Genomic DNA, 144,179 nt, shown 5'->3' with positions numbered 1-144,179 from the left:
GAAGAACACGGGGAAAACAAGGAGAAGTAAGACCTACTTCCCTCCAAGCTCCTCTTCGAGAAGCAGCAGGAAATGAAGGACCGGTTTTGGTTAAAGTTCCATTTTCTATCACTGAATTGAGATCATGGAAAGAGCTTGCGGGTACTTATCGAGAGGATCCTGAAAGAGTGGCTAAAGTGATCGGAACAATAATTAGAACCCAGGATCCAGATTGGAGTGACTTACAAGTGATATTGGATGCTTTGCTTGATGATACTGATAAAGGGATGAAGAAATAGAATTTTTAGTAGATACAGGAGCTACCTATTCAGTACTAAATATGTGTAAGGGGGGACTTAGTAGTAAATCAATTAATGTTGTTGGTGCGACAGGGCAAAGAGAGAACCGACCCTTTTTAGAACCATTAAAGTTTAAATTGGGAAAGCGGTGGGTAACTCATCAGTTTTTATATATGCCAGAATGCCCATTGCCCTTATTAGGGCGAGATTTGTTGAGTAAGTTAAATGCACAGATAACTTTTAGAGATGGGGAAATTAAATTGTTAGTACCGGAGTTAAAAATTATAGAGGCAAAGGCGTTTATGTTGCAGGATTTCCCCAAGGAAGAACAAATTCCAGAAGAAGTGGAAAATGCAGTAATTCCATTGGTTTGGGCGAGTGGAAAACCAGGACGATCTAAGTTGGCAGAACCGGTAAAAGTAAACCTGAAACCTGGAGCCAAGCCGGTAAGACAAAAACAATACCCCATTAAGTGGGAGGCTCGGAAAGGATTAGAAGAATTGATTACAAAATTTTTAGAATATGGGCTCTTGGTAGAATGTGAATCAGAATATAACACTCCCATATTGCCAGTAAAGAAATCTGGAGGAAAAGAATATCGATTAGTCCAAGATTTGAGAGCTATAAATCAAATAGTGCAAGATATGTATCCAGTTGTAGCTAACCCATATACTTTATTGACCTCTCTAAAAGAGGAACATAAATGGTTTACGGTACTGGATTTAAAGGATGCCTTCTTTTGCATACCCCTGGATGCAAAAAGCCAAAGCATATTTGCTTTTGAATGGGAAAGCCCTACCACAGGACGGAAGACACAATTGACATGGACTGTACTTCCACAAGGGTTTAAAAATAGCCCTACAATATTTGGAAACCAATTGGCAAAAGAATTGGAAATATGGAAGAGACAGAATCAAGGGAAAGGCACATTGTTACAGTATGTGGATGACATCTTGATAGCGGCAGAAAACAAAAAGGAGTGCCTCGAGAGTACTATTAGTTTATTGAACTTCCTGGGCCAAGGTGGATATAGAGTCTCTAAGACTAAGGCCCAAATAGGAAAAGAAACTGTGATTTACCTGGGTTTTGAAATATCCCAGGGACAAAGACAATTGGGGAATGAAAGAAAGGAAGCAATTTGTCAGACCCCTGAACCCAATAGCCCAAAGGAATTGAGAGCCTTTTTGGGAATGGTTGGATGGTGCCGACTTTGGATTGTGGACTATGGACTATATGTAAAGCCACTATACGAGGCTTTGAAAGAATCCAAAGATCGGTATTTGACCTGGACACCTGAATGCCGAAAGTCATTTAAAGAACTAAAGAAAGCATTGATGATGGCTCCTGCTTTAGGACTACCTGATGTGACTAAGCCGTTCGAGCTGTTTGTGCACGAGAGACAACATCTGGCTCTGGGAGTGCTGACACAAAGACTGGGATCCTGGAAAAGACCGGTTGGGTATTTCTCCAAACAACTTGATAATGTGAGTAAAGGATGGCCGGGATGTTTGCGCGCTGTAGCAGCAACAGTGTTGTTGATCCAAGAGGCTCGAAAGTTGACTATGGGACAGAAGATGGTGGTATATGCCCCACACATGGTGATAACTGTTCTAGAGCAAAAGGGGGGTCATTGGTTGTCCCCTAGCAGAATGCTAAAATACCAGGTTGTCCTATTGGAACAAGATGATGTGGAATTGAAAACCACACCAATTGTCAATCCAGCAATATTTCTAACAACAGAGAATCCAGCAGGAAGTTTAGAACATGATTGTTTGCTAACCATTGAACAAGTCTATTCCAGTAGATTGGATTTGAGAGATGAACCTCTGGAACATCCTGACTTGGAACTGTTTACTGATGGAAGCAGCTTTGTCCAGGAAGGAAAGCGAATGGCCGGGTATGCTGTTGTCACCACCACCGAGGTACTGGAATCAAGGATGCTGCCTACAAATACCTCAGCACAGAAAGCAGAACTGGTTGCATTAAGGCGAGCTCTGCAAATTGCCGAGGGAAAAAGGGTAAACATTTGGACTGATTCTAAATATGCGTTTGGTGTGATCCATGCTCATGGAGCTATTTGGAAAGAGAGAGGATTGTTATCAGCTCAAGGAACATCTATAAAATACAAGGAAGAAATTCTCCAACTTCTAGAAGACGTACAGAAACCGAAAGAAGTAGCAGTAATGCATTGCAAAGCCCACCAATTTGGTCAAACAGTAGTAAACATAGGTAATCGATTGGCAGATAAAGCTGCGAAAGAGGCAGCAAAACAAGGCATCCTTGCACTAGTACCAGTAAAACACATAAAACTCCCTGATTCAAAACCAAAATATAGTAAATTGGATAACCAATTGGCAGAGCAATTAAAGGCATCCCAAAATGCCGAAGGATGGTGGGTAACACCGGAAAAACAAGTAATAGTGACCCCGCAGGTTATGATAGAACTTGCAAAAGAAAAGCATGAGCAGACACATTGGGGAATAGATGCAATGATATCTAATTTGAAAACATTTGCAGTTTGCGTGGGAATGACAGGAATAGTTAAATCAATAGTAGCTAAGTGTCTAATTTGTCATAAGAATAATCCTTTGAACCAAAAGAAGCCACCGTTAGGAGTAATAAAGCAAGGAAATTCTCCTGGAGATTATTGGCAAATTGATTTTTCTGAGTTACCCAGGCAAAATGGGTGTAGATATTTGTTAGTGTTGATTGACACATTTTCTGGATGGCCGGAGGCCTTTCCTTGCCGCACCAACAAAGCTAAAGAGGTAGTCAAAATATTATTGAAAGAAATAATACCTAGATTTGGAGTACCGATAGGAATGTCTTTTGATAGGGGACCGCATTTCGTGGCAGAAATGGTCCAGCAAATTAGCAAAATTTTAGGCATCAAGTGGGACCTACATACCCCCTGGAGACCACAGTTAAGTGGAAAAATAGAGAGAATGAATCAAACATTGAAAAGACAGATAAGTAAAATTTGCCAGGAAACATCTTTGAGGTGGCCACAGGCTTTACCGTTGGCTCTTTTAAGAATTAGAATTCAACCAAGATCAAAAAACGGTGTAAGTCCATATGAAATTTTGTATGGTAAGGCATACCAAATTCCTTTAATCCCAGGGGATATGAAGGTAACTGGGGAAACTGATTTGAAAAGATATTTGATTTCTTTAGGGAAAGTCCTTGGAGCACTCCGAAGATATGTGGTATTGACTAGATCACTTGCCTTGGATACGCCTGTACATCAGTATCAGCCAGGTGATCTTGTATATGTAAGAACCTGGAACTCTGAACCACTGCAGGAGAAGTGGAAGGGACCCTTCCAGGTACTGTTAACAACTTACACTGCAATCAAAGTAGAAGGAGTGGAGCCGTGGATACATTACACTCGAGTAAAGAAGGCCCCGTCGTGGAAAATTATTAATAGGGATCCAGAAACTGCAAAATTGACTCTAAAATGTGTCTGATTGTAAGAAAATGTATGTTAATCTGGCAATTAATATTGGTGGGAACTTTATTTGGAGAAGAAGGAAATCAAATGAACAAAACAGAAATTGAAGATTCATCAGAGCAATTGATACACATTCCCAAAAGGACTCCGGAAGAAAATCTAATGATAGGATTGATAAAGAAGCCGCTTCCCGAGAAAAGGAAAATATAGTATCTTGGTGGAGTTGTAAAAAAATATATAATTGTAGTACAATAGACAAAACAATTCAAAATATTCCCCCTTTGGCAGCTGCATTGAAATATGGGTGTTGGTGTAGAGGTCTTAAAAATGATTTGATTCTTAATAATCCATATAAGCTTGAAAGAGATGCAGTTTTTAGTTGCAAGAAATCCACTATTCAAAGTCCAGGACATTTAGTTTGGGCAATAAGTGATGGAACCTGGACCACCCATTTATCCATGGATAAAAAGGTGAGGCAAATTACTTTAGGAATGCCAACATTATGCCCAATTTGGAAAAAGGCTCCTTTTAAAGGTGCTCTTGAAAATTTAAGATTGGTTCGTGCAAAGAGGTCACAAGTTGAGGAAGAAAGATGGAATGAACCCTCAGTAGGAGTGAAAATTGGCTGGGCCTTAAAGTCCTTGTTAGCTCCCCTATCAACGTATAGGAATAGGGCTTGGTTATATAAATTAACAGGGCAAGTAGAAAAATTAGCTAATGTGACAAGAAAAGGGTTTAAACAATTAAATTTACAACTCCAAGCCACCTCAAAAATGACTTTGTAAAATAGAATGGCTTTAGATATGCTTCTGTTAAAAGAACATGGAGTTTGTGGATATTTGAAAGATAGAATTGATCATTGTTGCATACATATCCCAAATGTTACACAAGATGTAGAACATGATTTGGATTTGTTAGGACAGATAGAAAAGAACACTCAAGAAATTCAAACAGACATGCAAGAAAATTGGTTTGACAAAATCTTTAGTGGACTGGGATGGAACCTAAGTTCCTGGGTAAAATCTTTAATTAGTACTGTATTGTGTTTGTTAATTATTTCCCTAGTAATATTGCTTATTTATTATTGCTTGAAAAGAGAATTCACAAGGAAGGCTGCCGTTGATCGAAAGATCACTCTCGCACTAGTAGGAAATAGTGGTGACAATTACAATCTAGCAAACACGAATCCTGCTTTTGTAAATAGTTAATATTGTGGAAGTATTGAAATGAAATAAAATTTCAAGACTTCCAAAGGGGGGAAATGTTACCACACAGTTACAAAGCAGTGCTGCTATGCTACTTTAAATTTCTCTGTAAAGCCCCAAACCATGATTGGGTTAAATTCCAATCAAATTAATGATCAAAAGAAATCACTAGTTGCTAGGAGTAGATGTTTGAAACAAATAGTTATTATAAATTCAGGTAGAGTGTTCTGTTCATGTTTCTATAGTACAGTCTTTGATGTACAAATAAGTTTAGGAACATGAGGGACTGTTGGTTTGTTAAATATTAGAAGATAATTTAGTATACTATTGTAAGAAGCAACTGATGCTTAGAAGAAACCAGTTGAAGCAAATCACCTAGGTCGGATAGAAGCCAAAAGGCCACTGAGTCTGCGCAAAGTAAAAGGGTCAGCCAACGGTGACGAAGAGGAGTCACTGGCCTTCATCTCCAAGACCCCTGACGACCACCACCAAGCAACAGTGCGCAGGCGCAAATGGGAGGAGAGCTCATTTTAATACGAAGCGAAGACTAGTCATGCATATGTATTAGTAAATGATGTAATGCTATGTATATTTATGATTTTGTTGTATAAATTTATGGTAAAAGGTGCAACAAATTGGACACGCTGTGGTGGAGCGATCCCCCGTGTCCCCAGCGCTGCTAATAAAGAATGCCTGCCTTTTAACACTACATTGGTGTTACGAGGTTCCTTCCCGATTTCGGTGACATTAATGTTAATCATAATCAACAATAATCTTCAAAGTGTTATTGTTCTGTGTATAGCCCTCGCCCAGAACTGGGTTAAAAACCAGTTAATAAGAAATCAGAAAAATCAGAATGATGAAGTTAGTGAGTGGGTGTTTGATTGGAGGAGATCAAGATGTATATGTTTTAATTTAAGAACACTATGGTTATAGATAGTTTAGTTTGTTGTGGATTCTATATTGTTCGCTTCTGTAATTTTAAACAATGAAGATTTGTTGCTTAGAAGTTAGGTAACTAACAGGTGTGTTTGTAATTGTGTGGAGTAGTAATTAATTATAAACTGTGTGTTTTAGAGGTAGTGATAATTAATTTTAGCTATGGAAACTATAAACAAACGTGGTCCAAGCATGGCTCAGGGACAAATTGCGACCCTATAAGGAAAGGATGAAATAAGTTCATGAAGAGTTCCCTACCCTGCCGACCACCAGAGACCACTCAAGACCCTCCAGGAGACCCTAAAAACTTTAGTGCGCATGTGTCTAGGATGATGTAATATTATAATTAGTTCTCAGAAATGTAATGAATATGTAAAAGACAAGGAAAATAGGATGAGGTACCTTATGTAGATTTGTTTTTTTTCTTTGAGAAATGATCATGAAATTTGGAAAAAATGTAAACTTTTAGATTCAGATTCTAATGTGATGATGATGATGATGGAAAATAAGGAACCAAAAGCGCATTGTTGTTCTGCTTGTAGCATAGGAAAACGATGTTTAAAACTAGGAGAAGAAGAGGAGTATACACAAATGTTAGTACCACCAAATAAAAATGAAACTTAGAATCATAGAATCATTAAGGTTGGAAAAGACCTCTAAGATCATCGTGTCCAACCGTCAACCCAACACACCATGCCCACTACACCATGTCCCTAAGCGCCTCATCTACACGTCTTTTAAATACTTCCAGGGTCGGTGACTCCACCACTTCCCTGGGCAGCCTGTTCCAAGGCCTGACCACTCTCTCAGTAAATAAATTTCTCCTAATGACCAGCCTAAACCTCCCTTGGCGCAACTTGAGGCCATTTCCTCTCGTCCTATCGCTAGTTACTTGGGAGAAGAGACCAACCCCCACCTCGCTACAACCTCCTTTCAGGTAGTTGTAGAGCACGATGAGGTCTCCCCTCAACCTCCTCTTCTCCAGACTAAACAACCCCAGTTCCCTCAGCCGCTCCTCATAAGGCTTGTGCTCCAGGCCCTTCACCAGCTTCGTCGTCCTCCTCTGGACACGCTCCAGCACCTCCATGTCCTTCTTGGAGTGAGGGGCCCAGAACTGAACACAGTATTCGAGGTGCGGTCTCACCAGTGCCGAGTACAGGGGCACGATCACCTCCCTAGTCCTGCTGGCCACACTATTTCTAATACAGGCCAGGATGCCGTTGGCCTTCTTGGCCACCTGGGCACACTGCCGGCTCATGTTCAGCCGGCTGTCAATCAGCACCCCCAGGTCCTTTTCCTCTGGGCAGCTTTCCAGCCACTCTTCCCCAAGCCTGTAGCGTTGCCTGGGGTTGTTGTGGCCGAAGTGCAGGACCCGGCACTTGGCCTTGTTGAACCTCATACAGTTGGCCTCGGCCCATCGATCCACCTTGTCCAGGTCCCTCTGCAGAGCCTTCCTACCCTCGAGCAGATCAACACTCCCGCCCAGCTTGGTGTCGTCTGCAAACTGACTGAGGGAGCACTCGATCCCCTCATCCAGATCATTGATAAAGATATTGAACAAGACTGGCCCCAAAACTGAGCCCTGGGGAACACCGCTCGTGACCGGCCGCCAACTGGATTTAACTCCGTTCACCACAACTCTCTGGGCTCGGCCGTCCAGCCAGTTTTTTACCCAGCGAAGAGTGTACCTGTCTAGGCCGTGAGCCGCCAGCTTCTCTAGGAGAATGCTGTGGGAGACAGTGTCAAAGGCTTTACTGAAGTCCAGGTAGACCACGTCCACAGCCTTTCCCTCATCCACGAGGCGGGTCACCTGGTCATAGGAGATCAGGTTGGTCAAGCAGGACCTGCCTTCCATGAACCCATGCTGGCTGGGCCTGATCCCCTGGTTGTCCCGGACATGGCTCGTGAGCACCCTCAAAACGAACCGCTCCATGATCTTCCCCGGCACCGAGGTCAGGCTGACCGGCCTGTAGTTCCCCAGATCCTCCTTCCGGCCCTTCTTATAGATGGGCGTCACATTGGCGAGCCTCCAGTCGTCCGGGACCTCCCCAGTTAACCAGGACTGCTGGTAAATGATGGAGAGTGGCTCGGCAAGCTCCTCCGCCAGCTCCCTCAGTACCCTCGGGTGGATCCCATCCAGCCCCATAGACTTGTGAACGTCCAGGTGGCGTAGCAGGTCGTTAACTTCTTCCTCTTGGACTATGGGGGGTTTATCCTGCTCGCCGTCCTTGTCTTCCAGCTCAGGGGGCTGAGTACCCTGAGGATAACTGCTCTGACTACTAAAGACTGAGGCAAAGAAGGCGTTGAGTACCTCAGCCTTTTCCTCATCCTTGGTGGCAACGTTCCCCCCCGCATCCAATAGAGGATGGAGATTCTCCTTGGCTCTCCTTTTGTCATTAATATACTTGTAAAAGCATTTTTTGTTGTCTCTCACGACAGTGGCCAGGTTGAGTTCTAGCTGGGCTTTTGCCTTTCTAATTTCCTCTCTGCACGACCTAACGAGATCCCTGTACTCTTCCTGAGTTGCCTGCCCCTTCTTCCACAAGTGATAAACTCTCCTTTTTTTCCTGAGTCCCAGCAAGAGCTCCCCGTTCAGCCAGGCCGGTCGCCTTCCCCGCCCGTTCTTCTTGCGGCACATGGGGACAGCCCGCTCCTGCGCCTTTAAGACTTCCTTCTTGAAGAACGTCCAGCCTTCCTGGACCCCTTTGCCCTTCAGGACTGTCTCCCAAGGGACCCTCTCGACCAGTGTCCTGAGCAGGCCAAAGTCCACCCTCTGGAAGTCCATGGTAGCGGTTTTGCTGGCCCCCCTCTTTACTTCACTAAGTATCGAGAATTCTACCATTTCATGGTTGCTAAGCCCAAGCCGGCCTCCAACCACCACATCTCCCACCAGCCCTTCTCTGTTCGTGAACAGCAGGTCAAGCGAGGCATCTCCCCTGGTGGGCTCGCTTACCAGCTGCGTCAGGAAGTTATCCTCCACACACTCCAGGAACCTCCTCGACTGTTTCCTCTCTGCCGTGTGGTATTTCCAGCAGACGTCCGGAAAGTTGAAGTCCCCCACGAGAACAAGGGCTAGCGACTGGGAGATTTCTGCCAGCCTCTTGTAGAATATTTCGTCTGCCTCCTCATCCTGGCTAGGTGGTCTATAACAGACTCCCAGCAGGATATCTGCCTTGTTGGCCTTCCCCCTCATCCTTACCCACAAGCACTCGACCTCGTCATCACTACCATTGAGCTCTAGACAGTCGAAGCACTCCCTAACATACAGGGCTACTCCACCGCCTCTCCTTCCTCGCCTGTCCCTTCTGAAGAGCTTATAGCCATCCATTGCAGCACTCCAGTCGTGAGACTCATCCCACCATGTTTCCGTGATGGCGACTAAGTCATAGCTACCCCGCTGCACAATGGCTTCCAGCTCCTCCTGTTTGCCGCCCATGCTGCGTGCATTGGTATAGATGCACTTGAGCTGGGCTGCCGATTTCTCCCCCGACAATGGCGTGCGGTCCCTAGGCTCTTCTCTAGTGAGCCTGGTTTTATCCCCTTCCCCCTTCGAACCTAGTTTAAAGCCCTCTCGATGAGCCCCGCCAACTCATACGCGAGAATCCTTTTCCCCCTGTGAGACAGCTGAACTCCGTCCGTCGCCAGCAGGCCCGGTGCCGTGTAAACCTCCCCGTGGTCAAAGAAGCCAAAATTGTGCCGATAGCACCAGCCCCTAAGCCATGTGTTGATCCAATGAGTTTTCCTGTTCCTTTCGGTGTTCCGCCCTGCCACTAAAGGGATCGAGGAAAACACTACCTGTGCTCCCGATCCTCCCACCAGTCGCCCCAGTGCCCTGAAGTCCCTTTTGATCCCTTCGGGACTTCTCTTTGCAACCTCCTCACTGCCAGCCTGTATAACCAGTAGCGGGTAGTAATCGGAGGCCTGCACGAGACTAGGGAGCTTCCTAGCAATGTCCTTCACCCGGGCCCCAGGGAGGCAGCAGACTTCCCTGGGGGAGGGGTCTGGCCGGCAAATTGGGCCCTCCGTCCCCCTCAGAAGGGAATCACCTATGACAATTACCCTCCTTTTTTTCTTAGCGGAGGCAGTCGTAATTTGTGGGGCTGGCTGCCTCGCCTCGGGCAACCCCCTGGATGGGCCTTCATCTGCGTCCTTGTTTGTCTGGCCCTCAAGTTCCAGAGCCCCATATCTGTTCTGTAGGGGCAACTGGGAAGGTTGAGGTGAGGGAGGCCGGGCGGGGGTTCGCCTGGCACCCCGAGCAGGGACCTGTGTCCATTCCCCCCCGTCGCCTGGGTCCCCTCCTTCTGCCTGGTGGCAAGAGGGCAGGGGTTCCTCCGCTTCTTGTGGAGCCTCCATGTGCTGCCCTTGCCTCAGGGACAGTAGGGTGCGGCTCCACCAATCTATCTCCCTCTCGCACTCCCTGATACTCCTTAGCCTCTCCACTTCCTCTTTCAGCTCTGCCACCAGGCTGAGCAGATCATCCACCTGGTCGCAGCGCACACAGGTGTCGTCTCTGCTGCCCTCCTGTACAAGGGACAGCCTCAGGCACTCCCTGCAGCCGGAGACCTGGACAGATGTGTGTTTGCGTAGGGGCTCCGTCTGGGTCGCCACGTTTCTCCTGGCGATGGCTTTCGGCCGAGTGGATACCATGGCCAGGTCCTCTTCTGGGAGGGCAACGACCACGAGTTGAGCTAGCCTCTGGAGCCTGGAGGGGGGCTGCGCACTGCCGGCGCAAACTGCCGCGCCACGCCCCGGGTCACTGCGCTCCGGGTCGCTCGCGCTCCCTGGGGGCTGCTCTTGTACCTGAGGGGGTTTGGCCGCCGTCCCTCCTGTCCCCGCCCGCGCTGAGTCAGAGCTGCCGCTCGTCAGGAGCTCGCTCCTCCGGCTCGGGGGAGGGGGGCTGGGGCACCCTCTCGCTCCCTGCGCTTTTGCCTTCGCGGTTTTTGCCGCGGTTTTGCCGCTTCAGGAAGGGTCCCCCGGTGCGATCCTCCGCTCCGGAGCCCTTCGCCTCGGTGGCTTCTGAAACCGAAGCAAGAGGAAGCAATACTTTTAGCCCGATAGCTGGCAGGACTAGAACCCAGCAAGGGTCTGTATTAGCACCCCTTCGCCAGGCAGTGGGCCCAAGGGGGGAGCCGGTATTTGTGAAAGTACCATTTACAACTTCTGATTTAATGAATTGGAAGGAGTTAGCAGGATCATATAGAGAGAATCCTGAAAAGGTGTATAGATCTTTTTGAACAATTATTGAAAATCACAATCCAGATTGGCAAGATATTCAAATTCTTTTGAATAATTTGTTTACTCCCGAAGAAAAGAGGGTAGTATTAGAAAAAGCAAATATGGAAAATGAGAGAATAAATGCAAGAAAAGGTCCTGCTCATTTTATGCCAACTCAAGACCCAAATTGGAATCCCAATAGTAATGACGGGAAATTGATGATTAAACAGTATCAACAATTGATTTTGTATGGAGTAAAGAATGGAATATCCCGCCCAAAGAGTTTGGCAAAATTGACTCAAATAATTCAGGGAAAAACAGAGGACCCATCCACCTTTTATGAACGATTATGTGAGGCAGCTAGGAAATGGACAGACTTAGATCCTGAGAGTGATGAGAATAGAGCAATATTTACTACTTTGTTTGTAGGGCAAGCTGCTCCAGATATTCAAAAGAAATTGCAGAAAGTGGATGGGATGACAGGAATGACTATATCACAGTTAATTGAAATTGCTTATAAGGTGTATAACAATAGGGAAGAGGAGGAAAAGAAAAAACAGGAAAAAGAAAAAATAAAAGACAGGAAACAAAAAGCTGCTATTCTAGCAGCTGCTTTTGTAGATGCCCAAGGATCAGCTGGAGGAAGAGGTGGAAGATATTTGAGAGGTAGAGGTAGAGGATATTTGAGAGGAAAAGGTAGAGGAGGTAGAGATATGTTTAAACAATATACCCCATTAGGATTTAATCAATGTACTGTATGTAAGAAACAGGGACACTGGAAGAGTGAGTGTCCAGAGAACAAAGGAGCAGTCGTGACTCAGTCACAGCAGATGCCACCTGAAGCTGATTTACTTAGGATGGGAGGAGATTCTGAATGATGGGGACCGGGGGTAGAAAATGATATTTTCCCAGCTGAGCCCCTGGTTCCAGTAAAGCTGGGAAATGAAGTAGTCGATTTTTTAGTAGACACTGGAGCAAAATATTCTGTTATAAATACATGTAAAGGACCAATGAGTAAATTTAATGTATCTATTGCTGGGGTCACGGGAAAGGAGGAGGTAAGGCCTTTTTTGAAACCTTTAAAATGTAAAATTGGAGGAAAAACATTGATGCATGAATTTTTATATATACCGGAATGCACCATGCCTCTCTTAGGACGGGATTTATTGAATAAATTGGGAGCACAAATTAACTTTAAAAAAGGAAGAATCCAAGTTCATTTTCCTGAAGCTAATGCCTGGCAAGCCCAAGTTTATTTATTACAGACAAACACAGAAGAATCTGAAGAAATTCCAGAAGAGATTAAAGATGCAGTTTACCCTTTTGTTTGGGCGACAGAGAAACCAGGAAGAGCGAAAAATGTGGAACCGGTAAAAGTTGAATTGAAAACAGGAGTTCGACCGGTAAGAAAGAAACAATATCCTATTAGTATAGAAGCCAGAAAAGGTTTGGAACCAATAATAAATAATTTTCTTAAATATGGACTTTTAAGAGAATGTCAATCTGATTATAATACTCCTATCCTTCCAGTGAAAAAAAAGCCACATAACCAAGGATATAGGCTGGTTCAAGATCTAAGAGCAATAAACCAGTTAGTGGTGGACATTCATCCAGTAGTCCCTAATCCACATACGCTGCTAACAACTATCAATGAATCAAATGCATATTTCTCTGTTATAGATTTGAAAGATGCTTTCTTTTGTATACCTCTGGAAGAAAACAGTCAAAAGATTTTTGCTTTTGAATGGGAAGATCCGTCGACTGGGAGGAGGACTCAGCTCTGCTGGGCTGTGCTGCCACAAGGGTTTAAAAATAGCCCAACCATCTTTGGAGCAGCTCTGAATAAGGAACTGGAACAGTGGTCCGGTAAGGAAGATCAAATCACCCTCCTTCAATATGTTGATGACATCCTATTGGGAGCAGATACTATTGAGATCTGCAATGAAAAGACTGTTAGCCTCCTAAACTTTTTGGGAATGGCTGGGTACAGGGTGTCAGAGAAGAAAGCACAAATTGCAAAACAAACTGTAATTTATTTGGGGTTTGAGATTTCCCAAGGACAGTGGAGATTGGGAAATGGTAGAAAAGAAGCCATTTGCAGGATGGCACCCCCTCAATCCAAAAGAGAGTTGAGAGGATTTCTAGGAATGGCTGGGTGGTGTCGCCTTTGGATTCCAAATTATGGTTTGGTGGCAAAACCATTCTATGAGGCAACCAAAGGCCCTGAAGAATTGTTAGAATGGACTCCAGAGTGCCGAAAAAGTTTTGATGACATTAAACAGACTTTAATGAAAGCTCCAGCTTTAGGACTCCCAAATCTGACCAAACCCTTCATGAGAAGAGATATGTAGCTATGGGGGTTTTGACTCAACTTTTGGGAGACTGGAAAAGACCAGTGGCTTACTTTTCTAAACAATTAGATAAAGTAAGCTCAGGATGGCCTAGCTGCTTGCGGGCAGTTGCGGCAACGGTTCTCATCATTCAAGAAGCTAGAAAATTGACATTGGGACAGAAAATAACGGTTCACATCCCACATGTGGTACTTGCAGTACTGGAACAAAAAGGACATTATTGGCTTACCCCTAGTCGTTTGTTACAATATCAGGCTTTGTTAGTGGAACAAGATGACATCATTTTGAAAGTGAGTACAATTTTAAATCCTGCCTCTTTAATGCCAAGTGAAAAAGAGAGTGATCTTAACCATGATTGTTTACAAGTCATTGAACAGGTATATGCCAGCAGGCCAGATCTGAAAGATGTCCCTCTCCAAACTCTGGATGAAGAATTATTTACTGATGGAAGCAGCTTTGTTGTCAAAGGAGAAAGGAGGGCTGGCTATGCCGTGGTAACTTTAACTGAAGATCGAGAAGTAAAAGCATTACCTCCAAATACATCCGCCCAGAAGGCAGAAATTATAGCCCTGACAAAAGCCTTAAATTTGGCTAAAGGTAAAAGAGTCAACATCTATACAGATTCTGAATATGCTTTTGGAGTCGTGCATGCTCATGGAGCAATATGGAAGGAGCAAAGACTTTTGTCTGCCAGTGGTACCCCTATAAAATATGGAACAGAGATTTTAAATTTGTTGGAAGCAGTACAGAAGCCTAAAGAAGTTGCGGTGATTCATTGTAAGGCTCATCAAAAAGGGGACTCAAAAGTAATACAAGGAAATCAGAAAGCAGATGAGGCTGCTAAATGTGTAGCATTAAATACTATGATTTATGTTTTAATTCCATCAAAAGAAATTCAGGTGGAATCCCCAACTTATAATGAGAAAGAAAATAAATTAGCTATGCTATTACATTGTAAGAAGAATGATCAAGGATGGTGGATAACTTCACATGGACAATGTATAGTAACTCCCGAAATCATGAAGAAATTAATGGTCAAAACCCATGCTGAAACACATATGGGAGCAGAGGCAATGGTGGAATCAGTAAGACGATATGCGATAGGAACCAAAATGTTATTGATTGCTAAAAGTGTGAGTAATAAATGTGAGATTTGTCTTAGGAACAATCCGAAAATACAAATCCGACCCCCTCCTGAAGAGATAGAGAGAAGCATAACTCCCGGTGAATATTGGTAAATAGATTTTTCAGAGTTACCGTGATGTAACCAATACCGATATCTATTGGTATTGGTAGATACCTTCTCTGGATGGCCGGAAGCTTTCCCGTGTCGAACCAACAAAGCAAAAGAAGTTGTGAAACATTTGTTGAAAGAAATAATTTCAAGGTTTGGAGTCCCTTTAGGAATGTCCTCTGATAGAGGCCCACATTTTGTAGCGGAGATTATTAAAAATGTGAGGAACCAAATATTAAAGAAACAAATTCCTAAAATATATCCAGAAGCTCAGTGGAAATAGATTGAAGCTTTACCATTTGCCTTGTTAAGATTTAGAGTGACCCCGAGAGTTAGAGAAAAAGTAAGTTTATTTGAAATTTTGTATGGTAAACCTTATGATGTCAATCTAACAGGAAGATCTAAACAAATGCATGTAATAGGAGAAAAAAATGTTAACTGAGTATCTCTTGTCTTTGAATAAAATATTAAGTTCTTTACACAAATATGTTCTTTTAAGGACACATTTACCCCTTGAATTTTTGGTACATTCATTCAGTCCAGGAGACCAAGTCTACCTGCGAACGTGGAAGGACGACTCCCTTGAAGAAAAGTGGAAAAGACCCTTCCAAGTGTTAATGACAACAAACACTGCTGTATAATTAGAAGGAATAGACTCTTAGACTCATTACACCAGAATGAAAAAAAAATATATCCTAGACTGTGGACATCTATACCTAAGGGACCATTGAAATTAACTTTAAGGCGTACTTGATGAGTTATCGGAGATGTTGTTAAATTATTTGTGATATTTAAAATATTTATTGTTAGAAAAGAAACCAAATTAATTAAGAAATTGTAGGTTTAGGAGTAGAAAACATAAAACCTGTTGATATTAATTATGACGATCAGTAAAGCTGAATCCCAATTTCTATTGCCAAAATAAGATAAAAATTCCAAATTTAAATTGGCTTAGACAATTGTTTTTATTTGCAATACTGATCATCATCTTAGTTATAATTATTTGTTGTATGATTTAATTTATGTCTTTTTGTAGACCAAATGCTTATAAGTGAATGATGTGAGACTCATGATGCTCAACATCATAAGTCTCAAAGGGGGGAATTGATGCAGTAGGTACAGTATCTACTATTCCATACTGCTCGCTTCTGTAATTCTACTGTTCGCTTCTGTAATTCTCAACAATGAAGACTTGTTGCTTAGAAGTCAGGTAACTAGCAGGTGTTGTGTTTGCAGGTGTGTAGAATTGTAACTAGTATAAATCGTGTATCCTGGAAGCATTGTTAGGCTCTAGTGAAGAATAACCTTGGAAACTATAAACAAACGTGGTCCAAGCATGGCTCAGGGACAAACTGCGACCCTATAAGGTAAAGAGGAAATAAGTTCATGAAGAGTTCACTACCCTTGTTGTCCGAAAAGCGGATTCGTGCCCAGCGTGCAAGTAACCAATTCCACACGCTCAGGAGAGATATTGTTTTATTCAGGCCTGGGTGCTCGGTGGACTTGCCACAAATCAAGCACACCTGGTCTAGTCACCTTTCTGTTTATATCCATGCTTCTCATACATATTTTAAATTTCCTTGTTACATATTCATTACATTTCCGAGAACTAATTATAATATTACATCATCTTAAACACATGCGCACTAAAGCCTTTAGGGTCTTCTTGGGGGTCTCGGGTGGTCTCTGGTGGTCGGCCGGGTAGTGAACTCTTCATGAACTTATTTCCTCTTTACCTTATAGGGTCGCAATTTGTCCCTGAGCCATGCTTGGACCACGTCTGTTTATAGTTTCCATAGCTAAAATTAATTATCACTACCTCTAAAACACACAGTTTATAATTAATTACTACTCCACACAATTACAAACACACACCTGTTAGTTACCTAACTTCTAAGCAACAAATCTTCATTGTTTAAAATTACAGAAGCGAGCAATATAGAATCCACAACAAACTAAACTATCTATCACCATAGTGTTCTTAAATTAAAACATATACATCTTGATCTCCTCCAATCAAACACCCACTCACTAGCTTCATCATTCTGGTTTCTTATTAACTGGTCTTTTAACCCAGTTCTGGGTGAGGGCTATACACAGGATGATAACACTTTGAAGATTAATGTTGATTAAGATTAACATTAACAATTCCCCCCTTTGAGACTTATGATGTTAAGCATCATGAGTCTCATAATACTTATTTTCTACAAAAAGATACAAATTGAATCATACAACATGTAATCATAATTAAAATAACGATCAGTACCACAAACAAAAATAATTGTCTAAGCCAATTTAAATTTGGAAGCCACGAGAACAACCAAGAAAAATCTAATCCTTCCCATTCTTTAAACCCATATGCCAAATCTTTTAATTGTTGGATTTTCTTCTCTACTAACTGTAAATTATCACTCAAATTAAAACAACACATTCCTTTAAATTCTTCACAACCATGATTGTGTCTTAAAAGTAAATAGTCAATTGCAGCCCTGTTCTCAAGGGTGGCTTCTCTTATTTGTGTCATTTCCGTACCAATAGCCGAAAGTGCTTGGGAGGTATAATTTATGTCTTTTACTAAAGCACAAGTAATCCGTTTTATGGTGTGATAATTCATAGCTACTCCAACTCCGGGTGCTAGGATAGCTGCAGCTGACATCTCACTTGAACTGTATAAAGTGACTTGCGAGTCACAATCCTCTGATATTTGATGTATACTCCTTTTAGTTCGTCCACCATGTTCTAAGTCCTTTTTGCCTATCAGCAGCGGAGCTATCCTCCCTATTGAACACGGACCTCCGGTCACATTCGCTGGAATATAGGAATATGCTATTCGTCCACACAACAAAAACCATCCAAGGGGTAATTTAGTATGAGCCCATGCATAACTCTGAAGTTGAGTGGAGTTACATCTCAAAGGAGGTTGTAAACGCGTTAAATTTTCACATTTAGAAGTGCAATTTATGAATTTAACACAATGCCCAGCTGGAAGCATTCCTCGCACCTTGACTCTTAACATCCCTCTCTCCTTAAATCTAGTTGTTTTTCCTAAACTATAAATGCTACGATAAGTTAATTTAATGTCAAAACTTTGAAACATTGTATAATTCTTCATCAATTCCAATGGGGTTGGTACTCCTACCAAACAAGAACTATACATCCCTCCCACAGAATTCTTGGCTGAAATACAAAAGGAAGACATGTTGGTTACTTCTCGGGCTAAAAGTTCCCAGATATTTCGATTTCTATCCCGTTTTGGTAACAAAAATTGAGAATCAATCTGACTGATCGTTATTATTAACAACAACACATTCCACATCTTCCCTCTCTCTCTAATTTAATTCTGTTCAATAATCAAATTGTTATACTAATTTAGCAGCATCTCCAGTATCTCATTGAACACGCCGTAAAGTTAACTTCAATGGTTCCTCACATACAGATGTCCACAGTCCAGGTGGCATTTTCTTAATCCTCGTGTAATGAATCCAAGAATCTATTCCTTCTAGTTTCACAGCAGTGTTTGTTGTTAACAGCACCTGCAAAGGTCCTTTCCACTTTTCTCCAAGAGGGTCGTCCTTCCACGTTCGCAAATAAACTTGATCCCCTGGACTAAATGAGCGTACTGGAAATTCAAGAGGTAAAGGTGTCTTCAAAAGGACATACTTATGCAAAGAATTTAACACCTTACTCAAAGATAAAAGATATTCAGTCAATACTTTTTCTCCTATTACCTGCATTTGTTCTGATCCTCCTGTCAAATTAACGCTATAAGGTTTTCCATATAAAATTTCAAATGGACTCACTTTTTCTTTAGCTCTAGGGGTCACCCTCATTCTCAACAAGGCAAGTGGTAAGGCTTCGATCCACTTCAATTGAGCTTCCTAACATATTTTAGAAATTTGTCTTTTCAATGTTTGATTCATCCTTTCCACCTGCCCACGAGATTGAGGTCTCCAAGGGGTATGGAGATCCCACTTAATCCCTAATGTCTTACTCATGTTTTTAACAACCTCTGCTACAAAATGTGGGCCTCTGTCTGAGGACATTCCTAAAGGGACTCCAAACCTTGGAATTATTTCTTTCAACAAATGTTTCACAACCTCTTTTGCCTTGTTGGTTCGACACATCCAAATTGGCAAGATATTAAAATTCTTACTCCTGAAGAAAAGAGGGTAATATTAGAAAAAGCAAATATAGAAAATGAGAGAATAAATGCAAAAGAAGATCCTGCTCATATTATGCTAACTCAAAACCCAAATTGTAATCCTAATAGTAATGATGGGAAATTGATGATTAAACAGTATCAACAATTAATTTTGTATGGAGTAAAGAATGGAATACCCTGCCCAAAGAATTTGGCGAAATTGACTCAAATAATTCAAGGAAAAACAGAGGACCCATCCACCTTTTATGAATGATTATGTGAGGCAGCTAGGAAATGGACAGACTTAGATCATGAAAGTGATGAAAATAGAGCAATATTTACTACTTTGTTTGTAAGGTAAGCTGCTCCAGATATTCAAGAAATTGCAGAAAGTGGATGAAATTACAGGAATGACTATATTATAATAATAGGGAAGAGGAGGCAAAGAAAAATCAGGAAAAAGAAAAAATAAAGGACAGGAAACAAAAAGCTGCTATTCTAGCAGCTGCTTTTGTAAATGCCCAAGGATCAGCTGGAGGAAGAGGTAGAAGATATTTGAAAGGAAAAGGTAGAGGGTATTTGAGAGGAAAAGGCAGAGGAGGTAGAGATATGTTTAAACAATATACCCCATTAGGATTTAATCAATGTGCTGTATGCAAGAAACAGGGACACTGGAAGAGTGAGCGGCCAGAGAACAAAGGAGCAGTCGTGACTCAGTCACAGCAGATACCACCTGAAGCTGATTTACTTATGATGAGAGGAGATTCTGAATGATGGGGACCGGGGGTAGAAAATGATATTTTCCCAGCTGAGCCCCTGGTTCCAGTAAAGCTGGGAAATGAAGTAGTTGATTTTTTAGTAGATACTGGAGCAAAATATTCTGTTATAAATACATGTAAAGGACCAATGAGTAAATTTAATGTATCTATTGTTGGGGTCACGGGAAAGAAGGAGATAAGGCCTTTTTTGAAACCTTTAAAATGTAAAATTGGAGGAAAAACACTGATGCATGAATTTTTATATATACCGGAATGCACCATGCCTCTCTTAGGACGGGATTTATTGAATAAATTGGGAGCACAAATCAACTTTAAAAAAGGAAGAATCCAAGTTCATTTTCCTGAAGCTAATGCCTGGCAAGCCCAAGTTTATTTATTACAGACAAACACAGATGAATCTGAAGAAATTCCAGAAGAGATTAAAGATGCAGTTTACCCTTTTGTTTGGGCAACAGAGAAACCAGGAAGAGCGAAAAAATGTGGAACCGGTAAAAACTGAATTGAAAACAGGAGCTCGACCGGTAAGAAAGAAACAATATCCTATTAGTATAGAAGCCAGAAAAGGTTTGGAACCAATAATAAATAATTTTCTTAAATACGGACTTTTAAGAGAATGTCAATCTGATTATAATACTCCTGTCCTTCCAGTGAAAAAGCCACATAACCAAGGATATAGGCTGGTTCAAGATTTAAGAGCGATAAACCAGTTAGTGGTGGACATTCATCCAATAGTCCCTAATCCATATACGCTGTTAACAACTATCAATGAATCAAATGCATATTTCTCTGTTATAGATTTGAAAGATGCTTTCTTTTGTATACCTCTGGAAGAAAACAGCCAAAAGATTTTTGCTTTTGAATGGAAAGATCCGTCGACTGGGAGGAGGACTCAGCTCTGCTGGACCGTGCTGCCACAAGGGTTTAAAAATAGCCCAACCATCTTTGGAGCAGCTCTGAATAAGGAACTGGAACAGTGGTCCGGTAAGGAAGATCAAATCACCCTCCTTCAATATGTTGATGACATCCTACTGGGAGCAGATACTACTGAGATCTGCAATGAAAAGACTGTTAGCCTCCTAAACTTTTTGGGAATGGCTACAGGGTGTCAGAGAAGAAAGCACAAATTGCAAAACAAACTGTAATTTATTTGGGATTTGAGATTTCCCAAGGACAGCGAAGATTGGGAAATGGTAGAAAAGAAGCCATTTGCAAGATGGCACCCCCTCAATCCAAAAGAGAGTTGAGAGGATTTCTAGGAAGGGCTGGATGGTGTCGCTTTTGGATTCCAAATTATGGTTTGATGGCAAAACCATTGTATGAGGCAACCAAAGGCCCTGAAGAAAATCCTGCCTCTTTAATGCCAAGTGAAAAAGAGAGTGATCTTAACCATGATTGTTTATAAGTCATTGAACAGGTATATGCCAGCAGGCCAGATCTGAAAGATGTCCCTCTCCAAACTCCGGATGAAGAATTATTTACTGATGGAAGCAGCTTTGTTGTAAAAGGAGAAAGGAGGGCTGGCTATGCCGTGGTAACTTTAACTGAAGATCAAGAAGTAAAAGCATTACCTCCAAATACATCCGCCCAGAAAGCAGAAATTATAGACATCTATACAGATTCTAAATATGCTTTTGGAGTTGTGCATGCTCATGGAGCAATATGGAAGGAGTGAAGACTTTTCTGCTAGCGGTACCCCTATAAAATATGGAACCGAGATTTTGAATTTGTTGGAAGCAGTACAGAAACCTAAAGAAGTTGCGGTGATTCATTGTAAAGCTCATCAAAAAGGGGACTCAAGAGTAATACAAGGAAATCGAAAAGCAGATGAGGCTGCTAAACGTGTAGCATTAAATACTATGATTTATGTTTTAATTCCATCAAAAGAAATTCAGGTGGAATCCCCAAATTATAGTGAGAAAGAAAATAAATTAGCTATGTTATTACATTGTAAGAAGAATGATCAAGGATGGTGGATAACTTCACATGGACAATGTCTAGTAACCCCTGAAATTATGAAGAAATTAATGGTCAAAACCCATGCTGAAACACATATGGGAGCAGAGGCAATGGTGGAATCAGTAAGACGATATGCGATAGGAACGAAAATGTTATTGATTGCTAAAAGTGTGAGTAATAAATGTGAGATTTGTCTTAGGAACAATCCGAAAATACAAATCCGACCCCCTCCTGGAGAGGTAAAAAGAGGCATAACTTCCGGTGAGTATTGGCAAATAGATTTTTCAGAGTTACCGCGATGTAACCAATACCGATATCTATTGATATTGGTAGATACCTTCTCTGGATGGCCGGAAGCTTTCCCGTGTCGAACCAACAAGGCAAAAGAGGTTGTGAAACATTTGTTGAAAGAAATAATTTCAAGGTTTGGAGTCCCTTTAGAAATGTCCTCTGATAGAGGCCCACATTTTGTAGCGGAGATTATTAAAAATGTGAGGAACCAAATATTAAAGAAACAAATTCCTAAAATATATCCAGAAGCTCAGTGGAAATAGATTGAAGCTTTACCATTTGCCTTGTTAAGAATTAGGGTGACCCCGAGAGTTAGAGAAAAAGTAAGTTTATTTGAAATTTTGTATGGTAAACCTTATGATCCTTAATCTAACAGGAAGATCTAAACAAATGCATGTAATAGGAGAAAAAGTATTAACTGAATATCTTTTATCTTTGAGTAAGGTGTTGAATTCTTTGCATAAGTATGTCCTTTTGAAGACACCTTTACCTCTTGAATTTCCAGTACACTCATTTAATCCAGGGGATCAAGTTTATTTGCGAATGTGGAAGGATGACCCTCTTGGAGAAAAGTGGAAAGGACCTTTCCAGGTGCTGTTAACAACAAACACTGCTGTGAAACTGGAAGGAATAGATTCTTGGATTCATTATACGAGGATTAAGAAAATTCCACCTGGACTGTGGACATCCGTATTTAAGGAACCATTGAAGTTAACTTTGCGGCATGTTCAATGAGATACTGGAGATGCTGCTAAATTAGTGTAACAATTTGATTTTGAACAGAATTAAATTAGAGAGAGAGGGAAGATGTGGAATGTGTTGTTGTTAATAATAACGATCAGTCAGATTGATTTTTAATTTTTGTTATAGAAATCGAAATATCTGGGAACTTTTAGCCCGAGAAGTAACCAACATGTCTTCCTTTTGTATTGCAGCCGAGAATTTTGTGGGAGGGATGTATAGTTTTTGTTTGGTAGGAAAAGGTATAAATTACACCTCCCAAGCACTTTCGACTATTGGTATGGAAATGACACAAATAAGAGAAGCCACCCTTGAGAACAGGGCTGCAATTGACTATTTACTTTTAAGACACAATCATGGTTGTGAAGAATTTAAAGGAATGTGTTGTTTTAATTTGAGTGATAATTTACAGTTAGTAGAGAAGAAAATCCAACAATTAAAAGATTTGGCATATGGGTTTAAAGAACAGGAAGGATTTAGATTTTTCTTGGTTGTTCTCGTGGCTTCCAAATTTAAATTGGCTTAAACAATTATTTTTGTTTGTGGTATTGATCGTTATTTTAGTTATGATTATATGTTGTATGATTCAATTTGTATCTTTTTGTAGAAAATAAGTATTATGAGACTCATGATGCTTAACATCATAAGTCTCAAAGGGGGGAATTGTTAATGTTAATCTTAATCAACATTAATCTTTAAAGTGTTATCATCCTGTGTATAGCCCTCACCCAGAACTGGGTTAAAAGACCAGTTAATAAGAAACCAGAATGATGAAGCTAGTGAGTGGGTGTTTGATTGGAGGAGATCAAGATGTATATGTTTTAATTTAAGAACACTATGGTGATAGATAGTTTAGTTTGTTGTGGATTCTATATTGCTCGCTTCTGTAATTTTAAACAATGAAGACTTGTTGCTTAGAAGTTAGGTAACTAACAGGTGTTGTGTTTTAGAAGTAGTGATAATTAATTTTAGCTATGGAAACTATAAACAGACGTGGTCCAAGCATGGCTCAGGGACAAATTGCGACCCTATAAGGTAAAGAGGAAATAAGTTCATGAAGAGTTCACTGCCCTGCCGACCACCAGAGACCACCCGAGACCCCCAAGAAGACCCTAAAGGATTTAGTGCGCATGTGTTTAAGAATGATGCAATATTATAATTAGTTCTCGGAAATGTAATGAATATGTAACAAGGAAACTTAAAATACGTATGAGAAGCATGGATATAAACAGAAAGGTGATTAGACCAGGTGTGCTTGATTTGTGGCAAGTCCACCGAGCACCCAGGCCTGAATACAACAATATCTCTCCTGAGCGTGTGGAATTGGTTACTTGCACGCCGGGCACGAATCCGCTTTTCGGACAACATTAGGGTTATTTTTCAAACAAATTTCACACTGCTGCGTTACTTGTTTCTCCACAGTATACAAATTGCGACCTACTATTCTTTTGTTTAGATCCTTGTACAAAGCATCTGCTCCCCAATGAGTTTTGCTGTGCTCATCTAAAATTAATTTCCACAATATTCTGGAGGGTATTTGTCGTGGTTTAACCTGGCAGGCAGCCAAAATACCACGCAGCCGCTCGCTCACTCCCCCCCGCCCCCCCCAGCGGGACGGGGAGAGAATCGGAAGGGTAAGAGTGAGAAAAACTCGTGGGTTGAGATAAAGACAGTTTAATAGAACAGAAAAGGGAAAATAATGATAATAAATAATGATAGAATATACAAAATGAGTGATGCACAATGCAATTGCTCACCACCCGCGCTGACCGATAACCAAGTAGCGATCGGTACTTCCTGGATCACGCCTACCCTTCATATACTGAGCATGACGTCACATGGTATGGAATACCCCATTGGCCAGCTGGGCTGGCTGTCCTGATTATGTTCCCTCCCATCTTGTGTACCTAGCTCAGTCAGTAGGCACGGGAGCTATCCTTGGACTAGGAGGGCACTTAGCAACAACTGAAAACATCGGTGTATTATCAACATTCTTCTCGTACTAAATCCAAAACACAGCACTAGGAAGAAATTTAACCCTATCCCAGCCGAAACCAGGACAGTATCCACCCCTTATTCCATACCATTTACGTTATGCTTAGGTCTCACATTTTTCGATACATTTCAATTAATCACCACTATCTTTTATATATATATACATATATAATACATATACATACATATACATACATATAATACATATACATACATATATATACATAAATATATACAAATGTCCATTGAGTTCTTTTAGTCCACAACTTTGGGGTCCATCTGTCATAACAGTTTTTCAGGGCCAGAAGGATGGTGTGTGGTGTTGGGCTGTTGCATCCTGAAGCCAGTTCTCATTTCGGTACTGCTGCGCTCGTCCAGTTCTATCATCGTTGCACTTTGCTCGGTTTCATCGGAGTCAGCTCATTCTTCATTAATCTGGGTGATTTTCACTGCTATACCATTGATAGCAACCATAGAAATAATGATATACAATATCATATAACAATTGACATCATACAATTCAGTTCATTGGCTATTTTCACCCAAAATCAAATCCCCTTGAGGTACACACCGGACCTCCCCATCCTTTCGCATCACCCACCAAGTGCACCCAGGTCCTTGAGCAAAAGCAATCCCACGGATGGGTTTTCCCTTGCCAGAGGCAGGAGTAACCCAGACTGTCTTCCCCAGCATATTTCTTATGTGCACGACAGGGACTTTATCTCCATCTACAGTACGTAAGAGTCTTGATTGGGCAGGGCCAGCTCGATTAACAGACCCCCTAGTGTTGACTAACCAGGTGGCTTTTGCTAAATGTGTGTCCCAATGCTTGAATGTCCCACCACCCATTGCCCTCAGTGTTGTCTTTAGCAGTCCGTTGTATCGTTCGATTTTCCCAGAGGCTGGTGCATGGTAGGGGATGTGATAGACCCACTCAATGCCATGCTCTTTGGCCCAGGTGTCTATGAGGGTGTTTCGGAAATGAGTCCCGTTGTCTGACTCAATTCTTTCTGGGGTGCCATGTCGCCACAGGACTTGCTTTTCAAGGCCCAGGATGGTGTTCCGGGCAGTGGCATGGGGCATGGGATATGTCTCCAGCCAGCCGGTGGTTGCTTCCACCATGGTGAGCACATAGCGCTTGCCGTGCCGGGTTTGTGGGAGTGTGATATAATCAATCTGCCAGGCCTCCCCATATTTATATTTCAGCCATCGTCCCTCATACCAAAGGGGCTTTACTCTCTTGGCTTGTTTGATTGCAGCGCACGTTTCACATTCATGGATAACCTGTGCAATAGCGTCCATGGTTAAGTCCACCCCTCGATCACGAGCCCACCTGTATGTTGCATCTCTTCCTTGATGGCCTGAGGCATCATGGGCCCACCGAGCTATAAATAATTCACCCTTATGTTGCCAGTCCAGATCCACCTGGGCCACTTCAATCTTAGCAGCCTGGTCCACCTGCTCGTTATTTTGATGTTCCTCAGTGGCCCGACTCTTGGGTACGTGAGCATCTACATGACGTACTTTTACAGTCAGGTTCTCTACTCGGGCAGCAATATCTTGCCACAACGCGGCAGCCCAGATGGGTTTACCTCTGCGCTGCCAGTTGTTCTGCTTCCACTGCTGCAACCACCCCCACAGGGCATTTGCCACCATCCATGAGTCAGTATAGAGATAAAGTACTGGCCATTTTTCTCGTTCAGCAATGTCCAAGGCCAGCTGGATGGCTTTTACCTCTGCAAACTGGCTCGATTCACCTTCTCCTTCAGCAGTTTCTGCAACTTGGCGTATAGGACTCCATACAGCAGCTTTCCACCTCCGATGCTTTCCCACAAGGCGACAGGACCCATCAGTGAACAGGGCATATTGCTTCTCGCATTCTGGTAGTTTATTATACAGTGGGGCTTCTTCAGCACGTGTCACCTCCTCCTCTGGGGATATTCCAAAATCTTTGCCTTCTGGCCAGTTCGTGATCACCTCCAAGATTCCTGGGCGACTTGGGTTTCCTATTCGGGCCCGTTGTGTGATCAGTGCGACCCACTTACTCCACGTAGCATCGGTTGCATGATGTGTAGAGGGGACGCTCCCTTTGAACATCCAGCCCAGCACCGGCAGTCGGGGTGCCAGGAGGAGCTGTGCTTCAGTGCCAACCACTTCCGAAGCAGCTCGAACCCCTTCATATGCTGCCAATATCTCCTTCTCAGTTGGAGTGTAGCGGGCCTCGGATCCTCTGTATCCCCGACTCCAGAACCCTAAGGGTCGACCTCGAGTCTCCCCTGGGGCTTTCTGCCAGAGGCTCCAGGTAGGGCCATTCTCCCCGGCTGCGGTGTAGAGCACATTCTTCACATCTTGTCCTGCCCGGACTGGCCCAAGGGCTACTGCATGAACTATCTCCCGTTTCATTTGTTCAAAGGCTTGTTGTTGCTCAGGGCCCCATTTGAAATCGTTCTTCTTCCGAGTCACTTGATAGAGGGGGCTTACAATCAGGCTGTAATCTGGAATATGCATTCTCCAAAAGCCCACAACGCCTAAGAAAGCTTGTGTTTCCCTTTTGCTAGTCGGTGGGGACATGGCTGTTATTTTGTTGATCACATCCATTGGGATCTGACGACGTCCATCTTGCCATTTTATTCCTAAAAACTGGATCTCCTGTGCAGGTCCCTTGACCTTACTTTGTTTTATGGCAAAACCGGCCTTCAGAAGGTTTTGAATTATTCTCTCCCCTTTCTCAAAAACTTCTTCTGCTGTGTTGCCCCACACAATGATGTCATCAATGTATTGCAGGTGTTCTGGAGCCTCACCCTGTTCCAGTGCGGTGTGGATTAGTCCATGGCAAATGGTAGGGCTGTGTTTCCACCCCTGGGGCAGTCGGTTCCAGGTGTACTGGACGCCCCTCCAAGTGAAAGCAAACTGTGGCCTGCACTCTGCCGCCAAAGGGATGGAGAAGAATGCATTAGCGATGTCAATGGTGGCGTACCACTTGGCTGCCTTTGACTCCAGTTCGTATTGAAGTTCTAGCATGTCCGGCACGGCAGCACTCAGTGGTGGCGTCACTTCGTTCAGGCCACGGTAGTCTACTGTTAGTCTCCACTCTCCATTAGACTTTTGCACTGGCCATATGGGACTGTTGAAGGGTGAGCGAGTCTTGCTGATCACTCCTTGGCTCTCCAGTCGACGAATCAGCTCATGGATGGGGATCAGGGAGTCTCGGTTGGTGCGGTCTTGCCGCCGGTGCACTGTTGTGGTAGCGATTGGTACCTGTTGTTCTTCAACCCTCAACAACCCCACAACAGAAGGGTCCTCTGAGAGACCGGGCAAGGTGGACAGCTGTTTAATTTCCTCCGTCTCCAGGGCAGCTATACCAAAAGCCCACCGGTACCCTTTTGGGTCCTTGAAATACCCTCTCCTGAGGTAGTCTATGCCAAGGATGCACGGAGCCTCTGGGCCAGTCACAATGGGGTGCTTCTGCCACTCGTTCCCGGTTAGGCTCACTTCGGCCTCCAATACAGTTAACTCTTGGGATCCCCCTGTCACTCCAGAAATACAGGTGGGTTCTGCCCCTTTATAGCTTGATGGCATTAGGGTGCACTGTGCACCGGTGTCTACGAGAGCCTTATACTCCTGTGGCTCTGATGTGCCAGGCCATCGAATCCACACAGTCCAGTAAACCCGGTTGTCCCTTTCCGCCACCTGGCCGGAGGCAGGGCCCCTCTAGTTCTGGTCATAGTATCCGCTTCTCACTTCTTGCAAACGTGAGTCAAGAATTCCTTCATTACAGTCCAAAGTAAGATCAGCCCTTCTACTCTGTCTGGGGAACTGTTCACTGGAAACTGGACCGTCATGAGACAGGGTTTTCCTGAAAAGTGGAGCAGCATTTTTCCTGGGAGAACCCCCTTGTGTGATTGTTTTTCCTTGCAACTCACGTACCCGTGCCTCTAGGGTCAAGGTAGGTTTTCCATCCCACTGCGTCATGTCCTCTCCGTGGTCACGTAGGTAAAACCACAGGGTACCCCGTGGTGTGTACTTTCGATATCCTCTCTCTTGAGGAGAAAAACGCTGACTCCTAATGGCTGAGATACTGGTCCGTACAGGTGGGGAATAGGACATACCCTCTTCGAGTTGCTGGACCTTTCGGGACAGTTTCTCCACAGCCGAGACAAGGGAGGAGGAGATAGTTTCTTCAAAATCCCGAAGTCTGCTAACCACCTCATCCACCGTTGGTGCTTCTTCCTCTTTCCAGCACAGTACTGCCAACGAACTGGCATACGATGCTGGTGCGCTCCGTACCAACTTCCGCCACATGGGTCGCGTGCACTGAACGTCATCTGGATCTTTGGGCGTTTGGTTGTTGTCCAGGTCACTATAAACCACCTCCAGCACGCCTAATTCTCTCAGGTACTGGATACCTCTCTCCATAGTGGTCCATTTGCCTGGGCGATATATAACATCTTCCTTGAAGGGATACCTTTCCTTCACGCCTGACAGCAGTCGCCTCCAGAGGCTGAGGACCTGTGTCCCTTTTCCAATTGCTTTGTCAATGCCTCCTTCCCTAGCAAGGGATCCCAGCTGTTTGGCTTCCTTCCCCTCGAATTCCAGGCTACTGGCCCCATTATCCCAGCATCGGAGCAGCCAGGTAACAATATGCTCGCCTGGATGACGGCCGAAATCTTTCCGCATATCTCGCAGCTCACTCAGGGATAGGGATCGGGTGGTTTCCGTCTCGTTTATGAGTTCTTCCTCTTCCTCCTCCTCTCCTCGTGATGGCCCTGCTCTTTCATCATCCCTTTCTAAACGACCTGATCTCCGCTTCCAAGATTTCCTCTTCTGTACAGGGGCAACGGATACCAGCAAGGGTTGGTCCTCTGGTTCAGCTGTAGTGCCTGTTGCTGGGGTTTGGGTAGCTGCAGTGCCTGTCGCGGGGGCTGGAGTAACTGTAGTGCCTGTTGCCGGAGTTTGAGTGGCTGCAGTGCCTGTTGCAGGGGTTGGAGAAGCTACGGTGACTGTTGCCGGGGTTTGAGTAGCCACAGGGGTTGTCATGGGGGTTGGAGTAGCCGCAGTGCCTGTCGTGGGGTTTTGAGTAACAACTGTGTCTGTAGCCGCCCCCGAGACTCGCCGCTCCGCCCGCCCCGATGAGGCACCGCTGCTTGCCCTCCCTCTTTTCTTGTTCCTGAGGGTTGATCTCTGGACAGTATTCCTGAGTAATTGTTTAACCCTAAACAAGGCCTGAACCACATTCAGGGGACATAGCAATATGAACATGCTTGTTTGAACATCCCAAGGATATTCAAAATTCTCAGGGAATATTGTGGACATCTTCGTGAAGAGGATAGAAGAAAAAGGAGTTTCTGACGATATGGAAGGGAAGATGAACAAGTGGGAGAGAGTGTCCCATCCCGTCTCCCCCTTAAATTCATTCTCCGAGGAGGAACAAGTGCAATTACCAATAATTTCTAAGAGGTGGTTCCCGAGGTACAGAAATGACGGCAGTGCCGACTACAGATACCAGATTAGACTTACGACCAATGATTTTATCACCTCATAAAACAGCAGCAAAATGATAATCTTGGCCCAGTTCCGACTGATGATAAACAGCACAAAAGGGAACACATACTGCAAGCAAGGTATTACATGACCCAACATTGAGAGCCAGCCCCACAACTTTGACAGCCAATACATCCACATTGTGACCAATCAATATAATGGATGCTTATAACAATTTTGCCTTAACACACTTCGATCAGATCTATCGTTATCTCAACCCTTCGTGCCCCACGTTGGGCGCCAAAAAGGACTGTCGTGGTTTAACCTGGCAGGCAGCCAAAATACCACGCAGCCGCTCGCTCACTCCCCCCCGCCCCCCCAGCGGGACGGGGAGAGAATCGGAAGGGTAAGAGTGAGAAAAACTCGTGGGTTGAGATAAAGACAGTTTAATAGAACAGAAAAGGGAAAATAATGATAATAAATAATGATAGAATATACAAAATGAGTGATGCACAATGCAATTGCTCACCACCCGCGCTGACCGATAACCAAGTAGCGATCGGTACTTCCTGGAACACGCCTACCATTTATATACTGAGCATGATGTCACATGGTATGGAATACCCCATTGGCCAGCTGGGCTGGCTGTCCTGATTATGTTCCCTCCCATCTTGTGTACCTAGCTCAGTCAGTAGGCACGGGAGCTGTCCTTGGACTAGGAGGGCTCTTAGCAACAACTGAAAACATCAGTGTGTTATCAACATTCTCCTCATACTAAATCCAAAACACAGCACTAGGAAGAAATTTAACCCTATCCCAGCCGAAACCAGGACAGTATTATAATACGTTCATCTGGTGTATATACCCATCCGTCATCTTTTCTTTCCCACCTAAATTGTCAATCAAATTCCTATCTTCCTTTGAATATCTTTCAGAGCCTAAATTTAATTTTAATACTTGAAATTTACTGTCTGGAATCAAAGCCAATGCCTCAACTTCCGTCTTTTCTGCGGCTTGCCTGACCTCATGATCTGCCAATTTATTTCCAATTTCCTGTTCACTGTTACCTTTTTGGTGTCCTCTACAATGCATAATAGCCACTTTCTCTGGCAGTTTTACAGCTTCCAGGAGTTGTAAAATTTCTTTTGCATGTTTTATCTGTTTTCTTTGGGCTGTAAGCAATCCTCGTTCTTTCCAAATGGCTCCGTGGGCATGTACCACTCCAAAGGCATATTTAGAATCAGTCCATATGTTGTCCGAAAAGCGGATTCGTGCCCGGCGTGCAAGTAACCAATTCCACACGCTCAGGAGAGATATTGTTTTATTCAGGCCTGGGTGCTCGGTGGACTTGCCACAAATCAAGCACACCTGGTCTAGTCACCTTTCTGTTTATATCCATGCTTCTCATACATATATTAAGTTTCTCTTTTACATATTCATTACATTTCCGAGAACTAATTATAATATTACATCATCCTAGACACATGCGCACTAAAGTCTTTAGGGTCTCCTGGAGGGTCTCGGGTGGTCTCTGGTGGTTGGCAGGGTAGTGAACTCTTCATGAACTTATTTCATCCTTTCCTTATAGGGTCACAATTTGTCCCTGAGCCATGCTTGGACCACGTTTGTTTATAGTTTCCATAGCTAAAATTAATTATCACTAAATCTAACAATACCTCTAAAATGCACAGTTTATAATTAATTACTACTCCACACAATTACAAACACACCTGTTAGTTACCTAACTTCTAAGCAACAAATCTTCATTGTTTAAAATTACAGAAGCGAGCAATATAGAATCCACAACAAACTAAACTATCTATAACCATAGTGTTCTTAAATTAAAACATATACATCTTGATCTCCTCCAATCAAACACCCACTCACTAACTTCATCATTCTGATTTCTTATTAACTGGTTTTTAACTCAGTTCTGGGCGAGGGCTATACACAGAACAATAACACTTTGAGGATTATTGTTGATTATGATTAACATTAACACATATATTAATTTTCTTCCCTTTTGATAATTCTAGGGCTCGAGTCAAAGCAATTATTTCGGCCTTCTGTGCAGATGTCCCAACAGGTAAAGATTTAGCCTCTATTACCTTATGGGTGGTAGTCACGGCATTCCCAGCCTTACGTTCTCCTTGCTTCACAAAGCTGCTCCCGTCTGTGAACCATGAGTCCTCAGCGTCCTCCAGTGGTTCTTCTTTCAGGTCCGGTTGACTTGAATAGACAGCTTCCATTGTCTCTAAACAGTCATGCATCACAGGTTCTGAGGTATCTCCACTGAGGAAAGATGTTGGGTTTACAATATTAGTAGTCTGTATATTAACATCATCCTGCTCTACCAAAATAGCTTGGTATTTCAAAAATCTGGAAGGAGAAAGCCAGTGACTCCCCTTTTGTTCTAACACTGCCGAAACTGTATGAGAGACCAATACCGTTATTTTCTGACCCATAGTAAACTTGTGGGCTTCCTGAATGTTGAGGACCACCGCTGCCACTGCTCGCAGGCATCCGGGCCATCCTTTACTCACTTCATCTAATTGTTTGGAGAAGTATGCAACCGCTCTCTTGTAGGGTCCTAATCGTTGAGCAAGCACTCCCAGCGCTATGCCCTGTCTCTCATGAGAAAACAACCAAAAGGGTTTTGAAATATCTGGGAGGCCTAAAGCTGGGGCTCTCGTAAGTTCCATTTTTAACTGTTGAAATGCCCTCTTTGCTTCCCCCGTCCAAACTAGTTCTAATGGATTTTCTTTCAGCAGTTCATACAGTGGTTTCACTAAAAGTCCATAATTATATATCCATAATCTGCACCAACCTGTCATTCCAAGAAAGGTTCTGAGTTCTTTTACCGTCCTGGGTTCCAGTGTGCGGCAAATGGCTTCTTTTCTTTCCTCTCCGAGTTTTCTTTGTCCTCCTGAGATTTCAAATCCAAGATATGTCACTTGTGGTTGTACCAGCTGAGCTTTCTGTTGAGAGACTCGATATCCACGTAAACCCAAAAAGTTAAGCAAACTTACAGTCCATTGCACACATTCTTTTTCTGTTTCTGTAGCAATTAAAAGATCATCTACATATTGTAATAGAGTGCCATCTTGTGACGGGGGATTCCAAGCTTCAATCTCTCATGCTAATTGATTACCAAAGATAGTAGGACTATTCTTGAATCCTTGGGGTAACACTGTCCAGGTCAATTGGGTTTTTCTCCCTGTATCGGGATTTTCCCACTCAAATGCAAATAATTTTCGGCTCTCTTTTGCCAAAGCCAGACAGAAAAAGGCATCTTTTAAATCCAGTACGGTAAACCATATTTGACTATTCTTTAATTTAGTTAGCAATGTATAAGGATTCGCTACCACAGGGTGCAAGTCTTCTACAATTTTGTTTATTGCTCTCAAATCTTGAACCAATCTGTAACTTTTGCCATCCGGCTTTTTCACAGGTAAGATAGATACTCTGACTCACATTCCACAAGTAGTCCAAATTGCAAGAAATTGTCAATTATTTCTTTGATTCCCTTTCGATCTTCTAGCCTCAATGGATACTGTTTAATTCTAACTGGGCCAGCCCCTGGCTTTAATTCTATCTTTATTGGTGCTGCATTTTTGGCTTTCCCAGGTATCCCGGAGGCCCACACCCCTGGATATACCTGATCTAAAATTTCTTGGGGTATTTGTTTTGTTTTTTCAGCTTGTATTAGAGCCAGACTTAAGACTTCGATTAATTGTTCATTTTTAATTTTAAATTCCATTCTATCCCTTTTGAATGTTATTTCTGCTCCCAATTGTTCTAATAAATCTTGCCCCAACAGGGATTTTGGAGAATTTGGCATATACAAAAACTTATGTATCCCTATTTGTTTTCCTAGCTTGTATTTAAGTGGCTGTAAAAAGAAAGCTTTCTCTTGTTGGCCAGTAGCTCCTATTACAGTCACAAAATCCTCATCCACAGGTATTAATTCTTGGTTTAATACAGAGTAAGAGGCACCCGTGTCTACCAAAAATTCAACCTCTTTACTCTGCTTTCCTAGCTTCATTTTAACCAGTGGATCTGCTAGGATAGATTCCCCAGGTCCCCATCACTCGATCTCCACAATGGTGGAGGGCTTAATCCTTTGCAACTTTGGGCACTCATTTTTCCAATGTCCCTGTTCTTTACAAAAGGTACACTGATCTGACCGTAAAGGTGGTCGAAAATCTCTTTGATCTTTCATAGCTTTTCCTCTGCCATTCACTCTAAAAGGTCTCCCATTTCTCCGATTTCCTCCTTCAAGAACTGCTACTAGCTGGGCATTAACCTTATCTCTGGTTTGTTCTCTGTTTCGATATACCGTCCATGCTACATTCAACATTTTTTCCAAGTTCTGTGCATTCTCATCCTGTAATTTTTGCAGTTTCTTTCTGATGTCATCAGAGGATTGTGCCATAAACAAAGGAACTAACTGTCGTTTCCCTTCATCAGATTCCACATTTAAGGTCGTATATTTTCTAGCTGCCTCTTTTACTCTGTTCAAAAAATCGGTGGGGTTTTCTTTCTGATCTTGTTTTATCTCATATAACTTAGACCAATTTATAGCTTTCGGAATAGCAGATCTAATACCGAATAATATTAATTGTCGATATCACTCTAACCTGGCCCTATTTGCAGGAATATTCAGGTCCCAGGCAGGTTTGTTAAGGGGAAAGTGATCTTCTACTGTCCCTTGCAGGACCCCTGTAGATATTTGGCCCTGTACATGATTTCTTATAGCTCGTTTTATCATATCCATATCTGTGGAGTCAAACACCTCTCCCACCACAGCATCTAAATCACTCCAATCTGGATCTTGAGTTTTTATTAACATTTCAAAAGCTTGGGCTGTCTTTTCAGGGTTATCTCGATAATTGCCCGCTACTTGTCTCCAATTATTCAAATCTCTGATTGTAAAGGGGACTTTAACTACTACCGGACCTTCCGGTCCCACAGCCTCCCGTAAAGGAGCCTGAATGGGTAATGCACCCCTGCCGCCTTTGTTCCGAGTCCTCCCTGCCACAGGGCTAAAACCTCCGCGTTCCTTTTTCTCAGCAATTTCTAAATCACTCTCACTCGGAGATGAGTCAACACCCCCTCTGCCCCCCTTTCTAGCAACCTAGCCCGGGGCGTTATCAGCATTTCCAGTTCTTCCTCTTTATCTTGTTCCTTTGTTCTCAAACATCTCTGCCCAATGCTGCATGCTGAACAACACCGCTTCGACTTTCCCTGATCCTTCTGTCGTTCCTTTTCCAATGCCAATACAAAAGGGTCTTGAGGTGCTAAATTTATACCACACTCCTTCTGCCATTCCGGATGGTTTCGCAAAAGTGAAAAACATGTCTGCATACATTACTTCATCCCATTTTCCTTCTCTCCTCAAGAACAACATTAATTATAATAAGGTGTTATAGTTCAAAGTTCCATTAAAAGGCTATTTTTCTTCATCTTCCAACTTATACAATGGCCACCATTGATTACAATATTTTATCAAAGTTCTCTTATTCACGCTCCCGCCTGGTGGATCCCCAATTTCTTTCCAATGGGCTAATATACATCCTAACGGACTCTTCTTCAAGATACCTCCACTCTGCTTACCGCCCATTATAATATACACTAAATTCTTACACAAAGAATAACAAAATACAAATCGTTATGAACAATAGTATACCACAGTATACCCCAAAACCCACTTAGAGTACCAAAATCATAACGAGCAACAGTATACAGATAATTCCATATACTTCCAAACTTATTCAGAATCAAAACTGAAACCAATGTATACGTATACTACTAGGGTGCACCAAAACCAAAACCAAAACCAAAACCAATGTATACCACTAAGGTGCTAGTGCCTCGGTATATGCCGTCCTGCGTAGGACCCTCTGCCTACGTCTTATGGAGAGCCCAAATTGGCCAATCCCAAAAGTTAAGGAGTTAAAGAATACCTTTATCCAATAGATAGTCCTTTGTCTGCTCCTGCGGTGATCCGGATGAGGCGAGGAGTCCCTCCGGAGAAGTCTCTGGGGGTACCCAAGGTAGTCCTTTTTCTCAGCGGGTCCCACAGGCAAGCAGAGGAAGTCCCATCTGGGTCCCCAATCTAAAACGAAGAAGTCTCCGAAAAACTCTCTAAGACTCAATTTAGAGTTTTAGAAAGCAGGTATTCTTTATTGCAGTGCTGGACGCACAGGGGATCGCTCCACCTAGTGTGCGTGCCAAATCACGTAACCATAGGGGTTAAATACAATTAGAGTATACATATTCATTACATTTCCGAGAAATAATCTAAATATTCATGTTATTTCCCGGAATTTCCCGGAACATATGCAAATATCTCTGACGTATGCGCCCTTGTGCTCTTGGGTGGTCTTTCGGGGTCCTCTGGTGGTCGTCAATAGTCTTCATCACAGTGCCCTCTGGTTGAACTCAGTCTTTACGCATGCTCCGTCTGTCCCTTGGCTTGGTTTACATGTTTTTCGCTTGTAACAAGCTAGCTTATTCCAGTATACCTTCCCTATCTACCCTACAAGGTTAGCTTCTCTATCTAATTAACGTAGAGTACAAAGTTTCAAGGCTCTTTTATCTATTGAATGTCCGGCCTATCTATTCATGAAGCATTCCTAACCCATCTACATCATTCGAACCAAAGAATCTCATGTCTCTTCACTGTTCCTTTCCTTCCTTATAAGGTTGTTCCGTTTCCGTGGTTGCTGCTCACTGGAGTCTAACAATGCTTCCAAGATACACAATTTATCTATGTACCTACAAACACAACACCTGCTAGTTATCTAACTTTTAAACAACAAATCTTAACAAACTATATCCACTACATCAATTTGAGACTTATGATATTACTCCCTATCATAATCTTTCTGTATGTATTGGATATATGTATGTTTGGTAGCAGGGGGCTGCAGGGGTGGCCTCTGTGGGAAGTGGTCAGGGGCTGCCCTGTGCAGGCCACAGCTGAGCTAATCAATGATGCTGGTGGTACCTCTGTGATAACATATTTAAGACAGGGTAAAAAAATACTGCAAAGCAGCTGTGAGAGAGAGGAATGAGAAAAACGTGACAGAAACAACCCTGCAGACACCAAGGTCAGTAAAGAAGGAGGGGGAGGAGGTGCTCCAGGCACCAGAGCAGAGATTCCCCTGCAGCCTGTGGAAGAGACCACAGTGGAGCAGATATCCACCCTGCAGCCCATGGAGGACCCTATGCTGGAGCAGTTGGATATTTCTTGAAGGAACTGTGGCCCGTGAAGGAGCCCATGCTGGAGCAGACTTTTTTTATTGAAGGACTGCAGCTCATGGAGAGGACCCACGCTGGAGCAGGGGAGAAGCGTGAGGAGGAAGGAAAGGCAGAGGAACTGTTGTATACTGACCACAACTCCCCATTCCCCATGCGCTGCTCGGGGGTAGGGAGGTAGAGGAGTCAGGAATGAAGGAGTGAATTTGAGCCTTGGAAAAGGGAGGGATGGGTGGGGGAAAGGTGTTTTAGATTTTTTCTTTTTTTCTCAGCATCCAACTCTATTTTAATTGGCAAGAAATTAATTTTCCCCAAGTCAAGTCTGTTTTGCCCATGATGGTATTTGGTAAGTGATCTCCTTGTCTTTATATTGACCCATGAGCTTTTTCATCTTATTTTCTCCCCGCTGTCCTGTTGAGGAGGAGGAGTGAGAAAGCGGTTGGGTGGGCATCTGGCAGCCAGCCAAGGTCAACACACCACACTATATCTCAAGCACCTCCCCTTTCTCTCTCATTCTACTTTTTTTGCCCTCCTTTACCTAACCACAAGCCCCCTTTTTCTTATTTTTCAGACCCATCTGTGGGTCTTCCCATTCCCCCCTACTCCTTAACTTTTTCTCTTTTCCCTAGTGGGACCTTGATATTTTCCACATCTGCTCTTTCTTGTTAATTTCTTTTTCTATAACAAGATGGAAGAGAAATACCTGGGAGTAGAGACATGCCTTTGTGGTGTTCTGTTTCCTCTAGCTTTCTGGCTACCCTTTGTCTTGGCAACAAATCTCCCCTTATGAAAGCAGGAATAGCTGACTATTTGCTGCACCAAGTCCCTGTCTGACGTCTTCCACGCAAATGAAATGCAGAATACAGTATGCAGCTGGTGAAGCCTTATCCACTTCTGTCAGCAGATTGGAAGATTCCTGTGAGTATGTACTGGCTTGTGAAGCACTGAGACTAGCATAGGGACAGCTAGACAGAGTGCAAGGGTGAAAAAAGGGAGCAGATGAGAATCTGCAACGAGAAATGGTACGTATACATCTGTGGGCTGTAGAGCAAGATGATTGTCCTGGTTCCGGCTGGGACAGAGTTAACTTTCTTCCCAGTAGCTTGGGGGTGTGCTGTGTTTTGGGTTTAGTGTGAAAGGAGCAGTTGATGGCCCATTGATGCTTTGGTTGTTGCTGGGTGGTGCTTGCACCGGGGAGGGGGAGCACAGCCGGGGTGGTGGACCCAGCTGGCCAATGGGGTATTCTATACCATGTGACATCATGCTCAGTATAAAACCAGGTGTGTGGGGGGGCTCGCCCCCCCGTTCGTGACACGCGGTCGGTGAGCAGTTGCGTTGTGCATTGCCTGCTTTGTGTATTCTGTTATTGTTGTTGTTCTCATTGTTATTATTATTGTTCTACTTTGTTTTATATCTCAATTATTAAACTGTTTTTATCTCAACCCGGGAGTTTTCCTACTTGTGCCCTCCCGATTCTCTCCCCTGTCCCACTGGAGGAGGGGGGTGAGTGAGCAGCTGCGTGGGGTTTATTTGCTGGCTGGGGTTAAACCACGACAATGATCTAAACTCAAGGAAAGACAGCATTCACAGGTGGAGTAATGACAGCAAATTACATACCAGAGCACATTAATTAGAGTGTTGTTACAACAGCAATCATTACAATAAACAGATTGGCAACATGTGACTTTGTGGTTACAAGTCACAACTATTTGAAGTCTAAGATTATTTATTTAGTTGTTTCTCTGCTGCTATAATTTTCATAATGTCATTGATCTAGGTGTTTCAACATACACAATGGCATAAGAAATTACCCGTTACAATAAAGTGTAAGCCAAAAAATATTAATTTAGATACTGAGGCACTTAATATAGCTTTTTCTTAGAAAAATTCCTAGGGATAAAAGAAAAGGTCACTACAAGTATTTTCTATGTATGCCCACACCTTTGGTCAAAAAATAACATAGAAAAATATTATAGTACATATCAGATAACTTGACTAACAAATTAAAGATGAATATTTAAATTAGTCCTCAAAATATATGCTGAAACATGGATTTACTGCTTTAACTATGTTAAAAAAAAAAATCTAAGTGGAATCATCTGACTCCAATGAAGCTATACAGATATATACCATATATATATATACACACACATGCACCATAGCTATATATCTGACAGTCTTTTGTGAACTGATACTGATATATGGAAATGTATTTGTTTGAAAATGTTAATCAAATACTTATATAAACACACTGTACCTTGTAGTCTGTACACAGACTACACCTTAGCGATTCCTTGTTATTTATAAAATCCAGTTGTTCATCAGTCATACAGTATTGATTATGGTTCAGAGTGGGTGACTAAGTTTAAATAGAAGAACAAGTTATTATTAAACACATATTCTCGTGGGTAGTCTATTCCTCACATACTTAGAAAAAGAGAAAGAGACAACTCTGCCAGGAAGAGCTGATAATCACTGACTAAGCAATAATCAGAAATGAGTCATAATACTTTATTCATACATGAACATCTTTGTTCATATGTGATTGTTCTTTAGAGTAGCTATTTCCCAAACATCCATGCAAACAAACCTGTTTGTGCAAATTGCTACAGAAAGCAAGCGTAAAGGTCACAGATCACAGTCGCAGGCAATTGCAATGTGATTTTGCTGTTTGTGAACAATGTCTTAGATAAAATCCATCTCCTTACTGTTACTAAGTGAAAACTTAGCATGACAATAACATATTGTAACAGCAGTGTCTGAAATGGCCATGGCGTGGATTTTACATTTACCTTACTGGATTATTTTGGAGTCCTCCTGGACTGCACATTCAGATTTGCCAATTCTAATGTTTTTATCATGTGTTATGATATCTCATGTCTCTCACAGCTCCAGCTACTGAAGACAAATTATTATTATCAGAATCTCAATTTTTCTTTAAAACAGAAGTTTCTAGCCTTTGTGACTACAGAGAAACACAAAATGCAGCATACATGTCATCCTAACTCTCAGAATTTCTCCAATTCTTCTTGTTTAGGATTCAGAATGACAGGCTATCTATTTATTTTACACTCCTACCATGATGGGTAGTCTGAAAGAGTGCTGGGTTCTACCACTATAGCAGAAACAGAATTCATATGCTTTTTTTAGAGTGTATTCTTGATCTATCCTTTTGTAATCACTCTACGCAGATGTTCTGTGTTACGTCACTAGCATGGCCACAAAACCTCTGACATGTAGTGGCTTTTATTCGAACTTGTTGCTAACTGTAAATGTCACTACAACATAAACATAAATCTGGTAAATAAGCCATGCAATACTTGTCTCCCTTCTGTGCAGTGTGGTACAAAAGAATGGGCCAATTGCTAAATAAAGGAATAAACTATATATTTAGCATCATCACATGCCATCTTGGATAGCAGAACTGGTTGAAAACCACAATGCCTCTTGTCAGCACTTAGGCTTTATTACCCAAATCTTTTCTAAATATGCTTCTAATGCATTAAAACATTGCTATTAACGTAAAAAAATCACACTATCTTGGGAGACCATTTCAGGCCAGCGACCAGCAGGTTTGTTCCTATTCTGAACTGTGCAGCATCTTTCAAATGGACCTCAAGAACTTACTTTAAACAAGAATTGGAGCAAAATCACAGTGCATCATATGTGCCTTTAATGCAGGAATACCCTCAGGTGATTTTGAGTCCATGTTCTTCTCTCCCTAGGATGACTTACAACCCCTTTACATATAAAGTGTGTGATCTTTAAAAGTAGATGACTTCTCTTTTTGACCTTCTCAATGCTTAAGACAGATGCTTAAGAAAGACTTGCGCTACTGTTACATGTCTTCGAGGTACTACATCAATTACTGATCAAACGACTTGCATCCTTGCATTTGTAATCAACTTATGACACTGTTTTAATTTAAAAATAATTTGGATCATTGGTATAATTTTTTTTTTTTTTTGGAACAATATGGTAAATTCACTATTTATCTGACTCCAGAAGAAAACTTAGGGCAAAAATGTTTGTGGCTTTGTGATTTTTTGGAAGAAACAAAGTGTTCCACACAAAAATTGTCCCAATAGGAGAGATTGGTTCCACATTCATATAGATATGTCCTATGCTCTAGGACAATGGGCACAGCTACCTACTTAAGTTATGCATAGCTCCTAGGAATGCATAGCTCCTTCTTAGGGATGAAGAAAAAGCGGAGGCATTCAATGCTTCTTTTCATAGAATCATAGAATAGTTTGGATTGGAAGGGACCTTTAAAGGTCATCTAGTCCAACCCCCCTGCCATGGGCAGGGACATCTTCAACTAGATCAGGTTGCTCAGAGCCCCGTCCAACCTGACCTTGAATGTTTCCAGGGATGGGGCATCTACCACCTCTCTGGGCAACCTGTGCCAGTGTTTCACCATCCTCATTCTAAAAAATTTCTTCCTTCAATCTAGTCTGAATCTCCCCTCTTTTAGTTTAAAACCATTCCCCCTTGTCCTGTCGCAACAGGCCCTGCTAAAAAGTCTGTCCCCATCTTTCTTATAAGCCCCCTTTAAGGACTGAAAGGCCGCAATAAGGTCTCCCCGGAGCCTTCTCTTCTCCAGGCTGAACAACCCCAACTTTCTCAGCCTTTTTTCATAGGAGAGGCGTTCCATCCCCCTCAGCACTTTTGTGGCCCACCTCTGGACCCGCTCCAGCAGGTCCATGTCTTTCCTGTGCTGAGGGCTCCAGAACTGGATGCAGCACTCCAGGTGGGGTGTCACCAGAGCAGAGTAGAGGGGCAGAATCACCTCCCTCAACCTGCTGGCCACGCTTCTTTTGATGCAGCCCAGGATATGGTTGGCCTTCTGGGCTGCGAGCGCACATTGCTGGCTCATGTCCTTCTCGGCAGGGCCGCTCTCAATCCCTTCATCCCCCAGCCTGTATTGATACCGGGGGTTGCCCTGACCCAGATGCAGGACCCTGCACTTAGCCTTGTTGAACCTCAGGAGGTTCACACGGACCCACTTCTCGAGCTTGTCCAGGTCCCTCTGGATGGCATCCCGTCCCTCAGGCGTGTCAACCGCACCACTCAGCTTGGTGTCGTCTGCAAACTTGCTGAGGGTGCACTCGATCCCACTGTCTGTGTCATTGATGAAGATATTAAACAGTACCGGTCCCAATACGGACCCCTGAGGGACACCACTCGTCACCGATCTCCATCTGGACATTGAGCCGTTGACCACTACCCTCTGGATGCGTCCATCCAACCAATTCCTCATCCACCAGACAGGACAGTCCACCCATCAAATCCATACCTCTCCAGTTTAGAGAGAAGGAGGTTGTGGGGGACCGTGTCAAAGGCCTTACAGAGGTCCAGATAGACGACATCGGTAGCCCTTCCCATGTCCACTGATGTAGTCACTCCATCATAGAAGGCCACTAGGTTGGTCAGGCAGGACTTGCCCTTGGTGAAGCCATGCTGCCTGCCTCGAATCCCTTCCCTGTCCTCCACGTGCCTTAGCATAGCTTCCAGGAGGATCTGTTCCATGATCTTCCCAGGCACAGAGGTGAGGCTGATTGGCCTGTAGTTCCCCGGGTCTTCCTTTTTTCCCTTTTCAAAAATGGGGGTTCTGTTTCCCCTTTTCCAGTCAGCGGGAACTTCACCAGTCTGCCACGACTTCTCAAATACAATGGATAGTGGCTTAGCAACTTCATCCGCCAGTTCCTTCAGGACCTGCAGATGGATCTCATCGGGTCCCATGGACTTGTGCACCTTCAGGTTCCTTAGATGGCCTCGAACCTGATCTTCTCCTACAGTGGGTGGCTCTTCATTCTCCCAGTCCCTGCCTTTGCCTTCTGCAGCTTGGGCGGTGAGGCTCGAGCACTTGCCGGTGAAGACCGAGGCAAAAAAGTCATTGAGTACCTCTGCCTTCTCCGTATCCCAGGTAACCAGGTCTCCCATTTCATTCTGGAGAGGGCCCACATTTTCCCTAGCCTTCCTTTTATTCCCGACGTACCTATAGAAGCTTTTCTTGTTGCCCTTGATGTCCCTGGCCAGATTTAATTCTATCAGGGCTTTAGCTTTCCTAACCTGATCCCTGGCCGCTCGGACAACTTCTCTGTATTCCTCCCAGGCTACCTGTCCTTGCTTCCACCCTCTGTAGGCTTCCTTTTTGTCTTGAGTGTGTCCAGGAGCTCCTTGTTCATCCATGCAGGCCTCCTGGCGTTTTTGCCCTGTCCTGGTTTTGGCTGGGATGGAGTTGATTTTCTTCCCATTAACTGGTATAGTGCTGTGTTTTGGATGTAGTGTGAGAATAATGTTGATGACACGCTGATGTTTTGGTTGTTGCTAGGTATTGTTTACGCTAGTCAAGGACTTCTCATCTTCCCGTGCCCTGCCAGATGTGCAGGGGGCTGGGAGGGAGCATGGCCAGGACGGCTGGCCCAGCTGGCCAATGGGCTATTCCATACCATATGACGTCATGCTCAGCATATAAGGCTGGGTGAAGAAGAAGGAGGGGGGGCGTTCGGAGTGATGGCGTTTGTCTTCCCAAGTAACCGTTACGTGTGATGGAGCCCTGCTTTCCTGGAGACGGCTGAACACCTGCCTGACGATGGAAGTAGTGAATGAATTCCTTGTTTTGCTTTGCTTGCGTGCGCGGCTTTTGCTTTCCCTATTAAACTGTCTTTATCTCAACCCACGACTTTTCTCACTTTTACCCTTCTGATTCTCTCCCCCATCCCACCCGGCAGGGGGGTGAGTGAGCGGCTGCGTGGTGCTCAGTGGCCGGCTGGGGTTAAACCACGACATGCCCGATTTCCTCTTTGTTGGGATGCATTGCTCCGGAGCTTGGGGGAGGTGATCCTTGAATATTAACCAGCTTTCTTGGGCCCCTCTTCCCTCCAAGGCTTTGTCCCATGGCACTCTACCAAGCAGATTCCCTGAAGAGGCCAAAGTCTGCTCTCCTGAAGTCCAGGGTAGTGAGCTTGCTGTGCGCCCTTCTCGGTGCCCTAAGGATCTTGAACTCCACCATTTCATTTTTGCCTCAGTCTTTGATGATACTGGTAGACCTTGGGCTGCCCAGTCCTCTGAGTTGGAGGACCATGACTGCAGGAACAGTGACTTTCCATTTGTGGACACTGAAATTGTAAGGGACCAGCTGTATCAGCTGAATGTTCACAAGTCCACGGGGTCTGATGGGATTCATCCCAGAGTACTGAAGGAGCTAGCGGATGTTATGGCAGGACCCTTCTCAATCATCTACCAAAGGTCTTGGGAGCCTGGGGAGGTCCCTGCTGACTGGAAGCTAACCAACGTTATTCCAATTTACAAGAAGGGCATGAGGGAAGACCCAGGGAACTACAGACCTGTTAGTCTAACCTCAGTTCCTGGAAAAATTATGGAGAAGATCATACTGGGTGCTACTGAAAGGCATTTAAAGAGCAATGCAATCATCAGGCACAGTCAGCATGGGTTCACAAAGGGAAAGTCCTGTTTAACTAATTTGATCTCCTTCTACGATAAGGTCACCCGCCTAGTGGATGAAGGGAAGGCGGTGGATGTAGCTTTTCTGGATTTTAGTAAGGCTTCTGATACTGTCCCTCACAGCATCCTTCTGGACAAGTTGTCCAACTGTGGGATGAGCAGGTACACGGTGCGCTGGGTGAAGAACTGGCTGAAGGGCAGACCTCAAAGGGTTGTAGTGAATGGGGCTACATCTGGCTTGTGACCGGTCACCAGCGGTGTTCCTCAGGGCTCAATTCTAGTGCCAGTCCTGTTCAATATATTTATCAGTGATCTGGATGCAGGAGTTGAATGCACCATTAGCAAGTTTGCTGATGATACCAAACTGGGAGGTGCTGTTGACTCTCTTGAGGGACAAGAGGCCTTGCAGATGGATCTGCATTGGGTAATCATCAATGGGATGAAATTTAACAAGAACAAATGCCGGATTCTGCACCTGGGATGGAGTAACGCTGGGCACAAGTATAGACTGGGAGAGGAGTGGCTGGAGAGGAGCCCTGCAGAAAGGGATCTGGGGGTGCTGGTAGACAGCAGGCTCAACAGGAGTCAGCAGTGTGCCCGGGCAGCCAAGAGGGCAAACCGCATCCTGGGGTGCATCAAACACAGCATAACCAGCCGGTCGAAAGAGGTGATGATCCCGCTGTATTCAGCATTGGTGCGGCTTCACCTTGAGTACTGTGTGCAGTTCTGGCCCCGACAATTTAAAAGGGATGTGAAGGTCCTTGAATGCGTCCAGAGGAGGGCAACAAAGCTGGTGGAAGGGCTGAAAAGCACATCCTATGAGGAGCGGCTAAGGACTCTGGGCTTGTCTAGCTTGGAGAAAAGGAGGCTGAGGGGCGACCCCATTGCGCTCTCCAGCTTCCTGAGGAGAGGAAGTGGAGAGGGAGGTGCCGATCTCTTCTCCCTGGGATCCAGTTACAGGATGCGTGGGAATGGTTCAAAGCTGCATCAGGGGAGGTTCAGGCTTGACATTAGGAAGCATTTCTTTCCCAAGAGGGTGGTCAAACACTGGAACAGGCTTCCTAGAGAGGTGGTCGATGCCTGCCCCATGCCTGTCAGTGTTTAAGAGGCCTTTGGACAATGCCCTTAATAACATGCTTTAATTTGGTCAGCCCTGAATTGGTCAAGCAGTTGGACTAGATGTTTGTTGTAGGTCCCTTCCTACTGAACTATTCTATTCTATTCTGTTCTATTCTAGCATAATAGGAAGGTAAATTGATGATCTAATCTTGGATAATCTCTCTTCGATGTCTTCTCTTCAGTGTTGGAGGTTAGAAAACTAATTGCCCTCTGCAAACAAGAAAAATTTGGAAATGGGACACATTTATAAAAATCACAATCCTTTGTATAATGCTTTTTACCAACCACAAAACCCTTTTGAGGTTTTCTAAGTATTTTGAAATAGATTATTAGGTTAAGATACTTTATTAATGCTTCTAGGGAAAAGTTGATGCTGAGATACTTCTTTAAGACTCCTTCCTCTCTGGCAGAAAAATAAGTTTTTAAGAACTATCCTGTTTCTTAAAGGGTTCTCCTTGGCACTTTCTCAGAAATATGCTAAAATTTTGTTTACTTTCACAGAAAGAAACGGCAAGAGATCGTACCTGAGAAATGCAAGAAGAAAATAATTAAAGGAGGTATGGTGTAGAATTTCTTCACAGGAAAACACTCTTTCTTTCTATGGTTGTTTTACAATCAATATTCGCTCAACGCAAATTGGTTAAAAAGTTCTGTATCTGTGTGGTGGGTTAACCTTGGCCAGCAGCTGGATGTCCACCCAGCTGCTCACTCAATCCCCCTCAACAGGACAGGGGGATAAAATAGGATGGGAAAGCTCATGGGTCGAGATAAAGACAGGGAGATTGGTTACCAATTAGTCACGGGCAAAACAGACTCGACTTGGGGAAGATTAATTTCTTGCCAGTTGAAATAGATTTGGGTAGTGAGAAACAAAGAAAGACAAAAATTAAAACAACACTTCCTCCCCTGCTTTCCCAGGCTCAAATTCACTCCTTCACTCCTGACTCCTCTACCCACCCAACCCTCCAAGTGGCACGGGGGGGATGGGGAATGGGGGGCATTACGGTCAGTACATAACAGTTCCTCTCTGCTGCTCCTTCCGCCTCACATTTTTCCCCTGCTCCATTGTGGGCCCTCTCCACAGGCTGCAGCCCTTCATAAGAAATCTGCTCCAGCGTGGGCTCTTCCATGAGCTGCAGTCCTGTCAGGAAATATCCAACTGCTCCTGTGTGGGGTCCTCCATGGGCTGTTGTGTGAATACCTGTTCCGGTGTTTTCCACAGGCTTTAGGGGAATATCTGCTCTGGCACCTGGAGCACCTCCTTCTCTGACCTTGGTGTTTGCACTGCTGTTTCTCACTTTTTTTTTTTTTTCTCCTTTATGTGTGGCGTTTTTGCCCTTTCTTAAGTATGTTTTACAGAGGCACCACCAACTTCGCTGATTGGCTCAGGTTTGGCCTGCAGTGGAGCCAGCTGGAACTGGCTGTGTCTGGCACAGGGCAACCCCTGGTCTCTTCTCACAGAGGCCGCCCCTGCAGTCCCTCCTGCTACCAAAACCTTGCCATGTACACCCAATACAATCTGTCAAGAGTTCTAAAGCTATTTCATGATGAAATTTCAATCTAGGGCTACTTACACTCAATTTTTATGTTAACTTTTTCAAGAATAAAAAGAGTCAGACTTTGTTATCTGAACTATTTAAGTGAAAGAGAAGCAGCCTGTCACATGTTACATAATAGTAGTTGTAAGTGCAACATTCCCATCTTTGAGAAGGTTTAGGATATCTTTCAAGCATTTCTCTTTTTAGGATAGCATGCCTATGCTCCATTTAGCTTTTCAGTCTTCCTTTTGTAGTAGGATACCAATGTGAGCTCTGATGACACTGTCTGTGGTATAAATTTTGGTATTAGAGTCAGTCCCAGCAATAGCACATCAAGCACTGATGGTCTCAGGATTAAGATAGCCAGATGTGAGCTTTTTCTATAGTAGTCTTTTTGTTGTCTTTCTGTTGTCTTTCTGTTGCTGAAAGATGAAGCATCCATAGTAAGGAGCACTAAATAACGATAATTTTTGTAATTCAACAGTCTCCTCCACTTTTGAGCTGGTGTACAATGATGGTGCACAAATATTCCTACTGCCAACCATTTAAAGAAGGATTTCCATACCATACTTATTCAGGATGCCTCTTCCCCCTCTGCTTCTCAAACAATTTTTTCCTCATTTTTGTATTTTTGGCTGATCAAGACAAATACTCACTAACAATGACTATTGTACACTGAGGAAAATTTGTATCTGCAGCACCTGTAATATTCTACAACAGGAGGCAATGACTACATCACTGCACAATGGCATTTAATTAAAAAAAGCTCAAAAGTAAAGGCATGCATTTTTTTTCCACTAAAAAAAATTGAAAAGGAAAGCAGGTTTGAAATCAGTCAATAACAGTAGCTAATTGACCATGCACTAGATCACTTGGCCACTGCAGGAAGACAGTAAACAGAAGGGAGATGATTGCTGTGACTTGTTTGTTTGTTTGTTTTTAAATCTGTAGCTGGGAGTATGAGACAGCACAGGACCAAAACATGACCCCAAAAGACCACAACCTTTAGAAAGCCACCTCACATTTTACATAAATTAAGTTGTTTTTAAAGCTGATTTGCCAGTTTTCCAAAACTGAAAAGACAGTTTAGTGTCAAATATTTGGCTATTAAAGAAAAAAGGAATAAGTCTACATGGTTTGCAAAATGCTCTTTTCTCTGAAATCAGACATTGCCTTATTAATGAATGCTGAATCAACTCTTATTTATCATGAGACAATTGTATTTATAACATAAAACAACAGCCCATTGTCGATTTCACCAAAATGATGGTTTAAGGATAAGTCAACCACCATGTGAAATGTTTTCCTTCTAGTTGAAATAGCTCGGAGTTGCTTTATGTCAATAAAAGATTTGTTGCCATAATATGATACAAAATACAAGGCTATGCATAAAAGCTATTTCAATTCCTTCAGTAAACAAGTTATCTAAAAAATCTAGGTGTAGAATATGAATTAGAACAAACTGGTAATAATTAACCATTCATAAGTGGTCCCTGAGAGAACAGAATCTTTACTCACCAGTGTAATCCAGCACAGCTGCATCTACTGAAGGCACAACACTATTAGGCCTTTTTTGTTCTGCCTCAACAAAACACAGAAACAAGAGCAGAAAAATGGCTATGCCACCTTTTTTGTCATTTCAATTACAGGGTGCCATAGCATTCCCCAGCATACAATTCAGAAATCAGATAGTTCTAGTGATGACACTTGATCATTTGCCTGCAATTTGCAATACTACCAGCTAATCTATATCACTTTTCATCGCAGTTCCACACTCTTTATTTGTGAATTTCTGAAGAGGGTTCTGGAAACGGATCTAATTCATTAAAAAGGCTCAGGATTTCCATATAAATCAGAGTGGCTGAAAGGTAGTAAGGAACCAAAATCAAATTGTATATAAAGTATGATGTAATAAAGCTGAGTTACATATCCATTGAAGTGTGTTTCCAATTGCAAAATCTTGGATTAAGATGAAAATTACGCGTATAATATTATTGTGCCTGAATACTAGTCTGAAGTTCAGAACACATTTATCTGTACTTGATCAAAAAAGCAAACAAAAAAGCCAGTTGTTTGAGAACAATCTTAAATTCCTTTATATTCAAATAACAAACCAGGAAGCACAAGACAAGAAGTCACTGATGTTTTCAATGAAAGATAAACTTGAATTCATTACAGAAGAATGTTTATAATGCAACTCTGCAACAGAAAACATGTATATTGAACAGCTGACTGCAGAAAGAAGTACGAATTGAGACACGGGGATAGGAGGGTAATCAGAGCAATAGATGCCAATATAGAAATCTGCCAATAACTAATAACAGTTTGTTACTACATTAGCTCTTTGATTTCCTAGAGTAAGAGAGGAGTTGCTTATTATTTTGATTTACAATTAACAGTTGCTATTTCTTTTCAGAAAAAAAGAAAGAACAGCAAGTGTGTGGAATTTTGTTTACTGTTAATCAACAGATCTGAACCAACGTCTTCACAATACTTGATAATACATTTAATTATACAATACTCTCAAACAATCACAAAAATAAGCAGAACAATTAAGCTGCATAAGGCCTTAAAATTACAAGCACAGTGTGCGCTGTTGGAATATTACTTTGTTTACAAATTAGGCTACTTATAATTAAGTTTATCTTTCATAGTTTTATTCAAGCAAAATGCATTCAAGGGAAAGGCATCTTACAAAGTTTATTTTACTATGAGTTAATAGAAAAATGTCAACATTATCTTCTTGTCCCCTCCCTGCACTGTCCTGGAGTGACTGGTGAAATTTCCATGCAATACTCAAAAAACAAGCTCTTACACTAAACAGCCAAAAGTAAGCCTGAACAGACATCTGCAAACTTGCAAATTGTTTATTGCGAAGTTGGATAAACTTCTAGGTTCTTTCTATTGAAATACTGCATCTCTACAATGCTTAAAACTATGTTGCCCACAAAGTTTTTCTAAGTTCTAAAAGGCTTACTGATTTCAAAGAAGTACTTAGTGGCCTTAGTAGCAATCATGTAAATGATATTTATGTTATACAAATGATAACTTGTGACATTATTTTGGCAAGATCAGGATCACTGAGAAGATGATTGGGTAAATTTGACCCTTATCTTTCAGGTTAAAAAAACCCAACCAAAACCCAAAACAACTAATGCAAAACTAAGCACAAAAGACATGAAAAATATGGAAAAATAAATCTATTTTGAGCCCCTCCCTCTATAACAGGGCATAGGTCATTTCCAGTGACTGTCTATTCTCATTGTATATATGAGTATTTGCTCAAATTTAATGGCTATTGCATTTTTACAGGACAACTGTTTAAAAGTCTGTTTTTTACTTTATACCTGTGCAACAGAGTAAGTCACAGTACATTTTGAGATATTTAAAAAATATTTATAAATTTGTTTTTGATATGCTAAAGCATTTGGCAACACTTTTACAGCATTTCATTTTATATAATTAATATTTCATACAGTATTCCTTGTGGTTTTTTTGTACATCTAAAAAGAAAAAACCCTCAAAGTAATATGAACTGCCAAGCTTTACTGCATGATCATGTCATTCCAGTTTATAACACTGGCATTAAAACCCTCATTAATTATGTTGACAAATCATTACCTGTACATTTAATGAAGGCAACCAACATTATTTCAAAACACAACCTGCAGATGTTATGTTATGTATTTATCAAGGTGTGCAATTCTGCAGTGAAATGAAAAAGCATGTAAATATACAAAGAAAATTACAAGTTCACCAGTTCCTGTGACACAAACTGTTTTAATCTTTCAAGGTACTGTCCGTAGAGTTCCACATCATTATGGCCTGCTCCTTCTACCCACAGTGGTTCTACAGGTCTCTGGCAACGCTCAAATAATGCTAGGCCATGTGAAAAGTCAATTACTTCATCTTCAGTCCCATGGATGATTAACACAGGAGATGTTATTTTAGAGATTTTGTCAATGCTGTAAGAAAAAGATTATATCCATGAACACGGTCAGCTTTATTAAACCTTCTTGAAGGACCAGAGAGTCTTAATTTAATTTTTTGTTATGGTTAAAAGTACAATGCGTAGTTAAATTTTAAAATTGTTTAAATCATTAGAAATTTAGATATTGTCAACACCCTGGAAGCCATTAGAGTACCATATGCAAAACTACACAGAAAGGAAAAACACTAGTGGAAACTACTAGGATTGCATAACAGAGCAATCAATCTTAAAATGGTATTCATTACCATGTTCACTTTAAAAATCAAAGTCATTGGACTGATAAAAATACTGCTTCAGAGTTTTTCCTCAATAGAAAAAGAGCCTGTCAGAACTGGAAGAATTTTGGCTCTTAACTTTTGATCCTCTATGGGAAACTCCTTTAAGATAGATATTTAAAATGCAAGCAATTCTTCTAGCAAAGCATACCAGTTTGTAATGGCCAACTAACAGCATAGTTCTGAAATACATGACAGGACTCTATTTACTTCAATTAAGGTCTATTTATTTTTTCCAGTTTTTGCTACTTATAGAAATACAAGCAAAAGACTATTTATAGTCACCCAAACAATTCACTGCAAGAGAACTACTTGTTAGTATTTAGGGGTTATGTATAGGAAAACTAATCACTTTTACACAGATATCCACTGAAATGATTCATGATATGAAAAACCTAAAAGATTTACAAAGTTTTGTAAACTCCCTCAGATGTTTCTCATTTTTTTCATTCACTCTGATTATTCTCCAATTATTGTTTTTAAGCCGTCTAAAGAAAATTCAGAGTATTTGACATATTACTTGTTTCCCTATTCTACAACTTGTGTAATAGAAAAAAACGCATGCACAAAAAATCCCACAACTCACTTCGGGAATGCATCAAAGCAGTAGGTCTTCTTCGTATCAGGAAAAGCTACTCGCATTCCTGAGGTCAGTGGAGAATGAAGAATTACAGCAGCACTTTCATACCTAGCAGCAAGATCCACAGATGGTACTGTTCCTATACTTTGGCCATATATAATAACATTTTCAGGGCGGATTCCGTACCTAGAAAATTAAAAATGTTAACAGAAATGTCATTTAAAATGAAACAGATCGGTTTCTACACAACTAGACAAAAAAGCCCCTCTGCAAGATAAAAATTTCCTGAAGAGGATAAACTATGAAACAGGAGCTGGTAGAACAAGCAAATATGTTTTATAACACTTCTGACTTAAAATAAAAGGAAAATTATTTACTTTGTATTTGCAGTACTTTTTTTGCCTTATGCCCTGAATGATACTGAAATATGGGTTTATTTTTTAAAATATGGATTTGTGAATGCAGTTACAACTTGTATACTAGTTGTATACCTTTACTGATAACACTAGCGGACCTGCAACAGAAAACCGATTAGAGCCTTCCTTACTATCTCTATGGTTATCAAGTGGAAAATAGTCAAACATGCAAAAATTTGGTCAGCTTTATTATTCTGATATTTGGTAAAAGCTAAAAGCTGGTAACCCTGCTCAGCAATTTATGGGGACCTAAATGATCCCTATACAGACAGTAGTCAGAATATTATGGATTCTGTGTAATAGCTGTGATGCTTTTTTTTTATCACAGTTGCTTTGACACATAGGCAGGAAGAGGAATATCTAACCTAACCCACAATTGAGACAGCCCAGTAAGTGCTAGAAAATTAAAGTCAAAGCCCCTCAAACTTAGAGGAAACCACTCTCATTTTTTCCGTAATTAACTGAGGTAGACAACTGAGTTGTGAAACATGAAATTGACACCTATACAAGTCAGATCTAATATATTTTTCTGCACTAGTGTGGACACAAAGAGGATCTGATTCCCAAGTAACACAGCAGTACTGAAAAATCCTGTAAGCAGATAGTTATGCTGGCAAATGCAGTATTCACAGCAGAAACGAACTACTGATAAATCAATCTATATTAGCAAAATACTCGTAGACACACTTCTACAGTCAGTACCTGTAGCGCCTTTTTTTTTATTTATTTGGGAATGGGAGTACCTTAAATATGAAGGAATACATAGCATCAGGATAAGTTCAATGTCTACCAAATGGCTATATTCCTAGAAGGACAGACAACAAACTGTTTTAAGCTTACAGGAAGGCTGCAACCCCTCTTACAATAGATGCATGCATCCTTTCTGCAAAAGCCAGGACAGCAGAATCAGATGAGAACACCCACATCCACAGAGGAGTTTTCAAATTGGTCCCTTTTGCACAGCTCCAGTAAAGCCAGGGAAACAGAGGATAAAAAAACACTATCCAATATTTTACAACTATGGCTAAATAACTGTATAACACCTGGACAGTATAAGATTTTGTAGAATTTTACAAAACAGTAAAATTATTAGTAAAGTCTAAAGGCCTTGAAATCCAGAATATTATAAAAAAGGATGTTCCACATGTATAAAAATACTGAAACATACCAAACAAGCAAAACCAAAAATCCACAAGTACTTTTCAATAAGCTAGAAAACACACCTCAGTGTGTTACATCAGTGTGTAATAAACATTCAGTTAAAAAAAGCTACAAAGATTTCAAGAACAACAAAATTACATTTAAGTATTGCTAAAATATAAAAAACATTACCAGAGCTCATTAGACACCTCCAAAAGCATTCTAAATAGAGGCTAAAAACAGTGTCCACAGCTAACAAAGTAAAATAAATAAATATATATATAAAAAATAGAGGTCTGCTAGAGTGAAACAAAACCTATAGAAGTATCAACACAGTTATATTCATAGAATTCATCTATACCATGGCTATTTTAAATTACTATCAGTGTTTCCTATAAAGAGTTTCTAGGATTATAATCAAATTAAGACTTCTTAAACACTAAGGCTCAATCATCAGTCTACAGCTACAGGCAAAACTCCCACCTCACAACAGTTCTCAGAGCATAAAAAACAATTAAAACATGTCATTCTGATTAATAATGATTTTCTCAAAATTTCAACACACAAAAATACAGTAAATTAATGCTTTGAAGCTTAAAAAAATCATAGAATCACAGAATGGTTGAGGTTGGAAGGAGACCTCTGGAGATCATCTGGTCCAACTCCCCTGCTGAAGCAGGGCCACCTAGAGCCAGTTGCCCAAGACCATGTCCAGGTGACTTCTGAATATCTCCGAGGAGGGAGACTCCACCACCTCTCTGGACAACCTGTTCCAGTGTTCAGTCACCCTCACAGTAAAAAAGTGTTTCCTGATGTTCAGGTGGAACCTCCTGTGTTTCGGATTGTACCCATTGCTTCTTGTCCTGTCACTGGACACCACTGAAAAGAGTCTGGCTCTGTCTTCTTTACACCCTCCCTTCAGATATTTATATACATTAATAAGATCCCCCCTGAGCCCTCTCTTCTCCAGGCTGAGCAGTCCCAGCTCTCTCAGCCTTTCCTCATAGGAGAGATGCTCCAGTCCCTTCATCATCTTCGTGGCCCTTCATTGGACTCTCTCCAGTATGTCCATGTCTCTCTTGTACTGTGGAGCCCAGAACTGGACACAGCACTCCAGGTGTGGCCTCACCAGCACTGAATAAAGGGGAAGGATCACCTCCCTCAACCTGCTGGCAATACACCTCCTAATGCAGCCCAGGATACCATTAGCCTTCTTTGTGGCAAGGGCACATTGCTGGCTCATGTTCAACTTGGTGTCCACCAGGACCCCCAGGTCCTTTTCTGCCAAGCTGCTTTCCAGCTGGGTGGCCTGCAGCATATACTGGTGCATGGGGTTGTTCCCCTCCAGCTGCAGGACCTTGCACTTCCCCTTGTTGAACTTCATGAGGTTTCTATCAGCCCATTTCTCCAGCCTGTTGAGGTCCCTCTGGATGGCAGCACAACCCTCTGGTGTATCAGCCACTCCTCCCAGTTTTGTGTCATCAGCAAACTTGCTGAGGGTACACTCTGCCCCACCACCCAGATCATTAATGAAGATGTTGAACAGGACTGGACCCAGTACAGACTCCTGGGGTGCACCGCTAGTCACTGGCCTTCAACTAGACTTCATGCCACTGATCACCACCCTCTGTGCCCGGCCGTTTTGCTCATCCAGCCCATATTTCAACAAGTTGTCTATGAAGATCTTAGGAAAGACAGTGTTGAAAGCCTTCCTGAAGTCTAGGTAGACAATATCCACTGCTGTCCCCTCATCTACCAAGCCATTCATTTCATCGTAGAAGGTTATCAAGTTAGTCAAGCATGACTTCCCCTTGGTGAATCCATGCTGAGTATGCCTGATGACTTCCTTGTCCTCCATGTGCCTGGAAATGGTTCCCAGGATTAGCTGCTCCTTCACTTTCCCAGGGATCAAGGTGAGGCTGACCGCCCTGTAGTTCCCTGGGTCCTCCTTCTTGACCTTCTTGAAGATGGGGGTGACATTTCCTTTCCTCCAATCCTCAGGCACCTCTCCCAATCGCCATGATCGTTCAAAGTTTATTGAGAGCGGCCTCCCAATGACATCTGCCAGCTCCCTCATCACTCGTGCATGCATCCCATCAGGGCTCATGCACTTATGTATGTACAGTTTGCTTAAGTATTCCCTAATCGGGTCCTCTTCCACCGAGGGTATGTCTTCCTTGCTCCAACCTTTCCCACTGGGCCTGGGATTCCTGAAGGCCAGTCTTACTTCTAAAGACTGAGGCAAAGAAGGCATTTGCTCAGTCTTTTCCATGTCCTGTGTAACCAGGTCTCCTGCCTCAGCGGGCCCACATGTTCCCTAGTCTTCCTTTTATCACCTACGTACTTATAGAAGCCCTTCTTGTTGCCTTTGACATCCCTTCTCAGATTCAACTCCATGTGGGCTTTGGCTTTCCTAACTGCTTCTCTGCAGGCTCGGGCAGTGTCTCTGTATTCCTCCCAGGTTACCTGTCCCTGCTTCCACCCTCTGTAGGCTTCCTTTTTGTGTTTGAGTTTTGCCAGGACCTCCTTGTTCATCCATGCAGGCCTCCTGGCATTTTTGCTTGACTTCCTGCTCATTGGGACGGACCGCTCTTGAGCTTGGAGGAGGTGATCCTCAAATATTAACCAGCTTTCTTGGGCCCCTCTTCCCTCCAGGGCTTTATCCCACAGGACTCTTCCAAGCAGATCCCTGAAGAGGCCAAAGTCTGCTCTCCTGAAGTCTGGGGTTGTGAGCTTGCTTTTTGCCCTCCTCTCTCCTCTTAGGATCCTGAACTCCACCATCTCATGGTCACTGCATCCAAGGCTGCCTTCAACCTTCACATCCTCCTCCTTGTTGGCGAGTATGAGGTCCAGCAAAGCACCTCTCCTTGTTGGCTCTTTGTACTGGTTTTGACTGGGATAGAGTTAAATGTCTTCATAGCAGCTTGTATGGGGCTATGTTTTGGATTTGTGATGAAAACATTGTTGATAATACACTGATGTTTTAGTTGTTGCTGAACAGTGCTTATGCAGTATCAAGGCCTTTTCTGCTTCTCACCCCACCCCACCAGCGAGTAGACTGGGGGTGCACAAGAAGTTGGGAGGGGACACAGCCGGGACAGCTGACCCCAACTGACCAAAGGAGTTATGGCATCTATCTTCCCAAGTAACCGTTACGCATGATGAAGCCCTGCTTTCCTGGAGATGGCTAAACATCTGTCTGCCGATGGGAAGTAGTGAATGAATTCCTTATTTTGCTTTGCTTATGCACGCAGCTTTTGTTTTACCTATTAAACTGTCTTTATCTCAACCCACGACTTCACACTTTTACTATTCTGATTCTCTCCCCCATCCCACTGTGGGGGAAGTGAGCGAGTGGCTGTGTGGTGCTAGCTGCCTACCGGGGTTAAACCACAACAGTCATTTTGGCGCCCAACATGGGCCTCGAAGGGTTTGAGATAACAACAGATTTGATTGGAATGTGCTAGACTGAATTTATAGCTGTTATAGCTGTTTAGGTATTAATTGGCAGGCTCTTTTACTTGCCATGGCGCTTCCTCACCTTACTGTATATTAGAGTCTAGTGCTTGTTAATGGCTGCTTTTTGCTGCTGTTTGCTGTACTGCTGTACTGTGGCTGATGTTTGCTGTACTGCTGATCATCTTACTCTGCTGTGCCTGGGAACATTTTGATAACAGCAATGGTGATGGGCCTGGGCTGGCAGATGGCCAGGGCATTGCTGCTGTTTCTGTGCTGCCGTACTGGGCAGGCTGGAACTCCAGTATGAACGCGAGTCAAAGGGACTATGATCTCTGGATAAGTCCATGCGGGAGCAGGTACACCTTGAAGGGTCTGTGGCTGTGGATAAGTCCAGGCTGCAGCAGGTATACCCTTGAAGAGACTGTGGCCCATGAATAAGTCCACGCTGGAGCAGGTACGCCCCTAAGGGGCTGTGGTACGTGGATAAGTCCACACTTATGGGGGAGTGAGCGAGCAGTTGTGTGTGGTGCTTAGCTGGATACCAGGGTTAATCCACGACACTCCTCTATCACTTGGGTGAGGAAGTTGTCATCGATGAACTCCAGGAACCTCCTGGATTGCTTATGCCCTGCTGTGTTGTCCCTCCAGCAGATATCGAGGTGGCTGAAGTCCCCCATGAGGACCAGGGCCTGTGAAGATGAGGCTGCTCCTAGCTGTCTGTAGAAGGATGGATCCACTTGTTCTTCCTGATCAGACGGCCTATAGCAGACACCCACTACAATGTCACCCCTATGGGTCTGCTCTTTATTCCTTACCCATAAGCTCTCAGGTTGCTCATCATCCATCCCTAGACAGAGCTCCATACATCCCAGCTGTTCTCTCACATAAAGGGCAACTCCACCTCCTCATCTTCCCAGCCCATCTTTCCTAAAGAGCCTGTATCCTTCCATTGCAGCACTCTAGTCATGCGAGCCATCCCACCATGTCTTTGTGATCTCAGCAAGATTGTAGTCTTGGTAACTGCACACAGAGCTCTAATTCCTTGTGTTTATTCCCCATGCTGCATGCATTAGCATATAGGCACTTCAGAGAGGCACCACGCATGCCAATTTCCCAGAACATATATGGGGGGGGGGGGGGCGGGTCCACATAATGGTGCCTTGTAGGCACTTCCTTGCTTACATGCTGTCCTGGTTTCGGCTGGGATAGAGTTAAATTTCTTCCTAGTGCTGTGTTTTGGATTTAGTATGAGAAGAATGTTGATAACACACTGATGTTTTCAGTTGTTGCTAAGTACTGGGCTAGTCAAGGACATTCATCTTCCATGCTCTGCCAAACGCATGAGAGGCTGGGAGGGAGCATAGCCGGGACAGCTGGCCCAGCTGGCCAACGGGGTATTCCATACCATGTGATGTCATGCTCAGTATATGAATGGTAGGCGTGATCCAGGAAGTACTGATCACTACTTGGTTATCGGTCAGCGCGGGTGGTGAGCAATGGCATTGTGCATCACTCATTTTGTATATTCTATCATTATTATCATTATCATTATCATTATCATTATTATTATTATTATTATTATTATTATTTTCCCTTCCTTTTCTGTTCCATTAAACTGTCTTTATCTCAACCCACAAGTTTTCCTCACTCTTACCCTTCCGATTCTCTCCCCGTCCCACTGCGGGGTGTGGGGGAAGTGAGCGAGCGGCTGCGTGGTGTTTGGCTGCCTGCCGGGTTAAACTAAGACACATGCAAATGCTGGAGATGATCCCACTTAAGCCCTGTTTTGTTGATTACGTATTCCCTTTCATTCACATCACCTCCAGCTCTTTACTTGTCAATCCTGTCCATCACTCCCACACAGGGCTGCTGGTAACTCTCTGCCTCCCCCACAGTTCCTAGTTTAAAGCCCTTCTTACCAGGTCAGCCAACTTGCTGGCAAAGAATTAAGACGCATCAAATCAAAATGTATTGGGTCTGGCTGGGATGGAATTAACTTTCCCCATAACCCTGTGCTTTGTATTTTTAGCTAGAATGGTGTCAATTACACACCAATGATTTGGCTACTGCTGAGCGGTGCTTGCTGTGGTGGGTTGACTCTGGCTGAACACCAGGTGCCCACCAAGCCACTCTATCACTCCCCCTCCTCAGTTGGACGGGGGGAGAAAAATACGACAAAAGGCTTGTGGGTTGAGATAAGGACAGGGAGATCACTCGCCAGTTACTGTCACAGGCAAAACAGACTCAACTTGGGGAAATTAATTTAATTTATTACCAATCAAATCAGAGTACGGTAATGAGAAATAAAACCAAATCTTAAAACACCTTCCCCCCCACCCCTCCCTTCTTCCTGGGCTCAACTTCACTCCCGATTTTCTCTACCTCCTCCTGCCGAGCGGCGCAGGGGGATGGGAAATGGGGGTTGCGGTCAGTTCATCACATGTTGTCTCTGCTCTTCCTTCCTCCTCACACTCGGGCAGCCTTTGCTTTTCTTCATTAAACTGCCTTTATCTCAACCCATGAGTTTTTCATCTTATTTTCTCCCTCTATCCCGCTGAGGAGGGGGAGTGAGAGAGCAGCTTGGTGGGCACCCAACATGGAGCATAAGGAATTCAAGCTAAGAATAGTAATTGGGAGAGGCAACGGGCAAAACATGGGCTGAACATTGCTAGAGAGCGGAATAACTGTGGGGAAGAGACGAGGGGTGGAGCGTGTGTAAATTGTCCACCTTTGTCAGTGTTGTGATGATGTTATTTTGATTTTAGCGTGGGGAATTCTTTTTGTTGATGTAAGTGAAGTTTGTGAAGATTGCATGATTAATGTATATCATCGTTGACGCAGTGGTAGTACCTCTACAATAACATATTTAAGAAAAAGGTAAAAAACATTGCGCAACAGCAGCTGGGAGAGGAGTGAGAATATGTGAGAGAAACAACTCTGCAGACACCAAGGTCAGGGAAGAAGGAGGGGGAGGAGGTGCTCCAGGCGCCGGAGCAGAGATTCCCCTGCAGCCCGTGGTGAAGACCATGGTGAGGCAGGTTGTCCCCCTGCAGCCCATGGAGGTCCACAGTGAAGCAGATATCCACCCTGCAGCCTATGGAGGACCCCACACCGGAGCAGGTGGATGTGCCCTGAAGGAAGCTGTGACCCCATGGAGAGCCCATGCTGGAACGGGCTCCTGGCAGGACCTGTGGTGGAGAGAAGCCCACACAGGAGCAGGTTTTCTGGCAGGAACTGCGCCCCCATGGGGTACCCACACTGGAGCAGTCTGTTCCTGAAGGACTGCACCCTGTGGAAAGGACCCATGCTGGAGCAGTTCGTGAAGAACTGCAGCCCATGGGAAGGACCCACATTGGAGCAGTTCATGAAGGACTGTCTCCCATGGGAGGGACCCCCACACTGGAGCAGGGGAAGAGTATGAGGAGGAATGAGCAGCAGATATTGAAGTGTTATGAACTGACCCCAACCCCCATTCCCCATCCCCCTGCACCGCTTCGGGGGAGGAGTTAGAAGTTTTGGGAGTGTGTTTTTAGGTTTGTTCTTATTTCTCATGACCCTACTCTGTTTAATTAGCAATAAATTAAATTAATTTCCCCAACCTGAGTCTGTTTTGCCTGTGACAGTAACTGGCGAGTGATCTCCCTGTCCTTATCTCGACCCATGAGCTGCTTTGTTGTATTTTCTCCCTCTGTCCTTTTGATGGAGAGGGAGTGATAGGACAGCTTAGTGAGCACCTGGCAGCCAGCCAAGGTCAACCCATCACACAAGAGGAAAAAAAGTGACATCAGTATTGGTCACTTAAACAGGGCCTTAGAATTACAAGACATCCTGAAGAAAGGAAAAGTGACAGTTTAAGTTGAAGTTCAGATGACAAGAGCTCAAAAGATATGCTGCAAAACCTGTTGATATCTTTGAAAACTCATATTGATCATAACAATGCAAATGCAAACACTACTCTCCACTCAAGTAATGTTAGGTAACTGTCCTGGTTCCTGCTGGGACAGATTTAACTTTCTTCCCAGTAGCTTGGGGGGTGTGCTGTGTTTTGGGTTGGTATGAGAGGAGCATTGATGGCCCATTGATGCTTTGGTTGTTGCTGGGTGCTTGCACTGGGGACTTTTTCTTTTTTCGGCATCCCATGCTCTGCCAAGTGCAGGGGAAGCTGGTGGGGGGAGCATAGCCGGGGTGGTTGACCCAGCTGGCCAATGGGGTATTCTATACCATGTGACATCAGCATAAAAACCGAGGGGGGGGGGCTCACCCCCCCATTCGTGACACGCGGTCGGTGAGCAGTTGCATTGTGCATTGCCTGCTTTGTATATTCTATTATTGTTGTTGTTATCATTGTTATTACTACTGTTCTACTTCGTTTTATTTCCATTATTAAACTGTTTTTATCTCAACCTGCGAGTTTTCCTACTTGTGCCCTCCCGATTCTCTCCCCCATCCTACCGGAGGTGAGGGGTGAGCGAGTGGCTGCATGGGGTTTAGTCGCTGGCTGGGGTTAAACCACGACAGTCCTTTTTGGTGCCCAATGTGGGGCATGGAGGGTTGGGATAACAACAGATTAACTAGAGCATATTAAGGAAATTATATCTGTTAACAGTTGCCAGTCACAATATTGATTCGTCTACTCTCAATATTAATTTATCTGATCTGCACCATGCTCTTGTTTTTGCTGTACCTGTTAAAGATTGGTGTTGGGTTGTGCAGCCTGCTGTGCTCTGCAGTGATTAATGATGTTTTGCCTGGGAGATGTTACTAAAACGCTGGCATTGGGGGTTATTTGGTGTTTGGGATTTGTACTGAAGCCGTTATTGTATTTTGGGTACCACCTCATGGAGACCATTAGTAATTATACCTCTTCCTCTGAGAGGTTTTTTATGGAGGAAATAGAGAATGGCACCCTCACTACCTTCCTCTATGATGTCGTCTCCTTCGTTACAATAACTTGCCAGTACCTTGAACATCCCTGGGTAGTTAAGATAAAGCTATTGGTACTCCTTGGGAATATTGTTGTGGTTTTGTCCAGGGTTAATAAGCAATTTAAGAATGTCATCCAGAGATCTGCCCCAAGGCTGGATAGTTATGAGTGGCAGGGTGTGTGGGATAGCATGGGCAAATGCCTAGGACGATGGGCACCCCCAGTGTTTTGGAACTTCACCCCTGAACAAGTGCAGAACCCTGAAAAATTAGTAGAATATTTGGAAAAAGTATGCTGTCACCCTGGCCATTCTAGGGAGACACAAATCACTACAATGTGCTGGGGCCTGACCCACGCCTACCGAGCCCTGCTCAACACTATTCAGAATCCTCAAGGGGAAGAAAAGGTCTCTGCATCTGATGACAAAATAACAGGCCCTGTGGCTACCCCACCCCCCGACTACCCCAACCCCCATGGCAGGCACAGCGGCTACTCCGCCCCCAATGACAGAGAACCAACCCGTGCTGGTATCAGTCACCCCTATACAATAAAGAAAATACACAAGAAAATCAGCTCGTTCAGTAAGGGAAGAAAATGAACCAGAGCCATCAGGGGAGGAGGAAGAGGAAGAACTCAGAACCTGTAAACGAGAAGGAAACCACCCCTATCCCTAAATGAGCTGTGAGATATGCGAAAAGATTTCAGCCGTCGTCCAGGCGAGCACATTGTCACCTGGCTGCTCTGATGCTGGGATAAGGGGGCCGGTAGCCTGGAATTAGAGGGGAAGGAAGCCAAGCAGCTGGGATCTCTTGCCAGGGAAGGGGGCATTGACAAAGCGATTGGACAAGGGGCACAAGCCCTCAGCCTCTGGAGGCGACTGCTGTCAGGCGTGAAGGAAAGGTATCCCTTCAAGGAAGATGTTATATATCGCCCAGGCAAGTGGGCCACCATGGAGAGAGGTATCCAGTACCTGAAGGAATTAGCCATGCTGGAGGTGATTTATGATGACCTGAACAATGAGCAATTACCCAAAGATCCAGATGAAGTCAAGTGCACCCGACCCATGTGGCGGAAGTTGGTATGGAGCGCACCAGCATCACACGCAAAAACATTGGCAATAATGACCTGGAGAGATGGAGAGGAACAAACAGTGGATGAACTGGCTGGCCAACTCTGGCAATACGAAGAAAGTCTCTCTTCCTCCCTACGAGCCTGTGTCTCTGCTGTGGAGAAACTGTCTCAGGAGGTCCAGCAACTCAAAGAGGCTATGTCCTACTCCCCACCTGCACGGGCCAGTATCTCAGCCATTAGGAGCAAGCGTCCCTCTGCTCAAGAGAGGAGATATCGTGCGTACACAACCCAGGGCACCCTGTGGTTTTACCTGCGTGACCACGGAGAGGACATGAGGCAGTGGGATGGAAAATCTACCTCAGCCCTAGAGGCACGGGTACGTGAGTTGCAAGGAAAAACAATCACACAAGGGGGTTCTCCCAGGAAAACTGCTGCTCCAGTCTCCAGTGAGCAGTTCCCCAGACAGAGTAGAAGGGCTGATTCCACTTCTGACCATAACAAAGGGACTTCTGATTCGTGCTTACAAGAAGTGGGAAGCGAATACGATGACCAGGACTAGAGGGGCCCTGCCTCCGGCCAGGTGGAAGAAAGGGACAACCGGGTTTACTGGACTGTGTGGATTCGATGGTCTGGCACATCAGACCCATAGGAGTATAAGGCTCTCGTAGACACCGGTGCACAGTGCACCCTGATGCCATCAAGCTATGAAGGGGCAGAACCCATTTGTATTTCTGGAGTGACAGGGGGATCCCAAGAGTTAACTGTACTGGAGGCCGAAGGGAGCCTAACCGGGAATGAGTGGCAGAAGCACCCCATTGTGACTGGCCCAGAGGCTCCGTGCATCCTTGGTATAGACTACCTCAGGAGAGGGTATTTCCAGGACCCAAAAGGGTACCGGTGGGCTTTTGGTATAGCTGCCCTGGAGACGGAGGAAATTAAACAGCTGTCCACCTTGCCCGGTCTCTCGGAGGATCCTTCTGTTGTGGGGTTGTTGAGGATCGAGGAACAAGAGGTGCCAATCATTACCACATCAGTGCACCGGCGGCAATATCGCACCAACCGAGACTCCCTGATTCCCATCCATAAGCTGATTCGTCGACTGGAGAGCCAAGGAGTGATCAGCAAGACTCGCTCACCCTTTAACAGTCCCATATGGCCAGTGCGAAAGTCTGACGGAGGGTGGAGGTTAACAGTGGACTATCGTGGCCTGAACAAAGTCACACCACCGCCACTGAGTGCTGCCGTGCCGGACATGCTAGAACTCCAATACGAACTGGAGTCAAAGGCAGCCAAGTGGTACGCCACCATTGACATCGCTAAGGCGTTCTTCTCAATCCCTTTGGCGGCGGAGTGCAGGCCACAGTTTGCTTTCACTTGGAGGGGCGTCCAGTACACCTGGAACCGACTGCCCCAGGGGTGGAAACACAGCCCTACCATTTGCCATGGGCTGATCCACACCACACTGGAACAGGGTGAGGCTCCCGAACACCTGCAATACATTGATGACATCATTGTGTGGGGCAACACAGCAGAAGAAGTTTTTGAGAAAGGGGAGAGAATAGTCCAAATCCTTCTGAGGGCTGGTTTTGCCATAAAACGAAGTAAGGTCAAGGGACCTGCACAGGAGATCCAGTTTTTAGGAATAAAATGGCAAGATGGACGTCGTCAGATCCCAATGGATGTGATCAACCAAATAACAGCCATGTCCCCACCAACTCGCAAAAAGGAAACACAAGCTTTCTTAGGCGTTGTGGGCTTTTGGAGAACGCATATCCCAAATTACAGCCTGATTGTAAGCCCCCTCTATCACGTGACCCAGAAGAAGAACAACTTCAGATGGGGCCCTGAGCAACAACAAGCCTTTGAACAAATTAAACGGGAGATAGTTCATGCAGTAGCCCTTGGGCCAGTCCGGGCAGGACAAGATGTGAAGAATGTGCTCTACACCGCAGCCGGGGAGAACGGCCCTACCTGGAGCCTCTGGCAGAAAGCCCCAGGGGAGACTCGAGGTCGACCCGTAGGGTTCTGGAGTCGGGGATACAGAGGATCCGAGGCCCGCTACACTCCAACTGAGAAGGAGATATTGGCAGCATATGAAGGGATTCAAGCTGCTTCGGAAGTGGTTGGTACTGAAGCACAGCTCCTCCTGGCACCCCGACTGCCGGTGCTGGGCTGGATGTTCAAAGGGAGGGTCCCCTCTACACATCATGCAACCGATGCTACGTGGAGTAAGTGGGTCGCACCGATCACACAACGGGCCCGAATAGGAAACCCCAGTCGCCCAGGAATCTTGGAGGTGATCACGAACTGGCCAGAAGGCAAAGATTTTGGAATATCCCCAGAGGAGGAGGTGACACGTGCTGAAGAGGCCCCACTGTATAACAAACTACCAGAAAACGAGAAGCAATATGCCCTGTTCACTGATGGGTCCTGTCGCCTTGTGGGAAAGCATCGGAGGTGGAAAGCTGCTATATGGAGTCCTATACGCCAAGTTGCAGAAACTGCTGAAGGAGAAGGTGAGTCGAGCCAGTTTGCAGAGGTGAAAGCCATCCAGCTGGCCTTGGACACCCATGCCACCGCCCGGAACACCATCCTGGGCCTTGAAAAGCAAGCCCTATGGTGACATGGCACCCCAGAAAGAATTGAGTCAGACAACGGGACTCATTTCCGAAACACCCTCATAGACACCTGGGCCAAAGAGCACGGCACTGAGTGGGTCTATCACATCCCCTACCACGCACCAGCCTCTGGGAAAATCAAACGATACAATGGACTGCTAAAGACTACGCTGAGAGCAATGGGTGCTGGGACATTCAAGCATTGGGATACACATTTAGCAAAGGCCACCTGGTTAGTGAACACTAGGGGATCTGTCACTCAAGCTGGCCCCGCCCAATCAAAACTCTTACGTACTGTAGAGGGAGATAAAGTCCCTGTCGTGCACATAAGAAATATGCTGGGGAAGACAGTCTGGGTTGCTCCTGCCTCTGGCAAGGGAAAACCCATCCGTGGGATTGCTTTTGCTCAAGGACCTGGGTACACTTGGTGAGTAATGCCAAAGGATGGGGAAGTCCCATGTGTACCTCAAGGGGATTTGATTTTGGGTGAAAATAGCCAATGAACTGAATTGTATGATGTTAAATGTTATATGATATTGTATATCATTATTTCTATGGTTGCTATCAATGGTATAGCAGTAAAAATCACCCAGATTAATGAAGAAGGAACTCGAATGAAACCGAGCACAGTGCAACAAGAATAGAACCGGACGAGCGCAGCGGTGATGGAACCAGAACCGGCTTCAGGATGCAACAGCCCAACACCACACACCATCTCTCCTGCCCTGAAAGACTGTTATGACAGATGGAGCCCAAAGTCATGGACTAAATGAACTCAATGGACATTGTAGAGGGATGGCCCATAAACTAAGGGAATCATATGTGTGTATATAAAAAGACAAGAAAGGTGGTGGTGATTAATTGGAATGTATTGAAAAATGTGAGACGTGGGCATGGCATAAATGGTATAGAATAAGGGGTGGATACTGTCCTGGTTTCGGCTGGGATAGAGTTAACTTTCTTCCTAGTGCTGTGTTTTGGATTTAGTCTGAGAAGAATGTTGATAGCAACAACTGAAAACATCAGTGTGTTAAGTACCCTGCTAGTCAAGGACATTCAGCTTAAAAAAAAACAAACACAACACACAACACAAAAAAACCAAAAAAAAACCCAAAACAAAACAGGCGCTGGTGGGGGAGCAAAGCCAGCCCAGCTGGCCAAGGGGGTATTCCATACCATGTGACGTCATGCTCAGTATATGAATGGTAGGCGTGTTCCAGGAAGTAGCGATTGCTACTTGGTTATCAGTCAGCGCGGGTGGTGAGCAATTGCATTGTGCATCACTCATTTTTGTATATTCTATCATCATCATCATTATTATTACTATTATTATTATTTTCCCTTTTCTGTTCTATTAAACTGTCTTTATCTCAACCCACGAGTTTTTCAGTTTTTCTCACTCTTACCCTTCCCATTCTCTCCCCACCCCACTGGGGGGGGGGAGGGGAGCGAGTGAGCAGCTGCATGGTATTTGGCTGCCTGCCAGGTTAAACCATGACACAGAGTCAGCATCCACATAGCTAAATACTGCTTCCTATTAAAATACTCAAAGCAGGTAAAAAATGGGGATAACTCAGAAGTTGCATCTGATTTTTTTCCTTTTCTGATCTGCTGCCTCACAAATTGAAGCAGTCTCCAGCACAAGGGCTGCAATTTAACTTGCAAGAATTGCATGGGGGGTGTGTGTGCGTGTGTATATTTATACTCACGTGCCCCTTGCACTCAAGGTTGTGAAAAGAAGAGATATTAATGTTTTGCCTCCGTACGTTCAGGAAGCATTTGGCCACCAGATTAGCTTTCTATATACATCTACGTGAATGACAATATTCACATACTGTTACTATAGCCACTTTTTAGAAAACTGTTGTACTAACCTCACCATCCCCCTGAATATTAGTTCACAGGCTATTTCATCTCAGGTCTCCAGTCACCACTGGAAAGTTGTGCCAATTTACAGAAGGCCATCAGGATTGTCCTTCCAAAATACCACATAAAACAGTAACACATCTCCACCACAAGCAGCTGTGTTGACTGTAAAATGAAATCCACATCAGTATTTCAATTGCCCCAGAAACACCTTTTAATGCTGAGTCCTATAATCTCATTTCTCACAAGAGGTAATGTAGAGAGATGTGATTGGCTGTGATCAACCTCCCACACTGATAATTTCTCTGTTCCTTTCTTTGTCCCATCGCATAACCCAGGAGACGTGGTTTGAAAGCCTAGGATCCCTTCTCTTCTCTCATCCCATTAACATGAATTTCAAAGGAGTTACAGCTATACGTATGTCCATCCAACAAACAATCCACAGATTTGTTTTTGCAGAACACTGACATCGTAAATGTTGATTATGTAATCATTATAATACTGACAAAACAGGCTACACTAGAAAAAAGAATCAATATTGCAGTAAATGCTCAAAGGCTGTATTTTGGTCCACATATTAATCAAGTATTTAAACACAGCTGAGCACTGTGTTTCAGGGCTCAAGAGAATACCATGGACTGGTAACCAAACTATAGGAGCCAGTATATCTAAAGTCATATGCTAGATTTGTACCCTCTACATTCAATAATGAGATACAAAGACAAGACCAGGTCTACCAGTTGGAAAGTTGCTGAAAGTAGCACAGGGGAAACTAGTAGTACCAACTGCTTTTTAATTAATGAAAAAAAAATTAAGTTCATGTTTGCAAAATCCACAAATTGGGCAGAACAATCCAAGCTTTATACACCCTATTACACATTTCTAAAGAAGTTTTTGACACAAAAACAAATGCAGGCAATAGATGTGCTTGAGGTGAAATCATTCCCGAATTGGAAAGGGAAAAGCAAATATACAGAGCATGTATTTAGAGTCCATCCCCCCCCCAAGGCTCTTCAGAAAGGGGGCATATTCCAATAGAATGTATTAAGAGCGTATTCAGATGTGATATTATTCTGATGAGTCATCTTATTTGATTGGGGAAGATATACTATGGGTTGTTGAAATACAGAGGGGAGAATTCAACTTGCAATCACATTTCCTTTAATGTTTTCAATCAGACATTATTGGGGGGGAATATGATAATTACTAATTAGTTCATATAACAGAGCCTGTAAACTGATGTAAACAAGCAATTAAGCTGCTTCATCTACTTTGCTTCTGTTTTGCTGATATGTATAAACAATTCATTGTTTTCCACATTGACCAAAAACATAACACTGTTTGCAGCCAATGTTACTGGGTCTTTCATCAAGTAGCCATCTTCCAGATAACCTGTCAACTACAGACCACAGTCACCAATGCACCTGTTGTAGCTCTTTGTTTACAGAACAGATATCTAGTTATATCCCAACTTTCTACTATAATCAAGAGAAATGCCAAAGCTAGCCTAACTACACAGAACAAGTGTTTTAGAATAATATCTGAGGCTGAACACCTGCCCCCTCTGGTTGTATGAGGTTTAATATATGATTAAAATATATGCTGCTTTAAAAAGGAAGCATCAAGCCCTTGTTATAATGTAATAAAAATTCAAGACAATGTGTGTACTTAAAACCCAGAAAAGGGAGAATCCCCTCCAAAGTAACAGAGAAATGGTTAAAATTACATGGAACAAGTTCAAAATTCACTGTGACAACCAGGCCCCAAGATTTGCACACATGCCCCTACACTAAGTCACATCCCCAATAATATATTATTAAACAGCATACTCAAGTTGTGATGATCCAACCATAATAAGCTGTACAATATTAAAATTCAGTTTTTCACAGCTTTTCTATTGCTAAATATGTAATATGATGGTAATTTTGTGAACATCTATTCTTATGGTCACATAGTATTTTCAAAAATAATCTTTTTGTAGTTTGGGCATTTGTAGAACAAGAACAACTTTGGTTTTAAATTGAATAAGCCATGGTGAAAAAAATGCTCTCAAATTTAATAAGTGGGTGTTCAGTGCTGTATTTATTTGGTGCTTGGCTTCTTACATTTTTTGGAGAATGCCTCTACGGCCTTTTAACTTACCATTTAATCTCTCTAAAACCAGAGGCTGTAGCTGCTAGTCTGAATTCTGAAACAAAGGTGACCAGAACACTACAACAAAATTTTGGCAGTCTTGCCAGGGTCCCCTTTCTACTACCCCTCCCCTACAAAAAGTAGGCAATAGATGCATCTGAAGAACAGGTTTGCATTTTTCTCTCACCCACATCAAACCAGTGGCTCAGTTACTGGGCAATCAATTATTATAGGTTTTTCTTCTCTTCTGAGATTTCCAACTGAGGAGATCCCAAACGGTGATAAGTAAGGATTATCTTCTAATCATTCAAGTAAGACTGAAATGGAATGAAATTTATTAGTCTATGTTTCAATTTCTCTCATACATCAGCACTATATAATAATTCTGCTAAATATTGACAATGCCTTCAGTATAAAACACCACCAACCAGCTTTGATATGATGAATCCATTAATCTAATCCCAAAATACAGTATTTCTATTTAAACTGCCAGTACAGATTAAGTACAACCATTTGGAAAGCATGCTGGAAAATTGTACTGGGTCTGGCTGAGACAGAGTTAGCTTTCTTCGTAGCAGCTTGTATGGTGCTGTGTTTTAGACTTGGGACTAAAGCAGTGCTGATAACACACCAATGTTTTAGCTACAACTGAACAGTGCTTGTGCAATGTCAAGGCCTTCTCAGTTTCTCACTCTGCTGCTGCTGCCCCCCCCCCAGTGAATAGATTGGGGGGGTGAGCAAAAGGTTGAGAGGGGACAAAACCAGGACAGCTGACCAAAAGGATAGTCCATGGCATATGGCATCACACACAGCAATAAAACTGGAGGTTAGTCTTTCCAATGTAGCTGTTGCTTGGAGACTGGCTGGGCATCAGTCTGCCTGTGGGAGGTGGTGATTGCCTTTACATCACTTGCTTTCCTCCTCCCCCCCTCCCTTCACTTATTAAACTTTTATCTTGACCCATGAGTCTTTCCCTCACTTCTGCTCTTCTAATTCTCTCCCCCATCCTGCTGGGGGAGGAGATTGAGCAAGTAGCTCACACTGGTGGGTGCTTAGCTGCTGGCCAAGGTCAACCTACCACAAAAATAAAAACGGCCACAGATGTCTTACCTTGTTCTAAGAGCCACCCAAGCAGCATCAATGTCAGCATACAGATTCTTCTCTGTTGGCTTCCCAGAACTCGCACCATATCCAGAATAATCATATGAGAATATGTTGCAATTAATCCGTGAACCCAGTCCTATATAAAAGCTGCTCATCTGACCTAGGTCAACAGCATTTCCATGTGAGAAGAGCAAAGTATACTTGGCATTAAGCGAGCAACGCACAAACATACAGGCAATCCTGTTACCTTTACTTGTTCTAGTCATGAAACACTCAATGGCATCTTTTTCTCTAGAAGAATACTGCCAGTCTGCTCGTTCTGAGAGATGTAGAGTCCAGCAACTACCACTCTCATCGCAAATCAGTGTGTACGTAGGATCAGGAGGTAAGAATGCCAGTTTGGAAGCAATTTTCCCTGGGCACGGTGGACAACAGAACAGGCAACACAGTTCACTAAAGGAAAGATTATTCATCTTCTAGTCTGAAATAGGAAAAGAGAATGGTATCAGTTTCTAGTTACAATCCCATATTAAAAAAGCCTCATGAAAAATACAAACTTCATCTCTCTAGTAAATAAGCAATTTCCATAGAAACATTTAACAAAACATACTTAAATATATAAGCAAATTTCTATATAATAGTTTATTTTATAAACTGCTTTAAAATGAGCATGCTATAAAAAACAGCATTAACTACAGCCCTGCCAGATGTTAAAGCTAAAAAACCCAAACCATGCCACAAACCAAAACAAAAATATTTTTACCCAGAACAATAACAAGCATGAGTTTTGGAGTTTCTTTTGAGGAAATAAAGTCCCTCCCCTTAAGGCAATAACAGAAGTGTTCACCTCCTTGACAAATATACATGTCAAAGAACAATTAGAATCATAAAATCATTAAGGTTAGAGAAGACCTCTAAGATCATCCAGTCCAACCATCAACCCAACACCACCATGCCCACTACACCATGGCCCTAAGCACCTCATCTACACGTCTTTTAAATACCTCCAGGGATGGTGACTCCACCACTTCCCTGGGCAGCCTGTTCCAAGGCCTGACCACTCTTTCAGTAAAGAAATTTCTCCTAATGTCCAATCTAAACCTCCCCTGGCGCAACTTGAGGCCATTTCCTCTCGTCCTATCGCTAGTTACTTGGGAGAAGAGACCAACACCCACCTCGCTACAACCTCCTTTCAGGTAGTTGTAGAGCGTGATAAGGTCTCCCCTCAGCCTCCTCTTCTCCAGGCTAAACAACCCCAGTTCCCTCAGCCGCTCCTCATAAGACTTGTGCTCCAGGCCCTTCACCAGCTTCGTTGCCCTTCTCTGGACACGCTCCAGCACCTCCATGTCCTTCTTGTCGTGAGGGGCCCAGAACTGAACACAGGATTCGAGGTGCGGCCTCACTAGTGCCGAGTACAGGGGCACGATCACCTCCCTACTCCTGCTGGTCACACTATTTCTGATACAGGCCAGGATGCCATTGGCCTTCTTGGCCACCTGGGTGCATATGTTATTGCCTTATTGCCCTGCAAAAGCTATGAAGAGCTCTGCAGCAAAAAAAATCACTACAATGTTTCCCAACTATAGAGAAAGTATGGCAAGTATAAGTTATGGGCCCCTGCAAGCACTATCAGCAGTAGGAAAGGTGCATGAAGGTAAAGACTTAAGAAGCAAAATGAGATGCTTTACTAGCCTACAGAGTACTATAGACCTTCAGTGCACTGAAATCCAGACAAACTCTTCCCACACTGGCTGACATCACTGTTTTCAAGCCCTCTAGAAATTAACCAAGGTTTCCTGTCTTGCAAGTAGGAATTGGGATTAAGTTGATATTATCCATTTTAATGATAAGACTATTTTTATACTATGCTTTAACAAAAACATCTCAAACCCAAATGCTCTAACGCAGATATTCTGCAAATCAATATAAGCCACACTACTTATTCAAACTATTGGTTAATAGAGTAGGGAAGAAAAAACAAAACAATAACTGCACATACACCTGAAGCAAGCTAGGTAAAGATACAGCTGCCTTGACAAACAGGTACTTTATCCTCTTAATTTACAAGAGAGGTGGGTACAGGGGGATATTCTTTGTCAACAATATTTTTTTTCCCCTCTCAGAGAGGGGGGGTGATGAAATCTGCTAAGAGCCATGCTGACCACACCAGTGCAGCTAAAATAAGCATTTACACTACTTTCATGATGTTGTGTGTCAACTTAAACAGCTTTTCCATCCCAACTCTATCCACAGGTCTCAAGTTCAGTTCTTACCAGGTCATGCAAATAGAAACACTCTTATAGTTTCATGCACCACCTTCAACGCTAGATTCAAGTTTAGAGTCAGGAACAAAACAAGCTAACTTCTAATGTCCATAGTCCCATGCTGTTTTAGAAATACCCATGTAATCCAACAACAACAGAAATCTTACTTCTAACTATATGTGGTGGGTTAACCTGGAGCACCTCCTCCGTCTCCTTCACTGATCTTGGTATCTGCAGATTTTTCTCCCCTCACTCTTCTCTCTCACAACTGCTGCACAGCGTGGGTTTTTTGGGGGGTTTTGTTTGTTTGTTTGTTTTTTTTAACCCTTTCTTAAATACATTATCACAGAGGCACCAACAGCTTTGCTGATCAGCTTTGGCCAGCAGTGGGTCTGTTTTGGAGGTGTCTGGAACTGGCTCTGTCCAGCCTGGGGCAGCCCCTTACCTCTTCTCACAGGGGCCACCCCTGCAGCCTCCCCACTATCAAAACTTTGCCACATAAACCCAATACACTATAACACTTGGCAATATTGAGAACTGATCTCAAAGTCAATCCTCTAACTTGTATAGAAGCACGATTTTCATGCCTGCATGCACTTCCAATTTTTTTGAAAAGCTCCATTGGGCACCGCTGCAGGAACTGTTGAATACAAATCACAGAACAGTTAACCTTATTTTGTATGTATGAGTAGTCTCTTTCCTATGGTAGGGTATGGACATATACTGCATAAAATGTCACATTAATAAAGTATACTTGTAGAGCAGTAAACACAAGCAACACAAGACAGCCCGATAAACATGAGGATTTTTAGAATACTACTGCTCTTCGTAGTTCACAGAGTATTTTTGCCGAGACTGCTACAGCCAAGTGCTTTCATCCAAGGTCTCTAGCTTTCTTCAAAATAGAGGGAAACCACAGATTCTTAGATATGGGTAGCCAACACTACCAATTTAGAGGAGATGGCAGAAAAAGGGTACTAGTCACCTCCCATAAAAGAGTAAATTATCTCTTGAATGACAGATCCCAAGTAAAAATGACTATATTTCTGCTAGCTAAAGAAACAATAGCCTCCACATAAGTAGTCACTCAAATTTATAATGGCTTATCTTTTCCCTGTCAGGTGAGATTATCTAACATTAAACTTGACCTTAATTTGCAGTGGAAGAGGTCTATTGAAGAGGACCAGGGATTTGCAAAAGGCTTAGACTGTCTTATGCACAAGAAAAGCTACACCTCAAGAAGTGAGGTACAAATAGCCTGTTATGCCCAGGAACAGCAGGCTGCCTTCCATGCCAGTAATAGAACAATAGCTACAGAATTTCTCAGTTCTTTCTGACAAGTGGATTGAGAAGCAAATAAAACAGTTTTCACTATAACTATCAACAACCCAACAACACTGCAAATATGATTTCACGAAAAAAAATTTAAATATTTGTCATAATAGTTTCAGAAGACTGGAATCTGGCCTATGGAATTCATATACAGGGCAGTACTGCAGTGAACATTTCAAGCAACACTAGCTATTGACTAAAATCAGCTGCGGTGGGTACAGTGCCCCAAGACAGCTTAAATGTGCTAAAAATGGGGTTTTGCCACATATGGCAAATAACTTCCTATGCTGATAAATATAGCTAAAATATTATTTCTCTCCTATACTAGACTGTAATGCAGATTTAATGTAACATTCATTTAATCCAATAGAAACTATCTCTATTGAATCTAAAGATTCTGATCCCAGAGGTGTTCTCCATCTAAATCACAGCTAGCAACAGCTCCTTTCTTTAAAGTAAATATTTCCTATTTTCTTCACTTGATTGACCTAAAGCAAGTAAACAAACAGTAGATCCCTAACATCACTAACTGAACAAATCTGACAAAATACCTACTTAACTCCCTCAGAAGGATACCTTCAAGTAAATGCAAACAATGTTTTCATTATACTGGAACTGGTTTGTAGTCACATGAATGGGTTCTTAACCTCCAGATCTGGAATGAAACTAGGATGTGAGAGTCCCCAAGGTGTATAGAGTAATTATTATATCAGTGTTTAAATGTTCAACTGAATCATCATTTCAACCTAGTAGTTCTCCACAAGATATCATAATTTAGCTTCAATTAAAACAGACCTTATTGTAAGGTATAAGGTATACAGGTCAGATTCTTCAATGAAGGGATTAAACAATGTTAAAACAAACAAGGTATTTCTTAACATTAGGAAAACATGATTTCCCAATGATTCACCTACCCAAGAATTATTAAGATACAAAGATGAAAAAACAAACCAATGGAGAAGGGCCACACAGGTATGTTAGAGAGACTCCCATAATAATCTAAAACCTTTTCAGCATTTACGATGCAAATCTCTGCCCTCATTACAGTAACATCTTCAGATATAGAGATCAACACATCGCAAAAACATGCCTATTTCACTACTTCTGTTTGTTAATTCAGTACTAATCAAGAAGCCAGTTCTGTTCTGCAAATACAATTCTGGAAGTTGGTAAAGTTACTAACAGCAAAAATAAAAAAGTATACTAAGAAGTGTATATAACCTTTGAAAATGATACAAAACTTTGCATGCATATATTTTACATATATATATAGAAATAAATAAAATTCCATTTAAGAAACTTAAATGCATAAAACTTACTATTGTACCAAGACAGGCAAAGAAACAAAATAAACCCAAGTGGCATTACCCAGCCTTTGTGAGTGCTGTGGTTTAACCCCAGCCAGCAGCTAAGCACCACACAGCCACTCATTTCCCCCACGGTGGAATGGGAGATAGAATCGGAAGGGTAAAAGTGAGAAAACTCGTGGGTTGAGATAAATACAGCTTAATAGGGAAAGCAAAAGCTGCGTGCATAGGCAAAGCAAAATAAGGAATTCATTCGCTCCTTCCCATCAGCAGGCAGGTGTTTAGACATCTTCAGGAAAGCAGGGCTCCATCAAGCATAACAGTTACTCAGGAAGACAAATGCCATAACTCCAAGTGTCCTCCCCCTTCCTCCTTCTTCCCTGGAGCATTTATTGCTGAGCATGATGTCATATGATATGGAATATCCCTTTGGTCAGTTGGGGTCAGCTGTCCTGGCTGTGTCCCCTCCCAACTTCCTGTGCACCCCCAGCCTACTCGCTGGTCAGGCAGTCCGAGAAGCAGAAAAGGCCTTGACATTGTGCAAGTGCTGTTCAGCAACAGCTAAAACATCCCTGTGTTATCAACACTGTTTTCAGCACAAATCCAAAACATAGCCCCATACTAGCTACTAGGAAGAAAATAAACTCTATTCCAGCCAAAACCAGTACAGCAGGATAAGCTTTTAAAAGGAAAGCAATCACTTTATCAAACTTATGTCTAACTCTCATATGAATAAAAAAAGTAACATACAGAATGACAAAATTAAAAGTGCCTACAGGCAGTAGTTTTAGTCCACTCTTTAGCAATTAACCTTTTAATTAAAACACCTCAAATATTTATCTTGGGATTCCTATGATAACACAAATTTAGTTCTTTCATATAAGAAGTCATTCCTGTCCTCTTTCCTCTGCAAGCCATAACAAGAGTGGCTCCCATTATTTATGTCACCAAGTACTTCACTCCATATTAGTTAGCTTAGCCTCAAAAGCCTAACCCTTGCAAACACTTACCTGGAACAAAGTTAAACTTGTAAATACAGCTGCCAATTTGTAAATCTTTGGTGTTGCTCTAACTGTGCAACAGGCAAGATATTCACATTGTTGAGGTTTTTTTTTTTTGAATAATCATTTTTCATTATATACCACTGAAGTAAGAAACTGTAACAGTTTCCCCTCACCCTTTCATTAAGCACAATTCAATGAAGGCTTGAGTTCACTACTGAAACACTAGTACTCATTTCAACATCTGCATTATATCATCATAGAACAGAAAGGTATGAACATTTTCCAACTAGTTTAACAGTTAAAGAAACAAAATGTGTAGAGAAAACAAAAATTAAGAAAGTGTCCGACCAAATATTATATAAAAGGATCCAACTAAGAATTTAAAAAGAACACACAGTAGATCTGGAAAAGAACACAGATGAAGTCTATTAAATAACAAAAACACCGTACCCAGAAATACCGTGAAGTAACTCTAACTTTTCAAGTACGTCTCAGAGCAAAACAACCCACAAAGACTGAGTAGCCTAATGTGACCAAAATTTCATTTTGGAATCATCAGATTTTTTTAAAAAACCTATATTTTTATATATTTTATATATATATATACACACACACACACAGTTTTACTAGTCTCACAAATTCTAACAATATTAGAAAACCTAATTTGTTTTTACAGTAATACAGAAACATTCTTAGTTGTACCACCAACTCTCTTGCTGGTTACTTCGTATATTTCAAAACAGACCTAATGGCACACTTGAAAGTAGAAGGGGAACACAGAAAATAGATTGCAAAAAATCTAGCCATTCCTTCTCACAAAAAAAAAAACAAACAACCAAACCACACACCACCAACCACCAAAACCCCCAACCCCCCCCCCCCCCCAAAAAAAAAAACCCCAAACTCCCCAAAACCAAAGAAAAACCCTCATAAGATCCCAGATAGACAAGTGTGGGATTATGTTAGATTACATAATGTTTTGTATGTTCCAGGAAAAACACTGCACTACAGAACTGCCCTGCTAAAACAATCTGCACATTGACACTTAAACCCTTTATTGTATTTCACCAGCATCAGCCTGGTGCTTCACTGCACCAGTCAGTGTATCAATAATGAAAAGCTATGCTTTTAAAACTAGTCTATGTTCAAGCAGTTCTATTTTAGCTTCTGCAGTCATGCTTCTATAGTCACCTTTTGGCCAAATACTTTTAAACTATGCATTCTAATGCAATTTTAAGGCACACATCACTCCCACCATCAATAGCCAAAATTGAAGAAATAAATTAAGCCAGGCTGGACAAACTGAAAGGAGCTCTTCAAGTGTCTGTATTTAATAAGGACCTCATGGAAGTCAACGACACTCACACAGAACCACTATTTAAATCTGATAAAAGACAGAATTTAACAAGCATTTAAGTCAGCGTGCCAGTTTCCTAAACAAAGACGTCCCCAGCCAGACCACGGAAACGGAAGCCCCAGGACAGACTGCACACAGCACCCCAGGCCCTCTAAAGGCACCTCGGCGGACGACACCCCGACTCCCTGGGCGCAGAGAGCCCCTCATCCCTTTCCGTGGTGCGAGAAGCGGCGAGCTACTCCCCCCCCACAGGGTGCAGGGCACAAGCCCCCGAGGGTTCGCAGGCAGGACATCGGCAGAGATCACCGCAACCCACCTACCCTGCCCGCACGCTCCAGGGTCAGAGAGCTGAACCGCCGCCTCCCTCACCGAGGCTCAGCGCCTACCCCGGCCTTTCCTCCCGAACCTGCTCAACAGTTATCGGGGGTGGGTACCTCCCCTCACCTGCCATGTGATGGAGAATGGTGCGGGGAGGGGGCACATAAAAAGGTGAGGAAAGAAATAAACAGTCAGAACTGCCAAGAAGCCAACTCGCCTCCACAACTTGAAAGCGGATCCACGAACCACGACCGGTGGCGTTACCACTCCCACAACCTCCACCGTGATAAGGCCCCGCTGAAAGAGCCTCGCTCTGAACAACCACCTCCAGCAGATGGCTGGGGGGGAAAGGGGGGGGGAAGGGGGCTTACCGGCGCGCGCACACCACAAGAGCGGTAGATTAGAAGAATCCGTACCTACACCTGACACTCGTTCGATAGCGCGCGGCCACCTCCGTCTCCCTCGCTGGGCAGCAGGCAGCGCGCGCACGGCCCCGCACTTTCCCCAACAGCTGCCACTTGAACACCAGACCGACGGAGAAATCGGTTGTGCTGAGTAATGGCACGACCCCAACCAACACCTGCAGTTCCCCAGCCACACTCTTTAAAAGAGAAAACAAGGCCCAAGGAGAGCTACGCTAGCCTCACCAGAAGAATGCTTCTAATCACGTAACTGCCTCAGCAGCTAAGAGAATGGTGAAGGAGGAAGAGACCTGCAGGAACTAACAACCGGCTACAGCACGCCAATAAGAACACAACCCGCAGCTCAGCTCTGGCCACTGAAGCTCCGCCTGAGCGGGGGTAGGCGAGAGCAGCCAGGAGGCAGCAAATCGGTGTGCGCGGAGGGATTATACAGACGCTGGCTCTAGCCAATGGGTAGGTTGGTTTGGGCTCTTCTTCTGGCAGCCAAGGGGGAGGTGGTGGAGTAGACTCGAAGGTGGAGCAGTAGTACTGGTTATATGGAAGAGACTACATCAGAGCAGATATTCATACTGCAGCCTGTGGGGAATCCCCTGCTGGAGTATTTGGATGTTTCTTGAAGGAGCTGCAGCCAGTAGAGAACTTATGCTGGAGTAGATTGTCCCTGAAGGGCTATAGCTTGTGGAGAGGACCTATGCTGGAGCAGAGGAAAAGTGTGTCATATGGTATGGAATATCCCTTTGGTCAGCTGGGGTCAGCTGTCCCGGCTGTGTCCCCTCCCAACTTCTTGTGCACCCCCAGCCTACTCGCTGGTGGGGTGGGGTGAGAAGCAGAAAAGGCCTTGACTGTGTGTAAGCACTGCTCAGCAGTAACAAAAACATCCCTGTGTTATCAACACTGTTTCCAGCACAAATCCAAAACATGGCCCCATACCAGCTACTGTGAAGAAAATTAACTCTATCCCAGCCAAAACCAGTACAGCAAGCTGCACCTGCCAGGAGCCCTGTCTATGCTCATGTTCCTGGTGTGGGAGCTATCTGTCCTGCCTGGCCACTGCCTTTCTGCTGGCCTTCTTCCACTCTGGCTGCAGAGCTGCTTGAGGACCCATCCAGGAAGGCTCCTCTCCACAGGGTGAGCTTCTGCCCAGGGTGCTCCTGGCTGCTGGGTAGGCCTGCCACGGGAAGGCTGTGCCCCCCACCCAAGGCCAACAGCAGCGGTTCAGAGGGGCACCCACTGGCAGCGTGGCACTGCCATGTTACTCACTGCTGGGGAACAGCTCTATTTTCCTCCTAGAGTCTTCCTTCAGCCCACAAGAGGGAAACCCAGGAGAGGGAGAAGATGACACATGGAGGAGTCATCACTGCTCTTTGCTCCTCCTCCTGCCGCATGCTCTCAAGGTGGGCACTGCTTCAGGATCTGCCAGCTGCTGCAGAGCCTCACACCAGTTACTACCCATCAGCCCGATGCCACCCCTCTGTGGTAGCAGAAGTGGGGGGAGTGAGGCAGGCTCAACCTGCATAGCCCCGCAAAGTGGCTTTGCCAGTGGACAGAGCCTTGATCAACCATTTTCTGCTGGGGCCTATGCTCCTGCCTCCCTGTCACCCCACCCCTCACAGCCGTGGCCACTGCTTCAACACAGACCCACCTCACACAGGCCTGCCTCCCACTCCGGAGAGGCCTGGGCCACCACTCATGCCTCCTTGCGAAGGTCCCCTCTGCTTGTCTGGGTGACTTGAAATGTGTCAACCTAATGCTGGTCCCTGCGGCAGCAGCTGCCATACAGCCACCCTGACATTGCACAGCTGGAATTACCTGTATTGCGGCCGTGGCCCTGGCAAGACGCCACTGCTGCTTCGCAGGCCTACCTATGGCTCTGAGGGTGCACCAGCCGGCCCCACGTGGGTCTGGCGTTGATGGAAACGCATACAATGCCTCTCACTGTGGTGTTCCACTCTGTGATTTTCCCGTCATTTTTTTATCCTACTTATTTCCTTCTCACCCCCTATACTGTCTGAAATTATGTAATCGATAAATTATATTTTTTTTTTAAAAACACAGGAAATTTTTAACTACTAATTGTGGGAAAACACGAAAATGTGACTTGATTATTCCTTAACAGTTTAGAAAACATGTTATTGGTTCTATGTTTATTATTTTTAAAAAAATAAATAATTAACCCTATATTATTTTCTGTCCTTTAGGGGAGGGAGGGGAAAGCTAGAGGCAAACCAGAATTTAGGCCCTAATCCTAGGCCTGAAGCTACTCTTCTTGCTATCCTGTGAAACTAAAAAAAAGATTTTCATAACTAAAAATGATGTAGTTACACTGACAATCCTGCAGCATGAACTAGCCCATAATTAAGTTTAACACTGAATGCTTGGAGATTAATACTAGCCCTAATCTTAGGCACAGAGTTATAAGATTTTTAATGACCATTTACTCACCAAGGTATTATTACAGCTCAAAAATGACACTCCTTAAAATAAGACATTACTATAGCCCATCCTAGAAACAAAGAATTATGTTATCAGATTATTATCTCAGGAAAGGACTTCTTTTTTTCCTCACTCCCTTCCTTCTCCTCTTCCTTCCTTCCTTCCCTCCTTACTTCCCTCATTTGTTTGTTCCTTCCTTCCTTTTCATCTTTCCTCCCTCCTTCCTTCCTTCCTTCCTTCCCTCCTGTCCTGGTTTCGGCTGGGATAGAGTTAAATTTCTTCCTAGTGCTGTGTTTTGGATTTAGTATGAGGAGAATGTTGATAACACACTGATGTTTTCAGTTGTTGCTAAGTACCCTGCTAGTCAAAGACATTCAGCTTAAAAAAAAAAAAAAAAAAAAACACAAAACAAAACAAGCGTTGGGAGGGAGCATAGCCGGGACAGCTGGCCCAGCTGGCCAACGAGTATTCCATACCATGTGACGTCATGCTCAGTATATGAATGGTAGGCATGATCCAGGAAGTAGCAATCGCTACTTGGTTATCAGTCAGCGCGGGTGGTGAGCAATTGCATTGTGCATCACTCATTTTGTATATGCTATCATTATCAGTATTATTATTATTATTTTCACTTTTCTGTTCTATTAAACTGTCTTTATCTCAACCCACGAGTTTTTCTCACTCTTACCCTTCCGATTCTCTCCCCGTCCCACTGGGTGTTGGGGGGAGTGAGCGAGCGGCTGTGTGGTATTTGGCTACAAGACCTGCTCACCCTTTAACAGTCCCATATGGCCAGTGCGAAAGTCCAATGGAGAGTGGAGACTAACAGTAGACTATCGTGGCCTGAACGAAGTCACGCAGCCACTGAGTGCTGCCGTGCCGGACATGCTAGAACCCCAATACGAACTGGAGTCAAAGGCAGCCAAGTGGTACGCCACAAGTGACATCGCTAATGCGTTCTTCTCAATCCCTTTGGCGGCAGAGTGCAGGCCACAGTTTGCTTTCACTTGGAGGGGCGTCCAGTACACCTGGAACCGACTGCCCCAGGGGTGGAAACACAGCCCTACCATTTGCCATGGACTGATCCACACCGCACTGGAACAGGGTGAGGCTCCCGAACACCTGCAATACATTGATGACATCATTGTGTGGGGCAACACAGCAGAAGAAGTTTTTGAGAAAGGGGAGAGAATAGTCCAAATCCTTCTGAAGGCCGGTTTTGCCATAAAACAAAGTAAGGTCAAGGGACCTGCACAGGACATCCAGTTTTTAGGAATAAAATGGCAAGATGGACGTCGTCAGATCCCAATGGATGTGATCAACAAAATAACAGCCATGTCCCCACCAACTCGCAAAAAGGAAACACAAGCTTTCTTAGGCGTTGTGGGCTTTTGGAGAATGCATATTCCAGATTACAGCCTGATTGTAAGCCCCCTCTATCACGTGACCCAGAAGAAGAACAACTTCAGATGGGGCCCTGAGCAACAACAAGCCTTTGAACAAATTAAACGGGAGATAGTTCATGCAGTAGCCCTTGGGCCAGTCCGGGCAGGACAAGATGTGAAGAATGTGCTCTACACCGCAGCCGGGGAGAACGGCCCTACCTGGAGCCTCTGGCAGAAAGCCCCAGGGGAGACTCGAGGTCGACCCGTAGGGTTCTGGAGTCGGGGATACAGAGGATCCGAGGCCCGCTACACTCCAACTGAGAAGGAGATATTGGCAGCATATGAAGGGGTTCGAGCTGCTTCGGAAGTGGTTGGTACTGAAGCACAGCTCCTCCTGGCACCCCGACTGCCGGTGCTGGGCTGGGTGTTCAAAGGGAGGGTCCCCTCTACACATCATGCAACCGATGCTACGTGGAGTAAGTGGGTCGCACTGATCACACAACGGGCCCGAATAGGAAACCCCAGTCGCCCAGGAATCTTGGAAGTGATCACGAACTGGCCAGAAGGCAAAGATTTTGGAATATCCCCAGAGGAGGAGGTGACACGTGCTGAAGAGGCCCCACTGTATAATAAACTACCAGAAAACGAGAAGCAATATGCCCTGTTCACTGATGGGTCCTGTCGCCTTGTGGGAAAGCATCGGAGGTGGAAAGCTGCTGTATGGAGTCCTATACGCCAAGTTGCAGAAACTGCTGAAGGAGAAGGTGAGTCGAGCCAGTTTGCAGAGGTGAAAGCCATCCAGCTGGCCTTGGACATTGCTGAACGAGAAAAATGGCCAGTGCTTTATCTCTATACTGACTCATGGATGGTGGCAAATGCCCTGTGGGGGTGGTTGCAGCAGTGGAAGCAGAACAACTGGCAGCGCAGAGGTAAACCCATCTGGGCTGCCGCATTGTGGCAAGATATTGCTGCCCGGGTAGAGAACCTGGCTGTAAAAGTACATCACGTAGATGCTCACGTACCCAAGAGTCGGGCCACTGAGGAACATCAAAACAACCAGCAGGTGGACCAGGCTACTAAGATTGAAGTGGCTCAGGTGGATCTGGACTGGCAACATAAGGGTGAATTATTTATAGCTTGGTGAGCCCATGACGCCTCAGGCCATCAAGGAAGAGATGCAACATATAGATGGGCTCGTGATCGAGGGGTGGACTTGACCATGGATGCTATTGCACAGGTTATCCATGAATGTGAACCGTTCGTTGCAATCAAGCAAGCCAAGCGAGTAAAGCCTCGTTGGTATGGGGGACGATGGTTGAAATATAAATATGGGGAGGCCTGGCAGATTGATTATATCACACTCCCACAAACCCGCCATGGCAAGCGCCATGTGCTCACCATGGTGGAAGCAACCACCGGATGGCTGGAAACATACCCTGTGCCCCATGCCACCGCCAGGAACACCATCCTGGGCCTTGAAAAGCAAGTCCTATGGCGACATGGCACCCCAGAAAGAATTGAGTCAGACAACGGGACTCATTTCCGAAACACCCTCATAGACACCTGGGCCAAAGAGCACGGCACTGAGTGGGTCTATCACATCCCCTACCATGCACCAGCCTCCGGGAAAATCGAACGATACAACGGACTGCTAAAGACAACACTGAGGGCAATGGGTGGTGGGACATTCAAGCATTGGGACACACATTTAGCAAAGGCCACCTGGTTAGTCAACACCAGGGGATCTTTCAATCGAGCTGGCCCTGCCCAATCAAAACTCTTACGTACTGTAGAGGGAGATAAAGTCCTTGTCGTGCATATGAGAAATATGCTGGGGAAGACAGTCTGGGTTACTCCTGCCTCTGGCAAGGGAAAACCCATCCGTGGGATTGCTTTTGCTCAAGGACCTGGGTGCACTTGGTGGGTAATGCCAAAGGATGGGGAAGTCCGGTGTGTACCTCAAGGGGATTTGATTTTGAGTGAAAATAGCCTATGAACTGAATTGTATTATATTAATTTCTATATAATACTGTATATCATCACTTCTATGGTTGCTATATGCCGTATCAACGGTATTGCAGTAAGAATCACCCAGATTAATGAAGAAGGAACTCTGATGAAAGTGAGCAAAGTGCAACGATTATAGAACCGGACGAGCGCAGCAGTGATGGAACCAGAACTGGCTTCAGGATGCAACAGCCCAACACCACACACCATCTCTCCTGCCCTGAAAGACTGTTATGACAGATGGAGCCCAAAGTCATGGACTAAACGAACTCAATGGACATTTTAGAGGGATGGCCCATAGACTAAGGGAGTGATATCTGTGTGTGTATATATCAAAAGACAGGAAAAGTGGTTGTGATTAATTGGAATGTATTGGAAAATGTGAGACCTGGTCATGATGTAAATGGTATAGAATAAGGGGTGGATACTGTCCTGGTTTCGGCTGGGGTAGAGTTAATTTTCTTCCTAGTAGCTGGTGTAGTGCTGTGTTTTGGATTTAGTATGAGAAGAATGTTGATAACACACTGATGTTTTAGTTGTTGCTAAGTAGTGCTTACACAGAGTCAAGGACTTTTCAGCTTCCCATGCTCTGCCAAGTGCACAAGAAGCTGGGAGGGAGCATAGCCAGGACAGCTGACCCAAACTGGCCAACGGGGTATTCCATACCATATGACGTCATGCTCAGTATATAAACTAGGGGGAGTTGTCTGAGGAGGGACGATCGCTGCTCGGGGACCGGATGGGCATCGGTCAGCAGGTGGTGAGCAATTGCATGGTGCATCACTTATTTTGTATATTCTATCACCATTATTATTATTATTATTATTTTCCCTTCCTTTTCTGTTCTATTAAACTGTCTTTATCTCAATCCATGAGTTTTACTTTCTTTTTCCGATTCTCTCCCCCATCCCACTGGGGAGGGGGGAGTGAGCGAGCGGCTGTGTGGTGTTTGGCTGCCTGCCGGGTTAAACCACAACACATCCAATAAAGTAAATAGCTCTCAATACGGAGGACTTTCCACAGATGTCACCCTCGGGCGTACCACAGGGTATTTCCTCCTCCACGCCTCAGTCGCATTCACTTCTTTAAGTTGAGGGGTGCGAGAGGGCAGCCATTGCTGGGTGATGCAGGGGGCCGTGCTGGCATTGTGCTTTCCCCGCGGGGAGCTCCCCAGGACAGGCAGCACGATGGGGCCCTCCACGCCCACGCACAACAGGACTGGCAGGCCCCTGGCCTGGCAGCTCGTCATAAGACCGGGCTGCATGGGAGTACTCCAAGTGCGATCCATGATAGTGAATGCCTTTGCTTTGCTGGGAAGAAGTAAAAAAAAGATACTAAGGCCAGCGCATCAGTGAGGCTGTTGAGGTTTAATGGAATTTCCGCCTGACGAGGTTAATGTTTGGGAGGAAAGATGGTGCGAGTTTCCGCAGGGAAGTGGGCAGGAAATGTGCTACCTCCACACCCCTGGCAGGGGATCCCAAATGTGTTTTGCACTTGCCATCTCCTGGTTGGCGCACCCACGGCAGCGCATCCGACAACGCCAGTGCAGAGTCACCTGCGGGCCTTGCCCTTGCTGCCATGCCAGGGCTGCTCACCTTGTCCATGTTGTTGCTTATCTGATATGCAGGTCCTAATTTGCAGTGTCCCATCCACTAGGAGAGCTCGATAGAGGTTTGACTCCAGTGAGCCACGCAGTGCTGTACAGTCAAATATGATGTGAGTACCTGGATATGGTGGGGTACAAGTTACCAGGCGTGTATTGCCGGGACTTCTGCCCTCCTTACACTGACAGAGTACCACGGGGAAGGAAACGACGTGTTTTGCCAGTCACTTACACGCTTTGCATCCCACAGTGCAGTGAGCAGTACAAGAGGAGGCTTGTGCTGACTTCTGGAAACAGAGATGCTGTCCACAGGGGAGCAGCTCAGGCATCACACCTACCTTCTGGAAAATAAACCACAGTTTGTTTAAAATCCATTAATGTTTCTTGCATGTGTTTGACTTTTACCCACTCTCATTTAATTCTGCTTTTTTGGGGGGAGTGTCCTGCTGTTGATTTGCTTTCAGCTGTAACTGGAGACGAATAGGTGGTAAAGATGCTCCGGTTGCTGTTGAAAGACACTGTTACGAGCTTGTGTTGGAAGGGGCCCCCACAAGACGGAGTTTCACCCCCCTCCTTCCCGGGGGAAGCCCCTGCTCCGCGGGGTGTGGTGCGGTACTGCCCATCCCCACCCCCGACAGCGCGCCCGGCCCGGCCCCACGCAGGCCACGGGCGCCCTCTTGCAGAGGCGGGGGGAGAACAGCCCCCCGCCATGTGGCTGTCAGCGCAGCCAATCACTGCTGCGGGCTCCCGCGCCAACGCAGGCGCCGCTGTGATTGGCTGTACGCGGCCAATCACGTGGGTTCAGGGGCTGACGCGCAGGGCCGTCCCGCGACCGCAGAGCTGCTGCGCGCTACGCGAAGGGTAGGGTAGAGTAGGCCGGGCCTAGCCTAACCAAAGGAGGGGCTTTTTCCGCAAGGCACAAGGGAAGACACTGGGGGCGACAGGGGGAAAGGTCTCTCCCCCACTTTTGAATCAGCTCTAGCGCGGCGTGGGGTGGGGCCGGGTCTATGGGCACGGTGCAGGGCCTGTTGGATGGGGTGGTTAGCTAATGGGAGGTGGAAGGTAGGACGGAGAAGCAGTAGGGCCGGTGCGGGGAGGTCGGCGCAGTGCGTTCAGCGGAGCGGAGCTGCTCCCCTCTCTTGTTCGTTCACTGGTTTCTTCCCTTTGTGATTATCTCTCTGTGCCGCGCCGACCCGTCCCGCTGTGGCCCGGCAGCTTTTGCCCGTCCCTGCGCCTTTGGAGGAAGAGGAGGAGGAAGCAGCGAGGAGGAGGCGTCGGCATCCTGCTCGCCGCCTCATGCTGCGGCCCCGTCCCGCCTCCAACCCGGGGACCTGCATGGACGGGCATGGGGAGAGCAGCGCCTTCCTGCACCGCCGAGGCTGAGTGGCCACGCTGCCCGCCGTCCGCCGTTCTCGGTCTTATCGCCGCATTGGGGCTGCTGCTGGGCACAGGTATGGGGGGCGGACCGGGGAGGGAGGAGCCGATGCGCGCAGCCGGGTCCCGACAAGGGGCTGTGCCCGTCTGCGCAGGTGTACTTCAGACTTTAACAAGGCGGGACCGGGTGTGTGTGTGGGTACGCGTACTGGCGTGTTTGCGGCTCGGGCCGATGCGGAGTTTGTGAGTGGTGTCCTCAGGAAAACGTCCGTCAGCATTTGCACTGTCTTGATGGCTCTTCAGAGGCCGTGCAAGAAGCGCGCTGTACGGGGGAATACGTGTGTGAAAACATTGATATAGCGCTGGAAATAGTGATTGCGGAACAGGGCAGCATGCAGCTGTACAGCAACAAGCCAGAGGACTTGAAGAAAACATGCTTTTTTTCTGGGTTTTGGTTGCGTGGTTTTTTTTTTTTTATAGAACAACTATTTGCCTGACTTAATGGAAACTGGGGAGAAGGTGGAAGATACTTTAGGCGAGCACTCTCAGTGTATTTTTCACTCAGACATGATCTGATCAGTTTTACTTCTGTGAAAGTGTTTCTCTTTAGCTGGAGTGCTTTTAAACATTTATAACTTTAGTGAAATAAATTGTATGTTTAAGTGCAGATTTAGGTCATCTGGATTTAGTCAGATTGCTGTTTTACCTCCTTCCTCCCTCTATACCAAGAGCCTACTGAAAGCAGCAGAATGAATTTTCCTAAAGTTGCAAGGGGGCTTGGATGGGTAGATTTGTTTTGCTATTTGATAACTTGCCTTGCCCACCTAGACTAAATTATATGTGACTAAAATATCACAAATCAAAATTTAAAAAAAACCCGATGCTTTGAAAGTCAGGTTCTGAACTGGCATAGTCTATGTCAGTTTGCTTGGCATAGGTCTTTTCACTTTGTGATCATGTACCTTAAAACACAGAAATTTTTTTTTTTTTTTTGTCTTAGCAAAGTTGCATATCACTTGCACAAAGATGTACTGAGAAACTTATTGCTTACTCATATGCTTCATGGTCATGCTTGGCTGTAGGTTAAAGGCTGCTTCTACTCTGTGTTGGGATTTTGACAGGACATTTACTTTAGTTACCTATCATAGGCAAAACACCCGTTGCCCTTCCAAATTCACAGATTGGATGTTCTGGGTATGTCATGTGAGTCCTGACTCACAGGAGGGTTGGCTAGGGGATAAGCAGAGAAATTGCTAATATCCTCTCATCACTGTGAATTGCAGAAAACAACTGCATTTAAAAATTAAAGGTCCAACATTATTATTTGGTCCTCTTTCACCCCCCCATTTCTCAGAAACTTAGGAATATTTTAATTGGACTGTTAAAATCAAACTGAAGTCAGCCCTATTTTACTTTGAGGACACACAAAAAAAAGGTGGGAAATGGTGTAAAGAGAGGGATTTGAGGGGAGGGAAAGGAATAGCTGTAAAATATCTTTTCTCTTTGTTCATACTTCCATGTGCTTCTCTAAGTATTTTTGTGTTATAAATCTGGTTTATGACCATTTGAAATTACAAATTAATATATACACAGTGAATTTTATTGGTCATAAAGGGAACAAAATAATGCAGCATGTTTTCAGTGGATGGTTTTTGGTGCTTGGACAGCTATTACGTGAAGTCTTGCAAGTATTCTTTATGAAGTTCCATTTGCTGTTATGGCTGTCTTCCCCTCTTTGGATGGGAGGGAACCTGGTTTATCATTTGACTGTTGTCCTAGTTTTAATCCCTGTGGAATGTGTGTGTCTGTTTCCTTTAATACATTGTGCAGCCTTGTTTGTTTTGTTTCTACCCCTCATGAGTTGCTTTGTGTAAAAGTTAAACTCTTAAGACTGGTGTTAACTGCCATGAGAATCTGGAAGGATTTCAGGTTGTGACCGTGAGAGCTGTGGAAGAGAGGGCTGTAAAAATCCCAGTTTGCTTGCTGGGATGGTAATTATGTTTTCTTTGCAGAAATCAGGTGACCAGATAAGGTGCAACTGTTTGGTATGGGTGGGGTGGTTTGGTTTTTTTTTTGTCTTGTGCGTTGTGGTTTGTTTTTTTTTTTATGTAACCTGAACTGTGTACCTGTTTACATACATCTGATAAGCACTTCAGGTTTTGGTGGGGAGAGGTGCTTTTTTTGCCCCTTGTCTCATTATTGTATTATGCTGTAAGAGGTGCTATTACAGTGTTTGGATTTCCTAGCTGGCAACTTGAGCTTCAAACAGCTGTGGGTTTTCTCACTGTTTAATTCCAGAAAGCAAGCAGTGAAGCTTTAGCTATGGCAGTGCCAGGGAAGTAAAGCAAATAGAGTTTATGGCCTGTCCTGTCCCCCCCTTTTCTTTTTTTTTTTTTTTGTGTTCTTGAAGAAGAGAAACTCTGATCTCTGCTTCATTCACTTTGTGTCTAAACCTGTATCACTTAACTTCTTAACCACATCCTTCTCAGGAACAGGATTCTGTTTAAAAGTTCAGTAACTTGTCATGTAAAGCACTGAAAGACTAAATGAAGACTTGCTTATTGACTAAGTGATTTAACTTAACAAGATGGTGATGCAATTCTATGCTTATCATTTGCCAACTATGAGTCCAGCATTTATTTTCCAGGAATTAATGCTCTTAATCTATTACTTGCTATTGTCTAGATGAAATTCAAGTCATGCTTGGGTTAACTCAGCCTTTGAGAGAGATGGGCTGTATTGCTATCTTCCACCTGTCTGCTCCCCCTCCTCCCCCCCCCCCCCCAACCCCTTTTTGCTCTCTTATGGAATGTTCTCCCCAATGGGTGAGCACTGTAAGTTCTTTAAGATGTTTTCTGTAGCACTTGTGGATGTGGAAGGGGATATTGCAATCTAAGAGGTTTGCTTGATTTCTCTCTGCCTTCTATTTTGTGCTTAGCTGACTGCCAGCTTCAAACACCTTGTCGAATCCAGAAGTGCACCACAGACTTCGTGTCCTTAACTTCACATCTAAACTCTGCTCTTGATGGCTTTGATTTGGAGTTTTGCAAGGCCCTGCGGGCATACGCTGCTTGTACCTATCGTAATTCCAAAGTATGCCGTGGAAATCTAGTCTACCATTCTGCAGTGCTTGGAATCAGCGACCTCATGAGCCAGAGAAACTGTTCCAAGGATGGACCCACATCCTCTACCAACCCTGAAGTGACCCATGACCCCTGCAATTACAGTGGCCACACAAGAGCCAGAGAACATCAGGGAGAGGAACAGACTTCTCTTCCTACTTACCTATTTTGTGGCTTGTTTGGTGATCCTCATCTGAGAACTTTTAAGGATCACTTCCAGACATGCAAAGTGGAAGGTGCTTGGCCTCTCATAGACAATAACTACTTATCAGTGCAAGTGACGAATGTGCCTGTGGTCCCAGGATCCAGTGCTACTGCTACAAATAAGGTATGGGTTGTTCTTAAACACTGTGTATGCATACAGAAGTGGAAGGCCAAGACAGTAGAGTGGTAAACTACTTAACCCTTAACAGTTAAGGGTTGTAGTAGGTTGAGAATCTCCTATGGAGTAGTTTGAGGAAAATAAAACTGCTGGGCTCATCTTTTGGAAAATTGCTTCTTTTCTAAGAAGCAAACAAAACTTAAAACAGCTTCCCCCCCCCCCCCCCCAAAAAAAAAACCCACATCCATGAATATTTCCACATAAACATTTAAGAATAACTAAACTGATGCTTTAAAACAAACATCAGACTGCAGCATCTGTGACTGTCCCCATATTAAATGGAAATTCTAGGGCAGAAGGATGGAAAGAGTGTGGGTCTTTGCATTAATTCTTTAAATTGTATAATAGAAAACACAAAAATATTGACAGAGTGGCACAACAGATTAGTTACCCAGGATATTAAGTCTTTAATTGGAAAGGTATGTCTTGTGGGAGATGTGTTCATTCACAAAATGCTCTTGGCAATTTGTAGGTGTTTTGTGTAGTTGTGATGCTGATAGTAAAGACATCTGTTTCTTAGAATCATAGAATCATTAAGGTTGGAAAAGACCTCTAAGATCATAGAGTCCAACTGTCAACCCAATACCACCATACCCACTACACCATGGCCCTAAGCGCCTCATCTACACGTCTTTTAAATACTTCCAGGGATGGTGACTCAACCACTTCCCTGGGCAGCCTGTTCCAAGGCCTGACCACTCTTTCAGTAAAGAAATTTTTCCTAATGTCCAATCTAAACCTCCCCTGGCGCAACTTGAGGCCCTTTCCTCTCGTCCTATCGCTTGTTACTTGGGAGAAGAGACCAACACCGACCTCGCTACAACCTCCTTTCAGGTAGTTGTAGAGCGCGATGAGGTCTCCCCTCAGCCTCTTCTTCTCCAGACTAAACAACCCCAGTTCCCTCAGCTGCTCCTCATAAGACTTGCTCTCTAGACCCTTCACCAGCTTCGTTGCCCTTCTCTGGACACGCTCCAGCACCTCCATGTCCTTCTTGGAGTGAGGGGCCCAAAACTGAACACAGTATTCGAGGTGCGGCCTCACTAGTGCCGAGTACAGGGGCATGATCACCTCCCTGCTCCTGCTGGCCACACTATTCCTAATACAGACCAGGATGCCGTTGGCCTTCTTGGCCACCTGGGCACACTGCCGGCTCATGTTCAGCCGGCTGTCAACCAGCACCCCCAGGTCCTTTTCCTCTGGGCAGCTTTCCAGCCACTCTTCCCCAAGCCTGTAGCGTTGCATGGGGTTGTTGTGGCCGAAGTGCAGGACCCGGCACTTGGCCTTGTTGAACCTCATACAGTTGGCCTCAGCCCATCGATCCAGCCTGTCCAGGTCCCTCTGCAGAGCCTTCCTACCCTCCAGCAGATCAACACTCCCGCCCAGCTTGGTGTCGTCTGAAAACTGACTGAGGGAGCACTCAATCCCCTCATCCAGATCATTGATAAAGATATTGAACAGGACCGGCCCCAGTACTGAGCCCTGGGGAACGCCGCTCGTGACCGGCCGCCAACTGGATTTAACTCCGTTCACCACAACTCTCTGGGCTCGGCCGTCCAGCCAGTTTTTTACCCAGCGAAGAGTGTACCTGTCTAGGCCGTGAGCCGCCAGCTTCTCTAGGAGAATGCTGTGGGAGACAGTGTCAAAGGCTTTACTGAAGTCCAGGTAGACCACATCCACAGCCTTTCCCTCATCCGCTAGGCGGGTCACCTGGTCATAGCAGGAGATCAGGTTGGTCAAGCAGGACCTGCCTTCCATGAACCCATGCTGGCTGGGCCTGATCCCCCGGTTGTCCCGGACATGGCTCGTGAGCGCCCTCAGAACGAACCGCTCCATGATCTTCCCCGGCACCGAGGTCAGGCTGACTGGCCTGTAGTTCCCCGGATCCTCCTTCCGGCCCTTCTTGTAGATGGGCGTCACATTGGCAAGCCTCCAGTCGTCCGGGACCTCCACAGTTAACCAGGACTGCTGGTAAATGATGGAGAGCGGCTTGGCAAGCTCCTCCGCCAGCTCCCTCAGTACCCTCGGGTGGATCCCATCCGGCCCCATAGACTTGTGAATGTCCAGGTGGCGTAGCAGGTTGTTAACTGCTTCCTCTTGGATTATGGGGGGTTTATCCTGCTCGCCGTCCCTGTCTTCCAGCTCAGGGGGCTGAGTACCCTGAGGATAACTGCTCTGACTATTAAAGACTGAGGCAAAGAAGGCTTTAAGTACCTCAGCCTTTTCCTCGTCCTTGGTGGCACTGTTCCCCCCCGCATCCAATAAAGGATGGAGATTCTCCTGGAGATTCTTCAATGACTAAAGCTGTTATATATTCTATGGTTTAATTAAAACTTGCAATGCTAGTTTCTTTTGAGCTTGTTTGATCTGTTTATGCCTGTTGGCATAGGATTCCAGGGCCTTTCAGGTGGAGAATGAAGGATTACTAAGTAGCTGGGAGACTTGAGTTCAATCTCTCCTTTTCTTTTCCTTTTCTACAGACTTCCAATATGAGTTTTGAGTTGGTCCACTGGCATCTTTGATTTCTCCAACTACAGAAGTAGAGCTCCCCAGTCTTTTGGGGATCTTCTGAGGCTTAATGGCTATTACAGGGGGCTGTAGAGGAAGCAGGAAGGGTATTGTAGAATGCCTTAAATAGAAGGGGTGGTGGTGTTTGTTGTTTGTTCCCCTCCAAATAAAGTGTGCATGCAAAAAAGTCTTTGTCTTTCATCACTATGACAGGTGTTCTGGATATCACTAGCACAGTTGTCCCTGAGTAGCAAATAAGGCAGAGGTGCTTGTACTTCCCTATGGAAAACTTTCCTTCTTGTTTGCAGTAACTGAAAACAGACAGGGAACTTTTCTTATCCGGGTGTCTTGTAGTGGGTTGCTTGAGAGTGAAAGGGAGGGCAGAGAAGGAAAACCAAAGAGGTGGTGGAAAACCCAGAGCTTTTACTGTAGTGGGTTTACTGGTCATAAAGTTTTGAACCTGGGAATAGGTTGCATTAGCAGTGTAGTGAAACATTAGGTAAGTGCTCTTTTTCCCCAGAGTCAAAACGCTTAGATATCTCTTTTGCAGTCTGATTTCTATTTTTTGTAGGAGATCATCACTGGACTGAACAGCCTGTACTTACTCTCCTTTAAATAATTAATATTATAACACTTGTTTTCCAGTTATCATTCAGCTGCTTAAAAGCAGGAGCATCAGAACACTGACCATGTGTGATTTAATTTTTTCATCTTTATAGATTTCCTGCCCAAGGTAAAGATGAACTTGGCTTTATTTCTCAGAAGAGGTACGTGTTACTGCTTTGTTGAAGGACTTCATGGACAAAGCAGCTTTTGACTGAGGTGGAGCTGATAATATCTTATCTTATAATGCAATGGGTTTTTTTCCTATTATTGAAGAGTGGGCAGGAGAAAGAAGCAGTCTGGCCTGTGCAAGTTAGTGCTGTGCTTGGGCATACAGTTGGGCATAAACTGGTCAAATGGTTTAGCAGGTAGCTGTGGACAGCTTGAAAACGTAGATGCTGAAGCACTTTCTGTAGATTTGGGATATTTCTAAAAGGCAGAGGCCTGCCCCTGCCTTTAAGACAATGGCTCTGTTCTCATATCAAAAGCCACCTGCCTGTGCCTAAACTAGATGATTTATGATTGAGTCTCCAGATAGGTAGTCATTGAATCTCCCTTGTGAGCAGTATTCAATCTGGAGCAAGGGCAGACTGAAACCTCTTGGGGTTAAATATGACAGGTTTTGCCTTAGGATCTTTTCAGTGTATTTCAACTTTAAAATCTACCTCTGATGTGTTTTACCTATTATATATCTGTATTTTCCTGATTGCTTGTCTTCATAAAGTCAAGGGTGGGAGAAATAATACACTTATTTCATAACCCAGAGTGGTTGGGGGCCAACTGGTACTTCAGTCTTAATTGAAAGTTCTTAATTACCTTTTGATCATAACTAACTGATGGTTAGTTCATAGCGTGATGAAAACAAGTAGGCTTTTTGTTTGTTCGTTTTAAAATGGATGATATAGAAGTTCTGGAGAAGGGGACATTGGCACCATCCTGGCTGGAAGACAGGTTGTGAATGTAACTTTGAGGCTAGCTCCTTGGGCAGAGGCTGTAGAGAAGATACTTTCTGCTGGAAGCTGTATTTTTCTCTTCTAATAGAATTCCTGTGTACTGGGCAGAAGGTGCAAATAAGCTCTCTTTGGTCTTGTGTTTGGTTTTGGAGCTCAGACTTGTCTAAAATAAAGGTCTGCGTTTCTCTGATGTGACCTCAGCTCTGTGCTTGTACCTTCAGCATTTTCACAGCTCTCTCCTCCATAAGGAAAGCTCATTTAATTCTGTTATGAACACGTTTAATATGTGCAAAGCTATGCTAGATTATACTGATGTGCCGTGTTGTTCCAGACAGTCTCATAAGAAAAACAGGACATACAGCAAAACTACCAATATCTTACTGGGCACAGGCAACGTACTGATTTTGATGATTTGCCAACTTCATTGGCGTAAAGATAAACAATCCTGTTTCCTGGTGTTCAGGACAGCCTGACCTTACTAGAGGTTGTTTTGTAGGACAAGCTATGGCAGTTTATCAGGCACTAAACAGTTTTTTCTGTCTCTGGGGCTGCTGGAGAACTGTTGCAGAAGTTCGTGTCTTGAATAACTTAATTTGGGGGGTGGAAAGGAGGCAAGAGCATGCACATATACTCAGTGGTATCTATCTGACTGTCTTTAAAGCCTCTGGGGGTTTCTTGGGGACAGAAGGAAGGAGAATAAAGTTATAAATAAAGGTGGCAGTGTTTTTCTCAGATGTGGAGATGCGAGTTTCATGTTGTGTGCTTAAACAGGCTTTACCTGCCTGTTACCATATATGCTTTACAAACTCACTACAGGGGAGAAGAGCCCTTCTCCTTGGACTGTCCACCTGGAAAAAAAAAGGAGGCGGAATATTTTAAGCTACTGTTCCAATTGATTAAAGGACACTTAACTATTATGAAGTTCTGAGTAGTTTTGAAATTAATCAATAATAGATGCTAGATGTTTCTAGAGTTACTTATAAACAGTGACCTTCTTGCTTAACCACATCTGAGAAGTACTTTCCTGAGTGATCTTGAGTTTTTCTTTGGAAATCTTCTAATGCTGAACTCTATCCTTTTTTTTTTTTTCCAGATTGATTTCCTCTTTATTTCTCTGTGCATGGAATTCACATACCTTTCCTTCCCACTTTCTTCTCTGACATGAGATGGTAACTTGTCATGGTGTGGTCCGAACAGTAATGGAGTCTGACAATGCATTATAACAACAACAACAACAAAAAAAACAAACAAAAAAACCCAACTGTGAGCCAGAAGGAAAGATGCGCAACTATGTGCCCGTATGGCAACTCGCCCAATCCCTGATAGCAAGCACAGGATCATAAGCGATGCCATGGCTCCGGTGGACTGCTAGGGACACTTGGTGTCCGGGTCATCTGGCCACAACAGCCAATTGTGCAAATGCCTTTTAAATGTGTTTAAGAGTCGTGCCGCCCCTTGGCTCCACCTATGGCAGTGTGATTTGGGAGAATCATACCTTACATGGATAACGTGGGTGGCATCCTGCCTACACTGCTGATGTTGGGCAAGGGGCAGAGTGTTAGCACTGTCTACACTGCCGATACTGGCCAAGGGCAGGGTGTCGGCAGTCTGTCTATGCCGACGATGTCAGTCAAGGGCCAGGGTGTTAGGAGGCAGGGTGTCAGTTATAGGCTAGGGTGTTATTTGGCAGGTTGTTAGCTATATAATAAGCTAGGTGAGGTTGGTATTCCGACACCTGCAGAGTATAAGTTACATAGTCAGAAGTTGAAAACTGGTGCATCACAAGATTGGTACCGTAGAATCACCTCTATCAAGTATCAGTTGCGCTGGCATTCGGGAGGTGATTACTACAGCGTCTTCCCAGTCACTATGAGAGAGGCTGAGAAAGAGATTAGAATTCGGGGTTAGTATTGGCTTGTATGTAGTGGCCCCCGACCTGGGTTGGGGAGTGGCTTGACCATAACTAGGAAAATGCTTTACAACACAATCTACAACCCTGTGATACAAAACATAAACAATGACAATAAATAAGACAATTACAAAAGGTATAGCCAAAATCTTTTGTCAGCTACCCTGAGATCTGGGAACCAAGAGGTAAGTCATGACTACAATTTGCCAATTCCCCAATTGGTATTTTTGGTTGCCACCTGATGCAAGGGCTTTAGTTGTTCCCAGGTTTTCTTAAGGTCAATCTCGATGCGTAGATCTTGGTTGACATAGACACAGCAGGTAGTACTTACTAATGTGCAAACGCCACCTTGTGTGGCCAGTAAGTAGTCTAAGGCTAGACAGTTTTGAATGATAGTCTGTGATACTTGAGCGACTTCTTGTTGCAGCGCTTGGATGGCATCAGTTGTTGCATTTTCTATATTTTCCAGCGTAGCAGAGAGATTGACGATCGCTTTCTCCAGCTTGGAGACCCCTAGCCAAGGAAGGAGGATCCGGACAAACTGGTGAAATCCGGATCCTTGTTTTACCAAAGAGTTAATACCACACCAATGTCGCAGGGCGTTAGGGTAATTGCAGACATGGGTTGTGAAGAGGCTTTCTTCAACATGCATCCCAGGCACTATTTGTCCAGGTGTGCAGGTCCCCTCTCACTTCCATGGGAGGGTTTTCATGGCATAGTTGCCACACAGCCAGTATAGGCTGGGGGCACCTGTGGAGAAGAATTAAGAGGTGGCCTAATGAGTACCAGCTGATTCAAGAACAGAAACAGGTGAAGGGAATTGTGAGCATGTGATTGTTGCCGGAAGGAAGATATAAGAGAGGCAACGGAGAGAGAGATGGTAGGGCTGTCCTGTTATGATAAAGGCTGTGCATGTATGCCGCAACAATTGGCGCCCGAACAGGGGCCGAAAGAAGAAAACCTGAAGAAAGAAGGTCTTGAAGAAAGGAAATAGAAATATCCAGTGGCGAGCCCCGCTGAACTGCAAAAGCTGTTGAAAAGAAACAGGAAAAAAGCCGTTGAAAGGAAATGGGATAGAAGCTGTTGAAAGGAAACAGAAAAAAAGCCATTGAAAGGAAACGGGATAAAAGAAAAAAGCCGTTGAAAAGAAACGGATACAGAGGTGAGCAGCCGCGGGGAAGTTATATGAACTTTATACATTGGTCATGGGGCAGTCGGCATCTCAGTAGAAGATGATAAAGGCTGTGCAACAATTGGCGCCCGAACAGGGACTGAAAGAAGATAAACCTGAAGAAAGAAGGTCTTGGAGAAAGGAAATAGAAATATCCAGTGGCGAGCCCCGCTGAACTGCAAAAGCTGTTGAAAAGAAACAGGAAAAAAGCCGTTGAAAGGAAATGGGATAGAAGCTGTTGAAAGGAAACAGAAAAAAAGCCATTGAAAGGAAACGGGATAAAAGAAAAAAGCCGTTGAAAAGAAACGGATACAGAGGTGAGCAGCCGCGGGGAAGTTATATGAACTTTATACATTGGTCATGGGGCAGTCGGCATCTCAGTAGAAGATGATAAAGGCTGTGCAACAATTGGCGCCCGAACAGGGACTGAAAGAAGATAAACCTGAAGAAAGAAGGTCTTGGAGAAAGGAAATAGAAATATCCGGTGGTGAGCCCTGCTGAACTGCAAAAGCTGTTGAAAAGAAACAGGAAAAAAGCCGTTGAAAGGAAACGGGATAGAAACTGTTGAAAGGAAACAGAAAAAAAGCCGTTGAAAGGAAACGAATACAGAGGTGAGCAGCCGCAGGGAAGTTATATGAACTTTATACATTGGTCATGGGACAGTCGGCATCTCAGTAGAAGAACTGCAGACGAGGAAAACTTTGCAATTAGAAGTTCTAGAAGGAATATTGTGTGTATGCAGCTCTGCAGAAGTTGCGTCCTGCAGAGCAGGTGTTGCAAAATGTGACTGATTCAGCAATTTTGGAGGGAAAATCAAAAGATAAGAAAGATTTATTTGAACTTGCGCCAACGGCGGATGAAGTTTTGCAGCGATAGAGGCTAAAGCACCATTTGTTCCTGCCCTCCCCCCCAAGAAGATCTGCTGCGGGGATTCGTACCCACACACACACATATCAGTGATGTTCTAGAGGAAAGTGAACTGTGTGATGGAGAATAGGAAAAAGAATTAGAAATGTTAATAGGAAAAAGAATTAGAAATGTTAAGTTTGTGTAAGGAGGTATGCAAATCAATAAAAGAATATGGGTTATGGAGAATAGGAAAAGGAATTAGATTAAGGAGGTACGCAAATCAAGAAAAGAATATGGGTTATGGAGAATAGGAAAAAGAATTAGAAATGTTAAGTTTGTCTACCATATGAGGTGATTAAGGAGGTACGCAAATCAATAAAAGAATATGGGTCACAGGTTTCATTTGAATATGAACTTGTTCTAGTGAACATAATGGACAATTTGGCAATTGAGAACAAAAAAGGGGGTGATGTGGAGAAGAATTCTGGAATCGGGAGTTTCGGATAGGACTTTGGCAATGCTATAAAACCATAAACAAAAAAGGGGGAGATGTGGAGAAGAATTAAGAGGTGGCCTAATGAGTACCAGCTGATTCAAGAACAGAAACAGGTGAAGGGAATTGTGAGCATGTGATCGTTGCCAGAAGGAAGATATAAGAGAGGCAACGGAGAGAGACAGAGGAGAGAGGTGCAATGGAGAGAGAGATGGTAGGGCTGTCCTGTTATGATAAAGGCTGTGCATGTATGCCGCAACAGGCACCTATTGTGCTAAGGTCATGGTAGTGACTGGTGTCTTTCAGGCAATTGTCGATATTGACGTGGTAGGTTTGCATGGTGTAGGATGAACCCCACTGCATGGTTTGTAGTTGATCAGGGGACAGATCATAGCCCATAAAGTTCTGGAGGACGTAGAATTCTGATCTGTTCTTCACCAAGGTGGCAGCGGGTAGATGGTGGTTGAGAGATTAGCCTGAATAGAGTAATATCTGACAAAAGTTTTAGGTGCATGGCCCCATAATTCCACCAATACCAGCATTCCCACCATGGGAACACCTTGGTGCCCAGATGCAGGATGTTGTGTACAAATCCCACAATCTGTTCCCTTTCTGACATTCACCAGCACCTGAGATGTGCAAAGTAACAAGTTAGAATCCCAACCAGCAAGGCCCTGGTGGACTGTCCCTAAGAACAGCATCCAGAGCATATTCAAAATTGGGGCTTGCGCAGAACAACCAACAGTAGTACAAGTAAAATGACTACAATAAACAGCAGTATAGCAGGAGGATTTTTCCAGATTGTTGTGGTTGAGATAAAGGCAGTTTAATAGGTAAAGCAAAAGCTGCACGCGCAAGCAAAGCAAATTAAGGAATTCATTCACTACTTCCCCTTGGCAGGCAGATGTTTAGCTATTTCCAGGAAAGCAGGGCTTCATCACGCATAACAGTTACTTGGGAAGACAAATACCATAACTCTGAATGTACCCCTCCCCTTCCTCTTTCCCCCAGCTTCTTGTGCTGACCCCCCCCCCCCTCCAGCTGCTGCAGCCTACTTGCTGGCGGGGCAGCATGAGAAGCAGAAAAGGCCTTAACACTGTGCAAGCACTGTTCATCAGTACTGTTTGGTCACAAATCTAAAACACAGCACCATAGGAGCTGCTATGAAGAAAATTAACTCTATACCAGCCAAAACCAGTACACAGATCAGTCCATCTGTCCAGGGTGGTCCAGTAGTCAGGCTCAGTCAGCAGCTCTGGGCTCGTCATGGACATTATCACTTCCTGAGATTCAAAATTGCTTCTAGGACAGCCCAAAGGGGTGGTCTGTGGATCCAACATTGAGATTTGGGCTCTGGTGTCCACAACAAAGGTGACTGAGCCATGGTCATTCATGACAACTTCTAATCGGGACATGGGGTAAGCAAAAGGGTCTGCTGGGAAACAGAGCTAGGAGGTAGATCTCCATCCAGTGGTGGACACCCACCCACCAGTTCTCTGGCAGCACCTTAGAGAGAGGAAGGAGGGGCTGAAGGGGTTAACACTGGGGTGTTGGAAGGCACTGCAAGGGGGGGGAATGGAACAGGATGGACATCTGACTGGACAACTAGGACAGGGGACCTGCTGATGGCCATTCAAAAGCTGTAATAAGACATTGTTTGGCAAATTATCAATTTGTTGGGGTGTAGGGGGTAAACCCCCTTTTCAGCAGGAGCTGCCAGAGGCGGCCCCTCTTTGTCTGGCTGGTAGAGGTGCTCCGTCCTGTGCCCGGGTGAGGATTCCTCAGAATCTGACCACCAGGTACAGGAGCCATTGCCATGGCACCCACCCCTACAGCTGGGGCATACAGAGTCCCAGCATCCCGCAGTCCCCCTCACTGAGGTGAGTTGGAGCTGCCCCAGTGTGCCCAGAGCCTCCCGAGCCATTCTACCCAGCCTTCCCCTGGCTCTTTTACAAAACTGGTTGCCCAGGGAGCAGAACTGTTCCTCAGTATAGGCTTGTACCTGTGAGTGATTGAGGCAGGTAGGGGAGGGGCAGGGGTGTCTTCCCCTGTAGGGTTGGGAAGGGGGTCAGGGTCTGGTCTAGGGCCAAAAATGTCCCTGTTCCAATTACCATCCTTATCATCATCATCATCCTGGTAGATAGCGGCCCTAACTTGGGCTGTTGTACTGGGATGGTTGCTCTGGGCCTCAAGGGCCCACTGGGCCAAGGGGGCTAGCTTATGCCTGTCCCTCTCAACCCCTTGCTTAGCTTCTTCTGCCTGTTCAAGGGTGCCATACAGCCTGGTAATTTCAGCCCAGGCAGCGTCGAAGGCGCAATTCAGGAGGCCGATTAAGCCACCTTTGCCCTTTCCCTGTTAGCAACCACTGGCTTTACACCACTGTTCAAATCCATCCCAAATAGCATGGGGATCTGCCCAATTATCTTGGACCCAATCCTCCTCCCGTTGCAGGGAGCTCTAAACTTGCTCCTTTCCTAAAGCCTCCAGTAGTTGTTGGAAAGACTCCATCCTGTCTGTGATGCCAGTAATATAGTCTGAACAGTAATGGAGTCTGACAAGACATTATAAAACAAAGCTTTATTGAGGCAGTAGGAAAGATGCGTAACAACGCACGCATACTGTGACTCGCCCAATCCCTGATAGCAAGCACAGGATCATAAGCGATGCCATGGCTCTGGTGGACTGCCAGGGACACTTGGTGTCTGGGTCATTGTTGTGGTTTAACCTGGCAGGCAGCCGAATACCACGCAGCCGCTTGCTTGCTCCCCCCCCACCTCGGCGGGGCGGGAGGAGAATCGGAAGGGTGAGAGTGAGAAAAAACTCGTGGGTTGAGATAAAGCTAGTTTAATAGAACAGAAAAGAGGAAATAATAATAATAATAGCATATACAAAATGAGTGATGCACAATGCAATTGCTCACCACCCGCGCTGACCGATAACCAAGTAGCGATCGGTACTTCCTGGATCATGCCTACCATTCATATACTGAGCATGACGTCACATGGTATGGAATACCCCATTGGCCAGCTGTCCTGGCTGTGTTCCCTCCTCCCAGTCTAGCTTGGTAGGAGAGGGTAGTTGTCCTTGACAAGATACTTAGCAACAACTGAAAACATCAGTGTGTTATCAACATTCTTCTCATACTAAATCCAAAACACAGCACTAGGAAGAAATTTAACTCTATCCCAGCTGAAACCAGGACAGTCATCTGGCCACAACAGCCAATTGTGCAAATGCCTTTTAAATGTGTTTAAGAGTTGTGCTGCCCTTTGGCTCCACCTATGGCAGTGTGATTTGAGAGAATTATACCTTACATGGATAACGTGGGTCGCAACCTGCCTACACTGCTGATGTTGGGCAGGGTGTCAGGAGGCAGGGTGTCACATGGTGAAATGTTGTGTGGTGCTTCTGTAGGTGACCAGCAGGCTGATGAGGAATTACTGTATGTAGTTTTGTAACACCCCCAGCAGTTCTTGCTTCCAAGAACTTGGCACCAGCAGCATCATTGAAGCAGTCTCTTCTAAATCCCCCTACATTGGACTTTGAACTTTCTTATATTTATGAGCTCCAATAGCTTTTGGACAGGGTTGCGAGACCCCTTTAGAGATTTCATGTATGCTGAAGGGGAAATTCAAATTGTAACTGCTCAGCACTGGTAATTTGTGACCAAGGAATGATCTGGCATGGAGGGCAGGAAGGCCTAACTGCAGAAGGGGTTAAATGGGTTGGAAGCAGGAATGCCAGAGACAGAAGGACTCCCTGTAAGGAAGTGAAGTTTCCCTTGCTGATAAGATAAGAAATAGCTGCAATATTGTCTTGTAGCAGTCCTGGAATGTGAGCGCTCAGGGGCCACCTTTGGGCAGCAGAACTGGTGCTAGGGAATGGGGCTGAGGTGCCCCATGCTGATGCTCACAGGATTGGTGCTGGTGCAAGTGTACATAACGAATCTGCTCGTGACACATCTTTTCAGACTCCTTGTAGAACTGCTTATGGCAGTAGGACTCTGTCCAATGCATTGTTCATTAAGTTTTTATATTTAAGCACAAATGTGTGTTTAATTCACCCCAAGGGGTACAATAAAAATTCCCCAACAATGCTATGTAGCTGTCTACCTATTGTCGTGGTTTAACCTGGCAGCAGCCAAATACCACGCAGCCGCTCGCTCACCCCCCCCGCCGGGTGGGATGGGGGAGAGAATCAGAAGGGTAAAAGTTAGAAAAAGTCGTGGGTTGAGATAAAGACAGTTTAATAGGGAAAGCAAAAGCCGCGCACGCAAGCAAAGCAAAACAAGGAATTCATTCACCACTTCCCATCGGCAGGCAGGTGTTCAGCCATCTCCAGGAAAGCAGGGCTCCATCACGCGTAACGGTTACTTGGGAAGACACACGCCATCACTCCGAACACCCCCCCCCTCCTTCTTCTTCACACAGCCTTATATGCTGAACATGATGTCATATGGTATGGAATAGCCCATTGGCCAGCTGGGCCAGCCGTCCTGGCCACGCTCCCTCCCAGCCCCCTGCACATCTGGCAGGGCATGGGAAGATGAAAAGTCCTTGACTAGTGTAAACAATACCTAGCAACAACCAAAACATGTGTGTCATCAACATTATTCTCACACTACATCCAAAACACAGCGCTATACCAGTTAATAGGAAGAAAATCAACTCCATCCCAGCCGAAACCAGGACACCTATGAACTGCCTCCCACAGATCATTTAAGTCATTCACAGGTCTCCCAGGGATATTTGAAGACCATTGATCTAATATCATAAAACCTCTTGCTGAACCATCTTCCCACCTATTCTTCAGTGTTAAATGAAATCATTAGTAAATCACTGGGGCTGTGTTTCTCCTTAAACATAATCATTCCTTACCTTTTCCTGTAGACTGGAATGGTACATAGTGAAAGCATTTGAATGCTTTCTCATGATGCCGGGCACAAGGGGCATGTGGTTTAAACTGCAGACCTATTCTGAAGATAAAGTGTAAGAAGCATGAATAGCAAAGTTTCTTCTGCTGCATCAGATTGCCATCTCAGTAGTCTGCCTGTCCCACTGTGCCTTGCTCAGACATACAGACATGTTATTACACAGGCCCACTGTGGGATCTGCTTCTGTGCTGCTCTCTGTTAGCAAAAGAAATGCTCAATAGCAAAATCTTACGTCATAAGAAACATTGTAAAGGCTCTGTTTCAGTGTGCATGTTCCACTGGTTGAGTGTACAGTTGTTAAATGCTTGAATAACCTCCTTGTTATAATCAACGTTCCTTGCCTCTCTAACTAGCTTTTCTTGTTATGTACCTGAATGCTGACTGTAACCTTTCCAAGACAGGTGTTGTGGCCATATGTGCTGGGAGTAGTAATTGAGGAGGAAGGGGTGGGTCTGAATTTTAGTAGCACCTTGAGTCCTCAGTGGTGTTGAGGTAGGTTCTGCATGAATGTGTGCTCCTTGCCTGAAAGTACAACCTAGTCAAGACAAATGTATGGGGAGGGAGATAGACCTGGGGCTATTCCACTAAAATTGTGAGTGAAACTGGGCAAGATCAAAATCTTTCCAAACATAATAGAAACCTTCTTTCTTTTGATGTTTTTTTTCTTAAGTAAAAGGAAAACAAAGCAAAACAACAAACCCCCCCCCAAAAAAAACCCCAAACAAAACCAAAAAAACCCAACCAACCAAAAACCCCACAACAGAACTCAAATTTTTCCAGATTCACTGTCCAGTAAGTAGTGTCACCTTCTTGCATGTGGTACTGTCATGTTTGTGTTTTCTAATATCTGTATGAAGTCTAGCCTAATTCTAGGCAGATTTTGCCTGAACTTTCTCCTCGGGAATTTTGCCTGCATTAGTGTTACCATAAGTTGGTGAAATAAGAACTCTCTAAGACCCGATTTTGGAGTTTTAGAAAGCAGGCATTCTTTAATGCAGCGCTGGGCGCACAGGGGATCGCTCCACCTAGTGTGCGCACCAAATCACTCAACCATAGAAGTTATATACAATTAGAGTATACATATTCATTACATTTCCGAGAAATAACCTAAATATTCATGTTATTTCCTGGAATTCATTAACATATGTAAAAGTCTTTGACGCATGCACCCTTATGTCCTCTGGTGGTCTTCCAGGGTCCTCTGGTGGTCGTCAATAGTCTTCCTCACAGTGTCCTTTAGTTGAACTCAGTCTTTACGCATGCTCAGTTTTAACCCTTGGCTTAATTAGCACAATTCTCATTAGCACAAACTAGCTTAGGCTGGCACAACTCCCTTATTCTACTCAAGATACAAGGTTAGCTTCCTTATCTATTTTACGCAGAATACAAAGTTTCAAGGCCTTTTTATCTACTGAATGTCCGGCCTATCTATTCATAAAGCATTCCTAACCCATCTGCATAATTTCAACCAAAGAATCATATGTCTCTTCACTGTTCCTTTGTAATTGGTATCAGTAGGTATAAAAGACTTGGGCATCTGAAGTTGCATTTCTAGATATGGGAGTTGAATTTGTGTCTTATTGTTATGGCTGGGCTAGACTGGGCAAGGAAAGAAATATTTAAAAATGAATAAGCAGAGCCAGAGTAGCTTGGGCAGAAGAAAAAGAAATGTTTAACAAAGGTGTTGATGTTTTAGATAGCAGTACTGTCCATCAATAATAGATGGAGTGGTACAGTGCAAATGTGCCAAACTGTTATATTGCTTACTTGCTCAAACTAATCCATGAGGAAAGTTGTTATTTCAGACTTTCTAAAAGTCACTAAGGACATGCAATATATGTGTGAATTTGTGTGCTGAAAATAGGATTTGTTTCTGTAGCTCTGAACTGTTTTTTCTTTCTTCTGCTCTTTCCCCTGCTTGCTCCCTCTTTCCCTAGTGGAGTTCCATGAAGGGGGGGAAATGGAAACAGAAGCAGGGGCCAATTAAATGTTGGGATGTGATCTTGATCACAAGACCCTATAAGAAAACAACTGTATGCACAACCTTGTACTAATTCAAAGCAGATGAAGACTTTAATAGTCTGTGTGTATTCTAAAGACATGATGAGTGAAATAGTAGAATGCAGTCTACAAAATAATAAAATACTTGATGACAAAATGAATGAATGCAGACTAGAGAAACAACTGTGCTACAGTGAAGCATTTTTTTCAAAACTATAGTAACTGAAGGAATATTAACTTGGTAGAGTTGCAGATGCTTTCTTTTACAGTAGCTATTCACCAAGGTTTTTCAAAAAATAAGTTGATCAAATGTTTGCCTCTTTCCCTGCTCTTAGAACTAATCCAGTTTACTAACTCCCGTTCTTGGAGTCATTTACCTAAGCAAGTCTGGGTTCCTACGGGAATGAGAATTCATCAGTTTGTGGTGATGCTCTGGTTGGCGTTACAACTGCAAAACAGAAAATGTTTAATTTCTTGCATTGAAAAATGTGCTCTTCTCATGCTTAAGAACAGCATGTTAAGTCTCTTGATTCTTGTGGCATTTTTTCAGCTATTAGTACTTTATAGCAGGAAAGCTAACAAAACCTAATAAACAATATAATTACAAATAACCTGATGAAAATTTCTGTCTTAAAGAATGCTGTCACTTTACTGCTAATGTGGGAAATTCAAGGATATGAAGTGTACTGGGTTTTGTTGGGATGGAGTTAACTTTCTTCATAGCAGCCGTGCTGTTTCAATTTGTGACCAAAAGAGTGTTGATAACACACCAATGTTTTGACTATTGATGAACAGCACAACAGTACTTAGCTCAAGGCTTTCTCTGTTTCTTGCTGTGTGTGTGCCTGCCTTGCCCCCCTCCCCCCCCCCCGCCCCAAGCAAGCAGACTGGGGGTGGGCAAGAACTTGGGAGGGGACACAACCTGGATGGCTGACCCAAACTGACCAAAGGAATATTCCATACCATTTGACATAATATTCAGCAAAAAAAACTGGGAGGTAGTTTTTCCAAAGTAGCTGTTGCTCAGAGATGGGCTGAGCATCAGTCTGCTTCTGGGAGGTGGCGAGTGATTGCCTTTGCATCACTTGGTTTTGTTGTTTTTTTTTTTTTCTGTGGGTGTGTTTTTCCCTTATTAAATTGTCTTTATCTCAACTCATGCATTTTTCTTGCTTTTGCTCTTCCCGTTCTCTTCCCCCATCCTCCTGGGGTGGGGGGAAAGTGAGCGAGCAGTGGGTGGGTGCTTAGTTGCTGGCCAGGGTCAATCTACCACACAAAGCTGTAGAATCTATGGTAAAATAGCACCTACTAACTACAGACCTACAGCACTGTAATTACATTATGGTGCTTACAGAATAGTGTGAGAATGCAGAGTTACAAGTGTTGTATTTAAGGCACACTAGCCATGCATCTTCTAGAGATGTATTATCACAGAATGGTTGAGGTTGGAAGGGACCTCTGGAGGTCATCTGATCCAACCCCCATGCTCAAACAAGGTCACCTAGAGCCAGTTGCCCAGGACCGTGTCCAGATGGCTTTTGAATATCTCCAAGGAGAGAGATTCCACAAGCTCTCTGGGCAACCTGTTCCAGTGCTCGGTCATACGCATGGTCAAAAAAAAAAAAAAAAAAAAAAAAAAAGTCTTTCCTTATGTTCGGATGGAACCTCCCATGTTTCAGTTTGTGCCCGTAGCCTCTCGTCCTGTCACTGGGCGCCACTGAAAAGAGGCTGGCTCTGTCCTCTTTGCACCCTCCCTTCAGGTATTTATATACATTAATGAGATCCCCCTGAGCCTTCTCTTCTCTGTCCCAGCTCTCTCAGCTTTTCCTCATAGGAGAGATGCTCCAGTCCCTTCATCATCTTCGTGGCCCTTCGTTGGACTCTCTCCAGTAGTGCCATCAGTCTCTTGCACTGGGGAGCCCAATACTGGACACAATACTCCAGATGCGGCCTCACCAGCACTGAGTAGAGGGGAAGGATCACCTCCCTCGACCTTGCTGGCAATACTTTGCCTAATGCAGCCCAGGATACCATTAGCCTTCTTTGCAGCAAGGGCACATTGCTGGCTCACATTCAACTTGGTGTCCACCAGGACCCCCAGGGCCTCTTCTGCAAAGCTGTTTTCCAGCTGGGCAGCCCCCCAGCATATATTGGTGCCTGGGCTTATTCCTCCCCAGGTGCAGGGCTTGGCACTTCCCCTTGATGAACTTTATGAGGTTCTTGTCAGCCCATTTCTCCAGCCTTTCCAGGTCCCTCTGGATGGCAGCACCACCCTCTGGCGTACCAGTCACTCCTCCTAATTTGGTGTCATCTGCAGACTTGCTGAGGGTATGCTCTGCCACATCATCCAGATCATTAATGAAGACGTTGAACAGGACTGGACCCAGTATCAACCCCTGGGGTATGCTGCTAGTTACTGGCCTCCAGCTAGACTTCGTGCTACTGATCACCACTCTCTGGGCCCAGCCATTCAGCCAGTTTTCAACCCACCTCACTGTCTGCTCGTCCAGCCCACACATCAACAGCTTGTCCATGAGGATCTTATGGGAGAGTGTCAGAGGCCTTCCTGACTATATCCGCTGCTCTCCCCTCATCTACTAGGCCAGTCATTTCATCATAGAAGTTTATCAAGTTGGTCAAGCATGACTGATTATTTTCTCATCATTTATGTGCCTGGAAATGGTTCCTAGGATTAGCTGCTCCATCACCTTCCCAGGGATCAATGAGAGACTGACTGGCCTGTAGTTCCCTGGGCCCTTCTTCTTGCCCTTCTTGAAGATGGCAGCGACATTTGCTTCTATCCAGTCCTTGGGCACTTCTCACAGTTGCCATGATCTTTCAAAGGTTATTGAGAGTGGCCTCGCAATGACATCTGCCAGTCCCCTCAGCACTTGTGGGTGCATCCCATCAGGGCCCATGGATTTATGTATGTCCAGTTTGCTTAAGTATTCCCTGACCTGATCCTCTTCCACCAAGGGGACATCTTCCTTGCTCCAGACTTTCTCCCCTGGTCTCTGGGACCTGGGATTCCTGAAGGCTGGTCTTGCTAGTAAAAACTGAGGCAAAGGCGGCATTCAGTACCTCAGCCTTTTCCATGTCCTGTGTAACCCGGTCCCCCATCTCATTGAGCAATGGGCCCACGTTTTCCTTAGTCTTCCTTTTGTCTTCTATGTACTTGTAGAAGCCCTTCTTTTTGTCTTTGACATCGCTGGACAGGTCCAATTCCATGTTGGCTTTAGCCTTCCTAATCTCATCCCTGTATGCTTGGACAGTGTCTCTGTATTCCTCCCAGGTTACCCCTCCTTGCTTCCACCCTCTGTAGGCTTCCTTTTTGTGTTTGAGTTTTGCCAGGCTCTCCTTGTTCATCCATGCAGGCCTCCTGGCACTTTTCCCTGACTTCCTGCTTGTTGGGATGGAACTCTTGAGCTTGAAGGAGGTGATCCTCAAATATTAACCAGATTTCTTGGGCCGCCTTCCCTCCAGGGCCTTATCCCATAAGACCCTTCCAAGCAGATCCCTGAAGAGGCCAGAGTCAGCTCTCCTCAAGTCCAGGGTTGTGAGCTTGCTTTTTACCCTCCTTCCCCTCAGGATCCTGAACTCTACCATCTCATGGTCACTGCAGCCAGGGCTGCCTTTGACCTTCACATCCCCAACAAGCCCCTCCTTGTTGGTCAGTAGGAGGTCCAGCAGAGCACCTCTCCTTGTTGGCTCCTCTATCACTTGGGTGAGGAAGTTGTCGTCGATGCTCTCCAGGAACCTCCTAGATTGCTTATGCCCTGCTGTGTTGTCCCTCCTACGGATATCGGGGTGGTTGAAGTCCCCCATGAGGACCAGGGCCTGTGAACGTGAGGCTGCTCCTATCTGTCTGTAGAGGGCCTCATCCACTTGTTCTTCCTGGTCCGGTGGCCTATAGCAGACACACCCTAGAATGTCACCTTTGTCTGTCCTCTCTTTAATCCTAACCCATAAGCTCTCAGTTGGCTCCTCATCCATCCCCAGGCAGGGCTCCATGCATTCCAGCTGCTCTCTCACATGAAGGGCAACTCCCCCTCCTTGTCTTCCCTTCCTATCCTTCCTAAAGAGCCCGTATCCCTCCATTGCAACACTCCAGTCATGGGAGCCGTCACACCATGTGTCCGTGATCCCAACAAGATCATAGCCTTGCAACTGCATTCAGATCTCTTAACTCATCATGTTTATTCCCTATGCTACAGGCACTTCAGAGAGGCACCCCAGCATGTTGAGTTCCTGGAGAGGGTTTGGGGGATTTCTCCATAACGGTGCCTTGTAGGCACTTCCTTTCTTACATGCAGGTGCTGGGGGTGACCCTTTTTGTTGACTTTGTGATCCCTTCCCGTCACACCACCCCATGCCCTTTGCTCAGCGATCCTGTCCATCGCTTCCTCCCCAGTCTTCTAGAAACTTCACTTGGGCAGTTTCAGAAGTTACGTGTTCAGTAACATCATCTTTGAAAGGGGGAGTAAGATGGGGTTTAAGTAATCTTTATGCTTGGCAGACTCAGTGAGGATGATGTTATTGGCATCTTTCTCTCTGTAGGAATGGAAAGATTTGGTCCAAAATGAAATGTTTAAGTGCAGCTTGAATGTGTGGGTTTTGTTTGGTTTTGTTTTGTTTTTTTTCTTTAGTAATCTTAATGTAACTGAGGTTTGTATAGTATACCCCGAGTTAAGTCTCTGCAACATCCTTATTTTGGTCCTTTAGGCTTCCTCATTTGCAATAATTTAAGTGCTCTGTATGTGCCCAGAGTACAAGGCTCAGACACTGATTTTTTAAAAAAAGCTTTTTCTTTGTCTGAAGGCGTTCTGGTATTTGGGTTTTTCTTTCCTAGGTTTAGAAAGGGCAGCTAGTTTCTAGTATGTAAACAGTGACACGTAAGCAGCTGTGTGAGTGTTTTTACAATCCAGCCAGATTATAGAATCATAGAATAGAATCATAGAATAGTTTGGGTTGGAAGGGACCTTTAAAGGTCATCTAGTCCAACCCCCCTGCCATGGGCAGGGACATCTTCAACTAGATCAGGTTGCTCAGAGCCCCGTCCAACCTGACCTTGAATGTTTCCAGGGATGGGGCATCTACCACCTCTCTGGGCAACCTGTGCCAGTGTTTCACCACCCTCATCATAAAAAATTTCTTCCTTATATCTAGTCTGAATCTACCCTCTTTTAGTTTAAAACCATTCCCCCTTGTCCTGTCGCAACAGGCCCTGTTAAAAAGTCTGTCCCCATCTTTCTTATAAGCCCCCTTTAAGAAAGGAGAGAAAGTACTATATGTACGTGTACGCATATAACGCACAGTAAACTTGTTTGGAAGGGCAAAAAGCATTCCATAGTGAAAATGGTTGCCTTGAAAACTTAAACAGAGAAAGCTCTGCAGCAAAATTTGCTTTATCTCCCTTTTCAATGAAGTGTTAAGTATCCATCACTACTAGGGTGTTGGACTGAGGTAGGAGCAGATCCGATCTCTGGTTTTACTGGTCTGGCCTGTGGATTAGATGGGGGGTGACAGGACAGAAAATGCAACATCCAAACTTAATGTCTTGACCCACAATGTTTAAATATGGATCTTGGCAAGTCTTAATGGTCTCTTTGATTCCCTGTTGGGAGCATCCTTGCCATAGAGGCCTTCATTCATTTAATAGTCATTCAGCCCTCATTCAGTGTGCAACACTATTGCAGATCTTGCTTAGAGTGAAGGTCCCTGTTCTCCCTCTTTGTCTCTGAAACTGTGTGTATTTCCTTTTTTCAGAGAAAGGAATTCTGGAGAGAAGAGCTTAGTGGTTGCTCTTATTGCTTCCTGTTAAGTTTTGTCAGGTCCCTTTGTTGTCCGAAAAGCGGATTCATGCCCGGCGTGCAAGTAACCAATTCCACATGCTCAGGAGAGATATTGTTTTATTCAGGCCTGGGTGCTCGGTGGACTTGCCACAAATCAAGCACACCTGGTCTAGTCACCTTTCTGTTTATATCCATGCTTCTCATACATATTTTAAATTTCTCTTTTACATATTTATTACATTTCCGAGAACTAATTATAATATTACATCATCCTAGACACATGCGCACTAAAGTCTTTGGGGTCTTCTTGAGGGTCTCGAGTGGTCTCTGGTGGTTGGCAGGGTAGTGAACTCTTCATGAACCCGTTCCTTTCTTTCCTTCTAAGGTCGAGGTTTGTCTCCGAGCCATGTCTGGACCACGTTCATTTATGGTTCTTAATTTCAGGGTTAATCATTACTAGGGTCTAACAATGCTACACACCTGCAAACACAACACCTGCTAGTTACCTAACTCCTAAGCAACAAGTCTTCATTGTTTAGAATTAAAGAAGCGAGCAGTATGGAATAAGAGGTACTGTAACAGACTGTACCTACTGCATCACCTTACTTAACTGTTATATCAAATAGCCAGTTCTGTGTCTCATTAAAACCATCTGTATTGTCAACTGCAGGCTTGTTCAGGTGCTGAGCAGATTTGCAGACCTTTACGTCTGTTGGAATGTAAATCACTCTTCCCTTGCAGAGCAACACAAATGTTCTCGAGGAAGTAGGAACGCTTCTGTATCGAAGCAGGCTGAGATAGAAATCTGTTTCATCAAAACTGTGTTATACAGAATATAAGACCCGATTTACTGAATGTGAGGCCCTGGATTACATGCAGAACATAGTAGTCACTTGACAGATTTCGGATATCTTCTCTCTGGGTTGCTGGGCTTACTTCACAAAGCATAGTGATGCGAGATTGTCTTTACAGCAAGAAAGGCACTGAACTTATGAAGGAAAAATACTTGAATGTTGTCTGGATTTGGGGCAGAGACCTTCAAGCATAGCTGTGGCCCACAGATAGGAGTTTACCAGACTGCTTGACTATAGCTGGTCTCAAGCTAGCTATGTAACTGATTAAAGCAAAGAAAAACCATTGGAAAATTCATGCCACACAGCACCAGTGGGAACATGTGGAATTAAAATAGCAAGTACTTTCTGTATGTGTATGTGAGAGAGAGACAGAAAGACTGACAGTACGAACTAACTGGGACAGACCAAACATTAAAAAATAATGTAGTGTTTAGTGTATGTCTGCATAAGGTGGTGTCACCCTCTATGTCAATGACCAGCTGGAGTGCATGGAGCTCTGCCTGGGGATGGATGAGGAGCCGACCGAGAGTTTATGGGTCAGGATTAAAGGGAGGGCAGGGACAGGTGACATTACGGTGGGGGTCTGCTACAGGCCACCCGACCAGGAAGAACAAGTGGATGAGGCCCTCTATAGACAGATAGGAGCAGCCTCACGTTCACAAGCCCTGGTCCTCATGGGGGACTTCAACCACCCCGATATCTGTTGGAGGGACAACACGGCAGGGCGTAAGCAATCCAGGAGGTTCCTGGAATGCATTGATGATAACTTCCTTCTTCAAGTGGTAGAGGAGCCAACGAGGAGAGGTGCTATGCTGGACCTTGTTCTCACCAACAAGGAGGGGCTGGTGGGGAATGTGAAGCTCAAGGGCAGCCTTGGCTGCAGTGACTATGAAATGGTGGAGTTCAAGATCCTTAGGGCACCAAGGAGGGCGCACAGCAAGCTCACTACCCTGGACTTCAGGAGAGCAGACTTTGGCCTCTTCAGGGAATCTGCTTGGTAGAGTGCCATGGGACAAAGCCTTGGAGGGAAGAGGGGCCCAAGAAAGCTGGTTAATATTCAAGGATCAGCTCCTCCAAGCTCTGGAGCGATGCATCCCAACAAAGAGGAAGTCAGGCAAAAGCGCCAGGAGGCCTGCATGGATGAACAAGGAGCTCCTGGACACACTCAAATACAAAAAGGAAGCCTACAGAGGGTGGAAGCAAGGACAGGTAGCCTGGGAGGAATACAGAGAAGTTGTCCGAGCGGCCAGGGATCAGGTTAGGAAAGCTAAAGCCCTGATAGAATTAAATCTGGCCAGGGACGTCAAGGGCAACAAGAAAAGCTTCTATAGGTACGTCGGGGATAAAAGGAAGGCTAGGGAAAATGTGGGCCCTCTCCAGAATGAAATGGGAGACCTGGTTACCTGGGATACGGAGAAGGCAGAGGTACTCAATGACTTTTTTGCCTCGGTCTTCACCGGCAAGTTCTCGAGCCTCACTGCCCAAGCTGCAGAAGGCAAAGGCAGGGACTGGGAGAATGAAGAGCCGCCCACTGTAGGAGAAGATCAGGTTCAAGACTATCTAAGGAACCTGAAGGTGCACAAGTCCATGGGACCCGATGAGATTCATCCATGGGTCCTGAAGGAACTGGCGGATGAAGCTGCTAAGCCACTATCCATTGTATTTGAGAAGTCGTGGCAGACTGGTGAAGTTCCCGCTGACTGGAAAAGGGGAAACAGAACCCCCATTTTCAAAATGGGAAAAAAGGAAGACCCGGGGAACTACAGGCCAGTCAGCCTCACCTCTGTGCCTGGGAAGATCATGGAACAGATCCTCGTGGAAGCTATGCTAAGGCACGTGGAGGACAGGGAGGGGATTCGAGGCAGGCAGCATGGCTTCACCAAGGGCAAGTCCTGCCTGACCAACCTAGTGGCCTTCTATGATGGAGTGACTACATCAGTGGACATGGGAAGAGCTACAGATGTCATCTGTCTGGACCTCTGTAAGGCCTTTGACACGGTCCCCCACAACCTCCTTCTCTCTAAACTGGAGAGGTATGGATTTGATGGGTGGACTGTCCTGTCTGGTGGATGAGGAATTGGTTGGATGGACGCATCTAGAGGGTAGTGGTCAACGGCTCAATGTCCAGATGGAGATCGGTGACGAGTGGTGTCCCTCAGGGGTCCGTATTGGGACCAGTCCTGTTTAATATCTTCATCAATGACACAGACAGTGGGATCGAGTGCACCCTCAGCAAGTTTGCAGACGACACCAAGCTGAGTGGTGCGGTTGACACGCCTGAGGGACGGGATGCCATCCAGAGGGACCTGGACAAGCTCGAGAAGTGGGCCCGTGTGAACCTCATGAGGTTCAACAAGGCCAAATGCAAGGTCCTGCATCTGGGTCGGGGCAACCCCCGGTATCAATACAGGCTGGGGGATGAAGGGATGGAGAGCAGCCCTGCCAAGAAGGACTTGGGGGTACTGGTGGTCGAAAAGCTGGACATGAGCCAGCAATGTGCGCTCGCAGCCCAGAAGGCCAACCGTATCCTGGGCTGCATCAAAAGAAGCGTGGCCAGCAGGTTGAGGGAGGTGATTCTGCCCCTCTGCTCTGCTCTGGCGAGACCCCACCTGCAGTACTGCGTCCAGCTCTGGAGCCCTCAGCACAAGAAAGACATGGACCTGTTGGAGTGGGTCCAGAGGAGGGCCACGAAAATGATCAGGGGGATGGAACACCTCTGCTATGATGAAAGGCTGAGAGTTGGGATTGTTCAGCCTGGAGAAGAGAAGGCTTCGGGGAGACCTTATTGTGGCCTTTCAGTACTTATAAGGGGGCTTATAAGAAAGATGGCGGCAAACTTTTTAGCAGGGCCTGTTGCGACAGGACAAGGGGGAATGGTTTTAAACTAAAAGAGGGTAGATTCAGACTAGATATAAGGAAGAAATTTTTTACGATGAGGGTGGTGAAACACTGGCACAGGTTGCCCAGAGAGGTGGTAGAAGCCCCATCCCTGGAAACATTCAAGGTCAGGTTGGACGGGGCTCTGAGCAACCTGATCTAGTTGAAGATGTCCCTGCCCACGGCAGGGGGGTTGGACTAGATGACCTTTAAAGGTCCCTTCCAACCCAAACTACTCTATGATTCTATATTTGGACGAGTTGTTGGGATGGGAGAAGGAAGGGGTGCCAGAAGGAAAGACTTGTCTTTTACAACTGGTATGGAGAGGTGGGGCTAATAAGGGTCAAGGTTTTACTCAGATTGTCTGTAATCCAGCTGTTAAACCTCTAGCTCTTATTTCAAAGCAGAGGGGCAAGAAACAAAAGCTGTTGTGCAGAAGTGTGCTGGTTAACTGAAATTAAAACACTTGGAGTTTCTAGTAAGTAGTTTTTAAGGAAAATTGTCATGTTAGTTTGAAAATATCTTCTAATGTGCTTTGGAGTACTCTGAATCTTATATCAGAATGCTTAAATAACAGACTGAGTAGTCTTGATTTAGTCAGTCAAGGATGAAAGCGATGATTAGAAGCCCTATTTCCAGTGCAAAATACCCTTTGACCTTTTCAAGAATTTATAATTTCCTCCCCTCTGAAACTGGAAAGGAAGAAGCATCTCTGTTTCTAATATTTATATGCAACTCTTCATTATACTTTTTATTTTGGAAAAAGTCACTAGACACCTCAAACTCAGTCTGCCAAATAGCCTAACTATTTTCAGAGGACCTACTGTTTCTATCATGGCTTATTCAATAAGTATAAAGGTTTAAAAGGCCAGTTGTAATCTTAAAAGAACAAGTAATTGGTTTATGCTTCTGGTTTCTGTGTTGGAAGTCACCCTTCAAAGGCATGTTTTGGGGTATTTTTCAGTCTAGTTTTGTTTCTCCATGGGCACATTCTCTAGTAGCAGTGGATTGGAAGTGTCAAATCTCCCAATTCCTAGGACAAATGGATCCAGGAGCTGTAACCAGTAATTTGACTAGTTATTCTGGTAGCGCATCTCTTGTCTCACTGGTTGTTGTATTGATGGTTGTGACTAAACATATCAGTACTTTTACAGTACTCTAACACAGCTAATCCTGGCAACTCTTCCAGTAAGAGAGTTTTTTTTTTTCCGTGATCACTAACTTTTCTTTTTTTCTCTTCCCCACTCCCAGATAACTATTATCTTTAAATCATTCCAAGACTGTACAGATCAGAAAGTATATCAAGCAGTGACTGATGACTTACCTGCAGCTTTTGTGGATGGCACAACAAGTGGAAGAAATGGGAACACCAAGAGCTTGCAAATTGTGGAAAAAGTTGGTGCCAAACATGTTGAAATGCATGCCAGGTACATCGGAACCACAGTGTATATACGCCAACTTGGACACTACTTAACGCTGGCCATTCGCATGCCTCAAGAGTTGGCTATGGCCTATGAGGAGAGTCAGGATCTGCAGCTGTGTGTGAATGGTTGCCCTTCAAGTGAACGTATTGATGATAGCGGCCACTTGCCGTTGTCTGTGATGGGGCAGTTACTCCCCCAGGCAGGTGCTACTCATCCCTGGTCAGTGTACACACTGGAAACTGCCACCACCAAATGCCATGAGAAGATACTGGTGAAGGACATCTATTTTTACTCATGTGTGTTTGACCTACTCACAACCGGTGATGTTAACTTCACAGCTGCTGCTCACAGTGCCTTGAAGGATGTGGAGGCATTGCACCCCAGAAAAGAGCACTGGCATATCTTTCCCAGCAATGAAAGTGGTGGTGGTGTGGGCAAGGGTAGCAAATTCTTTGTCAGTCCTGGTCTTGTGTGCTTGATCCTTGCTGCATTTTTGTAGGGGGGTTTTGTCTATAACAAAGTTTTTAAATATATATTGTCATAATATATTGAGTAAAGAGGAGTATATATGTATATACCATGTATATGAAGGGATGCTTTGTCTTGGGATACCTACCAGACTGTATATATTGTGTTACTGTTTTCATGTATGTTGGATGTAGTATTCTTTGTATCTATTTGGTTTGCAGTTGGAGAAATGTTTTATAATGTCCCTGAATAGAAAGAACTTTATTTTTATGTATTTCAATATTTATGCATTTATCTGAGTAATTATGCATTATACACATGTACATATACCCAGTGTTCCTGCTTGACTTAACAAAATTTTGTTAATATATTAACTTGTTTATTTTTCTGTCCTTCTTATTACTGTAGAGGTCAGCACCTCTCTTCTCCTGTAATGACATTGGTAATTTGTTGGGTTCTCTAGTTAAAACCATTAAGAATGGGATCTTGTTCTGTCCCTTAAACAAATGGTCCTCCCTTCTTTGGAGGGAGAGTATGAAGCACTTCCCGTTAGCACAGAAAACCATCTTGGATAATTCTGCATCTCCTAAACATAGCATTTATACTGCAGAGACATGAATCACAAAACCTTCTTTATAATTCTGACATTCTAATTCCATAGCATGAGCTTCAGAAGAAGAAAAGTACTTACACCATCTCTCACAATGCATTGGAGTTTCTCCCTATTTTGTGTGTGGCTGAACTTCCTCATTGGTGCACTGAATTTAAAGATCTCATGGCTGAAAGCTAGTGGATAAAACCTAGCATTGCTGTACTGATGCTCATACTTAGTAGACAGGTACCGTTTATTAGTTAACTTTCTCTGTCCGTGGATCCCATGAGTGTGTGTGTCTGTATATATATACTAGTGTTGAACTGTGAGCCCTTCAAATAAGTAATATTTCAGAAATGTAGTACTTCCTCTAAAAAGTTTTCTTTTTCTTGTTTCTGCTGTGGGATTTCTTGAGAAAATGTTATTTGCACGTGTTCGTTCTTGAAGTCTAGTATAGCTAAGAGAGCTTGGTTAATTAATTGAAGTTAATGCCAAATGTGGATATTTTGAAGCTCATGAATGGTCTCTGAGGAGAACTTGAGCTTGGAGGGGACACTGGGAATGGCTGTCTTTTAGAAAGCTGCAGATTTTATTTTCATGTATAGAAACCCCACAATGTGTCAGTTCTTGCTAAACCTTTTAGATGTGGTTCATGAATATACTAGTAAGTATATGTTTGTATAAGAGTGACTGTGCAGTGTGTAAATACTTTTAAATTATTCTGATAGAAGAATAAAGTTGCCTACCCCACTGAGGAACATCTGTAATGTGGTATTAGTGACCCCTGGTGGGATGCAGAGAAATTGGGGATGTGGGCTGTGCACTGGGCAGGCAATCTATAACCCAAAGCCCCATATTTGTTTTTTAGCCATCATTTGCTGCGTAGGAATGTGCTGAATACAATCATTCTACTTCCTTGCAGATGCTTATTTTCCTCTTCTAAATTAGCTGTGTAGTGAAATCTATGATCAGCAGTTGCAAACCAGGCCAGTTTATTGAAACCAACAGCAGAAGCATCACCTCACAATCCCGCTTGTACACTCTTCCTTTGCAGTATTTACAGAGGTATTTAGAAGAGCTTAGGCACAGTGGTCTGATGTTGCTATGTCTGTCTTGAGAGATGTTATGAAAATCCTCTTTTAAAGTTACTGGATAACTCTCAAACCGGAAGAAACTTGGGAGAGAAAATGGCTCTAAAACTGAAGAGGAAATTGAGGGATTGAAGGAATAAATGGTACAGAAGAGTCCGTAAGATTACAGAGCTTTGTATAACAGGATGATCTGCTCAGCATGCATGGGAGTTCTAATATTTCAACTGCAAGGCTCTAATCACTTAGCATGAAGGTAAATTGAAAGTGCCAAAGCTTAAAACAAGTTATATCAGATGCATATCTAGAAAGACAGACCTAATAAACACAACTTAGAATGTTGTTTTGCCTAGGCTTTTGTTACAGCTAGAATTTGGGATAGGGGGAACAAGTGGTAGATATGTCATTGAAATGCTCTATGGAAACATCTGGCTGTAGGAAGCAAAGGGAGCTTTAAATATATGTTTAATGTGTACAAAAGGAGGCCTTCATTTCTGTAAGAGCTTACTTTCAAATGTGCTTACTACTGCAAGCTCTGTAGAAGGCAATATAGCATGGTCATTGGCATTTTAATGCAACAACTAGTAAGTTATTATTGAAGCTATCTGTTGTCAGCCTTTGTCTTAAAAAAAGTTAGCCAATGCCTTCTATGTACTCTTCGCTGGGTAAAAAACTGGCTGGACGGCCGAGCCCAGAGAGTTGTGGTGAACGGAGTTAAATCCAGTTGGCGGCCGGTCACGAGCGGTGTTCCCCAGGGCTCAGTACTGGGGCCGGTCCTGTTCAATATCTTCATCAATGATCTGGACGAAGGGATCGAGTGCTCCCTCAGTAAGTTTGCAGTGACACCAAGTTGGGCGGGAGTGTTGATCTGCTGGAGGGTAGGAAGGCTCTGCAGAGGGACCTGGACAGGCTGGATCGATGGGCTGAGGCCAACTGTATGAGGTTCAACAAGGCCAAGTGCCAGGTCCTGCACTTCGGCCACAACAACCCCATGCAACGCTACAGGCTTGGGGAAGAGTGGCTGGAAAGCTGCCCAGAGGAAAAGGACCTGGGGGTGCTGGCTGACAGCCGGCTGAACATGAGCCGGCAGTGTGCCCAGGTGGCCAAGAAGGCCAACGGCATCCTGGCCTGTATCAGAAATAGTGTGGCCAGCAGGAGTAGGGAGGTGATCGTGCCCCTGTACTCGGCACTGGTGAGGCCGCACCTCGAATCCTGTGTTCAGTTTTGGGCCCCTCACTACAAGAAGGACATGGAGGTGCTGGAGCGTGTCCAGAGGAGGGCAACGAAGCTGGTGAAGGGCCTGGAGCACAAGTCTTAGGAGGCGCGGCTGAGGGAACTGGGGTTGTTTAGTCTGGAGAAGAGGAGGCTGAGGGGAGACCTTATCGCGCTCTACAACTACCTGAAAGGAGGTTGTAGCGAGGTGGGTGTTGGTCTCTTCTCCCAAGGAACTAGCGATAGGACGAGAGGAAATGGCCTCAAGTTGCGCCAAGGGAGGTTTAGGCTGGTCATTAGGAGAAATTTATTTACTGAGAGAGTGGTCAGGCCTTGGAACAGGCTGCCCAGGGAAGTGGTGGAGTCACCATCCCTGGAGGTATTTAGAAGATGTGTAGATGAGGCGCTTAGGGACATGGTGTAGTGGGCGTGGTGGTGTTGGGTTGATGGTTGGACTCGATGATCTTAGAGGTCTTTTCCAACCTTAATGATTCTATGATTCTATGATTCTACGCGTGATGGAGCCCTGCTTTCCTGGAGATGGCTGAACACCTGCCTGCCGATGGGAAGGAGTGAATGAATTCCTTGTTTTGCTTTGCTTGCATGCACGGCTCTTGCTTTACTTCTTAAACTGTCTTTATCTCAACCCACGAGTTTTCTCACTTTTACCCTTCTGATTCTCTCCCCCATCCCACTGGAGGGGAGTGAGCGAGCGGCTGTGCGGGGCTTAGTTGCTGGCTGGGATTAAACCACAACAGGCAGGTATTCTAGCAGATTAGTCCTCAAATCTGCCACAGATGATGGTAAGAATTATTTATAGTGCAGTAGTTTAAGTATTCTGCTGGGGCTTGGGAGAGGCAAGTTAAAATGCCTCCTCTGCCTGTGCAGAGATTTGCTCTTTCACATCTTGAGAGTGCCAGTGCCCTAACAACTGGGAGGTATTCTCACATAAACGCTATTCTACTTTGTTAGAAAGTGATAGCTTTATCCAAATAAGGTCTTAGGTGCCTTGAAAGAGGTTGGACTTTACCCTATAGAGTTATTTCAGGTAAATTCAGTAAACTTAACATGTATGCCTTTTCTGTAGTTAGTAGAGTCAGAAGTACTATTTTAGGCTGGGATGAATTGTCTTCTGGATGTGCCTATTGATGTCCTTCACTAGAGAGGGAACCCAGACATCTAATTTTTACATAAGTAAAGTCTGATGAAGTGAATCCAGGCCTGATGGCTAAATTTAAAATTCCAACCTAGGTTCTTCCTCAGGGACTACCCACATTTACTAGAAACAAGCCAGCTGACCCAGGTGTTTCCTGCACAGCACCACACCTGTTTCCTACCCAGGCCTGACTGATGGAAACCTCTCGGCCTCTGAAAGCCTCACCACACCTGACCTCCTTGGCCTGGTCTGAACACTGAAACTTTCAACACCTGATTTCTCTTTAAAATATACTTGGAGAAGGCAGCAAGGCTACCCCAGCCTGAGCCCTTCTCCCCTCCCAGAGCAGCTCTGTGGGTGGAAAAAAAGAAAAAAAGAAAAAAAAAAAAAAGCAGGAAAAAAGAGATTGTGAGTGGGAGTGGGATTATAGTGGGTAAGGCATATAACGTTAATTTTGGCCTTTATTTCCCAGAGTGTTTGCATTTTCTAATGAATGACACAAGTTATATAATATATGCCTTTGCATAGGAACTAGGGCTGTGTTTTCTAATAAGTGTGTTTTATCTTTTAGGCTGTCCTTTGGTGTGTCCCTTGCTAGCTCTGTGCATTTTGCAGTCCTGTACTATACAAGTGTTTTATAGAAAGCAGAACAGTTATAACAGGTGAGCTTGCCAAAGTCAGCCCGTTAAATACCCTATAGCCAAACAATCAAGGTATTTGCCTAGAAAGTAAGAGAACTGTGTTTGTTACAATTCCCACTCTAAATTATGTAAAGGAGGTGTTTAAACAAAGGTTTCCTGCCCTCTCAGGTGCCTGCAATAACCACTATGCTATTGGGTATTTAAACTCCTGGCAGTTGGTAATGAATGCAAAACTTGCCTCCTTATCTGTGAACTCTGCTGGAGGAGAGTACTGCTTTTGAGCTGGAGTTGTCATGTAAAAATCCTGTGAGAATTTTATTCCAATATTTTTGAACTGGGTCTGGCTGGGATATGTTAAGGGATGTTAAGAGCAGCAGCAGCTGCAGCCTCCAGAAGCTCTGGCCTGGGACTCTCTCCTGCTTGGCCACTGGAGCCCAGTCTGCTGTGCCTGGGGATGCAGGACCTCTGCCTAGGCTGAGGGATGTGGCTGTTACTTTCCCATTTGCAGGTTCAACCAGTAATAAAGCTGAGCACATACTGTAGAGATATACACACAGGACACTGATGTGGCTGGCTATGCAGACTGGCAAGGAGCTGCCTTCAACAGCACCTACATATAGGGCTCACGTAAAACATAGACAGACAAGTCCCCTTTCTCCTCTTCGGCTGGTAGAGATAGAAGGTCACTAGTGAATGCCCACACACATCACTCTCTAGAGTCACAAGCACATGCATATTTGTGGATCCCCTGAGTACTGGCATGGCTCCCTCTGTCTGCCTGGTACCCCTGCCCAGATCCCAAGCCCTCTTACGTGCTTAATGGGTTCCCTACTCACCAGCTAGTCCAGCTTGATGCTCAGTAGCAAACATACATACTCGTCCCACGGGCATTCCACACTCACAAGTCCCCCTCCTACTCATCGGCTAGTCCAGATTGAAGTTTGCTAGTGACTGACATGCATGTACCCCCACACACCAGGTTTGGGGAAGATACAGACACTTGGCTTCCCCCCAGCAGCTGGCACCAGGCACACAGGTTCTGACCTGCAGTCCTGCTCCAGCCACCGGCACTGAGCCCCTTGGTTGCCTCACTCATGCTGGTCCCCCCACCCAATAGCTGTTTTTAGGGACACACACCATTCCCACCCCAGTGGCTGGTGACCGAGGGCCCCACCCACTCCAGTGACTGGCACTGAGACCCCCACTTGTTCCAATAGCTGACACAACAGGCCAGGGGTACCTACACCCCCGATCTGAGTCCAGGCTCAAAGTCTGTAGGACCCTCCCAAGATCCAGAGAGTTATGGCCCCTCCAACCACTGACACTAGGACCTTCACTTGCTCCCAGTGGCTGACACCACAGGCTAGGGACACCTACACCCCCAGTCTGACTCCAGTAGCTGGCACTAAATACACTCATGCCAGTCCCCCAGTAGCTGGTATTTAGTCCTTGCAGCACATATACACACAGGATAGAGAGTGAGATTATGCACAGAGATAGTTAAGAAATTATTTAAGATGATAGGACAGACTCAGCCAAACAAGTATACTGACCAGCCCCTTTTACATCCTTTTCTGTCTACCCCCCTCTTTGTTCCTCCCTGCTCCCCCTGCACCTGCACCTTCCCTCATCAACTGGCATAGTTACACTGACCCCCCTCCAACATCCTGGATGCTCAGGTTTACATCCTTATCAGTTGCAAAGTCCGGGTTTGCCTGCACTTTCTTGATAGCCCATCAATTAGTGCGACTGACCAGGTTTGTTCTTATCACTCCCTGTGTTCCGCACTGTGTGTGGGTGTGGAGGAGGGAGAGAGAAATAGAGAGGGAGGGATCTCAATAAGAAAGGCCCAACAACAAATGGCTTAATAAGATAACTGCTTTAATAAGACAGAAAAAGAAGAGGAATATAGATAGAAAGTAAATCTTACGTCCCTTCAGATGCTGGGCACCCCACGTTCGTGCCGCATCGGACTTAGCCCAGATGGATTTTCCCATGGCATGCTTCATAGAACAGATCCTGTCCATGGAGAGAAGCTCTCCCTTTTTTTGTCCTTTGAGCTAATTTCCTTACAAAAAACCCAACTCTATTACTAAAAGATGTTATCATGAGAACTTCTTGCTGCACTGTTAGATAAAGGCAAGGCCACACAGGTGATGAAATCACTGGTACCAAGCCGGAGCTGCCTGCAGGCTCCTCTGGTACAATGAGCTGGCTGAGTTGATCCTGTGGCCAAGGGATTTGCGCGGCACAGCACAGGCCTGGGCCTACTCAGGTTAACTGCATTGTGGATCACTAGCTCCTAAATGTGCAACGCTATCCCAGTCAAGATCACTACAACCTCCCTTATCATTTGTTGGTCAGGTTTGTCTCTGTATTTTCTTGTTTATGGCTCCTTTGACCAAATACCCTTAAAGGAGCAGTCACTCTCCTTCCACATACCCTTACAGGGTGGAGTCAACTTTCTTCATAGCAGCCCATATGGTGCTGTGCTTTGTATTTGTGGCTAAAACCAGTGCTGATAACACACCAATGTTTTGGCTATTGCTAAACAGTGTTTACACAGCAGCAAGGCTTTCTTTCCCACTGTGCCCTGCCCACCCCCCCACAGCGAGTAGGCTGGGGGTGGGCAAGAGGTTGGGAGGGGACATAACCAAGACAGCTGACCCAAACTGAACAAAGGGATATTCCATGCTGTATGATGTTGAGCTCAGCAATAAAAGCTCAGTGAATGAATTCCTCTTTTTGTTTTGCTTGCATGCACACCTTTTGCTTTCCCTATTAAACTGTAATTATCTCGATCCCTGAGTCATCTTGCCTTCCTTCTATTTTCGCCCCATCTCATGGGAGAGGGGAGTGAGCAGGTGGCTGGGTGGGTGTTTGGCTGTTGGCCGGAGTCATCCCACCACAGTCCTTTTTTGGCACTCAACGTGGGGCTTGAGATAACGATAGTTTTGATCTGAGCGTGCTATAGCTGTTGTAGTTGTTAATTGGAAGGCTTCTGTGCTGATCATGGAATATGCTTTCTTTACTGTATATTAGACTCCAGGGCTTGTTAAGTGGCTGCTTTTGGCTCTTGCTGTTTACTGTGCTACTTATCACTTTATTTCACTGTACCTGGGAACATTTTAATAAAAGCAATGGCCATGCACTTGGCCCTGGGCTGGCATATGGCCCTGGCATTGATGCCGTTCCTGTGCTGGTGTTGTGGTTTAACCAGCAGGCAGCCAAACACCACACAGCCGCTCGCTCACTCCCCCCGCCCCCCCAGTGGGACGGGGAGAGAATTGGAAGGGTAGGAGTGAGAAAAACTCATGGGTTGAGATAAAGACAGTTTAATAGAACAGAAGAGGGAAAATAATAATAATAATAATGATAGAATATACAAAATGAGTGATGCACAATACAATTGCTCACCACCCGCGCTGACCGATAACCAAGTAGCGATCGCTACTTCCTGGAACACGCCTACCATTCATATACTGAGCATGACGTCACATGGTATGGAATACCCCATTGGCCAGCTGGGCTGGCTGTCCTGATTATGTTCCCTCCCATCTTGTGTACCTAGCTCAGTCAGTAGGCATGGGAGCTGTCCTTGGACTAGGAGGGCACTCAGCAACAACTGAAAACATCAGTGTGTTATCAACATTCTCCTCATACTAAATCCAAAACACAGCACTAGGAAGAAATTTAACCCTATCCCAGCCGAAACCAGGACAGTGACGTCCAGCACACACAGGCCATGTGGAGGTTTGTCCGAAATGCACCGGCACCCTAGCGATGATGGACCGGCCAGACCTTGAGATACCAACTGTGGAGAATGTCTCACTGGCTTTGGCAAATCAAGGACAATCTCTCTTCCTTCTCATCCTGTGGGCCTGCATCTCTGCTGTCAGGGGTGCCCCACAGAGTCAGCCTCCCCCTGCTGGAGGGAAAAGGGAGCCCCAGGTGCATGCTGCATGGCACCCTCTGGTTCTTCCTGTGTGACCAGGGGGAGGACATGAGGAAGTGGGATGGTGAGCCTGCCTCTAAGCTAGAAGCCCGCGTACGTGAACGAGGGGGAAGACAGCTGCTATGAAGGGGCCATCCAAGAAGGCTTTCACTCCAGTTGCTGTTGAGATGGTAGAAGGCAACCAGCAATCCCCTCATACATAGAAGAAGGGCCGAGAATGCCTCTCCTCCTGATTTTGATGAAGGGACTTCTGGTCTGACACTGCAGGGGTCAGATGATAGTGAATACTGTGACCCAGAGTAGAGGGTCCCTGCCTCCAGCCAGGTGGAGGAGAGGGACAACTGGCTTTACTTGACTGTGTAGATTCAATGGCCTGGCACATCGGACCCACAGAAGTATGAGGCTTTGGTGGACATCGGTGTACAGTGTACCCTAATGCCATCAGGGTACAAGGGGGTGGAACCCATTTGGATTTCTGCAGTGACAGGGAGATCCCAACAGTTTTCCAACAGTGTTGGAGGCTGAGGTGAGCTTAACAGGGGACAAGTGGCAAAAGCACCCCATTGTGACCATCCCAGAGGCCCTGTGTATCCTTCGCCTAGAGAGGGTACTTCAAGGACCCAAAAGAGTAATGGTGGGCTTCTGGTGTAACCACTGTGGATACACAGAAGATTAAACAGCTGTATACCTTGCCTGGCCTCCCATAGGATCCCTCTGTTGTGGGGTTGCTGCGTGTCAAAGAACAGCAGGTAACAATTGAACAGCAAGCGACGATTACTACCATGATGGTGCACCAGTGGCAATATTGCACCAACCAAAACTCCCTGGTTCCCATCCATGAGCTGATTCATCAATTGGAGAGCCAAGGAGTGATCAGCAAGACTGGCTCACCCTTTAATAGTCCCAGATGGCCGGTGCAAAAGTCTGACAGCAAACGGAGGTTAAGTGGACTATCATGGCCTGAACTAAGTCACACCACCGCTGAGTGCTGCTATACCAGACATGCTAGAGCTCCAGTAAGAACTGGAGTCAAAGGCAGCCAAGTGGTGTGCTACAATTGACACTGCCAATGCTTTTTTTCTCAATTCCTTTAGCAGACGAGCTCAGGCCACAGTTTGCTTTCACTTGGAGGGGCGTCCAGTACACCTGGAACCGACTGCCCCAGGGGTGGAAACACAGCCCTACCATTTGCCATGGACTGATCCACACGGCACTGGAACAGGGTGAGGCTCCCGAACACCTGCAATACATTGATGACATCATTGTGTGGGGCAACACAGCAGAAGAAGTTTTTGAGAAAGGGGAGAGAATAGTCCAAATCCTTCTGAAGGCTGGTTTTGCCATAAAACAAAGTAAGGTCAAGGGACCTGCACAGGAGATCCAGTTTTTAGGAATAAAATGGCAAGATGGACGTCGTCAGATCCCAATGGATGTGATCAACAAAATAACAGCCATGTCCCCACCAGCTAGCAAAAAGGAAACACAAGCTTTTCTAGGCGTTGTGGGATTCTGGAGAATGCATATTCCAGGTTACAATCAACTTGTGAGTCTTCTCTAGTGAAAAAAGAACTTTTCTGAGTGGGCCTTTGAACAGATCAAATAGGAGATAACTTGTGCAGTAGCCCCTGGGCCAGTCCGGACCAGCTGTGCAAAATGTGCTCGACACTGCAGCTGGGGTGCATAGCATCACCTGGAGCCTTTGGCAGAAAACATCAGGAGAAACCCGAGGACAACCTCTAGGGTTTTAGAGCTGTACGTATCGAGGATCAGAAGCCCACTACATCCTGACTGAAAAAGAGATGCTAGCAGCATATGAGGAGGTTCAAGCTGCTTCAAAAGTTGTTGGTGCAGAAGCACAGATCCTCTTGGCACCGCGATTGCCTGTGCTACACTGGATATTCAAAGGAAGCACCCCCTCTACACATCACAGAACCGACTCTACATGGAGTAAATGGGTAGCACTGATAATGTGATGGGCTCGAATGGGGAACCCCAACTGCCCAGGAATCCTGGAAGAGATCATGGACTGGCTTAGAAGGCAGAGATTTTGGAGCGTCACCTGAGGAGGTGGCTCGTGCCCAAGAGGCACCATCATTTAATGAGTTATCAGAAGATGAAAGGCATTATGCTCTGTTTACTGATGGATCCTCTAATGCTGTAGGAAACCATTAGAAGTGGAAAGCTGCTGTGTGGAGTCCCACATGATAAGTTGCAGAAACTGTCAAAAGAGAAGGCAAGTTTGCAGATGTGAAAGCCATCCAGCTGTCCCTAGAGATTTCCAAATAAGAAAAGTGGCCAGTACTCTATCTCTATACTCATGGATGGTGGCAAATGCCCTGTGGGGGTGGCTAAAGCAGTGGAAGAAGACCAACTGGCAGCGCAGAGATAAACCCATCTGAGCTGCTGCATTGTGGCAAGACATCGCTGCCCAGGTAGAAAACATTGCTGTAAAGGTACATTATGTAGAGACTCACATGCCCAAGCACCACACTACAGAAGAACATCAAAACAAGCAGGTAGACCAGGCTGCCAGAACTGAAGTGGCTCAGGTGGACCTGGACTGGGAATGTAAGGGTTAGTTCAGCAGGCCCATGAAACACTGGGACATCTAGGGAGAGATGCAACGTACGTATGGGCTCATGATTGAGGGGTGGACGTGACCATTGACACCATCACATAGGTCACCCATGAATGTGAAACGTGCTGCAATCATGTGAGCCACACAAGTGTTCCTTAGAATAGAGGACAGTGGTGGGGATATCAATATGGCAGATATACTACACTGGACCACTGCCACAAATCTGCCAAGCCAAGTGCTACTTGCTTACCATGGTGAAAGTGATTACTGGGCAGCTGGAAACATACCCTGTAAATCATGCTACCGCCTGGAACACCATCCTGGATCTTGAAAGGCTAGTTCTTTGGTGACACAGTACCCCAGAAAGAATTGAGTCAGACAATGGGTCTCATTTCTGAAATAACCTCATAGACTCCTGGGTCAAGAAACATGGCATTGACTGGGTGTATTACATTCCCTGTTACCTGTAAGCATCCGTGTACTGGGTCTGGCTGGGATGCAGTTAATTTTTTTCATAGCAGTCCATATGGTGCTTTGTTTTGGATTTGTAGCTAAAACAGTGTTGATAACACACCAATGTTTTAGCTATTGCTGAAGAGTGCTTGTACAGCATCAAGGCCTTCTCTGTTTCTTGCTCTGAGGGGTGGGCAAGAGGTTGGGAGGGGACACAGTTGGGGCAGCTGACTCAAACTGACCAAAGGGATATTCCATGCCATATGACATCTTGCTCAGCAATAAAACATGTGGGTAGTCTTTCCAAAGTAGCTGGGCATCAGTCTGCTGGTAGGAGGTGGTGAGGCCTTTGCATCAATTGCTTTTTTTCTTTTTTTATTAAACTGTCTTTATCTTGACCCACGAGTTTTTCTTGCTTTGCTTGCACGCACATCTTTTGCTTTCTCTGTGAAACTGTCATTATCTTGATCCATGTGTCTTCTCACCTTCTTTCTATTTTCTCCCCGTCTCATGGGAGAGGGGAGTGAGCAAACTGTGTGGGTGTTTGGCTATTGGCCGGGTAAACCCACCACAATTTCCTACTGAATATCATTGTAGGTCCCTTCCAACTGAAATTCTATTCTATTCTATTCTATTCTATTCTATTCTATTCTATTCTGTTCTGTTCTGTTCTGTTCTGTTCTGTTCTATTCTATTAAGACTACAAAGCCCTGCTCTGGCTCTTAGTGATCTTATTTGCTTCAAGTTATCTCACTTAGGGTTGAAAAGACTACTGGACAGCAGCACAGCCCAAATGTCTGCATGCTGTGCTTCATAGCACTGCAGTTCCTAAACAGTAGGTCCAGTATATGATTTAAGTGGTTTTTAAAAGCCAGCTTGCCAATGAAATCATTGCAGATGCCTATAACATCTTCATTATAAATAGCTCAGTACCTAGGTTACACCTATATCTGATTAAAATAATTTAATTTGTCACTCCTTTTATAAGACTTCCACAGGCTTGATTCAGCAGCTGTTCTTTCTCAGAAGTACCACCCAGCTTTTTCATACCAGTCTTTTTGAGAGCATGTGAGCTAGCTCAGTAGTGGCCAACCCTTCTGGTGGCTAGGGCAAGTTAAAAAATAATGTAATGTACATTTATCAATTCTAAACCCTATATAAAGGCCCTAGATAATTAAACTGTGACTTGCACAAATCATGCTTGTGAGTCTTTGGAAGGCCACTATTTTGAAGGTGTGGTTTTTTTATGTACTTATTAAAAAGTCACAAGTCTTGCTTCATCTTACAAATGAGATTGCCTTTATGTACAGTAAAGGGATGAATAAATATTCTCAATGGGAAATCAGATGTAGATATGCATCAGGTGAAAAATAATTTCAGGTACATCTACTTCTGTGGCAATCACACACACACACACCCCCTCCCGACTATTTTAAGCTCCTCAATCAATACATATGAAATCCTTCACTGATCATAGAATAGAATCATAGAATCATTAAGGTTGGAAAAGACCTCTAAGATCATCGTGTCCAACCGTCAACCCAACACCACCATGCCCACTACACCATGTCCCTAAGCGCCTCATCTACACGTCTTTTAAATACTTCCAGGGATGGTGACTCAACCACTTCCCTGGGCAGCCTGTTCCAAGGCCTGACCACTCTTTCAGTAGAGAAAATTTTCCTAATGTCCAATGACTCTCCAGGTTTTGAATCTTAGAAAGCTTTCTACAAGTATCCATGCATGTTCACTGACAAGATAAAAGTTTCTTCTCTGTCAGCAGAGATTCAACTAACCCTTGTAAGTTCATGGATTATTGTTTAGCTTCCTCTACTTGCTTGATTTTTTTTATTGTTGATCTATTTAGATAACCTGATAATCTTGATGTGACTGTTTCACCAAAAGAAGAAAAAAAAATAGGAGCCTTTGTCGTGGTTTAACCCCAGCCAGCAACTAAGCACCACACAGCTGCTCGCTCACTCCCCCCACAATGGGATGGGGGAGAGAATCAGAAGGGTAAAAGTGAGAAAACTCGTGGGTTGAGATAAAGACAGTTCAATAGGGAAAGCAAAAGCCGCACACACAAGCAAAGCAAAACAAGGAATTCATTCTCTACTTCCCATGGGCAGGCAGGTGTTCAGCCATCTCCAGGAAAGCAGGGCTCCATCACGCGTAACGGTTACTTGGGAAGACAAAATGCCATCACTCCAAACATCCCCCCCTTCCTTCTTCTTCCCCCAGCTTTATATACTGAGCATGACGTCATATGGTATGGAAAACCCCGTTGGCCATTTGGGCCAGCTGTCCCGGCTATGGTCCCTCCCAGCTTCTTGTGCACCTGGCAGAGCATGGGAAGCTGAAAAGTCCTTGACTCTCTGTAAGCACTACTTAGCAACAACTAAAACATCAGTGTGTTATCAACCTTATTCTCATACTAAATCCAAAACACAGCACTATACCAGCTACTAGGAAGAAAGTTAACTCTATCCCAGCCGAAACCAGGACAGTATCCACCCCTTATTCCATACCATCTACGTCATGTCCAGGTCTCACACTATCCAATACATTCTCATTACCCACCACCCCCCTTCCCATCCTTTGATATAATACACAGATATCATTCCCTTAGTCTTCACCCCTGTGAAATGTCTGTAAAATATCCATAAATGTTGACAAAATGTCCATTTAGTCCATGACTTTGGTCTCCATCTGTTATGGTGGTCACTCAGGACAGGAGAGGTGGTGTGTTGCATGGAGTTACTGGGCACCAAAGCCAGCTCAGGTCAGGTCACTGCTGCACTTGCACTGCTTCTTGTGAGGCTTGTCCTCCATTGGTTCAGGTGGTTCCTGCTATAGTAATTCCCATAGCATCCAACTCAAATCATGGGTTACAGCAATTTAAAGGTATTTCCATTACAATCTCCACCCCTGGCCCCTTTGGACCAGACCATAGGGTTTAACATTGCAATGAACTCCTCCCCTTGCCCCTGCTCCGGCTTGGACTTATCCACAGACTGCAGTCCCTTAGGGTGTACCTGCTCCAAGTGGAGCCTTACCTATGAGCCACAGTCTCTCCAGGGGTATACCTGCTGCGGCACAGACTTATCCACAGCCACAGTTGCTTTGAGGTGCACCGGCTCCAGCGTGGCCTTACCCACAGCCACAGTCCCTTCAGAAGTAAACCTGCTCCAACACGGCCTTGCCCATGGCTGCAGTCCCTCCAGGGGTGTACGTCCCCTGTCGTGGGCTTATCCATGGCCACACACTTTGAGGTGCTCCAGCATGACCTCATGCACAGCCACTGACACTTCAAGGTGTACCTGCTGCAGCATGGACTTATCCACAGCCACAGATGCTTCGAGGTGTACCTTCTCCAGTGTGGACTTATCCTTGGGCCACAATCCCTTCAGAGGTATACCTGCTGTGGCACGGACATAACCACGGCCACAGACGCTTCGAGATGTACCTGCTCTGGCATGGGCTTATCCTCGGTCACAGACGCCTCGGGGTGTCCTGCTCCCACGTGGACTCATCCACAGGTCACAGTCCCTTCGACTCGAGTTCACACTGGAGTTCCAGCCTGCCCAGTACGGCAGCACAGAAACAGCAGCGATGCCCTGGCCATCTGCCAGCCCAGGCGCATCGCCATTGCTGTTATCAAAATGTTCCCAGGCACAGCAGAGTCAGACGATAAGCAGTGCAGCAGTACAGCAAGCAGCGAAAGCAAAAAGCAGCCACTAACGAGCACTAGGCTCTAAAATACAGTGAAGCAAGCAAGCCCCATGGCAAGCACAGGAGCCTGCCAATTAATAGCTAAACAGCAATAACAGCTATAAATTTGATCTAGCACATTCCAATCAAACCTGTTGTTATCTCCAACCCTTCGAGCCCCACGTTGGGCGCCAAAAAGGACTGTCGTGGTTTAACCCCAGCTGGCAACTAAGCCCCACACAGCTGCTCGCTCATTCCCCCCACAGTGGGATGGAGAAGAGAACTGGGAGAGTAAAAGTGAGAAAACTCGTGGGTTGAGATAAAGACAGTTTAATAGGGAAAGCAAAAGCCACACACAAGCAAAGCTAAACAAGGAATCCATTCACTGCTTCCCATGGGCAGGCAGGTGTTCAGCCATCTCCAGGAAAGCAGGGCTCCATCGCGCATAATGGTTACTTGGGAAGACAAACGCCATCACTCTGAACGTCCCCCCTTCCTTCTTCTTCCCCCAGCCTTATATGCTGAGCATGATGTCATATGGTATGGAATACCCTGTTGGCCAGTTGGGCCAGCTGTCCTGGCTATGGTCCCTCCCAGCTTCTTCTACACCTGGCAGAGCACAGGAAGCTGAAAAGTCCTTGACTCTGTGTAAACATTACTTAGCAACAACTAAAACATAAGTGTTTTATCAACATTCTTATACTAAATCCAAAACACAGCACTATACCAGCTACTAGGAAGAAAATTAACTCTATCCCAGCCAAAACCAGGACAGCCTTGCAAATGGAAACACTTTCTACTTCTGGGGATAGATTCCATGGTAAAATGTCTAATTTCATAATTACGAAACATGAGACAAATAATGGACTTACTTATGTTCAAAAAAGTATTAGGATATTGCTCCTATGTGGCCCAATGGGAGCAGAAATGTAGAGTGAAATCTCTGGTTCTGAGGATCTAGTGCCCACCCCTGCATGTTTTGGAGGATTTTGCTTTGGATAAGCTCTACTCTGGTTCAAAAAGACCAAACGCTCATCAGCTGTTGGAGTGTATTATATGCTCTTCTGGAGCACTTCTTCCGATTTAGTTTCATCTGAACGGAGCCATTTCATGCAGTCCATGATATGAACCAAAGCATGGTGAGTGGGGACAATAAGGAGATTCACTTCACTTCAAAAGTGAAAATATCTTTCAACATTGGGAAAAGATCACCTGCCTGGTTGTCCCGGTTTCGGCTGGGATAGGGTTAAATTTCTTCCTAGTGCTGTGTTTTGGATTTAGTATGAGGAGAATGTTGATAACACACTGATGTTTTCAGCTGTTGCTAAGTGCCCTCCTAGTCCAAGGACAGCTCCCGTGCCTACTGACTGAGCTAGGTACACAAGATGGGAGGGAACATAATCAGGACAGCCAGCCCAGCTGGCTAATGGGGTATTCCATACCATGTGACGTCATGCTCAGTATATGAATGGTAGGCGTGATCCAGGAAGTACCGATCGCTACTTGGTTATCGGTCAGCGCGGGTGGTGAGCAATTGCATTGTGCATCACTCATTTTGTATATTCTATCATTATTTATTATCATTATTTTCCCTTTTCTGTTCTATTAAACTGTCTTTATCTCAAGCCACGAGTTTTTCTCACTCTTACCCTTCCGATTCTCTCCCCGTCCCACTGGGGGGGCGGGGGGAGTGAGTGAGCGGCTGCGTGGTATTTGGCTGCCTGCCAAGTTAAACCACGACAGTCCTTTTTGGCGCCCAACGTGGGGCTCGAAGGGTTGAGATAACGATAGATCTGACCAAAGGGTGTTAAGGCAAAATTGTTATAAGCATTCGTTATATTGATTGGTCACAATGTTGATTTATTGGCTGTCAAAGTTGTGGGGCTGGCTCTCAATGTTGGGTCATGTAATACCTTGCTTGCAGTATGTGTTCCCTTTTGTGCTGTTTATCATCAGTCGGAACTGGGCCAAGATTATCATTTTGCTGCTGTTTTATGAGGTGATAAAATCGTTGGTCGTAAGTCTAATCTGGTATCTGTACTCGGCACTGCCGTCATTTCTGTACCTCGGGAACCACCTCTTAGAAATTATTGGTAATTGCACTTGTTTCTCCTCGGAGAATGAATTTAAGGGGGAGACAGGATGGGACACTTTCTCCCACTTGTTCATCTTCCCTTCCATATCGTCAGAAACTCCTTTTTCTTCTATCCTCTTCACGAAGACGTCCACAATATTCCCTGAGAATTTTGAATATCCTTGGGATGTTCAAACAAGCGTGTTCCTATTGCTACTATGTCTCCTGAATGTGGTTCAGGCCTTGTTTAGGGTTAAACAACTATTCAGGAATACTGTCCAGAGATCAACCCTCAGGAACAACATAAGAGGGAGGGCAAGCAGCGGTGCCTCGTTGGGGCGGGCGGAGCGGCGAGTCTCAGGGGCGGTGAGCAGCAGGAGATCAACCCCGGCAACAGACACGGTAGCTACTCAAAACCCCACGACAGGTACTGCGGCTACTTCAATCCCCATGACAACCCCTGTGGCTACTCAAACCCCGGCAACAGTCACCGTAGCTTCTCCAACCCCAGCAACAGGCACTACAGCTGAACCAGAGGACCAACCCTTGCTGGTATCCGTCACCCCTGTACAGAAGAGGAAATCTTGGAAGCGGAGGTCAGGTCGTTTAGAAAGGGATGATGAAAGAGCAGGGACATCACGAGGAGAGGAGGAGGAAGAGGAAGAACTCATAAATGAGACGGAAACCACCTGATCCCTATCCCTGAGTGAGCTGCGAGATATGCGGAAAGATTTCAACCGTCGTCCAGGCGAGCATATTGTTACCTGGCTGCTCCGATGCTGGGATAATGGGGCCAGTAGCCTGGAATTAGAGGGGAAGGAAGCCAAACAGCTGGGATCCCTTGCCAGGGAAGGAGGCATTGACAAAGCAATGGGAAAAGGGACACAGGTCCTCAGCCTCTGGAGGCGACTCCTGTCAGGCGTGAAGGAAAGGTATCCCTTCAAGGAAGATGTTATATATCGCCCAGGCAATGGACCACTATGGAGAGAGGTATCCAGTACCTGAGAGAATTAGGTGTGCTGGAGGTGGTTTATAGTGACCTGGACGACAACCAAATGCCCAAAGATCCAGATGACGTCCAGTGCACGCGACCCATGTGGCGGAAGTTGGTACGGAGCGCACCAGCATCGTATGCCAGTTCGTTGGCAGTATTGTCCTGGGCAGAGGAAGAAGCACCAACAGTGGATGAGGTGGTTAACAGACTTCGGGATTTCGAAGAAACTATCTCCTCCTCCCTTGTCTCGGCTGTAGAGAAACTGTCCCGAGAGGTCCAGCAACTCAAAGACAATAGGTCCTATTCTCCACCCGTACGGACCAGTATCTCAGCCATTAGGAGTCAGCGTTTTTCTCCTCAAGAGAGAGGATATCAAAAGTACACACCATGGGGCACCCTGTGGTTTTACCTGCGTGACCACAGAGAGGACATGAGGCAGTGGGATGGAAAACCTACCTTGACCCTAGAGGCACGTGTACGTGAGTTGCAAGGAAAAACAATCACACAAGGGGGTTCTCCCAGGAAAAATGCTGCTCCAGTTTTCAGGAAAACCCTGTCTCACGACGGTCCAGTTTCCAGCGAACAGTTCCCCAGACAGAGTAGAAGGGCTGATCTTACTTTGGACTGTAATGAAGGAATTCTTGACTCACGTTTGCGAGAAGTGAGAGATGGATACTATGACCAGAACTAGAGGGGCCCTGCCTCCAGCCAGGTGGAGGAAAGGGACAACCGGGTTTACTGGACTGTGTGGATTCGATGGCCTGGCACATCAGAGCCACAGGAGTATAAGGCTCTTGTAGACACTGGTGCACAGTGCACCCTGATGCCATCAAGCTATAAAGGGGCAGAACCCATCTGTATTTCTGGAGTGACAGGGGGATCCCAAGAGTTAACTGTATTGGAGGCCGAAGGGAGCCTAACCGGGAATGAGTGGCAGAAGCACCCCATTGTGACTGGCCCAGAGGCTCCAGGCATCCTTGGCATAGACTACCTCAGGAGAGGGTATTTCAAGGACCCAAAAGGGTACCGGTGGGCTTTTGGTATAGCTGCCCTGGAGATGGAGGAAATTAAACAGCTGTCCACCTTGCCCGGTCTCTCGGAGGACCCTTCTGTTGTGGGGTTGTTGAGGGTTGAAGAACAACAGGTACCAATTGCTACCACAACAGTGCACCGGTGGCAATATTGCACCAACCGAGACTCCCTGATCCCCATCCATGAGCTGATTTGTTGACTGGAGAGCCAAGGAGTGATCAGCAAGACTTGCTCACCCTTTCACAGTCCCATATGGCCAGTGCGAAAGTCCAATGGAGAGTGGAGACTAACAGTAGACTACCGTGGCCTGAACACAGTCACACCGCCACTGAGTGCTGCCGTGCCGGACATGCTAGAACTCCAATACGAACTGGAGTCAAAGGCAGCCAAGTGGCACGCCACAAGTGACATCGCTAAGGCGTTCTTCTCTTTCCCTCTGGCGGCAGAGTGCAGGCCACAGTTTGCTTTCACTTGGAGGGGCATCCAGTACACCTGGAACCGACTGCCCCAGGGGTGGAAACACAGCCCTACCATTTGCCATGGGCTGATCCACACCACACTGGAACAGGGTGAGGCTCCCGAACACCTGCAATACATTGATGACATCATCGTATGGGGCAACACAGCAGAAGAAGTTTTTGAGAAAGGGGAGAGAATAATTCAAATCCTTCTGAAGGCCGGTTTTGCCATAAAACAAAGTAAGGTCAAGGGACCTGCACAGGAGATCCAGTTTTTAGGAATAAAATGGCAAGATGGACGTCGTCAGATCCCAATGGATGTGATCAACCAAATAACAGCCATGTCCCCACCAACTCGCAAAAAGGAAACACAAGCTTTCTTAGGCGTTGTGGGCTTTTGGAGAATGCATATTCCAGATTACAGCCTGATTGTAAGCCCCCTCTATCACTCTCCCCCCTCTGAGAGTCTAATTCTTGGTGGTATTGTGGTGGGTTGAACTTGGCTGGTTGCCAGGTGCTTAACAAGCCACTCTATCACTCCCCCTCCATCCACAGGACGGGGGAGAAAATATGATTAAAAGCTTGTGGGTCGAGATAAGGACAGGGAGATCACTCAACAATTACTGTCACAGGCAAAACAGACTCTACTCAGGGAAGTTAATTTATTGCCAAATAAGAGAGTAGGATAGTCAGAAGCAAAAACAAAAATAAAAAATAATTTTTCCCCCTTCTTCCCAGGCTCAACTTCACTCCCAACTTCTCTACGTCCTCCCCCTGAGTGGCACAGGGGGATGGGGAATGGGGGTTGCGGTCATTTCATAATGTTTCGTCTCTGCCGCTCCTTCCTCCTCACACTCTTCCCCTGCTCCAGCGTGGGGTCCCTCCCACGGGAGACTACTTCAAGAACTTCTCCAACATGGGTCCTTCCCATGGGCTGCAGTTCTTCACAAACTGCTCCAGCGTGGGTCCTTTCCACAGGGTGCAGTCCTTCAGGAACAGACTGTTCCAGCGTGGGGTCCTCCACGGGCTGCAGGTGGATATCTGCTCCACCGTTAACCTCCATGGGCTGCAGGGGGACAACCTGCCTCACCATGGTCTTCACCATGGGCTGCAGGGGAATCTCTGCTCCAGCGCCTGGAGCACCTCCTCCCCCTCCTTCTTCCCTGACCTTGGTGTCTGCAGAGTTGTTTCTCTCACATATTCTCACTCCTTTCTTCCAGTTGCTGTTGCACAGTGTTTTTTACCCTTTCTTAAATATGTTATCACAGAGGTGCTACCACTGTCGCTGATTTGGCTCAGCTTTGGCCTGCGGTGGGTCTGTTTTGGAGCCAGTTGGAACTGGCTCTGTCTGACATGGGGGCAGCTTCTGGTGTCTTCTCACAGAAGCCACCCATGCAGTCCCGCTGCTACCAAAACCTTGCCATGTAAATCCAAAACAGGTATACTTAATAGCTCTTGTATTAAAGCATGCATCCTGAGAAACTTGGAGTATATGGAACAGAGCAAATTAAAGACAGGTTGGCAGCCTTCTACCTGAATTTCCTTGCTTTTGACAGTCTATTAGATCTGTACAATGTGTGCTTGGCACTTTTAAATCAAAACCAATATATCTATAGATTTCTTAAGCTGGTTTTTCAAACATGAGGCAAAATGCTGTACATGGAAATTGAGAGAAGCAAAATCATTCTTCCCATGAAACAGTTAATTCACTATAATTGTCAACACACCACTCCTAAATCATTATCAAAGCATGTTCCATTTCATTGCTCTTCACAGTATGTTTATTCAACTGCTTAACCATTTTCAGGATTGGGGCCCACTAATGTAATTAGGAGGTGCTTTAAAAAAAAAAAATAGGAAAAATACCTTCTAAAGAACAGTTGTGCTCTTTAGCCTCATCGCACTCCCTGCCCTGTCTTTCAGCAGTACATTGTAGTCAGCAGAGTGATTGAACTGGACTGTTTGGCAGCTGTCAGGAGGTCCAGGAAGAAAGGTGTTTGTTTTCTGGTGTTGGAAAATAACCAGTCAGGTTTTGCCCTGATTGCTAACTAATCTTTTGTTCCCAATGGAGGCCGACAAATTCTTCCAAGAGGTGATGGCAAATGATTCCTCCTCATTGCATGAATTTGATTTGATTAAGTTATTACCGTGTCAGGCCTGTTAATTTAATTTCTTTTGGGATTCTGCAAAACTTGCAATGTAAATTAAAATGTTTAAATTGGGGTTAGGAAGAGCCAAAAGTTGAAACCTCATCCACTGAACCACCTGAGACCCACATCTCCCATCTTCTTCCATCCATATGTACAATCAGAAGGTCAAGCTGTACATGCAGCACAACACAGCACAGACCTAGGCCTACTCAGGTTAACAGTTATGTGGATCACTAACTCCTTGAGATCTTCCCACCAGGATCACTACAGAAACTGAAAAGCAAAAAAATCATCCTTGAAGTTTATTAATTCATTTAACATTGAATTTCATTGGTATTAATAAAAACAACAGTATGAAAGGAGACAAGCTGTTTTGTAGAAAGTACTAGAAAACAATGTATTAAAATAGAGATTTTTTTAATTTTGCATCTTAAACAGGCATGGGTCGTCTTTGTATCTGCTCTGAAGTGCCTAACTCCATAGTGGGCAATGCTAATAAAATTAACTAAATATAGCTAGAAGATAGTGATAATCTCCTAAGATCAGTAAGTCATTATCAGTGCACTCCAGAAACGTGGATTGCTTGTGACCTGCTGTGTTGCCCTTCCAGAGGATATCAAAAGCTTGCAAACATGAGGCTTCTTCCCTTTGTCTGAAGAAGGCCTCATCTACTACTACTTCCTGATCAGGCAGTCTGTAGCCGATACCCACCCCAATGTCACACACGTTGGTCTGCCCACTAATCCCGATTGTCCTGGTTTCGGCTGGGATAGGGTTAAATTTCTTCCTAGTGCTGTGTTTTGGATTTAGTATGAGGAGAATGTTGATAACACACTGATGTTTTCAGTTGTTGCTAAGTAGTCTCCTAGTCAAGGACTCTTCAGAGGCTGGGAGGGAGCATAACCGGGACAGCTAGCCCAGCTGGCCAACGGGGTATTCCATACCATGTGACGTCATGCTCAGTATATAAATAAGAGGCGTGGTCCAGGAAGTAGCGATCGCTACTTGGTTATCGGTCAGCGCGGGTGGTGAGCAATTGCATTGTGCATCACTCACTTTGTATATTCTATCATTATTATTTCTTTTTCTGTTCTATTAAACTGTCTTTATCTCAATCCACAAATTTTACTTTTTTTTTTCCTCCTGATTCTCCCTCCCATCCCACTGCGGGGGGGGAGTGAACGAGCGGCTGTGTGTTTAGCTGCCTGCCGGGTTAAACCACAACACTGATCCAAAAGCTATCATCTATCCCTAGGCAGAGCTCCAGGCAACCCTGCTCCTCCCTCACAACTCTCACTCCTTGCCTTCCCAGCCTGTCCTTCCTGAAGAGCCAGTATCTAGCCATTGCAGCACTCCAGTCCTGTGAGCTATCCCACCATCTCTCTGTGATCCCAATGAGATTATACACATGCAAGTGCATACAGGCCTCTAATTCTTCCTGCTTGTTTCCTATGCTGTGTGCATTAGTGTACAGACACTTCAGAGAGGCCCACACTCATGCTGATTTTCCCAGAAAGGGTGCGAGCTTCCCCAATTAGCTGTCCTCTCAGCACGTCCTTATTTGTGCACATACACCTAAGGTCAGCCCCCTTCTGCCCTGTTTTGTTGGTGTCAAGGTCTCTTTTGTCCACATCACCTTGCACCTTTTGCTTGCCAACCCAGGCCACCGCCTCCTCGCTTGATTGCAGGTCATTGGTGCTCAAATCATCTGCAAGTCCTGTACTTACTTGACAGTACTGAGTCTAAGTGTAGGTTGGATACCAGGGCATCCACACTGAAGATCAAAATGGGGAAAACACTGAGTGACTGAACAGGTAAATGGTGATGCCAACACAAGAGCAGATGAGCTAATGGTAACCAGTCAGAGAATACATTTATCTGTCCTTAAAACACTCATAGCAGCAATGCATTTTTTTAATGCGCTTTTGCAGACAGACCACCAACCTATTCTCTTTAGGTAGTACTGGGGATGACAGATTAGAAATATTTAACAGGATTAAGATGGAAGTCTTAGACTTCCATGCCCAAAGAAGAGCAATGAAGCTGGTGAAGGGTCTAGAGCACAAGTCTTATGAGGAGCAGCTGAGGGAACTGGGACTGTTTAGCCTGGAGAAGAGGAGGCTGAGGGGAGACCTCATCGCGCTCTACAACTACCTGGAAGGAGGTTGTAGCGAGGTGGGTGTTGGTCTCTTCTCCCAAGTAACTAGCGATAGGACGAGAGGAAATGGCCTCAAGTTGTGCCAGGGGAGGTTTAGATTGGACATTAGGAGAAATTTCTTTACTGAAAGAGTGGTCAGGCCTTGGAACAAGCTGCCCAGGGAAGTGGTTGAGTCACCATCCCTGGAAGTATTTAAAAGACGTGTAGATGTGGCACTTAGGGACATGGTTTAGTGGTGGACTTGGCAGTGTTAGGGTCTTAAGGGTCTTTTCCAACCTAAATGATTCTACGATTCTATGCATGGTAGATGAAACAACTGAATCTTTATCAGCAGCATGAGTTCTCTTGGAGCCGCTGGAATTCTTACTTCCTAAAACCTCTTGTAGAGAACACCACTAAGAGGCTTGTTGTCAAATGGATACTTCAGAACTGGACACACTCCTCAACAACTTACCATTGTAAAAGAACAAAATAAAGATCAAATCTGCATGCATGGAAAATGAATTATAAATGGCTTATTTGCAGAGGATATGGTACATATCTTACTATTTAGGAGAATCCCATAACAGTCAATCTCATAAGCCATGGAGAACACCTCTACCATCAAACTTCATTCCCCTCTGCATTCAGTTAAGTCTTAAACAGCTATAACATGATTAACGTTAACACAACCTAAATATACTAATCAGCAAAGATTCTAACCAAAGCCACCAAGTATGTTCTGTCTTGCTTATCTCTGAAAGACCAAAGACACCTTTGACAAAAGAGGATGCAGATTAACCATGTCACATAGACATGATCAGCCACAATGCCATGGTGAAGCAGACTTAATGGGACTGCTCTATTGATGTGTTATCATAGTGGATCCAAGATTCCAGCTCACTACCCAAACTGTAAGAACTAGGCAGTGGTTGTGGATGCTCCAACTTCTAGATTTTCACCATTGGAAGAGGAAGATGCATAGCACACATGCACAACCTTACTAGGCACCACTAGCTAAACACTGCTTCAGCAATTAAGCTCAAAAGCAGAGTTCAAAACCCTCCCAACCCTGGGAAGATGAAGAGCTAAGAAATGAAGAAGCATTAATTATCCGAGTTGCAGCCTACATTAAATTAGCTTAGATGTACTTGGCTAAATGATATTAACTTAGAATGTTCAGCAGCTGTGCCTACAGTGAGATCATAACAGACAGGTACTCTGAAGAGGTTTTGGTTCAATTTTAATGCTTTCATGTAAACCTGGTTAATTGGAAAAAAATGCTCAACACATTGCAAGATGAGAAAAATTGGAGCAACATATTAGCTCCAACCACATGATGCCAGGGTAGACATTTATCTTCCCTAATTATGTTGTGTATTAAAATTTAGTACTTAGATTTTAATATTTTTATGGTTAAATGAGAAAGGTATGCTGTAGAAAAACACCAGCAGAAAACAAGAGCCCACATATCCTTTTAAATTTAATTTGTCAGACTGAAGTTATCTATGTACAATCAGTGTGCATTGTAATAATTCTATTAATAGAAAGCCATTCAAATCTAAAATATTAACTGACTGCATAGCACATTTGACATTATTGCCCTTTTTAAGAGGGAAAACAAATATATTTCCAATAAATTTTGGCTGATTTGGATTCAGAAGTGTTCAGATATTGAACACTCCTTCTTTAAAACCAATGGACTGGAAAAAACTTTCCAGATCACAGTTTAGCTGAATATTTCCCACCATTTCATTACAACAAATCACAATATTGACAGTTTAAT

General features: G+C 44.7%; 2 protein-coding genes across 4 annotated transcripts; one reads left to right on the top strand and one right to left on the bottom strand.

Moving 5' to 3' along the window:
• Positions 1-49,593: 49,593 nt before the first annotated feature.
• Positions 49,594-79,299, bottom strand: LOC142074788 (alpha/beta hydrolase domain-containing protein 17B-like). Of its 3 annotated transcripts, XM_075135667.1 has the most exons (5): positions 78,608-78,881; positions 71,271-71,504; positions 71,030-71,183; positions 52,299-52,478; positions 49,594-51,411 (listed from the first exon to the last, which is right to left on the bottom strand). In XM_075135667.1, the coding sequence occupies exons 2-5, from the start codon at positions 71,494-71,496 to the stop codon at positions 51,192-51,194; spliced, it is 780 nt and encodes a 259-aa protein (XP_074991768.1). In that variant the 5' UTR covers positions 71,497-71,504; positions 78,608-78,881; the 3' UTR covers positions 49,594-51,191. The 3 variants fall into 3 exon arrangements, with proteins under 3 accessions (XP_074991768.1, XP_074991767.1, XP_074991766.1); XM_075135666.1 differs by lacking the exon at positions 78,608-78,881 and adding an exon at positions 79,253-79,299 and having other exon boundaries at positions 71,030-71,504; XM_075135665.1 differs by having other exon boundaries at positions 71,030-71,504.
• A 7,965-nt stretch (positions 79,300-87,264) lies between these two features.
• LOC142075060 (repulsive guidance molecule B-like) lies at positions 87,265-120,632 on the top strand. The gene is made up of 3 exons (XM_075136060.1): positions 87,265-87,906; positions 90,768-91,279; positions 117,522-120,632. The coding sequence occupies exons 1-3, from the start codon at positions 87,801-87,803 to the stop codon at positions 118,191-118,193; spliced, it is 1,290 nt and encodes a 429-aa protein (XP_074992161.1). The 5' UTR covers positions 87,265-87,800; the 3' UTR covers positions 118,194-120,632.
• The last annotated feature ends 23,547 nt before the right edge of the window (positions 120,633-144,179 follow it).

Source organism: Calonectris borealis, chromosome W, assembly GCF_964195595.1.
Source record: "Calonectris borealis chromosome W, bCalBor7.hap1.2, whole genome shotgun sequence".
Classification (NCBI taxonomy): Eukaryota; Metazoa; Chordata; class Aves; order Procellariiformes; family Procellariidae; genus Calonectris; species Calonectris borealis.
This window is presented reverse-complemented; position numbering and strand designations above follow the sequence as displayed.

Excerpts from the sequence above, each read along its gene's own strand:
- LOC142075060 (XM_075136060.1), top strand. The coding sequence starts at position 87,801 with ATGGGGAGAGCAGCGCCTTCCTGCACCGCCGAGGCTGAGTGGCCACGC. Across the intron at positions 87,907-90,767 it reads GGGGCTGCTGCTGGGCACAG|CTGACTGCCAGCTTCAAACA; the intron begins GTATGGGGGGCG and ends TTTTGTGCTTAG. Across the intron at positions 91,280-117,521 it reads GTGCTACTGCTACAAATAAG|ATAACTATTATCTTTAAATC; the intron begins GTATGGGTTGTT and ends CCCCACTCCCAG.
- LOC142074788 (XM_075135666.1), bottom strand. The coding sequence starts at position 71,496 with ATGAATAATCTTTCCTTTAGTGAACTGTGTTGCCTGTTCTGTTGTCCA. Across the intron at positions 52,479-71,029 it reads TGGGTGGCTCTTAGAACAAG|GTACGGAATCCGCCCTGAAA; the intron begins GTAAGACATCTG and ends TTAATTTTCTAG. Across the intron at positions 51,412-52,298 it reads TGCTTTGATGCATTCCCGAA|CATTGACAAAATCTCTAAAA; the intron begins GTGAGTTGTGGG and ends TTTTTCTTACAG.